The following is a 107,781-nucleotide window of genomic DNA, read 5'->3' on the forward strand; positions in this document are numbered from 1 at the left end:
AAAAATTAAGCCATAGAATGTGGCTTATTCTTTTGACAAAAATTGGCTTATTTCTTCCCCTGCAATATCCTGTTCTTTCAACAAGCGGAAATCCCAAGAGATTTAAAACAAATTTAAACCAATGCTTTTAGCACAATTAAATCATTACATCTGATTGTTTGCTAATCTCAATGTATCTCAAACGCATTTTTTTCTGTCAATAGGAAAACCGATAAAGCTGTTGTTGTTAAATCGAAGTCAAAGTTCAAAAAAATGAATGGTGATTACAGTACTAATAAACAAGAGTAATCTTTGAAACCCTTATTTTCTCAGCTTGAGTCACGGACTCATCTCAGAGCATTTTTGAAAATGTAATTTACTGTACCCTAAACTCACTACTGGACTAGTCAACTAAACTTGCTGACCTCTTGTCTTTTTCATTTCCATTTCTTAACTTTTCCAAACTTTCGACTTTTTTCTAACCTTCTAACTTTTTTCTAACTCTAAACTTTCATTTCGAATTTCTGTTTTTATCATAAGTAAGTCATCACTAATGATAAAACTTATGATTATTACTTATGACGGGCGATTACCGAAACTTCATTAACCACAACTGTCAAACAAAAAAGTCAACGGAAAGCTTCAACACAGTGAAAACCACAGCTTTGGGATGCTATTTGCACTTCGACTTTCGAATAGTAACTATGGGCCGTACTTTTATTTGGGAAACAAATTGGTTTGTTGATGTCATATAATAGGTTTAGAGGCGTCGGATTTGTGTTTTGAGGTTCTACTTGCTTCTTAAAAGTGTGTTTGTTGAGTAGTGTATTTCTTTACTTATAGAAAATAAGTGAGTGTTGGATAAATAAATTTCTGCTTGTCGTTAAGTTCAGAAGAACTGCATGATAAATGTGCTTATGTGTCTGAACACTTCTTAAATGCTTGATGGTTCACTTGGCTTTATGTAAGCACTGAACAGTTGATTTTTTTTATCCCTGGTTTGAATGAGTTGAATTTCCCATGATGAACTGCAATACTCTACCTGAAGATACACTATTACCACATTATTTGCTTGTGCGGATTCTTCAAGGATCAATCCATGACAGCATGAATAAGCATATATATATTGTTTGATGATGACATCACGCCAGTGACAAGGATTCGATCGTAGGATAGTATGATAATGTTTGGACCATGAGGATTTTTTTCAAGTTCTTGCATTATCATCTATTTGCTAAATGTTGCGTTTAGTAAATAGATGATACTCTTCAGGTTTAAAATATGTCGAAGAGAGGACGTGGTGGAGCGTCGGGAGCCAAATTTCGTATTTCTTTGGGTCTCCCAGTTGGTGCTGTTATGAATTGTGCCGACAACACTGGCGCTAAAAATCTGTTCGTAATTGCGGTATATGGAATTAAGGGACGCTTGAATCGATTGCCGAGCGCTGGTGTTGGTGATATGTTTGTTGCTTCCGTCAAGAAGGGCAAACCTGAACTACGGAAAAAAGGTCTCTTTCTGTTTGTATGATGTGCCAAGATCCGTAGAATAGTGGTCAATTTCGCGCTGTTAACGCGCCGATTCGACTAACATTTAAATGAAGTATATTTGCAATAGTATAATTGAATAAAGCGCCGATGAGGATGCTCGAAGGATGGTTTCGCAACTATAACTGATTATTCTATGCAGAAATCCTTGGCTGTCTGAGGCTTGTAAAATAGAGTAATACCCAAATATATGACGGTCATTTCCAAATCATTTGTTTTTGATTCTGTAATTTTCAATGCAATTTTACTGATTAAACTGTCCTGCGTTCCGGAGGTTCCTGAGTTCAGTTGTGCCGTCCAAATGCAGATGTGCTACCAGGAGTCATTCCCTACCTTGATCAATAATAAATTGAAATTTTCAGTCCTGCAAGCAGTAGTCGTGCGACAGCGAAAGCAGTACCGTCGGAAAGATGGTTCATTCATATATTTCGAAGATAATGCTGGCGTCATTGTAAACAACAAAGGTGAAATGAAGGGCTCGGCCATTACTGGGCCAGTAGCCAAGGAGTGTGCGGATCTGTGGCCCAGGATTGCTTCAAACGCTGGGTCGATCGCATGAACACTGTTGTTTTTTGTTAATCAAGCGACTTGAATAAAACATTCTTCTTTAAACTAATACTCTTCTTTCGTAAATAGCATAGCAAGTAACATGCAACATATTTAGAGGTAACAGAGTTATCCAGAAACACCAGCATAATCATCAACGAGGTCATTGTATTTCGTTCCCCCCTTTAAGCCACACGTATTCCACCAACTAATTGAAGCTCTCTTCTGCGGCATTAGAATAATGGAACCCGATATTTGTGCAAACCTGGATTCAGTTGTATACATATACTTAAAAAGTTAAATTCCAATTACATCGAATATTAAACTCCGCTTTGAAATAAAAAATATTTTTTTAAAGGAAAGGAGAAGTGATAGGTTAGTTCGGGATTCTAAATGACATTTAATTTGTCGGAGGATTTTTGTCTTTGTTCGATACATGAGCGAAAGTGCTTTGTTGCTACAATGTACAAATAATCCGTATCATTAAAATAGAATTTATTTCTTACAATATACATACCTTCAAGACTCGACGATCATAGTATAATATAATTTCCGGAATTGGGGAATCATACTCGACGATCATAGTATAATACAATTTCCGGAATTGGGGAATCATTGTGCTTACATTTGAGTTTTATGAATTTTTATTTGTTTCACCAGGACCACCTGCAGTATATGATCATTCACTCCTTAGTAATGAGTAAGTAGTCGTATGAGTGACCGTCATCACAGGGTCATATTTTTCGTTGCGGAAGCCCAAAATTGCTAATTGCCTCGTATGAATGATAAGAATCATGTCTAAAGATGCAACGTCATGCTTGTAAGTATAAAATCTTACTTAAAATTTTTTCTATTTCCGAAAAAGAAAAGAAAGCGTGGTTGAATAATGCATTCTTGACCATCTGAACCATCATTCCATGCGTGACTTCACAGCTTATCTAGATAAGGGGAAAGATTTTCAAGTGGCTTAAATTTGTCACTGAAATCAAAAAATGTATATGATAATGTGCATTTCGGAAACACCCGAATTCCATTCTCTACAAAAAGTCACAGAATACTGGCGAAAATTGAAGACAAACTACTTCTTCCCAATCAATTTTTGATGAGCACCAATAAAACTAAACGAAAAAACCTTTCTTGTATCTTTAATTATCTTCGACAATTTATCTGCTATTGTTGAATCTAGTGAACGCGGTCCCTGAATACTTTTGCACTTGCTTACCTAAAACTTCAGTTTCTTATATCAAGATAATATTAAAGTTTTCGCAGTTGAACCATCCCTTCCAGTAAAATAGAAAACTCCAGAAATCTGAAAAATCTTTCGAGTTTAACTGACATTTTTTAATTTTTGAGCGAGATCACTGATTTGCGAAGTAATGTACGAAGAATTGGTGACCAATGAGTTGCTAGACAAAGTGCTGACCCAATAAGTGTTCCACAAAGAATCCAGGAGACGTGCATCCAAAGCTGATTTGAAATAGGATATTTCCAAAGAATAATACTGAAAATATTAACACCTACCTGGAACCACATAGGGATTATAGAAAGGTAGAATCAGTACATTATAATTGTTTGCAGTTTGAAGCGTGCTTCCCGTATACTATGCCTTCATCAGATAAGGACAGTGTTCAAAATTTTCTATAAGACTTGGACAGCAATTTTATAAGCACCAGAAATAATGGAGAAATTAAATACGATAAATGTAATACTTGTTTGCAATGAACACCAAAATCTTCAATTTTGTTTAATGGGATCGACTGATATTCTGAAGGAACCTCATCGGGAGGCTTATAACCCTTCGGATAAGTTCGGAAGGCACCAAGTTCTACTTTCCCAGCCGACATTGTCCGGATAGGATCAACCTGCAATAAAGATAAAATAACAGTCGATGCTTTAAAGAAAACGAAAATTTATTACGTGAGCATAAAAATAATTTCGTAATAAAATTAAATCTGATAAAACAAAAAAGTTGAGGGACTATCAAAACGCACAACAATAGCCACAAATGGCTCCTGGAACTGTTGATTGAGGGCCTGAGTAGATACATCAATTCCACTTAACCAACATCCATACCCTGGATGACTGTGGTACCATCCTACGACCTTAATCAGGAAAATAATAGATTCTAAAAATGTATTAAATCATAAAATCACATTTATACGATCAAAGTGCATAAATCCAACCAAAGCGAAAATTTCTGAAGGAATTTAATAAACACTGGGATCCAGTTGAATGTCCTATTGTCAAAAATGAAAAATAACTTCTGCTCTTGGTAGTTTTCTAGTATAATTAACCTTGTGAAGCCTTCCTACTGCTTCTGAACTGTCTGTATATGTCGTCATGTATTCGTATGCTTGAGCCTGGGCGTTTACTCGTGTTTCAGTACCTTCTACAGGTAAAGCAAAACTGTCTACCACGACCAATGTATTGGCATCCACTTTACCTTGTACTAATCCCATTACTTCTAAATTACCACCACTCCTTGCGTGCATTACCATTTTCAGCAAAGCCAATGCAGCAATTTTGATTTCCTGGAATCATAATGTCATGAATTTTATTGTTAAAAAAGAATATAAATAATGTTTGACTTAATCCAAACACCTCAGACACTAGATGCTGCTTGAATCATACTGATAGATTTTTCAGAACCAATACAGGACATAATTAATAACTGAAAAGGTATTGAAGGACTCGTACTCTGAAATAATGCGGATCTTTTTCCCACGGCTTCACAGCTCGTATAGCTTGTTGTTCAGCTGAATCATACCGATAGATCGTTTCTAATGACTCGATATTATTTGACATTTGCCAGTTTCGAAATGCTATTGATGTAGCAGTACTCATCGACGATTCCATTGGTTGGTCACTGCTCACTCGGTTCATAAAAACAATAAGATAAGGTAAAATTGATGTCTTTTCTCATCTGAAGTTTGAATACAATATCCGGATATTACTGAAGTTGAGCTTATTGTAAGTTTAGCACAGAAGTCCCGGAAAAGGAAATATTTTAGTAAGTTAATTTAGCAATTACATATTTTATAGAGATAAGAAAGACGAATCGCTATATTTGCTATATTTCTACATCAAATCTTCAAGAACAATCTTGTCCCCGACAATGATGCGGAATATCAGACTAAATAACAACCTTAATAAGCCGTTATATGATATCCTATGCTTCCCATCGACAACTGACTAAAATCGGTAGTTATGACTATCACTAAATATAAAAATAACCCAATATCTTTTGTCTTACTGAAATCTTCACCTCTGTACAACAAGCTCAGGTCTAAACCATTAGCAATGAAGTGGACATTACAACAACAGAAATGTTCATTACGAGTAACATCCTTCCATCAGTTAGGAAGATATAAAGGAAATTACTAAAAACAATGAGTGAAGGATATCTGGCCTCCTCCTAGATCAACAGTCTAGACACTACTCTTCTCTCCTCATCTACCTCACTATAATTTCGCGGTCGGCCGGTGTTTCAACGATTCAGTATCGATCTGGGAGATGACGGTGCAGGGTGAGGTGCTGGAGATGGTTTTGGATTTTAGGATGGAGGTCTGTGATTGGCTCATCCTTCACTTCACTTCTCTTCTAGCATGCGCTGACTTTGTCTCCCACTGCTTGTCTGTTTGTTGTTCACCAGTGTGACACTTGACTTCATTTAATGTACATTTGACGATGACCGCAAATTAGGAATTGCTGTTGTAAGCGGTTCTTTATTCTTTCATATTTCAGTTTGTTTGTCCTCTGTTTTCGACGAATTTAGAGTAGTGTGATTCTGTTTGACAGTGAGACGTGAAAAGTGTTAGGAATCGATGACAATATTTAACACTCGATCAGCGATATCAACTACAATAACAACTCCTGAATCTATGAGCGAGGAAAGCAGTAGCAGTTTGGCACGTCAACTGTCCAGCGCACATGCAGCTGTAGGAGAGGCAGCCTCGAACAATGTCTTGGACAGCAATGTCGTATTTCCTGTAGGCAGTGTGTTGGAATGTCGAAATGTGTTGAACTCCACGACGGTTGGTCAGGTGATCTGCTCAGATCAACCGACCCGACTTCTTGTTCTAAGTTTATATTTTTGTCAAGTTTGCTCTTAGCAACGTATAGAAGTGGCCAGTTCAACTATCTGTTTATTACTACTGTAGCATTCGGTGGGATTTACAAGTCTCATATATAGATGTGATCAGCAGAGAACTTTAAACCAGAATTGCCGGAAAATCTCTTTATTTAGACAGAAATGAGAATGTCTCTATCTAGACAGCAATAGCTATTAGATAAAATGAAGCACGCAATTTGAAGAATGTGCGGTCGCTTGTTCTACAAATTTTTCGGCAGAATGAGATTTGAAATGCAGGACTTACCATGTACTCTGCCTACTTTTTCAGGAGATACTTCAGGACCAGGTAAAGTACCGTTGGTACGTATCGTCAATCTGGCGCTTGTTGCACAGGTATATATTATTTTGATTTTCGGATAATACTGTTTGAGAAGTCATTCGATACCAAAAAGTTTTCGAAAAAAGGAAGATATTTCTGTATGCAGACTGAGTGAAATCACTTAGAAAAGATATTTCTGTATGCATATTGAGTGACATCAGTTGAAGACAGGTTGTGTGTACAAATTTGTTAAAAATAAGTAAAACTTCAAAGAGAAGTTTCTCATTTCAGGTAACATGCTTGAAAGATAAAGGAGTTGACCAATCTTTGCCTTGGCCAAATTTGCAGATATCCACAAAGCAAGTGCAAGAACGAATGAACCGTGCAATAGCACGAAAGAAAGCATCCATAATGCAAACTAATGTATCGCTTGAGGGACAACGAGCTTTCATTCATCTCAGGAAAACGTAAGTTCCAAGCATCGGTTGAATTGATGGTAAATTTATGATTCTTTCAACTTACTAGGAGTTTTCGGTTGCTTCATTTGATCCTTCCTTTCTGTTCCCTTTCAGCAAACTGTTGGTGGCATTCTTTTCCCTTTATTCAGAGAAACATAGAATATCTTAAACAAAAGTAAATTTACGTTATCACTGTGCAAGGTTAATCATATCTGTTTAATTTAATTATATATAATTGCAGACTGGAACATAGGGTGGAATGGTCAGGTAATAATATCAAAGTACTTAATCGTGTATTAATCCATCCACCATATACAGCTGATTCCATTGAACCTATTGGTGATGTCAGCGATACAGCAGTCGCTTTAGCAAGAGAACATGTTCGCAAAATCGTAAGCGGTTCTCTGGATTATATGTTTGCAGGCTCATAAAAAATTTAAACATTGCATCTGCAATTTGTACTATAATTTTGATTTAACTCATTGTGGTAACTCTTAACATGTTTCAATCGTTAGTCTTCTTCGAGCCAGGAAACCACTTGTCTTAAGCTGTAGTAATGGTATATTAAGATATGAAATAACATTATTGACATTATTGGAACCATAAGTAAAACTGCTTTTCTCAAGTTTTTAAACATAAAGCAAAAATAATTGTTAATCGAAACAAAGATTATAATCGAATGAGTTAATAGAGTATTGTATAACTAGGGTTTTATGCACTTCATATAATATGGGATTATAACTGATTATAGTGTTTAAGTTTCCTTAATATTTTTGGTAGGATGTACTAAGTAGACATCCATGATGATTCATGCACATTATAAGTGAAAGAAATCTTTTCTGTTCCTTTGTTCCAACTTGTAATTTATCTTTATTTCGTAAACACTTCTAACGTTAGATTTAAATTCTGCAGTTAACGAAATATCGCAGTACTCAACAGACAACTACTCCTAGCGACGATGCACCTGCAGATCCTACACCGTCACATTAAAGGCAACTAGAACAATCAAAAAAACCCATGCGACGATTATTAAGTTTATTTATTTTCTGAACAGTTTCCAACTGTTAAAACTTTTAGAAACTGCTTAGGATCGTTTTCAAATAACACGCATGTTTATGCTACGAAATAATTTCACTTGTGCAATTTTTTCTTTATTACAAAGTCTATTTTTACTCCAGCACTTTGTCAAAGCTTTTGAGATAGGATGGAATTCCTTTTCTTCAATTTCTGGCATAAACATTGTAAAATGTAAAAAATAAAGTTTTGTGCAGTGCATTTTATTTTTTCGAGAAATAATATATGGATCATATCCTTTATTGCTTTTTCGTGCTTCAGAAGAGTTTCTTTTGAATTTATTTTTTGAAGGTCTGGATATTTAGGACTTGTAGTTTCTGGAGGTGTCTGTTTAGGTGATGCATTGTTTTCGAAACACACAGGCAGATGAATTGAGATTGCATTAAAATAAATTCCTTAAAACCAAACTTCAGTACTAATTTTAGGAATCTAGAAATTTAAACTGAAATAATTTGTATTGTGTACATCCTCTGCCATGTTCAGCGCTGAAACTGCCTGGAGCATTTCAGAAAATCCTGAGCTTGTTAATGGGGTTTACTTTTTCAATATAGTGCAGTTCAGAATCTGAAATTTATTAAGAGTGGATCAGAGTTTTTATCAAAAGGGGTATTCATTGATGGGAAATGATTGTTTCTTTAAATTGAATATTATGAGTGGTGTTACTTCTTGTGCTATAACTAGTTTTGTGCTTTGAATTCCAGTCCTTTCTAGAATTCTATAAGAGATGCATGAGTTTTCCTATTCAATATCTTTTCATTTTTGCTGTGTCAGTTTTCTCTAATTTTCGCAGCGATTTTTTTTGCATTTATTAAATTTGGCTATTTTGACTCAAAGTTTTGCCATTAAAAAAATTGTAAGCTACCCCACAATCTTCCTTTGCAGGCTACCAAAACCACAGTCCAAGGTAAGGTTGATCATGTTATGTTTGTTACCAAACTAATAATGAGGCAACTGAATGTTTAACGAGGGATTTCCGAAGTGAGGTGAAATAATTATGTCGAATGTTCCTAAATTTGTATCATTTATTGATTGTTTCATTACTATTTTAAAAACATCTGAATTGCTTTTTGTCCTTTAATTAAAGATTTGCATGTAAATATTGAGATCTCTCTACTACCTCGTATGCCCAGTTTTTGTTAATGAAAAAGTACGGTCGTTGCATCATTCTGGAAATAGTGGTGTAAATAAAAGTGATTTTTGGTGCGACACAAATGATGAACTACTTAAGAGTACAGCAATGTCAGCTGGACGTAATTCTGATGATGGTGATAGGGATGACACTCCACAATTATCTGCTGAGGCGTTGAATGCACTGACAGAATTTTATGCTGGAATGAATGCCTCTGATAAGGTCACTATTAAAGAAGATTGGCAGGTTCGTCATTCATAAAGTGGTTCACATGACGATACAAGTTTTGTGAATCAGTTGCTACTTAACTTCTTCACTCTATCTTTTTGCAGTTTTTAAATTTCTCACAAAAACCTCACTATTCCGAATACCTTTAATATGTCTTAATATAGCATTGGGCAGAATATATTTTCAACGAAGGAACCTTATTATACTTCAGTTATGACTTTCTAATTTAGCTGAGCCAGTTCTGGTATTCAGAAGAGACTGCTTTAAAACTTGCTGAAGAATGTGTAAGAAATACTGGAGATGGTGGAAGAATTGCATGCATTTCATGTCCAACACTTCTTGATTATCTCCTAAATCATGATGTAAGTTATCTAAAAAATCATTTATGCTCTCTGAACAATACAAAAATTATCATACATTTCAGTGCGTAATCTGTGAACGTGTCACAGTAACACTATTTGAATATGACCGTCGATTTGAGACGAAATTTGCTAAAGAATTTGTCCGGTATGATTATCGCAAACCTTTGACAATACCCCAGTTGTACCACAATACATTTGATTTAATTGTTATTGATCCACCATTTCTGTCTGATGAATGCTTAATCAAAGTAGCACAAACAGTACGACTGCTTTCTCGCGATTCCACAACGAAATTATTAATTTGTACAGGATTAGTTATGGCGAAACTTGTAAGTTTATATTAGTTTTTCTTGGGTTTTGAAAACTATGTAGATGTCATTTTAGGATTAAGTAACATTTTGAGTTCAAAAGCTTTTATAGATCAAACCGTCTTTGCATAGCTATGTAGACGGCTTGTATGTAATGACAGAGATCATGTATTTTGCTTAGCATTTCACCTCTTTGTGATTACCTTCCAAAACATTAGAACTTTTTTTCAGTAAGTGGTGTCTCTTCTTGAGGTGCTTCATTATGAAATTACTGCTTATAAAAGGATAACTTACATCACTACTTATTTTCCCACTGTTTAATTCGATTGAAGCACGTAAGTTTATTTTGAGGTTGATTCCTTGAGTTTCAGGTCGAAAGACTATTTCACGCACGCAAGTGTAAATTCCAACCTTCTCATAAACATAACCTTGCTAATGAATTCGCTTGTTACACAAATTACGAAGCTGTTGTTTTGTGATAATATTTTTTCATGTGTGAAAGTGAACGAATTGCGCAGAAGTAGGTATCTTAAAAATTAACGTGTATATTTTCGTTTTCATTGGTGGTATTGATTAAACAGAAGAACCGTAAGATGATTTGAATATTTTTATAGTAACAGTTGCATTCTTTTGCACTTTTGCACTGATAAGAAATATAACAATTTGGTAATTTTGTTTCTTCAGACAGTCCGCACTTTGTATGTGATACTCCGAAGTTTTCATTTATTAAACTATTCTAATGATTTTTTTTATTGTTATATGTTTGATGATTTAGTAGTGAAGTTTGAGTTACATTCTCATTAGTTTATTCGCCTAGTAATGGCAGCTTATTAAGATATTTCAAGACTTTTCCAAAATGTTCTCATTAATACAATAAAATTTTGGATGACATCTTTTTGGTCAAATTTACGGTTTGTCGCCCATATTGCTGAAAAATAGTCCAAATTTTCAGTCCTTTATAATTTCTTATAGCACATTTCGAAGAGTTCTTTAGACCTGTCGCAATTTATTAGACGATATTTGGTTCAACAAATGTTGCAGTATTGTAAGTTGCTGATGAATAATGCTGAATAATTATAGTAAAGGGGGTAGTAAAAGTAAAAGGGATTCATTCTTGGCTGACTGCCATACTTCCATTCTTGGAAGGGTGAGTGCAATCGAAGCTGGAATCTACGATTTTTTAAAAACAACGACTTCTGCTAAATGTCGAAAAAGGAAACTAACTGTCGTTTAGGGTTTATGATTGATAATGGAAAATAAGTTCAGATATCATAAATTTGAAATTTCGAAACTTTCGAAGAAATACATGAGAAATTGTCGGAATTAGAGAAACACTATTGAGTGCTCAATATTCGGCTGCTAACATTATCATTCATTACTTTGAAAATAATAAATTAGCTGAAGAATGATGATGAAGTAGTGAAGTAATGAGTCTAGTAGTCTCCACAGTTATCTAATTTTTTTAATTACGAATTTAAATGTGAGGACTTTGAACTAAAAAAGTTGCTGAAAGGATATAGTATTTGCATTTTTTTTTTTTTCAGGAATACTTCAATCCATGTAAGGCTGCGCAATTGACTATTACCGAGGTATCAATGGTACCATTATGTATAGTTGGGATTTTATAATATCTCTTGTTTTAAGATTTCCAGTTAAATCACCGTTAGCCGATTAAACAACAAAAGTCCACAATTTCATTGGGTGGGATTGGTGCATTGCTAATTTGCTGGCAGAATTAAATGGCCCCTACAGGTCAGAGCGCTTCATGGTCTGACGTGCTTTGTTGCCGTATCTGTTCAGAAGTAAGTTTCCTCATTTCTGTTTTCATATTTTTTATATGTAATATTTTACACCTAGCAGTCTCCACAGTTATCTAATTTTTTTAATTACGAATTTAAATGTGAGGACTTTGAACTAAAAAAATTGCTGAAAGGATATAGTATTTGCATTTTTTTTTTAGGAATACTTCAATCCATGTAACTTTCATCACTACATTGCCTTTCTCTTGGTAGATTTTGTTAGTTTAAAAAAACAAGTTTTGTCAGATTTCGATGCATTAAAATGTTTGAGTTTTTTCTTGAGAACTTTCTGGCAGAAGTCGGATAAATTTCTGATAATTTTGATGAATGTTGGTAAAATCAAATCTTTTGATAAATTTTGATTTTTTCCTTGAGAACTTTATTGTTTGCTGTGTCCGAGATAAATGTTAGGAAAGTTTTGTGTCTGTATATCTTGTAGTTTATTTACTGACACATAAGAAAAATTAGTTTACATAACGAATTTTATGACTTGATTAAACCAACTTTATTTCACGACCATATTTCAGCTTTTTAGCTCCAAAAAACTGCCAATAAATCTTGCTTGTGGTCATACAATATGTCATAATTGTCTTAATGAGCTTAACACAAGTACCTGTCCGTTGGATCAGGTATTTTGAGAAATTTTTCTTTATAAAGATTTAAAATCAACTATTTAATTACTAAGTAGAACTGCAGAAGGACATTTGAGGACGAAATTATTTTTGTTTCTAGTATTTTTGTCTCTTAAACATTTGATGCGAACTAAGAATAAACAATTTATATGAAGTCTTTTACTTATGACTAAGTAACAGTCATTAGTGATGTTCATAAACTAATTGGCACTAAAACTTGTTATGTACTCAACTTGTTTTATTCTTGAAGCTTACTCTTGAGATTTATTTTTATTTTGTTTTCGAGATTAGTATAGGGATGTTCCTTTTTATTTTTCCAGACAGCAATTTCCATTCCTTTCGAAAAATTACCTCCAAATCTTGCATTGCTCTCAATCCTCTCAGAATTTATCAATAGTAAACCGGAAATTAATCAAGAACTGTCCGATGAATATCGACATATTGAGTCGAATCTCGTCGAACTAGCCTCTTATTTACATCCTGTCGAGTGCTTATTTGGTAATGCTTTTGCAATTTAACATTTTAGTATTTGGAGCCTTGTGAAATAAAATGTTACGTCAAATTCAGAGTTAGATTTCTCTCTCCCTCCCTTCAGATTGAATTTCATGTCTATAGTTTTTTCTAAATAATGAAATGTTATGCCTAATTCTGTCCAATTTCAGGAGGAAGTGTTTGGAGTGATGAGTTAAGCAGGCCGATGCAGCGCAAATTAATATCACTGTTGTGTTATCAGTTGATGGAATATAAGGGTCTGCAGCGGGCACTTAAAACAGCACGTGCTTTGGCAGAACGTGCTCTTTCAGAATTGGTCATTTATCATCAAAATAATTCTAATATATCAACAATTTTGTGGTCTAGTATACGTTCTAGAGGATGCCAGTTCTTAGGTCCAGGTAAAAAGCTAAATGAACATGACTTTCAGTCATAATAGGCTATGGAGATTGGACTGAGGAGGTAAGAGGTATGTTAAGATATGTCTGTAGTCATTCTCTGCTTGCTTGATATTGTTCCAATGAAAGGGGCGCTTCAGAAAAGCTTTAGTTGATTGTCTGATGTTTAAAACATAAATTAGAGGAGGTTAACTTGAAACTTCAGATCGGAATTGATTGGTGATTTGAAAGATTTTTAAAACAATTTTTCTTTTTATCGTACTGTCTTTGTTCACAAGATTTTATTTTTAGCAATTTTATGAATAATTTTTCTTTTTATCATACTGTTTTTACCCACAAGACCATTTTGAGCAGCTATGCAAGAAGAAATTCTGAAGCTTATTTTATTGATACTTTCGGACGGTGCATTGATATCTCGTAAAACTTTGGTGTTATATATTGTGCAGACACTGCGGGTTGATTATCCGCAAGCTTCGAAAACGTGTGTTGGTCATGTTGTACAGTTGCTTTATCGAGCTGGTTGCTTTCATGTAGGTTACTTATAAACAATTCATGCATGTGTATGCTTAATTACTGATTTTTTTAAACTCATTAAAATTGGTTTTTTATTTGGCATTTAACATGTTGCAGTTTCTTGTGGCAAGGTCATTCAAAGCTTGAAGAAGCAGCTTATAGATGTTTATTCGGTGTACTCTTTCTATTTAACAGTTTATTTCTGTTTTTAAGAACATGTGTTGCAATAAGTTTTCTACAGTGAATTAACTACTTTTATAGGTATTAAAACGTGAAGGTGAATCGTCATTGATGCAATTGAAAACACAGTTTCGTGATTATGACGCACTGCGTCGTGAGCATGATGCACAAATCGTACAAGTAGCTTTTCAGCAAGGTTTGCGTATATCTCCAGATCATTGGTCGGCTTTACTGTATGGTGATCAGCATCATAGATCTCATATGCAAAGCATTATAGACAAAGCAAGTTATTTTAAGTTTCAAAAATATTTAGATTGCGATAGCTGTTCTTTTAATCAATACTAGTGAAATTTCTGGTTTCGTATTTAGGAATTTTTCCAATTATTTTATAAAGCATATTGACATTGATAGCTTTTTTATTTCAACAATGAATTGCGGTGCCAAGAGATTAACCAAATAACTCTCCATCCCTATCTGAAACTAAAGCTAAATTTATTTTTTTCTTAAGCTAGATTCATTTCGTTGTTTTCAAGCTCCACTCAACTCAAGATTTCGAACAACAAGTCAGAGACTTGAAAACAGCAATAGAACAGTGTTCTGGGCGAGATATGCTTATTCCAGCATTCGAGCATTTCGAACGCTTTGCTAATTTTGATTATTTAAATGGTAAATTTCAGAATAAGATAAAAAAGTAAGCATATCAAGTGTTGAAAATGTAACAGGCATAACTAAGTTTTGTTTTTCCTTCCCTTTTTTTTGTAGATAGGTTATGTAGAACAATCATTTTCATGCTAATCAAAATACTAATCAAAATGACATATTTAGAGCAGTTATTTTCATACTAATCAAAATGACAGCTTTGTAATGTACATTTTACTATATGTTATTGCGTTTCTATTTACAAAACACTTCATGTTAAGCAGTATTTTGTTCTAAAACTTGTATTAAGATTCTAGTTTTAGTGGTAAGAGACTTTTCCTTATGCTTGATCAAATATTTAAGAAATTTAATTGAATAAGGACATCGTACTACAAATTTTATCTTCAACATCATGCTTTTAAAGGCATTTTATGGTTTTGTTTCAGAATTACCAGATTGGACATTGGCAGTACATTTATTCGATTCGTTGTTATTTATAATAAAAACATATGTAAAATTCACACGGATGAGGTGGTGTTAAATTTTTTTCTGTTTAGTCAGATTATTTCGGATGTTGAAAAAGTATAAACAGCTCCTTGAAGCACAAAAACAATCTTTATCAATATTTCAATGTTTATTAGAATTTTTTGTTATATTAAATTTGCTACACTTTCAGAAGCATAGCTAGATTCATTCCTGCAACTAAATGTCCCAGTGTGTGTCATCAAGGAGACCACAGTTATAAAACATAGTTTTCACGGTAATTTAATTACTGTCTGAATCACTTTAATAATAAAAAAAAACATTTAGCCAAGTTCCTTGTTTTATAGGAACTTTCCAAATCCGATAGGCACGGCAACTGGTAGTATTTGTCTGCTGGTGTAAAATCTACATGTGTACTTGCGAAAAATAAATTTCGTACTTTCATACCGCAAATACTATCACATCCTCCACCTGTTTTTATTGAGCCATTGCCTGCTGTATCTCCCGCAACTGTCCACAATCTCATTTGACAGAATTCCCACTATTTTCAACGAATACTTCACTTAACCTACCATCAGTTGTTAGAAGCAACGGTTTTGTTGAAGTAGCGAAATCATCCGGTAATGTAAAATTATGGAATTCTGCTTGCAAGCTTATTTACTATTCTCAGTCTCGTGTTGTACCGTAAATGTGTGCTAACTAGGCAAACAAACGAATAAGCAAATATATATGTACAAATTGATGATTTCGTTTGTTGATTAAAAACTGAAATGAATAGAAGAAGTTTCTTTCTTCTTGGATGTTCTTGAAGCATGGGCATTCTTTTTCACCTTTCACTGTAAAGCTGCTATTCACTTTCTCTGAGTTTTTACGAGGTGTTTATTTTTTTATCTTCCAGTGAATCTAGTTCGAAATTTGGCACCAGTAGCACAGCCTCTTTCAACACCAACGACCCCCTTAGTACTGCTGATGATGCAAGCAGTTAATCATTTCCTTTCTCCACCTTTATTCCCAGTAGCCACACCGGTACAAGTTGGAGTCCCTGTTTCTATTGATATGACACCAGTTTTTTCAGTACCTTCATCATTCTCACAAATATCTCCGATTAGATCTGGTCAGATTTCAGGAAGATATTATTCTTTTTAATGTTTATGGCCTGTAATTTGGAACTTTTCAAAGATATTAAGGTTTTAAATGTTGACATTTTGTAAAGCAAAAAAAAAAAACTTTTTTTTTGAAACTAAGAAAGATGTATTTTCAATAATTGTTTGAATGATGAACTTTGCCCAATACATTGTAAAACACCGATGAAACTTACGAATTTACCTTAAAGTGTTCAGAGGAAGATTTTCACAGATAATTTTAGCTTGATGAAAAATGATGTAGTTTAAAGTCCTCTTATATTATATTTTATACGTTAGTGTGATATAGCTTGTGGGAATAAAATGTTTTTTTTTTTTCAGATGTTCGGGTCGGCTTATTGTTCGAATCGACTTATTATTATATGACACTTTTTAAATTCTTCTTCATTAAAAACACAATTTTAAAAAAAAAAATTGATTTCAAGACAAAGTAATTTTTTCTTTCAGGTGATATTGATTCTTGTGTTCAAGATATTTATGTATCAGAAGATAATGGAGTGAATGGAAAGCAGTTAGTTATTCCAAAGTAGGAAATATAGAAATAAATTTTTTTATAAAGACACTGTATCGTAGAAAAACTAGAGAGATCGGGATGAAGTTAAAACTTGAATAATTTAAATTAGGTTATATTTATGGTCCGTTTGTAAAGTCCTGATGATGATTTGCCAACATATATTCGCTTTTACTTTTTGTAATTCTAGGGGCCATTTTGTAGTGAAATATAATAGGCAAATAACATTTGAATTGCAGTTAAATGTTTTCAGAGTTGTTTGAAAACAAGTTTCATACTTTTTACTTCAGATATATGGGAATTGCATCACAGTGAGAGCATTGATGCCGATGGTAGTACTAACGATTATTTGCAAAGATTGTTTACTTTGTGAATGGAAAACTGTATGTTACATTTACCCAATGTTGATAAATGGAAATAGTCTGCTTGTCAGTTGGAGTAAAATACTTGCTGTTCCTCAGTAAATTTGGAGACATTTTCTAGTTACGTATCGTGCACTATAATAAAGTCAGTTTTGTGCGAAGATAAATAATAAGAACCAACATTGCTCCAATTACCTGATATTCCATTGTAGATTGCTTCTTTAATACTTTTTCCTGAACTCTTTAACTAGTTTTTTTTTTTTTATATTTCCAGGAATATGATTAATTTGTCTATTGATGTTCCAGATTTTTTATTAATTTAATTGATTGACATAGATTTAAGAAATTCGTAGTCATCAATTTAACAGTTTTCCCCTCATCGTATTCCAAATTCCTTTTTATTCCAAAAACAATTCAATTAAAGTAGTATGCGTATCAACGACAGTAACAACAGTATGTTCTCTCCTTTCCCAGTTGTACAAGATTGAAGAATAGTATCATATTTTATTTTTCCTTTTAATAAGTGCTTTCTAATATCTAATGTAACAAATGTCTGCCTCATACTTCAACTCAAAAGTTGGCTTTAAGTGAGTTTTGGAAGGTAATGAGAAAAGATGAGTTTGGAAAGTACAGAATTATGCATTCCTTAGTAGACGCTTAGTGTCCTTTTTTTCATGTTATTGTATTTCAATTGTTTTGAATTATTTTGACAAAACAATTAAATAACCATCTTGTTAATATATCTTTTGTAAAACTGCATTTCAGTCTGCGAGGGAGGAGTTAATAATAAAATTGAGAGCCTACTTAAAAGCGCTCTTCAGCGAAGGTGTGTGTAAGCTTCAGAACTGATTTCACAAAGTTTAACTGGGAGCTCAGTAATGATTTCAATAAATATTAATAAAAGTGAAAATTACTAGTAAAGCCGAGGAACTAAATGGCGTATTTAATAATAATAATGATCAAGGTAGTAACAGATGGTATTATACTCACCATGTATGTTATAAAACATCTTACCTACTCAAAGTTATGCAGGTTGTATTACTGTTGCTCGATTATTGAAAACATCTTTACATAAAATTTCTTTGAATGAAAAAATATTTCAACCTGTATAGAATAAAGACTCAAGAGTTTTTTAATTTCAGTGATTTAATTAGCATATTTGTGCCGAACATTTTAAACTTTTGTATTAGGGACTCAAAATAGTTTTGTTGCAAGATGTCTTTCATTTATTGGAAAGAGCCTTTATCTTATGCCTTCAACGACCTTGTTGTAGATTGTTCGATTGTGTCATGCAGTCCAATTTCCATTTATTCTATCTACAAAATTATCATGACTACCAGTAAAGCAGGTTCTGGATTATGATTTTCAATCTCTTTAAACGTTCCTAATGTTTGTTAATCTGAAATCTGATGGCATTTTTTGGGATTTAAAACGACTCGCATTTTATTGTTGTTCTGTTTTCGTATTAAATATTTTGCCTGAAATTCCACTGCTTTTTTATTTGATCTGGAGATGAAATAAATGTTGATTACATTTTTTAAAATGCTATTTGTACGTAGATCATTGTGCTTTGATCCAGTCGTCTAGATCGTATTACTTCCTGTTGATTGTTGATCTAACTCACTGAATTTTTTAGAAAGGATAGAATGACTGAATTAGTTTAATATCTACCATTGCGAATTATCGCTGTGAAATGGTATAAAACATAGAATTAAAAATTAATTCAGCTTGTTCTATTAATGTTAGAATAATGGTGATGCATTGTAAATGAGGATAATTTCTTAAGGTTGAGGTGGAAATGGCAGAATTTTATGGTTGGGTCGTTGTACATTTAATTAATCAGATGTAAGATTTATTTTTTCAGTATAATTTAATGTTTTAAAAGACGGCCAAAAGATAGCATTTTGATATGATGTCTTCATTGCCCGATTTTACTATATGCGGAACACTAGGTAATGATTTGTGAAAGATGTTAATGACATGTACGGATTGATTCTTTTTCGTTTTTATACTGTTAAACTTTTAAATAATATTCTCGATTTTTGGAAAGAAATCTGAATTATTTTTGTTTCCAAGGTAAAGCATGTTCTGGATTAAGCGATGTTTTGCTTGTAAAACGATTAGCAGATGAAAGTCTCGCCGCTCTACGGATATTGCCCACCGAAAAGATGGATTATGATAAGATAAAGGTTGTTGTCTGTTGTGTTCAGAAAAATTGGTATAAATCTTAAATCTTTAAGAATTGAAAAGAAACATTTGAAGCTTCTGCATTATTAAAATTGAAATCAATTAAAGCTTGCAGTATGCGATTTTTTCCTATGATTAAGATTATAAATTAATTTGCTGTTAATTTGTACGTATTCTTTATGGAATATCTTTCTTCATTTAGTTATATTTGTTCCAGGAAGAAGTATGGTTTTTGAAATGGTTGTCTCATCCGTGTATTATTTCAGTTAATCAGATAATTTCTGTGGGAAGTGACGTTTATGTCTTCTCAATCTATTGCGATCTCTGTTTGTTTTTTGAGAACAATTACAATTTTAGTTTTTATTTTCTGTTATTGATACAGATAAATACAAAGGCTCACTGGGAAGATGGGTACTCTCATATTACGGATCTTACTTTGATTAGAATAAATTTAGAAAGAAGTACATGTTTTTTTTCTTCGTTGATAAGCATTAACAAGTGTTGTAAACTTATAAAATTTCGCATTCTTTCGATTAACTCACTGTTCTTGCCTTCATATTTTCACTACATTTTCAGGTTCAGTTTTAAATGTGGTGCACAATCACTATCCATGTGGTCTGCCTGAAAAAGCAATTGCTCAAGTCCTTAAAAATGTCCTGCTAGCCGTGCAGTACTTGCATGATCAGAAAATTGTCCATAGATTAGTTTTTATTTTAGACTAACTGCTGTTTAGAGAAGATGCCATTTAATGAAGTTTAGGAAGAGGTCATAATAGGTATTGAAAGAAGGAAAACTTCCATATGGTTTTGTTTCTAATTTTCAATTCAAGTTTGCAAGCCGAAGTTTTTGGCCACCGAAGAAGTTTTGTACTTAAACTATGAAAGTAATGTAAATTTTAGGTCTATACGATGCAGTCATATTTTGCTGCATTCAACGGGCGCGGTGAAATTAACTGGATTTCGCCATTGTGTATTTTTGCAGCGTAATGAGCTAACTGGTACCGATAATGTTTTACATAACTTTGATGCGGAAATTTCCGATGAGTTGCTGTGGTTGGCACCTGAAATATTGAGACAGGTTTGTTAGCTCAGTGGTAACAAACTGTAGGATAAAGATTTGTAAGGAAAAACTGCTAAATTTTAAATAGCAAATTTCATGCAATATAGTTTAGTTAAAGATCCCCAGAATAGTTTTGAACTTGTAACTTAGTTTTCCTAAAGTGTTTTGTCAAATATATTTCATAATAATATTTCTACATAGCTTAATAATATGAAATATTATTAAGCCATGTAGAAAGCATGCAAAGAAAGAGTTTCCTCCATATTGTAAGATGTGTAATGCACTCAAAATATGTGCATTGATTAGCTCTCTGAACTTTCAAAGTACGATTTCTTTTCTTGAAAAGTTTTTGTTTCACAGAGGTAAACAAATGTATGGACATCTGATTTATTTCTATACATTGCTTTGAAAAAATACAAAATGTTAGGATCTTTTCGACTCCGCTTTTGCTTGTCTTCTAAATTAAATAAAATCTAAATTAAATTTTTTTCTAAATCTAAATTAAATCGATTAGGATTTGTATGGTTATGGATTATCATCTGATGTATATAGCATTGGTATAACGATATGCGAAATGGCCAATGGTTTTCCACCCTTCTCGGATATGAATCGATTACAGGTAGTTCTTTTGTTAAACTTCCATAGAAACATAGTTCTTGGCTGTTCGATTGCCTCCTTCTTGTATGTATTTTCTCAGTTCATTTTTTTAATATATAAGAGTATTTTTAGATGCTGTTCGAAAAAAGTAAAGGAACTACGCCACGATTACTGGATTGCACAACTCTTCCAGATAAACGTAGGCTTTTTAGATCTTTTATCAACTTTTAGTTTTTTGTATGCTGGTATAACTTCGCATACTACAAAATACTGCAGTATACTATAAAAAGATCTTATTGTTTTTAGAGGATATGCAGCGTGATCAGCAATATCGACAGCGACGGCGTTTTAGTGAATCACTACATGTTATAACGGACAACTGCCTCAAACCATTACCAGAAAACAGGTGTTTTTGTTTTGAAGAATATGAATTAAGATGGGTAAAAGTCAATTTTTAATTACAAGATAATTTGCCAGATTATCATAATAATTATTTAATTTGGAGGAAATAAAGAAATTGTGGTCCTTCCAAAATATATAATAATCATGTTTGTAAATGATGTTTTCCAGGTGGTCTGTATCAAAACTTTTGGCTCATCCGTTCGTGAAATCAATTAGAAAGAATCGTTCTTTTTCATCTTTGCTGCCAAATATAATATGAATTGAGCCTTTCAGAGGTTTTTGTGTTCAACTGTTTGAAATTTTGAAAGCTTAAAATTTCGAAATTTGCAAACAAGTGAATAGTAACAAGGTCGAACGGAAATTTAATATCTTTTAACAATTTTTATAGGAGAAACCAATCAGTAATAAGAACTTAGAACTGCCCATTTTGTTAGGAAGTTAGCAACTTGCCATTTATTTTATACCCAGGAAAAAAGTATGCTGTTGTTAATAGTGATGACAGTACTCCTTGCAAACAAAACTAGAAAGTAGAATTTTTTTTTTCTGCAGCTATTAAGCTCACTTTAACGGTAAGCGGTACTACAGTCGTAACTTTTTTTTTCTTTTTTTTTTAGAAATTTCCACTTATATTGTCCTCGAAGAAATAGTAAAAAAAAACTTCTGAACATCTGAGGTCAATTAGGGAGACTGTTTAATGGGATACTCTTGTTGTTGTAACTCTACAAAACTCTACAATGTCGATAATAACTTTATTGGTTCTGTACGATATCGTGCAATATCATGTTTATAATAGGAAACATGTTTATAATAACAATATTAAAGGATACCAACAATCCATTGAATTTTCACTAAGTTATCATACTTTCTTATCACTACCGATCCACTGTGGAACTGTTGTTCTTAATGAACTACCGAACTGAATTCATCCCAACAAACTAAAAAACCAACTTCAATATGTTGACTCATTCCTTTTAAATTCTTCAAAAACTGTTTCTGTTCTAGGGATGAATGTACCTCCATATCGGCTTCCTGTTGGCCTTGTTTTGCTGACTAGACATGTTATACATCTCGCACTTTGTTTTTTGCTTGAACTCCAGTGTGTTTTTACAATTGGTCAACACTACTTGTTTACGTATGATTCGAGGCGTATCTACTGCACATACTTATGCTATCAACCCGTCCACCTTTTTAAAACTATCTACTCAATTTGACCTTGCTCACATTCCTACATGCGACCAATTATATTTTCCAGCTTCACCAACAATTGTTGCAGTCACAGGATGATGTTGTGGAACAAATGTCAGTGAATAACATGTAACGAACGACAAATGAATCTATGACGGCTGTATTCAACATAGTAGACATAGAAAAAACAGACGGACCCTTTCAAGACAAGTTATAACTGTGCGATTTTTCCTCATGATTGAGAAAGTATAAAGTACTAGAATAGCGTCACTTACAAAAAAAGGTATCGCAATGTGTCAAAAACTAACGATTTAAAATATGCAGGTGCTGGCAGATATCTAAAATGTCCAAGTACCAATATTTCCAAACATTCACTGTAAGTCAGAATAAAACAATGCTATTCCGCAAAATTGCTCGTTTTTGTGTTTTAGGATCGTATTGGGCACTCTTAGTATCATATTAAAATCACATTAAATTAAAAGTTTTTCTCATTGAGACATTAAAAATTTTTCATTGAGGAATGGAAATGCCGGTACTGGGTGCGTCTTACCACTTCTTCACGTTGCTGCTATTCGAGAAGGTGGATTACGAACTATTCTTCCTTACATTTCCGCTTCATCTCACGTTGCCGCTTCACTTCGGTTTGTACTCATACCCCGAGGATTACGGACAATGCCAACTGTTTCCTAGTTGACGGAGACTTTCATGACGCACTGAGTCCTCCTTGAGGCCTTGACTGATTTATCCTGTGAGCTTCAAACTCATTTCTTCCTAAATTTGCCCTCAAATTAATAAAAATATTTAAACGTTCCGTAGATAATTCTCCAACATTTGAAGATAAGCTTTTCTCATAGATGGTTTTTCAAATCTGTCAAGGCAGCAGATTTTAGGTCTAGCACATTAACGAAAGTCTATTTGCTGAAAAGCCATGTATATATAAAGATTAGTTCTACTTATTATACATATATAATTTATTAGTTAAAATAAAAAATACAACGGGAAGTTAATTAATAAAATCTAGTCTCTAGCAATAATTCTCACCACATTATATCATTGTCTATATAAATCAATCGGATGACAAGATTATTTCCTTCCCGCAGACATGTAAGATTACTGAACCAACAGCATATTACTTTCTTCCATTATTGAGGAAGGAGAGAAAAAACGGAGTGGAATATAACTTTGAGTACAGCAACTGATTTATCATTTCGTTATTATAAACTGTCGCTCACGAAAACAAGGGAATAGCAATTCTTCCTGTTTAAAGATAGACGCTAACAGAAAGCGCCACAGCAATATGCGCCGCATAAAGATGCTAATTCTTGTGCCCTCGCACTTGGTAAAGCGGACTAAGCACAGATTCTTTTATGTAATTATTTGAATTAGGCCTATCGGTTGGAATACAGGGCGTGATTTACACTTCTTTTTCTATTATTGATACCATCATTAAGTTTGTTTATTGAAATTTCAGTTGTTAACCACTTTATCCGAATAAAGATTTAATTGTCCAAATTTAAAAAATCGAGTAAGATCAGAGATGCAGAATTAATCCCATTAGTGTGAAAGAAATTGTCACGAATTTCAACGTACTCGTTCAACTTCCCGAAAGTTACTTTTGGAATATATAAATGTTAGCAATTTGAGTCGGACGCTCGCTTTAACTAACACTAAACACACTGAAACATATGAATATCACAACAACACACCATAGCAGGTTAAAACCGAATGGGCATCTCAGTTTTAATAGCATTTTGAAATTATTGTGCATTATTTAAATACAATGCTTTTGAACGGGTATCTTTATTGACCTGCATTAAAGTCTAACAAATCAAAATTGCAGTGAATAAAAACGAAGAAAAAAAGAAAAGAAAATCAAGTGAAAAAGCTGCCACGATGTGAAAAATAAAGCATGTATAGATGACCTGAAAGCAAGTAAATCTCAAAGTACCCTAATCATAAATTTGGCTTTAATTCCCTTTATTCATACGGCAGGATAGGCAGAGGACTATGGGTTGACAATATTGCTAATGAACCATTACGATACCACGACCAAGAGGCTGAATGCCAAATAAAATATTTAAGCCCACTAGGTTTGGATCGCGAAATCTTAATACTCGAACTCAAAAACCAATAAGAACTTACAAGGAACATATCCTTTTTTGCTCCGAAGCAACTGATTTCTCCCACGCTCATTTGCTCATATAGCTGAATAATTTAAAAAAAAAAAAAAAAAAAAAAAAAAAAAAAAAAAAAAAAAAGCACATCAAACAGTCCAACAACATATGTTAGAACTCAAATTTTAACAGTAAAGGGCAGAACAATTCATGATGTATATGGTAAACAAAAGAAACTAAGTATCTCCAGCTGTTAGTTTCTAGTCAAGTCAAGATGGTAATAATAGTATGATAAAGGAATATACAAATAAGAAAATAGATGATGGGTTAGCTGCTGATTCCCTGAGCAAAGGTGCCCGAGGGAGGCCGAAACTCTTTGGGAATGAAGTGCATTTGGAAAGGTGAGAATGAATACAATGCTCTTCCAATATTTTTACGACAATTTTCACGTCGTACACCTTCTCGACGCAGACAAACAATCATTTCTCCCATCTGAAAAGGCAAAACCATATTTATCTTCACGTACATAGAAAACGACTTCAATCAATATGACAGTAAAGGATTTTATAACAGTGAGCTTACAAAATTAGGGCAGAATGAAATTTGCACTAATGTTCTTAAATAACAACAAACATAATCACCTGTTCAGCAGTTACTCCACAGTTCTCACGTATGATTCGCCCTTCTTCGTAAGTAATGGCCATCGATGTACGGTCCTTGCCACTTTTGCAACAGAGTACTGCAATTCCATGAAGCGCAGCGTTTGCAGCCATCACTAGTCGGAAGATCGATATATTCTTGTTGCTCGGATTTGCCTCTACCTATAATTGACAAGCCCAAGATATATAAAGAGGTTACAACAGCGAAGAAAATTTATAGCATAACCTGGAGGTGCAATATAGAAATCAAATATTGGAAGAATAGTTTTACAGTGGTGGTAAGTTCGGCAACAAGTTCTTCAGCAGTGTGCGATATGTTCTTCAGAGACGAAGTATAGGAGACCAACGCTTTAGCAGCAGCGAGATTTATAGACTGCTCCAACGAGCTATCGCCAGCGATTGATTGGGAGAATGTAGCTTCATGATTGATCCCTAGATTCCAGAACACCGCATTCACACTGAATGTAGAGCCTGATCGAAGAGATTCTGACAAACCCTGGAGAATGTCATACGGATGACAGAAATAAAAAAAAGCTTGCTGAAAATTTGACTTATAAATTACAAAAATGCAGCATATAAAAATATGTATAAGATAAATTTTTAGTAAAAAAAGACCTGGTATATACTGTGTGGCAAAGGCACCTGAACGATAAGTTTTGAGCGATCGCCACTAACCGTTGGAACGCAAACTGATGCAACGGATGAGGTAGAATGAAGAAATTTGAATAAAACTCGGTCCTGTAAGGATGCCCAACATTCTCCCGCATCTTCCATCATGCCTCGCTCGTCTCCGTAGCAAGAGAGAAAGGAAAACACCTGAAAAGAAAAGGAAAAAATGGTCAATTAGAGAAAGCTCAGAGAAGGCTATGCTTCACTTCTGAAAAATAAAAGTTAAAATATTTACAGTGACAAGTGGTGAAATAATGGACCAGTCCGGCAGTTCAGTTAATTCCTGCTCCAAAAGAGCTAGTAACCCAGTTGTCACTATGGTAATTGCTTGAGACAACACCAAATCGCTTCTTAATTGGATATGAAAGTAGAGCTGGCAGTCGTTGGACTTTTTTAGAGCCAAAACCAAGCCTATAAACATAAATATTTCACCAAACATATTTACTATATCTAATTAATAACACCATAAACAATATAAGCAAGCACCTAAAAGTTGAGCATCAAGAAGATTTTCCGTCAATTGTAGCATTGCGTCAAGAACAGAATTAAAAGTGTGTCTTGCATTTTTCACGTACTCTTTCCTGGAATCCTGCAAAATATTTTAGTCTGAGTTGTCTTAAATTGTAACTGAATCAATTATAAAATAGCTGTCAGAAAATCTGACAGCAATAATAACTGTCTCAAAATTTTCAAAAAAACAATTAGTCTCAATTATCGAAGAAATTACTTCATTATTTGGTACAGAATCGATAACTGCCATTTTGGTATTCAAGCTGATCAAAAAAGCTTCTATGGTATCGAGCTGGCTGTCCAAACTGTCTGTTATAACATGTTTTTCCTGGAGCAGTACTAAGCAGTTTACGATATTTTGCGCTAAAATCAAGCCTAAGCTTACAACATTACTTGTCGCAAGATGTAAAAACAGCAAATTTTCTCTGAAAAAAATTTTAAATGGCTAGCAATAAATAAAGAAGCCCAACAGCACTGAGCCTCACAGAACTGACTTGACTTCTACTAGTTGCACTTCACTGGAAGTTGCCGGAATCATCTTCTGTTTGAGTCATACTCATTGTAGAGTTCAAATAAGGAACTTTTCAATTTTTTGAGTACATCACCTACAAAGTAATAAATGTGAAACGAAGCTTAGTATTCCTTAGACTCCACCATTCCTTATTATACGGCAGCCGATACTGCTGTTGGCCCCTATATATGTTGTAGACATTACACAATGCTGTAGAATCAAACAAAACCTTTTCCAAACATAATCGTGTCATGGAACTCTGAGTTTTCGACCAATGCAAGAGATAATCGATTAATGTAGACACTATTGGGAAAGAGCTAATTAAATCAATCAAATTTTCGTGGAGCTGAAAGAATAATGTTTTTTTTTTTTTTTTTTTTTTAACATTTTATTTTTTTAAAGAATAATATTATAAGCACTAAGGCGATAAAAATCATTAGTCAGTATAATATGTTTTTCTGTTTCATATCAAGAACACGCACTTGCTTTATCTCGGCCAGTAACTGTATACCAGTTTTATCTACTTTACCAAAGTCTGCAATATGCCAGTCAGTTTCGATTTTTCTTGACAGTTCACCAATCTTATATTTCGCAGCTTGTAAAATGCGACGTCTGTGATAAAATCGACAATCAAGAATATGATCGATTTGTTTTGGATTGTTCACCGAACTACAGAGAGAGACACGCTGTTTTGTTAAACCACCGTGCTAAAAAAAAAAAAAAAAAAAAAAAAAAAAAAACACAACTAAAAGCACAATAATGGTTTCAAGGAGCTCTTATAATTTCAGTAATTCTTACCGCGAAACGAAGAGGAATAGCACTGGCAGTGCCAACGGTAAGGTAACTATAGGAATGTCCCTCAATGAAAAACTGTTGCAGATGCAAATTAGTAGGTACGGATGCGAAGGCAACACGGAACTTCTCCATGGAGGAACGAAAGGAAGGACCCGCGTAGGATTCAAGGAATTCCAACGAGTCCATGAAGATCTCTTGATTGGCGGACAAATGCCTATAAGCGATATATATGAGACCTGCAACATTCCAAAACGAAGGTAAAAGTAGAACAACTCTATAAAAAAAGTAATAAAAGTTTACCTAAGACAATCGTGAATTGGGTCCACATACTCATTAGGTACACACCACAAACGGCTCTTCAACTGTTCACTCATTTCATTACACCATTTTAGATATAATTTAACCATCTGTATAGGTAATGTTGTGCACAGCTTGCTCTCCCACATAACTTCTTCGCATACGATCTTTCGAGAATGCAAACTAACATTCTGAACAGTTTTCATTGTTGTGCTAACCATTACGCATATTACACTAGTGAAAATGAAATCAGCTGAGAATGGAAAAAGTTAAATGCAACGATAAAAAAAAATCATCAAAGCAAATAACTTTTCGATCATTCAGTGCAGTGCATCAACTGATAACGAACCGTATGTCAAGAATAAAGGTTACGATAAAATAATAAGTAGTAGAAGGAAATAACATACTTGAGATATAGAAAATTTGTAAGTCTTCCTCACGGGATTTGTCAAATAAAAGGAATTCATCGAGTTGGTTGCAAGAGGAGCAAAAGCACTAACGGTGCAAGTATTAAAAAAATTATCAGCTATTTCATCAAGCTCCGCCTGAGCCATTCTATGCGAACAAGTTGATATCTAAGATAAATTACTTCATTTCTTTTAACATTTTTTCACTTCACTAAAAAGTCGTTACTGGCTCGTAGTAAAAACAATCACTAGTCCAAAAAAAAATCTCAAACCAAAAAAAAATACAGAAGTTACTTGGCGAGCCTCTATTTTCCCTTTTATTCGTTTTTCTCCATAAATAAACCGCCTATCTCCCTAATTTCATATGACAGTAATTTGTTTTACCTTTACCATCCATTCCTCACGCTGCTCTTCGCTCTTTGAGAAAAATATCATTGATCCAGAGTCAAAACTTAGCATGAATGGAAATTTCCCATCCGTATCCGGAAGTGTTTTCAAGCATATTTTTTCTAACACAATAACCATTGGTTCAATAGGCTCTTCTTTGCAATAGCGCACGCCCAACACATTGCTGCGAATCTTTAGCTAAAAAATGGTTCAATTATGTAAACAAAAAAACATAAATTGCTAACATATTCATTGCATAGAATTGTAGTTGATTACTATAGTGAAGGATAATGGAAACAATTATGTAGACATAACAGACCTACAGTTGAGAGAGATAGAAAGGTCACAAGATAGGGCAGAAGGACAAATGTCCAGAATATCCAGACACGCAGAGATTTTTTGATTAATTCATTAAAAGGGCATCTTTCAAGAAGGATGCTTTTCATACCATTTTCAGTTGATTTCATACATTAATTTTGGAAAATATTAAGACTCCAGAAAATAATTGTTGTAAATCTAGGAGGTATTTTCTATCTCTCTCTCGCTCTCCCACTTCTACACACAATATTTTCCTGTATCACAGTACCATCCTAAGATTAGGACTAACCTCAACTTTTTTCAGCGTCCCATTACTTTCCATTTCCATTTCATCATAGAAATTATCTTCATCCTTAGTATAGAACATCCATTTATAAATGTCAGTAGCATTATCATCTTCCATCTACAATCAGTTTAGTGGAAAAAAGTACTTCATTTTCGGACAAGTTCAAATCATTTATACTATTTCACTTACTATCTCATGCAAATTAAGTTAATTGGCATGAGAATATTACTCCTTTCATTTATAATTAATCAATGAGAAATTTTTTCGCGGACAATAAATAATGTGGATACAACAGGTAGAAAGTCGGAAGAGATAAAAAAATTACAAGATAAGGCAGGATAAAAGTATTCAAATACGAAGGAGCATAAAACGGTAACAATATGTACTTTTTGGTCACTCACAGAAGGATGTGCGCTCTGGTCAATTAAATAATATTGTACAGAGCAATATAAGCTGTACAATAGTATTACAAAGTAACAATGATACACCATCATGATATTATGTACCTAGCACATATTCAGGTAACCTCCGATTACCTTAGAGCTTTAAATGTATGCATATCACTGACTAATCACTATCAAAAATGAAATACCAGAACGGATAAATACTCATCCGTACCCGTCTCACGACACCCGTAGGAAAATCTAATCTGAAATTGCACTCACACTATAAATCGTCGCAGTGTTTCTTACACTGTTGCAGCGTTGTAGTCTTGCAACAAGATTTTTTGTCTATTTTGTACTAACATCGAAAGCTGATCGTTGTACTAGTAAACGTGTTAAGTATGAAATGATTTGCTTTACGAATAGCATAGATTGAAATATATATTACAGTGTTATATTCTATTATATTACTTAGATGTTATATTTTAATTCATGTTTGTGCAATACAAAGAGTGAAGATTTTTGAGGAATATGACATGATTTGTTGCATAATTTAAATAATGAGAAGTGTAGTGATAATAAGGTACAATGAATATGCTTAGAATATAAACAAATACAGCCTTTAATTGTGACACTATTAAAATTATTGAAATATAAATATCACAGTCATAAAAAAAAAACTAATTATTTCGTATAACTCTTTCTTCCTTCTCTTTTCATATCCTTAAATTTAGATTAGTTAACTAAATTATTCTTTTTTAATTTTTGGAGAAAAAACTTGATAACTCATGAAAATTATTTAATTTGGACATAAATTGTTTTTCATATTATAATTAGGCTTTCATATTACAATGAAGAAAATTATCGGATGATTTTACTCTCCAATTTTAGGCACATATGAGCCACATATGTTATTGGAGCTTGTCTTTGGTTGATAACAAGTATTGTATTTTTTGCTTTCTTTGACTGATATAACGAAAATTTTTTCAGCGTCTTTTTCTGTTTTTTTTACAAATAATAGCAGGTTTTAGCATATAACTTTCATAATTAATTTCCATTATTACACTTCATATGTTAGGAAGTAATATAAGTGGACTTGAAAGTAAAAACAAAGGATGAGCGAAAAGTGTGAGAACTGCTACTTGATGTCAAATGTTCAGCAAACTTCTTGTTGAGAAATTAAAATTGTAGTGAATATTTAAAGATCACTAGTTAATTGCAGTCTATTAGAAAATCATAAGGCAGAAGATAATATTTAAAATTTTAAACAGTAATTCATTTAGTTAATGTTGTGGAAGACAATTTTCCTATCATTATTTGTTTGATTTTAGCAACATTTTCGGACCGTAATCAGAGATACAAAAACATTTCAGAGATGATGCAAACTTTTTAAAGTTTTAAAATTTAAAAAGTTATTGTGATAACTAGCAGTAATACTTTATTAAATACATTTCAACAAATTTCACAAAAGAATTGAGAGATGGTATAACACTAGCTAATTAATGAGTTATTCTTAACCACAATTATATTTTCACATACTTATTGAAATTACTTAAATTTAAAATCGTAGCACATCATTAATCATTGATGGTAACGAAACGATCATGAAGTGTTTATTCAGAAAGCAAATTAGAAGATTCCCTCAATTAATACTGTGCTATGTTTATGCATACATGTTCATAATACAAGCATAACATATTAATGCCAGAATATTTAATGCAGCGGATTTCTTAATGACCTAGTGTGCACAGTTAACATTCTTCCACAAAGCACACCTGATTTCAGGAGCTCAATCTAAAGAGTGCAGCAATCATTATTAGTAACTGCAGAACATAAACAAATGACACAGATGCATCAGAGCCCTTCGTTTGTCTCTCTTCCTATCTTTTGTCCAATTGGAACTCTTGCAAAATTTTAATAAATGTCTTATTCCATGTTTGTCTAGTAATGAGATAATTATTTCATTATTTTCAAATTACTACAATGATTACATTAATGATCATAACTAACATCGATAATGATAACAGGGGGCTCCTATTTCAACAATCCTAAGTTTTTTGCACTGAAAGTTGGATCGATCGTGATTTATTTGGTCAAATAACATCTTTATGAAAATTAGTATTGAATTTCAGATGGTTTCATTATTAATGATCATTTGTGTCATGCATATATTTCTGGTCCTAGATTGTCAGCCAATTATAAGCTGCTACTTCCAGTAATTTTTTTCTTTGTTTCTAGAAAATTAGTGCCGCATTATCATTTTCTAATGTAAGATATTTATTCCAGCAAAAGGTTATCAGTTACAATCCACCTGAAGTTCAATTTCCACTTTTAGAAGAAATCAGTGTATTTTAAATTCACTTAGAAGCTATTTTCTTAAATACTATTAATAAGTACTTAAAGGATGGAAAATCCATCTCTAAACTATTTGGAAGAAAATTTATGCACTCATTATAACCTGATCGGCTCCTGTACAATCGATGAACATCACCATGTCATCTTGCCTAATAGGAGCGCATTGGCTACCACAAGAGAGTGGTTGTATGATCAACGGCCATCTCCTAAGCTGTTGATTACTCTTACACCTGTCAACAGTCGCATGTCACATCTCGTACGTTTGCTCTTTCATAACTTTCATGTCTTATTTTTTGATAATTTGATATTTCGACTGCATCAATTACTTTAATATATATATTGATTTCTGTGGAGTCTCCCTCTTCTTTCTCTTTCTTCTTTCAGTTTTTCCTCATTCTTTACCGAAATATTTTCTTTTTTATTTTGGCACTATCTAGTCATTTTATATGCTGCAGTAGATTTTTTTGGAGCTTAAACTACAGTTGTCTTTTCTCAAAAAATTATATCAGGCTATATTATTCTTCCCAAATGCCTTCAAAAGGATAGTATTTTGATATTATATGGATTGCTTCATTTCAGGTCTCCAAATGTTAACGAGGTAAAGAAAAAAATTAGTTTTCAGGTAAAAAGCAGTGAACTACGAAAAAAACTGGTAGAAAATGTAACACGGTACTTGGTTGCGAACGAGTTGAGCGGTTTCGACATTGACTGGGAGTTCCCAGTATGGAGTCGGGATGCACAGCCCACGGATAGAAAAGGTCTGTCTGTCCTTATCAAAGTAAGTCCTTTGCGCATTATCTTAACAGCATCATCGCAATCCTTTATTTTTGAGGAAGTGCCTTTTTGAGAGTTCAATCAATAAGAACGATTAATATTTTCCCAGTCTTTTTAGGAATTGCGGGAAAGTTTCGATCAGGCGAAACCCAATCTACTGTTAAGTGCAGCAGTGGCTGCACCCGCTCCAATCGCTAATAAGGCTTATGATGTTAATCCATTCAACAAGTTGTTCTTTCATAGTCTTTTCTTTTTGAAGTCTTTGATTACCAGCTGATTGTTATTTGTTCAACTTCATTACAAATATGACATAATAGCACCACTGTAGATGGAATTCCACAGGCTAACTTTAAAATGCTAATCTTGACTATTAATAATTAAATTTAAGAATTGTGGGAGTTGTTGTGGAAGATTTGAAAGTTTAAATTATTACTTAGAGAGAGAGACTCGTTGGATATAGATGTAAATATGTGGAGTAAGAGAGGAGTATAATAATTTTCTTACTAGTAGAAGCAATAGTACAATGACTTGATAGGGAATTGAAGTTGACTCTCCTCGTTCTTGGTAAAAAGCACATACAATGTCCCCTCTCAAAAAGGACATACATACAATGTCTCCTTATATAGCAAGCAATATACGTATATAAAGTATATGATTTACAATAAGTGGTTAACCCTACCGAAAGAATAATCGGTCTAACAAAGAACTGTTGATCTGGTTTACAAGCAGTTCTAATTACTAGCTGACAAGCATCAATTAAGCAAAAGTTGTTAACCTCATTGATTCAACGATAATTTACAATTAGTGGCGGCATTACACCGAGGTCAATTAAATGAGGAGCTGATAGCGTGTAAGCGATATATAAAAGATTTACAGTCTAAACATAAGATTGGAAACAAAGAGTTCAAGGTATAAACATTACTTGCAAAAGTTCATATACTATATTTCTTACTTGTATTTTCAACTCTCGTATAGCAATTTAGAGATTCGCGATATTAAAATCCGCGACAGTGATTTAACTAACAGGAACCTTACATATGTATGGTTTTCCTTTCAGGTATTTGGACTACGTTCAAATCATGAATTACGACTTTCATATGTACTCTAAATTGGAACCTTGCACAGGTTTTAATGCACCACTGTTTTCTAAACAGTATGAATTTGGAATACTCAGCAAAATGAATTCGGTTAATTTGCAATTAATCTCATTATAGAAGAGTTATGACATGAGATTTAAAATGAGTACTCAAAATGAAAATGATTAGTATTCAGGATTATTCGACACAGCATTGGCTCGAAAGGGGTCTTTGGGCCAACAAGACCATATTCGGCATACCCACTTACGGACGTGGCTACACACTTCTTAACAAATATTTTCACTTCCTCTACGCTCCAGCTGTCGGACATGCAAATATTGGTGCTGCCTATCCATTTGTCAAGGCATTTTTCATATAAAATTTTAATTATAACACTTTCATTTATTCATACTTGCACAAAATCCATTTTGGACTATGAAGTGTACATTGAATTTCATAAAGTTCGGTTACAAAAGCCTCTAACTAAGAACGATTTAGCACTCGGTTAATTAATATCAAATAATAATAGCTTGTTAAATTAGAACTGAAAAAATGAAAAGTTCGATAAATTGTTAGTACTAACTGCAAGAAAAGCTGTATGAAAGATGTGGTTAATTTAGCTGAAAGGATACCGCAGAAGGTTATATCCAAAAATGAATTATGACGATACCCTATTATATCATCTCTTTAAAGTGAACGTTAGCTATCATTGGTCACTGCAACACTTGCTTCCGATAAAAGTTCTTGTTCCCATTTTCTTTCATAATGCTTCTGTCCCTTAGAAAAGTTCTTTTGAGGTGTGCAATCTAACGAAAACAAAGAATTATAAATATGTGTTTGATGAGAAGACACGATCGGCATATATACATGGTGGTGATCGGCAATGGTTGGGGCTAGAAAATCCAATAACGATGTTTACGAAGGCGAGCTACATAAAAACATACAATCTTGCCGGTATTATGATATACGACCTGGCATCTGATGACTATAAAGTATTGCTTGTTACTCCCTGTTTGTAAGATTATATTAAGCGTTTCGTATTCTTCTATTTGTTGCTTCAGCACTGAATACTTAGTTTTTTTCAGGGAGTGTGTAAGCGGGGAACATATCCATTAATAAAAGCAGCCAAAGTGGCAATATGTAATGAGAGACAAAAGATGAATCGATAACATTAAGTGCATAGTTATCAGAAAGTAGCAGAAAACAGTGATGGAAGAAAAAAAGGAATACTTTTAAAATGTTTCTGTATTCAAGTTAGTGAAATGAACAGTTAACACTTTTGCTACTAATAAATATAACTGTCCCGATTCCAGTGTTTCTCTCATTCATAATCTTATCAATAAAAAGCTGCATTACTAAATAGCACTGGGATATTTCAGAGTCAGCAAACTTGAGTGTAACTGCTAAAGCATCTGATGCTATAAAGCATGCACATAACGGGTCCAAATCAAAAACTATAGTGAATTTTGTCAATAACAGAACAATATAGGGAGTTTATGATGCATTTGCTATTAATTAAAAAAAAAGCTTTTCATGTCTTAACCCTTGTTCCAAGTAACTAACTCTTCTGATCAAAATGTCTTTTTCGGATTTTTTGTGGTACATAAAATCAATCAAACGATAAATTATGATCGGTTCTGTAAAATTATTCCTTCTAAGATTGATAACTAAGTATATTAACGCTACAAAAATACAAGGTACATTCCTTTTATATCTTAGCCTACTTGTCTGTCCGCTGGCATCTGTGAGTGATGAAGGTTCTGAAAACATTTCAAATTTCTATTGATCAATAAGTAGCCTTGATGTAAAAATTAGTCTCTCCACTCCATTCATAAACTGTTTAAGAACACAAAATAAAATTATACTCCAAAGCTACTCATTTTTTTTATTAACAGTTCATATCCGATTCATTTCCTTGCTATTTATCTCTCTATGATTATTTGCTTTTCAGTCAGTCCCCTCAATAATACATTTTTATTCAAACTTTCTATATTCGAAAAGTTTTCAGTCCGTATTCATTGAAGATTAAGCACATATATGCAACAAGCGAATAAATAATGCATTAGATGGTGAACTTAAGTTATAAACTTAAATCATAGAAGTAATGAGTAATTTTTTACTGTAAAAAGTCAAAAGTAATGAGTAATTTTTTTTCACTGTATTTTCATTTATATTGGGTAGAAATTATTATCCCAATGACTTCATCGATGAGAGTTCCTTTTTCAGTGGTAATAAATTTCAAGCAAAAAGATATCTGAAAAAGAGTTGAATATTCGGTGCGTCATTGAAAATAGAAATATTAATTGTGCGACTGCACAATGCGTGACAACTCTTGCTATTTGAAAGTAATACTCCGTGGAAATTATTTAAAGAGAGTCCATATCCCAAACAAATTTCGAAGCAATGAAAACATCATCTGTGCAAAATAGACATGCTTGCTATCCAAAGCATGCTCTAAAGAAAGAACTTACAGGTGCAGTGACGAATGGCATCACAATATTCGATCGATTATTGGTCGATGTCCCGTCATTTTCGATATACAATTGGTAATTATCAACTTATGTGCCTGCCTTTGCAATCAGCAACGGTATTATAAACTGCTTACATCATCACTTTCGGTCTTTACATTAATATTACTCACCACCTCTATTTCTTTTTCATTTTTCAAGATGGTTTTGGTGGAAAAGCTAGATGTATTTTACAAGAATTATGTGAAGTCATGGGAAACAAGTGGAGATGACCTAAAACTTGGATCTTCATCCAAAGAAGCTGAAACCTGGCCGACCCGAATTTAAAGCAGATTTGTCGCCTGGAGTGGAGATAATCCATGCTGTTAATCGACCCTCGAGAACTAACTTGACGGAAGTAAAGAATACATCACCAACATGAGCAGTACAACTGTTTATGACCTGTTCTGCACGAAGGCTCTAAAGAATGATAAATAACATTACAGGACTGAATGGATATCCGATCATGACTAAAATGCATTTAAAAAGAACGGGAAGTGCACTCGTGAATAAATGAACAAATACTTTGGCGATATTACATGCTGGAAGAACTAACTGCAGAAGCGAAAATAGTTGCACATTGAGGGCAGTTAACCCATTAGTCAGTTGCTAATCCCCCATTCTTTTATGTTATGTTCATGTAATTAGAGTAGGAATGAAACGAACAATCCATGGCAACATCTAGATTACCATAACCATCCCTAATAATTCGTATCTTCTAGCACCTCCAGAAATATCGCACGCTTGAATAACTACATTCCCACGAACTTGCACACAGCTCCTCGCTTATTCCGGTTGTCTTTTTCTTAGCTATTAGGTTAATACTCGAATTGCAAAAATAGTGTAGGGAATGAAATTATGATGGAATGTCTTAATAATAATAAAATAATCTTCAGTATTTGCGAGATAGGAAATAGCGTAACACGAATTATATGAGTAAAATGTAATATCTGCTTGTAAATAAAAGGAAAATATTTCAGAGGAATGGCAGGTGGTGGGTCAAGTAAAGAGTTACGGGTGCCTAAAGTGAACGGTACTACGACTTTAGATGGTTTGAGAGATGTGAATAGACCGATGAACTTTAAACTTCCTCATTTCAATGATAACGAAGAGGCCGAGACGAGTGAAGATGACGAAATTGCGTTAGTTACTATTTTTACAATTTGTTTCTGTTATAAGGTTAGCCATTAGAGATTACTACATGTAGTAGTGCCACTTATCTTTCTCTGAAAAATCTTATGTAAGGTATAAGATCAGAATAAAATAATAGTGTTTACATCTCTCAAGGTAAGACTTTCGACATACATATTCATCCTCTCTTCTCTACGTGACTGAAAAGGTAGACTTTTTTAAAAAAATGAGTAAATCTGCAAAGCTATCGTTTTGCTTTGCGAAGTTCTCTTTCAAATTCATTCTGTAAGAAGATTGCATTACTGTTGATAGCAAGTTTCAATGAACTGTCAGGGAATATAAGAGCAATAAGGAAAGTGTAGAGAATGGATAGATTAACAACATGCAAACATTTTACAAAATTGTGTATGTGTTATTTAGTCACATGCATTACCATTTCATATGGAAATTTCGAAAATTAGATAGGGAAGAAACTTCCGGACACAATTCGTTTTAGGGTTTTGATCTGAAATTAGATCTTAACCTATACCTTATCAATTTGAAGTACAGAAAATGCTATATTTTTTTCTGGCTGTCGCTAACTATGACAAGACTATGAAGAACTGCAAATATTGCGATGTGTGAACATGGGAACCCATGTGATATTTTATTAAGGGACCACTTGCGTGGTTCTGCATCATTTTTTTTTTTTTTTTTTGAAAATTAACTTCGAAATGAACTACAAAGAATGCAAAATGTATCTGGTAATGTTAGCAGGGAAATTTGAATTTATTTTCGGTGCTAAATGTGATAAATATTCGAAGTTTAAAGTTAAGTAGCAAATATGACAAGTTTAAATTTAAAAGTACCGTGTAAAAAATTTACGTACTTGGTTTTTTTCTTTATTTTTTTGGTCATGCTTATTTCAGATTTTGTCCTAGTACAGGTCATATAACAACGGAGCAGTTACTTGATAGAAAGACGACTCTTCCCCACAATAGTTACAGTGCGTCTTCCATCGGGATCATGTTTTCCCATCCATCGCTTTTATTGAATAGGAATCCAAAACGAGTGAGCAAATTTTATCGAAAACAGTCGGATCTTGTGGAGAATTTCAAGAAAGATAGCACTGCCATCGAAGTTTATTTTTTAACATTCATTAATTTTTTTTACCATTCTTATTTGGAATATTTACGGCTAGTAAATCACTACATAATACGTCATTGCAACTAATTTCCTCATTTACTAGTAATTAGCCAGTTCTGAATTCTTGTTATTAATAATCCAACTTTGTGCACAAAGCATTCAACATGTCACATCCTCGAAGGCAATAGAATTGTTTCCTTCCTTACATTTTATCGTTGTTTTCTTCAGGAGCACCGGCGACAGAGACAAAAAGGACATAGTTCGGAACAGAGTATTGAAAATTACATGGAATCCAAAATGATGTTGCTTGAGGGAAATTCCAATTCAGAAAAAGCATTTTTGAAAAGCGCTTCAACAAAGGGTAAACATAAGACACCTGCAGTGAGAGTAAAAAAGAAAAGGTATATTAAAAATTGTTTTGAAATTTTTTTTCATTTTTTCTGTTTACATCCCATTTTTTTCTTGGCTTTTTTAGAATAAAACCCTCAAGGAATAAATCGGCGGACAAGGCGGCGCGATGGTTGGCCATGACTACTCTTATTGTTAATGTTTCTTTAGCCGTAGCTAAGGTTGTTATTTGACTCATTTATTAACATTTTTGGTAGTTTTTATGGTGATTTCCTATGTATCCATTTTTTCTATCACCTTTTAATTGGATCTACTGGCAGCTATTGCAGACTGCAGCAGCATATCTCTCCGGTTCATTATCAATAATTTCTTCGTTAGTTGATTCAGCTGTCGATATTACTTCGGGTTTAGTGATTTGGTTAACGGCTCGTGCTATTAGGAAACGAGATCCATATATGTATCCCAGGGGAAGGACACGTTTGGAACCTATTGCTTTGGTTAGTTTTTCAATCTCATTATTTCTTTTTGTTACTGCATCATTTTTTAAGAAAAAAAATTTCGCAGTTTATCAACGCTGTGCCCCAATTTTACTGCTCTTATTAAAGATTAATTCTCATTAAAGACTGTTAAAGATCAATTACACTGATTGATTTCCTACTTATTTCTCTCCACAGTTTGAAACTTCTAATAGTAATAAAACTAATAGAAGACATTTGTAGATAATTGTAAGTGTTATAATGGGAGTGGCGTCAGTACAAATGGTCGTGCAATCATTGGAATCAGTTGTCAATGATACGGTTGATCCAAGAGTGGATGTTGTTTCGTTGTTCATTATGGTTGCTATTATATTCATCAAATTTGCTCTCATGCTTTTGTGTAAAAAGTTAGTTGAAGTTTCACATAGACTTAGTGGAATAGGAGTTATGATAATTGATATTAAATCCACTTACGGCCTTGCTTAGTATACAGTTATGCCAGTTCTGCTTCTTTTGTGGTATACATTACAGTCAGTAACTGGATAATCCTATTAACTTTTCCGTTAGTGTTAAGGTATTGCGGAAACAAATGGCTTATCTGACTCTTTTTAGATTTGATTATAACTCTTCAGTAGCAGTGCTGGCGCAAGATCATTGGAATGATTGTATATCCAATACAGTCGCTATAGTGAGTTTTCAGCAGTTAGTTTGTCCAAATTCCATACTATCCTGTACTTATTTTTTTGAAGATTTGTGAGTTATATGGTTGCTATTTTCATTGCTTTCTGTTTGCTTACGGAAACTTCCTGAATTCAGTTATAATAAACAATTTTTTGCAGCTATGTGCTTGGGTCGCATCTAATTACTGGATGTATTTTGATCCGATTGGTGCTATTGTTGTATCCATATATATTGCCATTACATGGTTTTTCACTGGAAAAGAGCACTTAGCGATGCTTTCTGGCAAGTCGGCCAAACCAGAGTTCATTAATCGTATAGTGAAGGTTGTTTGTTTCTCCTTAATTCCATCGCTATGCTTAGTAAGTATTATGTTTGGATAACTGTTGTTAAAGATATCCCGTGTGCTATACACTGGTTCCTTCACCGAATACAACTGTGAATAAATTAATGACATGATGGGTGAAGGAAGCTAATCTACCGTCAGTCAATCTGTTAAGCCATTGCTTCTAGGAGTAAGTGAAGGTTATAAATTTACAGGTGTGTGTCGAGCACGACAAGCGAATAGATTATATCGATACTGTTTACGTATACCATTTCGGCACACGTTTTCTAGTGGAAGTTCACATTGTGATGAATCCAGACATGACACTTCGAGAGTCACATGACATTAGTGAAGCACTACAGACAAGTATCGAAAGTTTGGCGGAAGTAGAGAGAGCTTTCGTCCACTGTGACTACGAGTATGACCATCTACCTGCTGATGAACATAAAGTTGTGTAAGAATTGTTGTTGCCTGCACTTCTATTTAGCTTGATTATCTATTGTTTGTGCGACATATCTACTCCATCTTGGATCCGACTGATTACAGTTTTAAATATGCAGTTAAATGTAGCAACATATGAACCTAAAACTTTTAATCAAGTAATTTTAGTCGAGTGCATACGTTATGTTAACTGATGAATGTTCTGTGCATTATAATTTGTTATCCAGTTTCTCTCTGCTGAGATTTTATTTGCATAGTCAATCACTTTTAGATTTCTATTAAGTTAAGAGGTTTACATGGATTAAGACTAATTTACTTTTAATTATTAAACCCGGTGTGAATTATCACATGTGCTATTTGGTCGATGTTTAATGTGTAGGGTATTGATATTTGAAAATTCTTGTTGTGATGCCATTTGTCCCATGATTTTGTCATACAGAATAATAGTGTGCATAATTTTTCTACGATATGATAAGTTTGTGGTTCTTTTGTGATAGTTTTCGAATTACTCATTCATGCTCCATAAATCATAATTTACTGGAGCGATAAAAACAAGTTCACATCAATATCAGTTAAAGCAATTAAGATTTCTTGTGTTATATAGGTATGCACTTGTGTGTCATGTATGTGTTGTTACTGACAGTTTTTGTGTTACATTATGTGTTAACGTATATAGCCAGTCTATTAGAATATTTGTTGCCTTTCACGATGATAATGCAATCGTAATATGATGGTATATATGAAATGCTCTGTTATACGTTGGAAATTTGTCGTATTTTTATTGCATTGTAAATGAAAATTTAAAAATCATTTTTAAATTTTGCTAATAAGCAAAGGAAATAGCATGTGAATGGGATTTCGGTAGATATAGATGAATGAATGAATGAATAACACACTGATATATCTGAGATAATGGAAAAACTTTAATAAAGAGTTTACTTATTACTTTATATCATGCTCATTATACTAATTATAATTGTTGATTATCCAACGTGGATAACTGTGGAAATTCTAAAGCTAATACATGCGCCAAGGCTCCGAATTTTAGACGTGCGCATCTATTAGATTAAAACACCAATCAGGTTATTAATTAATCCGTTAATTGATGACTGTGAATAGTTATGGCTGATCGCATGGTCTTATACTGGCGGCGTATCTATCAAGTATTTTCAGCGATAGTTTATGTGCCTACCGTGGTTGTAACGGGTTGCGGAGAATAAGGGTTCGATTCCGAAGAGAGAGCCTGAGAAACGGCTACCACATCCAAGTAAGGCAGACACTTGAGATAACGTATCACTCTCAGAATGAGGAGGTAGTGATGAAAAATAACGAGACCTTTCTCTTTGAAGCCGTTTATCGGAATGCTTACAATTTAAACCTGTTAACGAAGATCTATGAGAGGGCAAATTTGGTACCAGTAGCCGCGGTAATTCCAGCTCTCAGAGTGTATATCGTCACTGCTGCGGTTGAAAAGCTCGTAGTTGGGTCTGCGTCTCAGGACCTGATCCATCCATTGGATGAGAACTAGGCTCCTAGGGTAATATTACCAGTTTTCTATACGTTATCTTGATTCAGTACGGTAGTTGGCAAATTTACCTTGAAAAAAGAGTGCTCAATGCGGGCTAATGCCTATTCATGCATGAAATAGGATCTCGGTTCTATTTTGTTGGTTTTCTGATCTGAGATAATGGTTAAGAGGAACAGACGGAAATTCGTATCGCTGCGTGAGAGCTGAAATTCTTGGACCGTAGCGAGACGTACGACTGCGAAAGCATTTGCCAAGAATGTCTTCATTCAAGGACGAAAGTCAGAGACTCGAAGGCGATCAGATACCGCTCTAGTTCTGACCGTAAACGATACCAACTTTCCGTCGGCGGTAAATACGCCTTGACGGGAAACGAAAGTTTTTCGGTTGTTGGGGAAGCATGGTTGCAAAGCTGATGGACCCTACTTAATACGAGAAGATTCACCTGGCCCGGTGAGGATTGTCAGAATGAGAGCTCTTTCATGATTCGTGGTTGGTGGGTGCATGGTCGTTCTAGGTTGGTGGAGTGATTTGTCTGGTTTATTCCGATAACGAGGAGACTCTAGCTACTAAATAGTTACTGGATAATTTTATCGTCCAGACAACTTCTTAGAGGGACAAGCGGTGTTTAGCCGCATGAAGTTGAGCAATAACAGATAACAGGTCTGTATGCCCTTAGATGTCCAGGGCTGCACGCGCGCTACACTGGAGGAATCAGCGTGCTGTAACCATTACCGAAAGGTATTGGTAACCCCTTGAAAACCATCCAATTATTTTCCTTGAACAGGAATTTTTAGTGTAAGTCATCAACTTACGTTGATTACATGCTTGGTACTGAGCTGTTTCGAGAAAAGTGGAGACTGTTGTTTCGATACCTTTGAAGGGTAGAGACTCTTTGGTGGAAGCAGGCAAAATCGTAACAAGCTTTCGTAGGTGAACCTGCGTAAGGATCATTATCGTGCTTCAAAAACAACACAGCAACGATTGATTTATTAGTATTGCTATTTTATTTTGCTATTAGTAGCATGTGCATATATGGATGTATATGGTAATAAATAATACAAATAGACGGTGATATTTGCGGTTTCTGTACTTTATTCAAGTTATGGCCTAACCGTCGATAACAGTGAAGATATAAGGAAATCTAGCGTATAGGTGTAACTATCCGTAACATATTTTTACACTCAAAGTCCCCTTAAGTGGGGCTACAGTCCACAGAAGGTGCTAAACCTGTAAGGGTGACAAGGGTGAAAAGTTACGGTAGGTTATTCCTCGGATTTAGGTTGTTTGAGATTGCAGCCCAAAGAGGGTGGTAAACTTCATCTAAGGCTAAATATGACTACAAGAGCGATAGCAAACAATTACCGTGAGGGAAAGTTGCAAAGAACTTTGAAGAGAGAGTTCAAGGATGTGAAGCCGCTAAAATGGAAACCGATAGAGTTAACGGAACTTTATCGGTATCCAACCAATCAATTTAGCAATCTTATTTTGTAATTATTCATTAATGTTATTTATTAATGAATAAAATAATATTAATGTTAAATTACTATATGCGCAAATTGGTGTATTTACCAGTAGTATGCATCGCGAGCTTCATTTTAGCATATTAATACAAGTTAATTTAATAGACCAATTCTTTCAATTGCAATCATAATGAAATATAAAATATTTCTTAGATGAAGTTTTTTTTTCCATATATCTAACTTTCACTTGAAATAATAGTGACATTTATCGATTATAATTTTGCTAGTTATATTTTACATGTGGTCGCATGCGACTTTATCGGTAAAAAAAAATGCTAATATTATAATATTTTGCAATTTTTTAAGTTTTTACATTGTACAGTGTTTGTTCCTAAGAAAAAAAAAAACATATAGAGTAGTTCAGATCTTAAATTTCAGAAGTTTAATTAACTCAGTTTAATTCAGTTTAGCTCAAACTGTTTTTTTTTTTTTTTTTTTTGTATAAATTAGTCATATTAAAAAAAGAAATGATTAATATTAAAACATTCGGTCATTTTGATTCGGTAATACTTTCACTCCACGCTTTTTTAATATGGTTTACAACAAATTGATCGAAACGTAAATTATGACATTCTCAATAACAGGTAGCTTCAAATCAGAAAAAGAAAAAAAAAACGAAAAATGAAGACAAAAATACATATATATTTGTTTAATAAAAATTTTGCATTTCCATAAAACCACAGCTAACCATGCAAGTCCACTCATTCGGTTTTTTACAAGGCTCTTCCTGAAGTACAGGTGGTTTACTAATGACTACCTCCGTTGATTTCTTCTCTTCCTCAACATCTGCTATCACATTTTTCTTTACCTGCAAATCAGATTATATAAAACGGAAAGTCGAAATCAAATAATGTCTGGGTCTTATTTTCAGTGACAGTTATGCATTACCGTAGGAGAAAGAAAAATAGTTGAAATTTTGAAAACTTTATAGAAAATCTGAACATTTTGCTTGGTTTCTTCGATGTCCAACCACCAAAACTGCCTCCGCCTATGTTGCCAACCCGGAAAACATCGCTCGTTTAATCGATCTATTTCTTCTCTGAAAATCTAAATTTATGATTGCAAAGTGATTGTAAAACTAACTTTAACCTTCCAAAAAACTGAATGGTCGCAGTATGATCTGTGGACGAAATTTGAGTGATTTCAAAAGTCATAAAATAATGGAAAGAAGAGATATGTATTTCAAATGTTTACTTCTATCAAGAAATTTGCCTACTTATAATCATTTTCATGAGAATAAGGTTCTCTGTTTGAATCATCTTTATGCATCCATTTAATATGCCATTTCACACGATGTATATCGTAGTTTGAAGCAAAAGAGCAAAGAGGGCATTCGAAAATACGTTGTTGCTTTAAATGACGATGGTATACATGCCGTTGACGATCTGATTGCGCCACCTGAAGAGATGAAATTTAAATTTGAAATTGAACAGATATTCAGCATAATGAATAATTGAGTGGTTCTGTGCATCCTTCACATATCACAGAAATTGGTAGTTACACACCTTTTTGAATCCTTAGACTGGATTTTACCTGTATTTTACAAATTTGGCAAATGTGACGCTCTCGAGGACGACTACGACCGACATGAAGTCGAACAAGCTTCATTGGTCGGTTTGGAAAACATTTCTTCTACAATATTTTTCCTTTATCAATACTGATGTACTAAACAGTGTTACGAAATAGGATAAACAATAAATTTCCAATTAAGGGGATTAAAAATCTGATGAAATGTTTTTGACGATCTAAAATATCTGGGTAAAAAGTACATGAAATGAAATGACTACCTGTAAGTCACGAATTTCCTGAGCATATCTATCCAAATTGGAGATGGGAATAGCATCACACTGTTCCGGATGAATTTTGCTGATATGTTTAGCAACAGTACAACTTTCGTAACTTCCAAAATCTTGACAAACTGGACATTGGTATAGTGATTTCTTCAAATGTTTTTGAGCTATGTGACGTCCTGGATAACGAGATTCTTCCCTATAAATGATCCCTGTTTGTTACATGCTCACATCTTTAATTAATTTTAATTAAAATTAAACTTCATCGATTTCGCAAATATTTAAATTCAATTCACAAATTAAGAAAAGATCAAGTCCAAAACCATTACCAGCACAGATGACACGTCCGATCGTCTACAACAGCTCCTATGATTGATTGTGTCTGATTATCACTATTCATCTTACAGCTGTCTACTTCATCGCAAGATGTATTTGCAACACGTCCATGGCTAACCATTTTTAGTTCTCTATCGTCCGGAGTGATTTGATTTTGCTAAAGAAGTGATCACTTCATTCGGACGTAAGAGATGAGACAAGTATAATAAAAGGCTTTAAAAGGTCTCAGAATAACCTTTGATCAGAAATTCCCTGAAATATATTTTGATCAGAAGTTAAGAAACCTCCAGTGTTATTGTTTTTTGTCTTGACAAAGGTGATTTCTTCAGCTTCCAATCCGGGAAACATTGCTGATTCCAATTCTGGAACAATCATTTACTACATCTGTTTCAGCTGTGGAACCAGTTAAAACCAAAAGTTATGATTCGAAACAATCACTAATGATCTAATTAGTAGAAAAGATTAGTTAATCTTAAACATTGAGCGTTGTCCCTCTGTATTGTATTACGTAACGTAGAAATGGCTGGTGATCTTTATTATAAAAACAACACCAACTCATTATATCAGATTGACTGGAAATGAAAGCTGGAATTGGGAATGAATAACCTGTATTTCATGCTTATGAACTTCTTCATTACTGATAGGATATGCATTGCCTTGATGAATAGATGTACAGTGTTTACGCATCTCCCAAACTGAGTTATTATTTGTATAGTCACAACATGAACACTGGAAAAGATCAGAAATTCGCAGGTGAAATTGATAAACGTGTCGTTGGCGTGCTGTTGTGCAAACATCCACGTGGCAAACTTGGCAATTTGATTTTCGAACCGCTTTCGAACTACTTGGAAGAGATATTGAATTCTGTACTTGTTGATCATTATTTAAGTAGTTACCAACAGCTGTCATTATTTTGCAGGATTCAGTTTCGAACATCTGAATCATAATAAGTAATAAGTAGTCTGCTGAGTGATCACGAAGTATTCGCTTACGCAAAAAGATATCTAAAAAAGGAGAGCGGCGACTTCAGAGTGTGGTATATTTTCTGCAACCGTATAAAGGGGCTTACTTCTCTAAATAAGAAGCAGTTCCGTATATATGAGTAATAGTGTCGAAAAACTTTTTAAATCCTCACAACATTAGATCGTTTTGCTATTGGCTGATAATCGGCTTCTTCAGGATCATCGCTTTCTAAAGGTTTCTGTTTTTGTGAATTCAGGTAAGATTCATCATTATCACGATCATCTTGGGGTATCTGTAAAGAATCGAACATGACCTGTTGTAGACTGTTTATATAAGGTTACAGGAAAATATTTATGACACTTACTGACGATTGTTTTGTGGATTCCAATGCCGTCTCTGCGAAAGCATCGCACAGAAAATCGTCTCCCACATTCTGCAAATATTCATTCTTTGCAGTATTTTATGAACACTCGAAAATGCGTGCTTCAGCAGCACTTTGTAGTTTTAATTCTACAAGTAGTAACAGAATAAGCTTTTTGGATTGTAGCAGGTGTCAGGTTTTTTCCAAAAATTCATTCTGCTCTTCGCGATGTCTAATAAGCACAGTTACATTCCAAAGACTGGTGGCGATATCACTACATTTTATATCTACATTTTAGCAATGTTGCATTTTGACCAGTCATTAGCGCAAATAAAATAAAAACATTTAAAAAAATGAACCTCACTATGATAAGCAATATTGGTGAGAAGCCAGAAATGGGTTTTCTTGGTGACATTGGGAGCGAGTAGGGCGCGAGCCACGAATTTAGCGTGACACTCTACCAGATGTTCACGAAGTTGGAAATTTGTCTGGAAGCCTAACTCTGCGATGTGACCCGTTTGTTCTCGGTCCATCTGCAGATCACATAGAAGGCATGGTAGGAGCATTCAGAAGTTAATGATTCTGAAAATTTACAGGAGAATGAAGAAGTTGTCAATGTAATTAGTAGCTGGCAAGTTGCTGAACTTAAGCGAGGCCCTTTTTGAGTTTTTGTCAAAACTGGCCTCAAAGAAGATGTTTTAAGAGAGGAAAACCTGAATGACATATCCTTTCATCCATTCATTCTCTCTCTCTCTCTCTTCTTTTATACGGAATAGATTGCAGGCATTTGCAGGATAAGTTCGAGAAGGGATGATGCTTACGGCAGGCTGTGCTACATGATCATGCATCGAATGCGCTAGTTTTGGTATTGCCACTGCAGTATAGCTAGCTCTCGTGTTGTCCTAGCAGGACTAATATCATGTCACACGACGAGATGAGTGCTGTGCTCGTAAATGGATGGATTTAGTAAGGTGCAGAACACGAAGCAATTTCTTGCAATAATACAAGCATGCTGCGATGAGACATCGCTCCATGCCCATCTCCGTGTTGTCTCGTTTTTCATCCATACCTAACATTACTGCAACGGCGTCCCGCTAGCTCCATAAGTATACTCCATGAGCTATTTGTGCATCACCACTCATGCATTCAGACTTCTCAACTGAGTTATCGTCGATCATTGAAGCACTCAGAAATAACAGATAAAACTTTTTTAATTTCCAGTCAAAAAATGAACATACAACTTCATTTTGTCCTGAGATTGATTCATAAAAAAAGTGATTCAGTCCTGCGACACAAGAAGCAGGAAATGAGCAAAAATTATCAATAAACAAAACAAATAAGTCCTTTCACGAAACATTTCAGTACACGTTTAGCTTCCTGACAAAAGCTTTCGTCTAATTATTTCACTTATTTCATCAACTTCAATTCGTCGATTACATTCATTAAGCACAGCTGCACGCAATTTAGTGGCATGTCTTTTTGCTCCACTTTTTTGTATTTTTCTTACAAGTTTGTCATTTTCACGAATAACTTTCTCCGCAATTTGAATGATTTCATCTTTATCATGTATTCGCCATAAATTCTCTTTATTTATAATCTGAAAACAATAACAGTGAACAACTATAGATTTTATGACACAAAAATATTTTTTGCCTTCTTTCGTACGTATAAAAATTTAAATAGATTTCCGGCGTGTTTGCCTTATTATGAAGAATTGTGTAAGTTCTAGGAGAAACCAATCAATACTTCGGTTGGCGATTTGTCTAACTCTGCTTCTATATATCTTCGCAAGAGATCGAAAGTTGTCAGCTTGGTTAATCGTTTAGTGTGAAAAAGATGTACTGTTTCCACGAAATAATTAATGAAAACTGTTCTGAAAAACTGGGTGGTGAAGGAGAATTTATAAAATATTTCCAAAAGAGAAATATAGATAAATGGAACGGATGAAACAACCGTACAATATAGCATCTTATTTAAAATTTATTTGAAAACAGCAAGCTTACCGTGATGCAGGGAATTTTTTTGTGCAATTGCGACAAATTGTTTGCAAGAGAAAGGTCCACTCAACTAATACTGAAGCCATTGCAGCATCATCACATACATTTAAAACCATTTCAACAAATGTTGCGAGGTTTTTTTGATTCTAAATGGAAAAGTCATATAATAAATCGAAATCTAAACGAAAGTTACTTTTAATAGTTTTGCTCTAAGACTGGAAATATTTTTAATATATTAAAAAAAATATATTAAAAGTTCAAACTGGTTACCAAACAATATGAACAACGCCGCTATATATACAAAACACATAAACACGGTAGTTTCATCAAACGCATATATGCCTTATAGACTTCAATACCCAAAAGCATATGGGTATACCCAGCTTCATGCAAACATACCAAAAACCAGAATCTTATGCCCTTCTTCCTGCCAATCTTAGCTAATTATTTCCTTACGAAGTTGGGAGACAACTTCTGCTTCTACTTCATATGGAAGATATATATGAATAATTCGTAGTGCGACTTCTGGTCCCATGCCATATTCTTCGATGTTCTTCAAATATCGCGGTTTGGAAAGCATTAGACGACAATTTTCTATCCATTCTTGTTTAATCTGTACAGGAGGAAGGTTCGGTTCCGGCATAAAACGGTAATCCATTTCAATTTCTTTTTCTCTCATTGCTATTGTATTGCTGGAAAATGTCTTCTGTTTGGAACGAGAAATTTTTAGAAATCTTTTCATACCTTTAAACGTGATAAAAAACTATTGTTTCCGGCAATATCAGAAAACGCAAATAACCCACCCATAGCGGTCAACAGTACGTGTTTCATTCAATACTGTGCCTCCAGCTCTAAGAATTTCGTACTGCCGACCTAGTTCACTGTTGACAGCCGTATACACCATGCGTAAGCTATTTAAATTTTTGATCTCAGTTCGAACACCTCTATTACCGGTATTATCTTCGCCAAGTGAAATGTTGACGTCCACTCGAAACTGAGCCTCTTTAATAGATTCATTTTTTTAAAACAACTTTTCCTTCCTTTCTGTTTAACTGACCGACGAAAGACAAAGAGAAACTTCTAATATAATAGAAACGCTAACTTTGCATTTCTCCTTCGCACAAACCATTTTCTATGAGAGTATATATATGCTCTCAAATTAAAACATAAAAGTAGTATAGGTATATGAGAACACTACTTACTCATATTTTTGAAAGACAATAACTACTATAAATTAAACCTTTAAAAATATGAAAAAAAAAGGAAAAAAAAAACATAGAAGCACCACTAGAATGTATAATACGAATAGAACATCCTAGGTTAACCTTAAATATCACATATCAAACATTACTCAATGCATCCCCAGCTGTATAATAAAAAAAGTTTGAAAAAAACGGTAACAATCTGAGATATCAACATAATACCCAGTATACTACCAAAAATTTTCATATATAACTCAAAGCAAAACTAGCAGGAAGAAAAACTAAAGCATTTAAAAAATCAACCAAAATTTTGGAAAACATATTTTAATGCAAAAAAACGAATTTTTTTAATTAAACTACACCCAAACAAAAATTATAATTGTAGAATGAGCCGCAATCAGATATAGCAAATGTATTTAATATTTTATAATTCCCGCATAAAGCTTCCACATCCTAACTAAAATTATTATACAGCTGGGGAGTAGTGTTTTATATAAATTAAAATCACAACAAATACTTTAAAAATCATAAGCTAAATAAAAAGGAAAAGAACATAAACCAAAAAATAAAAAACAAAGAAAGCAATGATTAGAATAATAAAAACAAGCAGAAAGACTACAAAACACCAAAAATGCTATCAAACACTTCTGGAAAATTCCTTTCTTCTGTCGCAAATTATAATTTCGCGAAAATTTCTAACCAATTTCATAATATCATAAATCATCTCTCCTTTTTTAAATTGTAAACAGTCTTACGGTATTCACACATGTAATTTTAATCTCCTTTTTGTAAACACCTCCAATTCTTCATGCATGTAATTTTATGTAAAATTGAAATTAGCTTTCATTTTAATCTCTTCTTTCAATTCTTCACACATGTGATTTTTATCTTAGACACGACCATTCCTCACTCATATAAATTCAATTCTAATAAACAAAAGTATTATTATTGTTATTGTCATTATTGTCGACTATAATCCCTCATCACCAAGCTAAATTTCCTCCGATTTTATAAGGTCTATTTCTACTGTTCAGGTTACTGATAATACGTTAAATAAAAATAAAGATTTATTAATCTTACTGCGGTATTACAATTATTCGAGTATCAACCAGACAAACCTTTCACGACATCTTCTACTTACTGTGAAATCACTCACAGGGCTATTACTGAATGAGAGAGCTTTTGGCTGGGATTTTGATGTTTTGCACGTTTCAATGTTCCTCAATCGATGTTTTTCCCTTTTACATACCTAATTTTTACTGTTTTTTAATTGTGGCTATAGGCCAATCATTATTTAATGAACATATTGTCATTTATTTAAAATTATTATTGAAGATCGTACAACAATCGATCCGAAACATTCATTGTCTTTTTCTTCCTCGCTTCTTTATTATTTAAACCTAAATGCAATAGCCTATCAGTGGCTGCGTTCCATTAATTATCTGCTTTTCTTTTTATGGTTCGTTTTCTTATTTAGCTTTTAGGATCTTTTTTTTTTGTACAATATACTATGTTCCATATTTAGCAATACACTTACCTTTTCTTTCTCTTTATTACTAATTTTACTTTTACATTATTTTTGAAAAAAATTTTTATTTTCATACCATTTTTTTTATTTTGTAAACTTCACTCACTTTATGCCTCTCATTGATTAAACCATAATTCTTGAATGTTTGCCCAAAATATTATTTTAACTTTTTTATTCCTTTTTTTTTTCATTAATTTCAAAGTGTGTCTCCTGACTAATGCTAAAATTTCTTCTCATAGCCCGCGTTTTTTTATTATTATTTCTGTTCAAAGTAAACGTCGTTTTTGGTCAGTCATTTCGGTTCTGCACGCTTTTTTGCCAACCCATTCTTTTTCTTATTTAAATATTACATTATTTTATTTTTCCCTTTTGCATGTCTTTCTATTAATTATCTATGTTTTCCGTGATTTTTTTAACCCCATGCGTGTCCTTTTGTTAACTCCACTAATTGCACGTTTTTTTTTTCTGTTGCTATTACTTAGCTACGTTGATCTCATTTGCACGCATTTTTAGCGAAATGTAACACCGAAAATATTGATGATTAGACATTAAAAAATCAATACAGATAGTTATGAAGACATAGCAAAATTTTTAAATCTAAATCAATCTGAACTGCAAGTAACAGTAAATAATGCAAACAAAGGAAACATAGCATATACACTAAAATGTCAGTACACATAGAATTTGATTAAATTATTATTGTCACATACCACTGCTATTTGCACCATTGTTATTCTAATTGCTAAACTGCGCATGAATGGATTAACGAGATTCTCACTGTCCCTATTTACTATGAAGCGAAACCACAATCACGGGAACAGGCTTGGCAAACAGAAAACACTGTTGAGTTTCGGTTAGATGAGAAATGAGAGATGGAAATGCAAGCTTACGTGCACAAATTAATGAAGATGATACGGGTAATCAGTTGACTGTTAGCTGATGACTTTTTTTTATTTCATAGGCTACTATGTTTCTTATTTCTCATGTTTCGAAATTTTTGATTTAAGTTAAGTCACTTTGTAATTTAACGACTCGCACCGAAGACAGTGTCAGACGGGGAGTTCGACTGGGTGGTACATCTGTCAACGCAGGTGTCCTAAGGCTAGTTCAGAGAGAAAGGAAACCTTTCGTAGAGTAAAAGTAAAAGGTAAAGTAGAGTAAAAGGTAAAGGTTCGTTTGATCTTGATTTTTAGTACGAATACAGACCACGAAAGCGTGGCCTATCGATCCTTTTGAATTTCTTAGAAGTTTCTAGCAAGAGGTGTCAGAAAAACACACACACAAGGATCACTGGCTTGTGGCAGCCAAGCGTTCATAGCGACGTTGCTTTTTGATCCTTCGATGTCGGCTCTTCCTATCATTGCGAGGCATTGGATTGTATACCACCAGTAAGGAATGTGAACTGGGTTTAAACCGTCATGAGACAGGTTAGTACTGTAATATGTTGTTGCGCAGTTGGAACTTCAGGTTCAGACGTTTGGTTCATGTGCTTGGCCGCTGATGCGTCTGAGGGATTATGACTGAACGCTTGTAAGTCAGAATCCCACCTAGACAAGGCAAGATAAATTTGCTCCCCGGTGTCGGGAGGTACTGTTATGTAATTGTGGTCGTAATACGTCTACTGTTACAGCTGATGTCCCACACTATAAGGCCTTGTTATTTAATCGAAGGATTAAATGGTTACCAATACCGGATTACCCTGGTACAATATCGGGGCGCAAGATCACTTACAGACGACTTGATTCCTGGTCAAGTTGTTGTAAGCAGTAGAGTAGCCTTCATACTACGATCTGTTAAAACTTGTGCTTTGATTGAACGATTTGTTCTTCCGATTTGCATATATACTATAAATTAATTTGATAATCATTTGCAGTTCAGTCTTTTCCATTATATAGCAAAAGGGTTAGTTTTTTATATATAGTTATGAGGATGAGGAAAACTGTTCTGTAATATTTATAAATTTATTTTTTCAGTAATGTTTTTGTAAGAGAATAACTAATGATATAACTGGAATCTTTTGAGTTTAAAATATTGTAAAGTATTTTTTGTGAATAATATAGTTGGAATTTAAGAAAATAAATGAATATTATTTGAATTTGTTTTAAAACAAAAGAGCAGTTTTCAATATATTAAGCAATGCATGTACTCTGTTAACAAGTGCAAAATTTTAGACAATGCAAGTAAGCTCAGCTATAATTGAAAAGTGCGTGTTGGATAAATGATTGCTTACATGAGATACAATTTGAATACTGCATATTTGTCTAAGGAATATTCAATTAACACAAGCGTTAATTCTTTGAATTTAATATAATTTTATTTCGACACATTATATTTCGGTTTCTCGATGTTGTCATTGAGGAATATATGTGGCACGAGTTGCTTGCGCTAGCCTTTGGTGAGTTATTTTGCTGGACCGGTATACTCCTTAGATATAGTCAGTACAAGTGACAGACTGGAGCCATACAAAAACCGTACTACTTTCTTGTTAAGTTTTAGATAAAGAAATAGCTATGTTTACCAAAAAAGGAAGCTGTGCTAATTACAGCCTACTCCTTTAATGTATGATTAGAATGGAAGCATGTGAACTGCTTCCTAGTATTTAATCATTGAAGATAAAAAAGATAGGCTTGATAACTCGTAATTTATAATAGTCACTTAACAACATTATCAGTTGATGTGTAAATGCAGCAACGATGCAGGAATCAGGTTTTGACAAATTCATATAATTTGTTAATTTTACTGAATTCTAGTCAATGTTTGATCCAACTTCAACTGTTCCATTGCCAAATTAAACTTCTAGTTTCCTTTGTGATACAGTCAATCATTTGCCCAGTGCGTTTTAAATTACAATTGATGTGTGTAAATGCAGCAGCAGAAGCGAACATTTGAAGATTTCTGAAATAGCCTCACTATAATACTTTTCCAAGCTGAACAATGCTGATTCGGAAGAATACTAAACATACTCAACTACACTATTTCGAAATTTCAATCACGAATACTCTTGTCATTGCACTTCCTGGGACCTTTCTCCTTCAAGATATATGATTAGACTTCTTCCGAGACAAGTTTAAACGAGGATTCAGAAGTGAAGGTATTCTCACCAAAAATTTGGCCTGATCTATATAGATTGCCGTATTGTACGTGCCCATCAGAGTGATTACACTCTTTCACGAAAAATTAATGTTGATATTTTAGTGCGTAGCATTCAGTCTTAGGCAAATGTTACGATTTAGTTAAGTTTTTTAGCAAAAGTGGAAACAAAACTATCGAGAATTCATGCCTTTTGCTTAGTTTTAAAATAAAAATCGGATAGTGAAGTGGGAAAATATAAAGGAAAAATGCCTAGACGGTTAATTGTTAACTGCACCACAGCTTTCTGTGGAGGTAACGACCAATCAAGAAATGACTGGATATTGCAAGTAACGATTAACCATATTTGAGCATGATAAAAACAAACAGAGAATTCTGGATCTGGACAAAAAATGCAAACATCTCAATGTGACGTTTTTGCCTTCCGTTTATTGCAAACTTTTAATGTGTTCATGTATCCATCCAATATGAAGAGAAAAAGCTATTAATAGAGTTAAATACACCGGCAAAGGCACAGAAAACAAGCCTCGCCAACATCATACAACATCACCAATTATGTAACAGGTATGGATGTTACAGATAACTTGTAGTAATTACCAATGTGTAAAAATATCACATCACAAAATTTGTTTCTACAAAAGAAATAGCACTAAAAAACACATGTACAAAACTGTTGCAACATGAAAGAACAGTTAAAGATAAATATTACGAAGTTCTGCCCTGCTTCTATCAAAGCAGAAATAATCAATTTTTAAACTGGAAACTGACAAATTCAGTCATAACGCGAAAACGCCAACAGAATCTGACAAGATAAAGTAACAAATGAAACTATGTTGTACTGATGGCTTGCACCAGTCCCTGCTTTTCCAATATTCTAAGGCGCTTCTCAACTGCATTCTTATATTTCGAAAGAATTAGTTTATCTGCTTCACTCGACACTTGCTCTGATAGCGTATGCAGCATCATGTAGGCTGTTTGATACCTGAAAAACTACAACTTCAACACTGAGTTACTTGGATAAGAAAAGATGTGTCTACATGCACATGTCCCAAGAGCTCCAAAATATCATTGTTCTTCGCTGCTACCATTCCTCCTTTATCATTTAATTCCTAAATATAAATTTATAAATCACATATCCACTAAATCAACCAATAAGTCGCTGTCTTCCAGTGCCATATGCTTTCCACTATTCGACGACCAAAAATAGTGGAAACAATAAAAGTGCTAAGTAGCACTGAGGAATAGAAAAAAAGGCATTACGTACCGTTGCGAGCAAAGATGTGGATTACCAAAAAGTTCATCCAAAGCAGCACTTTGACAGAGCTGAATGGCATGTTTATACATAATTCGTTCAGCTGATATTATTGCCATGGCAGGATCTGGACCTGGCAACCCAAGAGATGCTAATTCCTGCGATCGTATCTGAAATATTACCACATCATCGCAGTGCTATTCACAAAATTCAACTTCGACTTCTTATCTCAAAAGTAAAAAAAGTGCTCAGGACTTCACTGAAAAGTCATCTTTTCTGACAATAAAATAATACAGTCGAAGCGAAGGCAAAAGTTTCAAACTTGAAATGAACAACCCCAATATCTAAGTCACAGGCTTCACGTCTTTAAAAAGCAAACGAAGAAACGCTCGAAAAAAATGGTTACCAAACATTGATGGTACTTATCATTAAGCTGGTTTAGTACATGCTGCACAGCTGGTGATGGGTGCAGAGTTTCTGACGCGACTTGTTTCTGAGCGAGAAGAAGAGCTGAAGAAAGCATATGAAGCGCTCGAACATACACAACTAATTGCTCCGCTCGGCGATACGCATCCGACCGCTCTTTTTTCTACAAAAAAATTTTATGAAACACAATAATCTAAACCCAGTCAAATCAAAAATTTTAAACAATATATCAGTAAAAAAAAAAAAAAAAAAAAAAAAAAAAAAAAAAAAAACATATAGTAAAAATACCAGTGAAATGGAATAAAATCTAAAAAATTCTGCAATATTAAAAAGGGATTTACTTTCCGTGGTGGCATTGAAAGGGATACAAGATTTCCCCTATCCTCAGCAACATTAATAAGTGTCTCAACTAATTCGAGCACAAATCGTAACTTTGCAAGCACTTGAATATGTTCTGCCTGGAAATTGGAAAATACTTGAGAAAAAAACATGGCAAAAACTAGAGACTTTACAAGTTTACAATTCAATAACAAAAAAAAAACGAACTCCCATAAGAGTTTCCTGCTCCAACGATGGTGGAATATCACTTAATGACGGAAGAGTATTTCGGTTCTTTGGTACTGACGCATTCGTATTTGATGCATCTTGGGCGGCCTGAATACCTGTACAAATTCCCTCATCTGCAGATTCGCTTTCCATGAGCTGTGACTGAGAACATAAATCTGTAACACAAAAACGAGAAAGTAAATATCAATCAATACTTATGAATACATAAATTACAACTATTAGAAAAGCTCCATGCGAATTACTAATTTGAGCAGCCAGAAAACTGAATGATTCTATAAGCAGACCACATTCTTATAAATGATCTAATAATTCTTATTGGTTGAAAGGTAGTTTAGAAAATGTAATGCATGCGGTTTAAATAGTTTGAAAAACTTGCTGGATGCAAATGGAAGATGGATCGGCTGACTTAATTCAACGTCCTCTTCCTCTTCACTCAGACTGCTGCTATAAAGAAATAATTCTTATTTTTTCATAATTAAAATACATGCCCTGACTTTGTACCTCATAAACTTTTGTCGCCAAATATAAGTGCAGTCAAAAACAAAGTTGCTAAGACGACTGACCGACAGCGAGTGATGATTTTTCAAGTATCTAAAGTGAAAAGAGCAACACTTGTTTGAAAAAATTTTTCAAATAACAACGTCACATTTCAAAATTAAATGTCTAATACTTTCAAATTCAAATAAAATTTAACCTTCAGTCCGTTAACATTTTACTGACTTCATAAACTACAAACCTCGTTGAAATTTCATTAGCAGCTCGCGCAGTAGCACGAACAGTAAGCGATGCACAAGATCGCGGTGGTGATACAGAAAGATATTTTAGATTATCCACTGGAGGTATAGGTGAGAGGTGTGGTGAACTCAGTTTTCCCACATCTTCTTCCATCAGAGATTGAATATTTCCAACTTCTGTCTTTTCCTTACTTGCTGCCGTTTCATTCCCAGTAAGAGCGCTAAAAACATTTACACCGTCTACTTCCGGAACTGCTTCCAAAATTTTTCGACTACAACCTCCACTAGCATTATTAGCAGTAACAGAAGGGATTAATTCTGGTGACGAACTACTAGCAGACGTTGTTGCAACTGCATCAATAGTATATCGTCGTGATCGATTTTGTAACGCTATATCGTACTGTGAAGTTCGTGAATCTTTCACAATAAACTGTGCTGAAATTTCAGTTATTAAAGCAATAGAAGTCTATGCAAATATAGCAAAGCAGATGTTTTACAGTGGAAGACTTGAACTTTACTGCAACATGATGAATATTTCAAAAAAGCAAACGAAGTTCATATATATTGAAGAAAACTCAAAATAGAGTCAAATTAATTTCGCGTAGCGAACTGACTGAGAAAAGAAATACAAAGCAATCTGATGTTAAAAATTAAAAAAGAAAGATTACTGTCCCAACAGAAGAAATACGAAAAACCCAAAAATTAATATGTCGATGGATTTAACTAGTTGAAGTTAATGCAGAAAAGTGTAACGCAAAACAGATTTCTATGACAGTATAAAAATTCCAACAAAAAGAAGTGAAATAAAAAGCGTAAAAACTTACTTGTAGGTAAGGTGATATATTCAACGGATGGAACTTTCGATTCAGTAGTGGTAGCAGCACTATCAATCACACTTCGTGCATTACACCGTTGAGTGCTTGCAACATGATTATGATGTGCAGAAGAGCCATTTCGTCTTTCTTCCATTTTTGCATAAGCTAGCCTCTGGCTTGGAACCGGTACTGCACGAGCATTAGATGCAGCATTAAAAATCTAAAATAAGAAAACGCGAAGAATACAAGGCAATTCGAGCATGTTTCCAGGACAAGCCAGATATTCGACGTTTTTTGTGATGTAGACGTATTACGTCATATTGAGTACGGTAATCTTACGTATCGAAGTATAAGAATAAAAAATATTTTTAAAGATAGTACACATAGAATACCTTAATTTGTTTGACAGGATTTCCCGAATGTGAATCAATATTTGAATTGGTTGTAGAGAATGGTCGCCGAGAAACAAGAGGCGAATGCGTTTTTGATCGACTGTTTGCGAGGGGAATTTGGGTGCCGTGAAATGATGGCAGGAATGTAAAGTCGTCAGAGTCAGACACAAAACCTGTCTGGACTGATGTCGGAAAGGTGTTATGTCTGAAAAGCGCAGGTATAGACATATTCTCAGGTAAAGCAATAACATAATTACCTAATCAAAATCTTAATATTAATGTTAATGGGAAAGTAACGTACCGTGAACCAATAGGATGAGGTGAACATAATTTTGGACTTGCAATATTACGGCTGACAACAGTTGACGTTATAGCAGGTACTGGTAGTCGATGAGATGGAGAAGACATCAGTTGTGGCAAGACAGGCATATCGTGGTGCTTTACGGACGTAGGACTTGTTATGATAAATGGATGCGAAAAGAAAGCCTCTGAAGTCAATATGATATAGTTTAAACTCTTATAAAACAAATTCATGGGATCAAAAAAATCTGTCCAAATCCATTTTACAAAAAATTCTGATGTTTTCTTCACAGACTTGCAGTATTCCATATCAATATTGTAAAGCACTGAGTGAAAAGTGGACTAAAGAAAGCGGGTACATTCACGATTTGAAAGGACGGAATGTTCTGGCGCTGACATTAAACTTTGAAAGTACAGTATATTAATGTCCGACATTACTTTGTTGAAGATTATCGAAATAAAAACTTAAATCAAGAAATCCATGAATACTTAATAATTAAATATTTCCTCGTAAACGCAATTTTTTTGAAAATATCATTTTTACAAAAATCCAAACTAAGAGAGAAAAACATCTTAAGATTAAATATATTTAGCGATTTTAAAAACCAGAAGTCCGATTTCTGTAGTTGATTCAGTATTTCTTGATTAAAATTACACTTTACACTAGCAATTGGTGTCCTTATGATTTCAAATGGCGGAAACATCCATTTTACATGTTACACGAACACAACACTAACTGAAACCATTCATTTAAATATTTAATACGAGGAAAACTGCCGGATGTTTTCTTCATTTTCTAACGAAAATGCTCCATCAATTTTCCCAAAGGGGCAAATAGTAATTTTTTTAGCTTTATTTGCAGAGATACCAGTTATTTTATTAGCAAATAAAGTAAACTATTACCGAAATCAATGCGATCTTTCGAATTTCTTTTCAGTAGCGCAAGCAATAAGTCTTTCAGTAAAGGACTGCAATATGTTGGAATGTTCGGCCGAAGCTCCTTATTCCGCTCATAAAATTGTTTCAAAGCCTGGGGTGTTTGTGCTTGAAACGGTGCTTTCCCCGTCAAGCATTGAAAAATAATTGTTCCTACCGACCACAAATCAGCTTTGGCGCAATACTGCAACGACATTATCACCTGAAATTAGAAGTTAGTAATCACCAAACAAAATACATGGACGAGATCTTAAATTTCACAAAAAATAGAAAAAATTTCAATTTCTAAACATATTCCTGGGTCACAAATAATTTAATGAAGGATTTCAGCTCAATCCTGCAAAATTCACATAAACAAATTTACTTCAGGAGCCATATACATCGGTGAACCGCATAAAGTGGCAGCCATATGACCATCACCTAGAAAACGTGCAAAACCAAAATCAGCAAGTTTCACAATTAAATCCGTAGCCGGAGGATTTGGTCGTTGTCCTGGATTGCATAGCAACAGATTTTGTGGCTTTAGATCCCTGAACATATGATTGACATTAGTCTCTCCAATCCTTTTCTTTACAAATAAACAAAAACCTAATCAGCTGGAATCACAAGAAATTCTACCTATGAACTACTTTCATAAGTATTGAATAGTTAAAATTTACAAAATGCAACTGCTCTCCATTCAAAGTTATTTTGATCAATGCAATCAGTAACTAATAATTTTCATAAATGACTGGAAAATGATTTCACTTTACGATGACTAAAGAACTTCAATTTCGGATTAGAAAATGAATTTGCATATCTGAGATATTACAATATTCGAATAAAGAATAAGCCTCGAACTTGACATTTTCTAGTGGTGTGTACTTTATACGTATATATATATATTATTTCGTACAAAAAAAAATGAGAGAAAATGACCTGTGCACGATCCCTTTTTTATTAATAGCTTCAATGGCCCGAGAAATGTGAACAAGAAAATGCTGGATGGTTATTTCAGGAAGTGTTACTTTATTCTGCAAATAATCACCCAAATCTCCAGCATTACAATATTCCATCACCAAGAAAACATTGGTCGGCGTCTCGACACATTTCAATAATGCTACCAAATTTTCATGTTGCAAATTAGATAACTCCTGAAATTACATACATTTACTTCGCAAGCATGGTTTTTTTTAACTGCAAATATTGGTCAAAAGTTTCGGTATTCTTACTTTAAGTATTTTTATTTCCTTGGTGAGCAAATTTTTCGATTTAGTTAAACTCTTCTTTGCAATGCTCTTAATAGCCACCGGAACATCCTTGCGCTGAAAAGCAACAATTATAAATTTGCATGATTTAAAACCAAAGATATTAAATGAGTGAAGACTTTAGCCACATATCAAAAAAATAACAAAGAAGTGAACATCGAGAAAAATAGCAACTAACATCTGCATATCGTCCTTTATAAACGATAGCGAATGCACCATGACCAATCAGATCTTTTTTTGTATATTCAAAGCCATCAAACTTTTCCATGACTTCTCCTTCAACTCATCATGATCTCTGCAAAATATCCCCCTCTTGAGTGAATCATTCAATAAACTAAGAATTTCGCGACAATTTATCCAGCCACATCGACATACACTTTTATGCGCAATAACTGAGAATTTCTAAAAACAATCCTTATTATCGCGACCATAATTATCGACACGGGCGAAAAGAATGATGAATTCCAGAAAATTAGGGATCAAGGAATGCCTAAATAATATCTATGAATTAATGTACAGTTCGAGGTATTCCGTCAATGCCAATTATTTTTATGACGAGAAATTCTTGGATTTTCAGACCATGAAACATAAAATTGTTTTCTTGGAACATCAAATGAGTACTCTAAAAATTATAGTGCTGCGGGAATAACTAAACGTTGTATGTTAAGTTAGCTGGTGATCTTTTCAGTGTCTCAAAGATGTTTCGAATAAGCAACGCAATATGGAAGATGAACCGAATTGGATAATCAACGTCTAAATCGGCAGCAATTATTTATTTGTGCCATATGCTTTCTTCAGTTTCATTTATCCTTTGTTTTCATTCTGAAAAATATTTTCGCTTATTGGTGAATTACGGATGCGAAAATAGCTGACTCTCAAGTTCATCAATTAAATTTTCAACACTTCATTGTTCTTCGTATCACTTCCCGAAGTCTACTTAGACCTAATATCAAACACAAAAATTAATTCTTTGCTATTTTCTGCTTTTTCTTATAGCTTAAAGTATTCCGAGTTTTAATAAAGTTCAAGAATGAGCTTTTAAAAAGCACTTACCGATGAAGTCAACAATATTATCGCTCATATGGTATTTTTTTTGTTTCCTCTCTAAATCGTAGGCAAACTGGAATCTTACTAACATCATTTTACACATTCTTTGATATCGATTAGACGATAATCCAATGCTTCGTAATCTCCAACCTAATAAAAACATAAAATTTAGTGACCATATCTAGCGATGACAGGAGCACTATTACCACCGTAGAGTGACGCGGAAAGCTTATCGAAAAAATAAACTTTGTTGCAATTTTCTGCATGTCGCAAAATAACTACCAAAATAGGTAGATCGGCCACTAATAATATTTAAGTTAGAAAGTGCTAAAGTGTGTCGAAGCAAGCGAATTCACTGAAATATTTGGAGAAGTCAATATTACAAAGCACACTTTAAACAAATATACTGACTTCGTAAGCTGCTTCATGAAAAACCTGTGCGAACAGTTCTCCGTCCATATTATGAGAAGTCTACAAAACTATTTTTCAGCTACAAATTTGGAAGAATCCCAAAACCATCCTGTTCAAGCTATATGGAGTTTTTAGTAGTGACTATTCTCAGAAGATGATTAAAATAGTGGTACTATTCTAATCTTAAAAACAGCAAAAGAGTGCAGTGGCAAAGAATAAAGAATTACTTTCATGATGAATAACTCATTCAAACTGCAATAAGATGTTCAGTTAACTAAAAATCTATCTGAAATAAACTGAACAATTAACTGAGATCACTGAAACAAATAGAACAGAGAAACGCAAGGATAAGAAAATGGGGCAATATGAATGAATACTATTCTTTCTTGAGAGTGAACAAATAAGGATGAGGAAAATGCTGCTGAGTCCCCAATTTCAGCAATTTAATCAATACGCTCGTGGGACTATTCTACAACTTTACATGTAGTAGTCTCTCTCATGGTCTGCTCCTACTAGACCACGTTTCAAATTATCCTCCGATTTCAATCATCCAGTACTAAACAAACCAAGATGAGTGGAAAAGCAAATGTCTAAATTTTCCTAAAGAGGATTAGAGATTTACGAATAGGAATTGAGTGAAATGTTATCAATGATTGGATATTAATGAATCAATAGGACGGAACAAGCACAGACTATGCAAGTTGTCGGAAGTTCAAAAGAAGTGTAAAACAAAACTTTCAAACATTTATTGTCAAAAACGTTAGATGGAATGATAATAGGAAGAGAAATAAGATGAGTGGAAATGCAGGAGATAGAGCTTCTGCCTTGGCTATATCTTCTGAATGATCTAGTACTTACTCCACAAACAAAGAATGAAGAGATGATGAATAATTCATAGAAGAGATTGGAAGAATTTGATTTTAAAGTACGAAGAGAGGTTGGAAAGAGTGATGAGGAGACCTCATTTGAATTAGTGGACAGAGGCATGACAAAAGTACAACTGATTATAAAGAATGGAACGGGAAGTGAAAGTGTGTGGTATCGAAGGGAAGAGAGAGAAAGATGAAGATAGGGAAAGAGAGAGATAGATCCACCTCAGCTCACCTTCTGTCACTCCTCTATTGGATTATCAACTAAGCAATCTTGGTTTGAGGCATTACCTCCGAGACATCTAACAACAGACTTGTATTCTAAGTAATTGCAGTAGTGATGTGGAGGAGAGGATCCACTTTAAAACGATCACTACAACGCAACAGCAATAGAAGCTGCAGTAGCACTCCCATCCATTCATTCAATTTCTACTGTAACGGACCATTGATGAATGCGTGTGTGTGTTCGGTGTTGAGTGACAGTTGATTCACCATCATTGCGTATTAAAGTGGAATTATTACTAGAATTCCAAAAATGGAATCCAAAAGTACTTTGTTACCTCGAAACTTTCAGTTATTAATGACTAAAAGTGTCAAAAAGTAGCTATTAATTCCATTTATTTAAAGCAGCAATCCATTTCAGATGGTTTGCTGTCTGATTGAAAAAACAAATCAAAATCCCTCTCCCCGCTCAAAAAAAAAAAAGAAGCCATAAAACACTTAAAATCGGGGCTAGTGAGTATGTTAACATACCACAAAAAGAAAACTATGCAGAATGTTATCAAAATGTTTACCTCAACACTTTTTTTACTTAGGACATGCCAGAAGCAAAGTGTGGAAAAGGTAAAACTTGAAGAAGGAATACATGGTGATGAAACAATTATATGAAAAACACATGAGACCGACAAATCAACCTAAATCAACAGCCATGCAATGCTTTAAAAAATTAACCAACACCCTAGAAATATAGAGAACTAACTGCTCCAAACGGCTGAACAATTTTTTGAATCAGACAAACACAACCACTAGATTTACAAATGTGGATATCGTTATAAACAGCGTGCTTAGCAAGATAAGCACCAAACTTCAGTTCTTAAAAGTGTATTTCCAAAGACCCATGCCAGCAACTGATGAAAACTGAGAGCTCATACATCTGAATTATGTAGAAAGTTCAAATGTACCTCACTTCCTCAAACGATAGTGATATCCACCTTGCTTATTCTAATCTCACAAAATCCTGACAAAGCACTTCCGTAATCTTCCTCTCCTGTAACTCATATAATCAATATTCTAACATTAATAAGAAATCAATTCAACAATTATATAAGACACCGGTGAAAATATTACTCTTATTTCATACCATCAAGATTAGCAATGAAAAACTTTATTTGCATGAAAAATTTGACTTTATTGTTTTAAACGTTTATGCACAATTACAGGATGAAAAATTTTTAAAGAAACAGCTGAATATTCAGATTCCTCCGGTTAGAACCTTGCGAATGACGTCACTGATTGGATCTCATATGAATGACTATCAGTCAATATAAATGATAAAGCAACGGAATCTTGGTAACAACGTGCACAAGTTACAATAAAATATGTTAACAATTCGGACATCCAATGGATTATAAACCTCCTCAATCGACATATAAATTTTAAGCACGCTTTAAATGGAACTGACCATCACATATAGTAACACCTCCAAAACAGAAGTAATCATATCTAAAAATGCAAATCAGAATTGGATATATTTTTGTGAAAGGAAGAAAAGGGATGAGAAATAGATGGAAAAAATCAATTAGTTGTCTGAACATAATTTCCAGGAAACAGTCCGGTACATCCATTAAGTACACCCTCGTACCAACCATCTTCATTTTTCCGCAAAACGTAAACAATGCAGTTTTCTCTAAGAGTTAATTCGTCCGGTTTTTCTGCTTCATAATCATATAACGCAACTGCTGAAAATTAGTTTCGTTATACTGATAAATATTTAATTCGAGCTTTTTGCCTTATTAAAATTTGTCTGTATTAATATTATATTAAAATAATTGTTTCACTTTAAAGGAGAAAAATGAATAGTTGTCCCTTCAACATTTCAACCGATCAAATCAAGGTTTCTTTAATCATAGTTGTGAATTGATAAAACTGCACACCCTTTTCGATATAAGCTTTTGGAATCCAATCATATGAACGATCAAATGGAGATCCTAAAAGAAATGGTGAGCGGTGGTCGTTAGTTGATATAGAATGGTTTTTCGATGATACTGGCTCATAAATTGGTGTCATTGTAGTTGGCATAGGAGGAGGTGGAAGTGGTTCATCATCCATCATCACGGAACTGGGTGGTGGTGGAAGTCCATCTGTAATAAAAATATAGAAGGTAATGAAGTATATGAAGTACAATCAAATGGCAAAAACTATTAAACATTCACTTTTCAAGCACATCAGGATCAAAAACTACCTAAGCTATTCGTTGATAACCTATACTGGGCTACCGACGCTAACTGAGGAGGGGGAAGAGGCATGGATTGTTGCGAATCTCTTTTCCTGCTTACAGCATCATAATTCCGGGCATTTAGAGTGCTGTTACAACTCTGGTTCTGGCTTCCGTGTGTAAGAGTTGAAAATCTTTGAGGATCGACGACTGGAGTACTAGCCATTTGTGGCGTACGATAGTGATCTCCACGAGTTGTCGATGAGCGGGAAAGCTAAAATGAGTGCTGGTTAGCCAGCTCTACATTGAGTTAATCTTTATTAATTACATTACACCCCACTAAATTTCATATACTGAAACATATGGAAAAACCTTCCTGCAGACTAATTTGATATTGAACATGAAGCAGCAAAGCTTCATTTCGAGGCATTACTAGCGCAGAACTTCATTCACGAGTGCTGTCACCTACAGACTTCAAAAATAAAAGATCGCCCAGGTGCCTCTTTACAAGACGGCGTCTGTCAGAATAGCTATAAGATAAATTTGCTAACCACTTCAGCAGTAAGAACATCATATACAGTTCCGATATTCTGAAAAAGTGGAAAAAATACCGTTGCAGTAATATTTGCTTTAGGCAGCAGCTGTTCAAAATTAGGGAAAACTGGATAATGTGCACTAGTGTTTCCATGCGATAGAGTCGAGGCTGCACGTGTTACTAACCGATTCGCTAGCTCAGGAGTTTTGACACCATGTCCCAAATCATCCAGTACCGAATAATCAATTGGAGTACGCTGGTAACGTTGAAGAGGCTCCTTAAACAAGTGAAAAAAAAAAAAGTTTTATCTCAGTAAACACTGAAAAAAGGGAAAATCAATAATTCACGAGATGAGGCTTAAATAACTAAATACCTGAACTCCAACTGCAATAACTTTATGTTGCCTCTGGAAACATTTGTTTATTGTTAATACTCCGATTTCACGTCTCGCCACTTTTTCCTTATGAATTGCAATGATTTCTCCTACACTATGAATCTAAAATGTTAGATATCGAGTTTAAAAATACTCTATATGACAATAAACGACTTCTTCAGAATTCCGGCAGCTTTTTACACCAGAAAGTTGAAATTATTTTCCAGGAAAAAAAATAACCTTTGTCTTTTATATTTGAATTGTTACTTTCCAATTAGCAATTACTATTTAACTCAAGTCCAGATAAGAGAAATAGAGTTTACCTTACATCAAATATTCGAATAACAATGAATTTTATGGACATTTAAAATTATGAAGAAAGAAAAACATACCTGCGATGCCATGTTATTGACTTTATCATTCTGCAAATCGAGTGCATGTAGCAGAGCATAAGCTAAAGTATTCACTTGATATGCTACACTAGCAAGACTTTGAACTACATATCGTCTCGTTTCGTCAAACGCCACTTTTTTATCTTGTGCCTGAAAAAAACATATCACGACCCTTCTAATTCCTTTCAAGCTTGCTTATTACTTGACCACTGAAATGTAAAAAATCAACTAGTTTTTGAAAGATCCTGTCCAAAACAACAACGATATAATCCGCTATTTATTACTGCAGAAAAGCCACTGCAAGTCACTCTCACCACTCTTTAACGTATGCTTCAAATTATGTGAACACTTTAATGGATTTTCGACGATCTAATTGTTAAATATTTTGTTCTGAAACAATTAAACTTGTCCGACAAGAAGTCAAAATGAAGGATATTAAATGTATTATTACATATAAAAGTAAGCGTACCTGAGCATAATTCGCTTCACAGTAAGCAGCGACCCGTTCTAAATTTGAACAACTACTTTCCAGATTCGCTCTAGCATCAGGAATCTCGTTCTCAATTAGGCTGCGCAGAGTAACAACACTTTCAGGTCCGTCCATCATTGCTGTAAATACGAATGACAATTACGATGTACTACTGAAACTATTGAACTAGCATGTAGCACTAGAACCACATCATCTGTCTCGCCACAACGATAACTACCCAGCGATTGTTCTGTCCATTCCTTGTTATCGGGAAGACGACGGCCATCAGCAGTACATCACATCTGCAAAGGACAACGAGCTAGCCCCGTTCCATCAGTTCACACAATTCCTCTAGTTAAAATCAAACTTATTTTTCTTTCTTCCTCTCCTTCTCTCTTTTTGAGAATAAAGAACACTTCACTCCCTTTCACAATACCCAATCTCTCATTCTTCTCCCTCTATCCCCGACAGTCATCTCTCATGGATTTATTTTCAGTCTCATCGCATAACGTACCACTCTCTTTATATACTTTCCCCACTCCCGACCGGAAAGTATTTCTCAAATGTCAACGTCTCCACCACCTACGAATCTATGCTACTTTTATTCCAGCTTGTTTTCTTGGAAGGTCACAGACCTTGTGACTAGACCTAACAACGAACTCATTTGCTGTCCCGCCCTCCTTCTTGTTTTTTTCTGTCTCCCTCTTCATGGGACTGGAATGATGGAGTTGGTACGTAACTTTCACTTCTATCAGTGTATTCTTCTTCCACGGCCTGCAAATATTTCTTGGCTCCATCGAAGTGCAGCGAGCAATCAGCCTGATTAATTAGCGAGACGAGAATGATAAGCATTGAGAAAGTGTGCAGAATCCATCCTTATATGTACTACAGATGCCCATAACACATGATTGTAGGAGAAATTAGCCATGCTGAAAACAGTTGTGACTGAATATGAATAACCTTCCAGCAAACGTCTCCTCGATTTAACTGCTCATACTGATAGAACAAAAAACTTCACACATAACGCAGCGATGAAAATATGTCGAATAAATCTTCCGTATTACGTTGCTACCGAAGAAATAGCACGACAACAAGATTTATCGCTAACATCTTGTTAAGAACTGATGGCGAAATTTACATAAATTGGCTAAATTTCGGACCACTCCTTCACCAACTACTTCTCACCAACTAAACGATAACTCATCTAATTTCTTCCTTACTTATAACTCATGAAGTTCAATTCATCAATATTTCTTATGCTTCATTCTTTGTCCTCTTTCTCTCCCGCCTACAAGCTGCATTTCAGATTATTCGGAAAAAACATCCAGCCGCGATATATTCCTTTCGTGGAATTCGCTTGAGATGTGAATCTGCCATTCCATTCTCCAGTTGTTCTTTTTTTATTCTCTTTCGACTTTTTCATTTTCTTATAACTGTTGTACTTACTTCGAGTATCGATTGATTAAATTCGTAAATTTTCGTTCATACCGGGAAAAATCCGTTATTTCCACGTCTTAGATAATTCCACATTTTATTTTTCGAGTGACAGTTATTTGTCGCAAAAGGAGGCTCATTCCTCTTACAACTAATAAAATATATAGGGAGCGGAAACATATGAAAGAAATTCCACAGATTTCCAAACAACCGACGTTTTACGGAAGAATTGAATTTCTTGTTGAATGTTTATTTTTAAAATCTTTTGGACTGCTTACAAAATATCAGGTATTAAAAATGTCATCCCTCACATTTTATAACTTTCAGAGAGAAAGAAGTGACATGAAGAAAAATGCTTGACGATAAAATATAAATTTATATATTCCACATAATTCACGGTAATGCAACGGAAAAACATTTTTGCATACAAAAATGATCTATGTACTAGTCGCATCCATAATGTAAGCCTAATAGGTAGCTAGCATAGTTTCTGGAGCAGTAGCCTGGTCATTAGAGTTATAACAGTGATTGGGTTCAATCAGTATAGCGTGACTGGGAGATTGAAGTTCATCGTCCAGTTTTACGCCGAACATATGTAATGATATGTTAGGAATGTGAAGATTGAGAAAGGATGACACACCAAGACGGACATTGACATTGATTTCAGTACGGTGCATAAGTTCTATAAATTTTTTTCATTTCGGAAAAATTATCCTTTTCTTGCTCATGTCGATCTTTCACGTTACTCAATACTGCAATATTGTGGAGCTATCAAAAAGTAAATGCATTTAGGAGAAAGCAAATTTAGTGAAAAATGAATATGAATATAATGAAGCGAAAAACTGAAATTTACTTTAGAAAACTGATTTTTATTTGTAAGCCGAACTAGAACTAAGCAATCCATGAAACTTGGAAACTGTCTTCTATTAGTAAACATGAATTAGAGACAAGTTATCTGAAAATATGCTAATCTCGATCTGAGCGATATCTATGATAAACATTTGCAAGACACGTGACATCAGCTGTTGAGTTTAGAAGAGACTAGTTGTATTTATCGCTATCAATGACAAAAAGCTTGAAATTTACAATAATTTGCAACGTTAGCAAACAATTTATTACATTTTGCATGAATTATTTAGATTATTCTTTCAACGTTATATTTCTTGAAAGTAAATTCTTGTAAAAATATAAATCGAGCTATTTGTTGAAATCCTTTCAGAATACTTTGTAGGTATCATTCCATTCACTCTCGCTCCAATAGCCAGCTTCTTTGACATTTTTATGAGACTGGTACCACGTGAAATTTGCTGTTGGATGAGGTACTCGCCAATTACCGTAATCCGCCTGAAGTTGATAGAATCTTTCATAGGTTTATCTATTTTCGATTATATTTTTCATGCTACGGTTCATGGGTTAAAAAACCATGAAAATTCAAAAAATGAGAATAAGAAACTAAGCTTCAAAATAGATTCAAAATCAACTGCAATAAAAAGTGAATTTAGTTGATTTTTCAAAACGAACAGATGATGATTCCTGGATTTTCTATCTGCTCTCTCCCTAGTTCATGTAACAAAAAAAATTTTTTTTTTTTTCACTTTGCATGTAATAAAAAATTTGCAAATATACCTTTAGTATTTTCTCAACATTGCAGGGCACATGAAATAACCTTCCCAGTAGATCTCCTGTGCAAATCTGCGAAATGGGTGGATAAATCCAGCGGAATTTCTTCCTTTTGCTAACTATCATTCCACCCACCCAAGCAGAATCCTTGCTTTCGTACAGAAAAAATAAATCTATTTTGATGCTTCCCGAATAAACGCTCAGTTCTAATGAATCGCTGACCTAAATATATGATTACAATTAAATAAAATAGTTAATCAGTAAGTAATTGATGAATAAATAATAGTCGTTATTCTTTCAATCATAATAAATACAATTTTGTTTAATTATGCAAGGCAAATCAAACTTTTCCGAGGATCCAAAAAAGCTTAAAATCACTCGACTTCTCCATATTTTTCAACATCTTTAGATCAAGGGAAGTAATTTTCATCGCCATATCAACATCCGTCGTATCTTTGATAAACGAACATTCTCTGTACCAACCTGAATAAATTGTTTTGTACTAAACTACATAAATTCTAAATTTTTTGGTTCATTTTCATTAACATTATCATCTTTAGAATAAGTAAGCTAACATAGAAAGTATGTCAAGATAACACTGGAAGCATAATTATTCTTCTAAGCTTATCACTTGCTGGAAGTTTTTATATGATGTTTGATGACAATGGAAGATAGAATGAATTGAAAAATAAATTTTCAATTCAATTTTGGAAAAAAACCTTATTTTGTGATTTCATAATAATTGAATTTAAACGTGGCAACGCATCTGTCACTGGAATCAAAATAAAAAAATGAAATTTAATCTACACTCAAAAACATTTAGAAACGAATTTTTAAAAAACCAAGAAGAGTGCCGCCGAAAAGAAATGGTGTCGATGCGTAGGATTCGAGAAAATCCCGAAATTCAGCCATATTGTTGACATAACCATCAGGAATGACTGATTTATTCCAGTTATTCGAAATATTCAACCTAATGCAATCAAGGAATCTTCCATTGTCCCACTTTCGAAGGAATTCTCCTTTGTTCGCTGGTATCCATGTTTCTCGCTCGAACACATATTTCTTAATTGCGTATAAGCTGAAAATAACTTGTCCAGTTCGTGTTCTTTTAAAATTACAAAGATTATTTACTTTAACCATTCTCTCAGTGTTCATAGAAATCATGAAAACCTAGTGTATCTAAATGATCTATATAAATTCTTATATCTTCAAGAACTATAACAATGTCCTTCTCTTTTTTACTAATTTTTTCACATATCAATAATCAGTTTTTAAGTATTTAGTAATATTTCTACCTGTATTTTATACACTAAAAATTTATTTGAAACGACAAACGACAGCTTTCAATTCCTTCAAAAAATATGAAGCAAATTGTTAAAACTGTACCCATAAGCAGCTCGGAGATCTTCATTTCGCTGAAATTTTACATAATCTTCATTTGACGAATTTACCATTCGATAAACAATGATGTTTCCGATTGCTACCGAAATTTCTGAATTATCGTAGGTACCGAAAACATATTTGTTGGGAATGATATCACGAAGCCAAAATAGGTGGTCGAATTGTTTGAGATATTGCAATTCCTGTTTTTCCTGAAGAAAACAAGTTTAAATGCTTCTAGCTGACAGTTTGCCTGTCTTACATGACACTCTATCAAACGGAAAATTTTTAGCCATAAATGGATATTATTTCTGTCTACGAAAAAGAAACGGAACGTCTGAAATGCGATAGTTCTTACCAGGTGGAAGTTATCATCACTGATATGAGAATGATAATCAGTTGCAGCAGTGTATTTGGTTAAGTTTTTTATACTGATCCTAATATATTCAAAGTAATAAATTACGCCTGCCAAGACAATTATTGCAACAAAAAATCGTAAACAAAGATGTTTGATCATCAGTAACACCATTGTTCGTCATAATGTGTGCAATAAGATTACTGAAAACAATTAATACCGAGAGGAATTATGTATAACTTATGAAAAATTTATGAAATTTTAAACGCGACTAGTAGATGTAATGGAAGTTTAAACGCAATGTTCTTTATTAATTTACGTTTTACCAAAAAAAAAAATCTTTGATTTATCAAATGTTAACGTAAGTGATTTCTTTCCTTCGCGAAAAATTAGTTAATTTGTAACTTTTGACAGCATTTCCTGATTATTTACTAAATAATCTTCTAATTAAACTCTCATATTAAATAAAACAAGCATATTTGGCTCACAATCAAATAGCTATTTTCTTTTTAGACATTCCTTCGTTCGAGGTCGGAGTTTATGACTGGAGTTCACGATGTTGACTAAAACATGCTATATTTGTAGGTTTCTCGTAGTTTGTATTACTCGAAACATGTCTGTACGGTTAGGTTCGACGAAAATAGTGTGAAATCCTACTGGTTATTATAAATGTACTGTTCTATTGGAATAATTAACCCAGATAGAATGAAGATTAACAATAGTGATACTATCATACTTCCTTTTTCTTGCAACCACTAAATGTTAGGAGCGATAGATAGAATAAAGCATTGCAAGGAGAAATTTTTGTACTACAACGAGTACCATTACATTGCTTTGCAAGTATGTATGAAACTTTCCGTTCATTTTCTCCATTACCTTTCTTTCATTTTAAAGGTTAGAATAAATATATTATCTAACTCATTTCACAACGTCTAATGTCGACCAATATTACCAGTCATATTTGTAGCATTGGAATTGAGGATCGTCTGATCAGGTGATTTACAATCAATGAAATGATATCTATCCTTTGGTAGAAATTTCATATGGAGTAAATCACTAGTAGAGAAATTGTAATGAATGATTAGATAGTTAATAAGAAAAAGACAATTTTTTGTTACAGTTGAGAATGCTCGACTATAATTATAGTTTTGACATTCTCGACATTCTAATTTTCGATAGAGAATAAGGCTTCAAAAATGGTTCGTCAAATGTTTGTCAATGACAAATACAAATAAATAGCTACACAGGTCTTCCAAAATTATGTTTGCAGATTTGATTAATGCACGCTCAGAAAGTAATAACACTGATATGACGTAAAGATTAACAGACAATTTGTTTCAAATTTCCGAATAAGTGTAAGACGAGACGTCTGAATGGAACTACAAATGATTATTAATAAGGTAAAGTCTGGTGACAAGAGATGGAACATTGATTATGTTAGAGATAAAAAGAATGAATCATCAAATAGAGTAAGGTTAAGAGAGAAGATGTGGGTAACAATATCGGTGATAGACAATAACTGATGATGATAAGACAATAACTGATGATGAGTGATAAGCGGTTGCTTTAATAGTCATTTATGGAATAAAAGGAGGCATGCAGTGGAAAAATTTTATGTAAGGTAGAATTTGTTAAAATGGTACAAAACTGCAATTATATTTAAAATTGTTTATATATATATATAACATTTATAATTTATTATTATTATTATTAATTATTATCAATCACTTACAAAGATAAATTATTTTCATCCCTTCTTTCGAAAATCCAAAAATAAGTGATTCGATGAAATAGCTTAGAATGTACATGAACAAGAGATTAGTACCAATTTGCTACTATTTTGTGCTGTACTTTTTCGCCTCTTTTAAATATTGTTAATTATTATTATTATTATTACACATACTTTTTTAAAAATTAAGAGATTATCTTCAAATAATACCGTTTACGATTACAATTAATCACATAAAACTAAAATTGGTTAGAAATATATAACAATATTACAAAATAGTTATGACTCATTCTTGAAATTCTTTTTTGTAGCCGTAAGGTATTAAAAGTTTCCAAAGCCTCATTATAATACTGTTCCATAAGTTATCAAAAAATAACTATATTCACATACCTCAATTTAATTTAGAATTTATTTTTAATCAGAATTTAAATCTCGCCAGTTTTACTGAAACATATGTAAAGCACTGGGTGAAGAATGAAACAGTACGACATTCTTGAGAAATGTTTTTGAAACATTTGTGACTTTAATTAAAATAGGAATCGTGGACAACCGCTCACTACGATGCAAATCACAACTTCACATTCTTTAAATATTTTTTCCCACACTACCTTTCTTCAACACTCCACATATTTACAAAACTTTAGATTCAATTAAAAAGTATGTTATGCTGCTTTCCATCTTAAGACCTCATTCTGTTACTTGAAAAAGATCCTCCTAGAACTTTGACAATATTGAACTAAAGGTTTTAAATAAATTATTTCATGAACAGAAAAACTTCACTGATAATATAGTAGCACATAAAACTGATTTCCTTTCTTTTGGACAGTCGTCCTTCTTCTGATCATCCTTTTTCTTCCCAAGCCAAAATTTATTTTCCAAAAAATCCTAGGGTCTCGAAAAAAGATTTCAGAATATCATATGCAAAATCGCCAAAATCGCATGTCGAACTTTGCCCATATTAAACCACGATCACATGTTGAATCGAAAGATCCTGAACTATGATGAATTCAGTAGAGAATAAATAGCTGGAAGCCCTACAAAAAAGCTAACTGGAAGAGAGACTCCATTGCTTTGCATGAAATATGATACTTTGGTTTTCAATTCATTGACAACAGAGCAAGACATTCTTTCACGTAATGCATTTTATGATTAAAGCTCATTTTTTACGGAAAGTGTCGTGAAAGGTTTATCTGGTTGATATTCGAATAGTTGCAATACAGTAGGAAGATTAATAAACCTTTATTTTTTGAAAACGTAGTATGAATAAACCAAGGAATAAAAAAGAGAGAAAATTTATAATAAAGAAGAAGACCGTAGGAATTGCGTTTAGTTAACAGAGTAGTAGTCGACAATAATGACAATGATGACAATGATGATTGTTTTGTTTATTAGAATTGAATTTATATGAGTGAGGATTGGACGTGTTATCGGTTTGTTTATTAGAATTGAATTTATATGAGTGAGGATTGGACGTGTTATCGGTTTGTTTATTAGAATTGAATTTATATGAGTGAGGATTGGACGTGTTATCGGTTTGTTTATTGGAATTGAATTTATATGAGTGAGGATTGGACGTGTTATCGGTTTGTTTATTAGAATTGAATTTATATGAGTGAGGATTGAACGTGTTATCGGTTTGTTTATTAGAATTGAATTTATATGAGTGAGGATTGGACGTGTTATCGGTTTGTTTATTGGAATTGAATTTATATGAGTGAGGATTGGACGTGTTATCGGTTTGTTTATTAGAATTGAATTTATATGAGTGAGGATTGGACGTGTTATCGGTTTGTTTATTAGAATTGAATTTATATGAGTGAGGATTGGACGTGTTATCGGTTTGTTTATTGGAATTGAATTTATATGAGTGAGGATTGGACGTGTTATCGGTTTGTTTATTAGAATTGAATTTATATGAGTGAGGATTGGACGTGTTATCGGTTTGTTTATTAGAATTGAATTTATATGAGTGAGGATTGGACGTGTTATCGGTTTGTTTATTGGAATTGAATTTATATGAGTGAGGATTGGACGTGTTATCGGTTTGTTTATTAGAATTGAATTTATATGAGTGAGGATTGGACGTGTTATCGGTTTGTTTATTGGAATTGAATTTATATGAGTGAGGATTGGACGTGTTATCGGTTTGTTTATTAGAATTGAATTTATATGAGTGAGGATTGGACGTGTTATCGGTTTGTTTATTAGAATTGAATTTATATGAGTGAGGATTGAACGTGTTATCGGTTTGTTTATTAGAATTGAATTTATATGAGTGAGGATTGGACGTGTTATCGGTTTGTTTATTAGAATTGAATTTATATGAGTGAGGATTGGACGTGTTATCGGTTTGTTTATTAGAATTGAATTTATATGAGTGAGGATTGGACGTGTTATCGGTTTGTTTATTAGAATTGAATTTATATGAGTGAGGATTGGACGTGTTATCGGTTTGTTTATTAGAATTGAATTTATATGAGTGAGGATTGGACGTGTTATCGGTTTGTTTATTAGAATTGAATTTATATGAGTGAGGATTGGACGTGTTATCGGTTTGTTTATTGGAATTGAATTTATATGAGTGAGGATTGGACGTGTTATCGGTTTGTTTATTAGAATTGAATTTATATGAGTGAGGATTGAACGTGTTATCGGTTTGTTTATTAGAATTGAACTTATATGAGTGAGGATTGGACGTGTTATCGGTTTGTTTATTGGAATTGAATTTATATGAGTGAGGATTGGACGTGTTATCGGTTTGTTTATTAGAATTGAATTTATATGAGTGAGGATTGGACGTGTTATCGGTTTGTTTATTAGAATTGAATTTATATGAGTGAGGATTGGACGTGTTATCGGTTTGTTTATTGGAATTGAATTTATATGAGTGAGGATTGGACGTGTTATCGGTTTGTTTATTAGAATTGAATTTATATGAGTGAGGATTGGACGTGTTATCGGTTTGTTTATTAGAATTGAATTTATATGAGTGAGGATTGGACGTGTTATCGGTTTGTTTATTGGAATTGAATTTATATGAGTGAGGATTGGACGTGTTATCGGTTTGTTTATTAGAATTGAATTTATATGAGTGAGGATTGGACGTGTTATCGGTTTGTTTATTAGAATTGAATTTATATGAGTGAGGATTGGACGTGTTATCGGTTTGTTTATTAGAATTGAATTTATATGAGTGAGGATTGGACGTGTTATCGGTTTGTTTATTGGAATTGAATTTATATGAGTGAGGATTGGACGTGTTATCGGTTTGTTTATTAGAATTGAATTTATATGAGTGAGGATTGGACGTGTTATCGGTTTGTTTATTGGAATTGAATTTATATGAGTGAGGATTGGACGTGTTATCGGTTTGTTTATTAGAATTGAATTTATATGAGTGAGGATTGGACGTGTTATCGGTTTGTTTATTGGAATTGAATTTATATGAGTGAGGATTGGACGTGTTATCGGTTTGTTTATTAGAATTGAACTTATATGAGTGAGGATTGGACGTGTTATCGGTTTGTTTATTAGAATTGAATTTATATGAGTGAGGATTGAACGTGTTATCGGTTTGTTTATTAGAATTGAATTTATATGAGTGAGGATTGGACGTGTTATCGGTTTGTTTATTAGAATTGAATTTATATGAGTGAGGATTGGACGTGTTATCGGTTTGTTTATTGGAATTGAATTTATATGAGTGAGGATTGGGCGTGTTATCGGAGCAATTGTATGAAGAATTGGAAGTGTTTACAACGAAGAGATTAAAAATACATGTGTGAATACCGTAGGATTGTTTACAATTTAAAAAGAGATAATTTATGATACTATGAAATTGGTTAGAAGTTTTCGCGAAATTATAATTCGCGACAGAAAGTAAAATAAAGCAAAAATTCAGAAAGACAGAAGTTATTGTCTTTAATATCCTTCCATGTCTATCAGACTCTGTTTCTTATCGTGAAGTGGTGACTTATAGTGGGCAGATATCCTTGTAATGCTATAAATATATACATTAAAATGCTTATGCGCTTTTGGGCATTGCAGAAATTCTTTCTGCAGTAGGAATCTGAACGGAAAGGAGCACACTAGCAATATATGGTTTATTCTGACGATTTCATCAGTAATTATCAAAAGTTCTATAAGTATCATAGAAGTATTATCAATCAGTTTGAAGAATAATATTTTTTAGTATCACCAATATTTGAAAGTATATTTTAAGTTGAATACACTTTGAAATTAAGGTGCAGCTTTAAATAAACAAGCATTAAATCTTTTCAAAATACAGAAACTTGATTAGTTGACAGAGAAAGAAATTTCGGATTACAATTGAACATTCTAAAGAAATGTTTACTCATTTAAAGAAATATTTTTCAATTTGTTCTAAGTATCGCTGCTTTCTCTGTTTTGCTTTCTTTATGAGAAATTTTTGGGAATAGTTTATTTGCTTAAAGAAAAAAAAAAAAAAAATTTAGCAGAGATTAATTAATTTATCTATTTGTGCTTCCGCATTAATCAATTCATTTCTTTTAGCCAGTCGCTTGTTTGCTTATTTCAACCATCTAGTTTGAATTTAGAACTTAAAAAACAAAAGAATATTATTGTTATGATGTACTGATGTTTAGCGGAAATAAAATATCACATAATTCTATTATCCAGCAAGACATTGCCTGTCTTGCCAGAATTAGCGACACAAGCAAAAACAATTCATAGACTGAAGTTTTTTGCTCGTAGGACCTTTGACACTTCATCTGTTTAAAATAGCTGTTCAAATTTTTCTTCACGGATAATCATTAAGAAATGAGTAATAAGTGTCCTAAGTTTCACGAACGATTTATCAAAAATAAATTGTTTTGAAAAAGGATACCGACAAGATTAAATACTGCAAAATGAATCTGCACAGCATTGGTGCTACTTGAAAAGATTCAAGGGGAGCAGCTTGGGTAACATTTTGTTTTGAAGGCATAAAAGTTATAAGGTAATTGTATTCATTAGCAGATATTACTTACTCTATTCTGCTTATAAAGCCATCCAATATAGCATTAACAATCAATTGACATGTATTTCAGTTTTAACTCAGTGTAAGTCGGAATTTAAACAACTTCAAATTGATCACATTTACTCATTTTTAAAAGATAATAGAGAAATTTTGCTTTGAATTTTGACAACAAAGGCCATAAAAAAAAAAGTCTTAGTAAAAACGTTAGTTTATATCATAGTTTTAAATTTTTTTCAAAGTTTTACGAACATTCATAAGAAATGACTAACTGAGCAATGATGTTGTCCATGGATGATTCCGTTGTCGAATATTTTACCTGTCTTTTCTCAAATTCACTAGTTCATTTTTGCAAATCTCAAAAAGTGAAAGGAAACATGATGTTTCCTGATAAGTTCACTGCAGTGCAGAAGTATCAATCACCGGATAGAATAATCTAATAATTTATTAAAGCCAACAGTCATGCAAATTACACAGTAAAAAATGAAATGTGTATTGCTGAGATAACTCAACCAAGACGATTCGCCTGCTATTTTCTTTTTTTGCTATCTTTCCTTTGTGAAGTGCATTTTGTTATATTCATTGACGTGTGTGAGCAGTCAATTTCAAATACGTTAAGAACAGAAACATATTTTGAACTTATTTTATTTCGAAAAATCTATTTGTAATGAATGTTATTCCAATGTTACTTTTCTAAATGTCCTATTTTAAGAATTTTAAAAATCCACGGATCTCGGATTGCAAGACCTCTTTATGCTAGCGATGTCTACGCAATATATTAGGACATTGTTATATTTAGTTATAATTATATTGAAATTTCTTCCATGATTAGAATCCTTTCGGCACACTGACTGGTCTTTCAGCAGCGAAAGATAGGACAGTTCTTCTTACAAACTTGTCCGCAATCTATGTAATAATTTATTGCAGAAAATTGAGAGATAGATAAGAGTGCGAGCTAACTTCCATAAAAATCAATCAAGCTCCATAAAAAAATCAAAAAAAATCAAGTTCCGAGCCATTAACTACGTTTTCACTTATAGACTAATATAGACTAATTCATCCCAAAATTGAAGACGTGCCCTCAACAGTAAAAATGAAAATACTGATGTTGCCTGGAGAAAGATATGATGATAATGAAGGAGATAAGGAAGGTGAATGGAAATGCAAGTAATCTGAGGTAGTACTATCGAGCTCAACATCTACAGAGATCTTAATTGCCATTATAATAGAATAGAAATTGCTTTCATAATCTCCGGTTATTTCTAAATTTAAAATTTTCTCGTTTAAATTGGACTAAATATTTATTTCAAACATAAAAATGCAATTAGAGAGGAAAAATCATTGAAAGGATGCGATAAGAGATAAAGTAAGGATCTCCTTTGTGTGCAAACTTTAACATCAACATATTGAAAAGTGACTGTACAAAATGATATTTCTCTTTTTGCTGAAGAAATCACCATCACAAAAAAAGGACGATGATTCGTTGGAAGGGAAGAAAAACAGTGATTCATTAACAGTTTCTAAAAGTAATGGTCCTAGTCAAAGTACTGTTTAATTTATAACTTCTGATCTGCATTTCAATTTATAAAGAAATGATATGCTAATTAGAATGAGGCTTATTCTATATTATGTATAAAATTTGTCTTTCTACCTGTAAAACATAAAGAAAAAAGTAACAAATATATTCTGTATTTCTCGTCTCCGAATGTATGACAGATTATCAAAAATCATTTTGTCTCCGAGAAAGAATAACTAATCTAACCGAGAAAAAGCACCTTATTAAAGCTAACTTCACGATAGATTTACAATGCTTCGCGTAAGCACAAGACAAAAAACGAAACCAATTTGGATTCCTGTCATGCGCTTATTAAAATGATTGGGATTAGATTTACAAGATGATATCAATAATTCCAAAAGTCTCATACTCTTCTAGTCTAAGCCTTTTATATTAACCCACAAAAACTCAATCCAAATTCTCAAAAACTCCAGCAGAGAATACTGAAAGGAAAGTGATTAAGGAATAAGACATTGTTATCTCCCAACAAAAACCAATTTTGTTTTTGCCACTGTACTGCACGATATGTAAAAATAATCAAAATATGTTGAATTTCTAAGAAAAGATTTAGGGATCCTAGTCAACAAGTAAAAAATTATTCTTGCGCCGTATAAGCCGGAAATTCGAGTATAGATTTCTAAAAAATGATGCGAGCCTAAACTTGTTTTCCCTTTCATGCTTTTTTTCTCCTTTATTCGGCGCTTTTTTCCTATTTCTTCAAGTCTTCTCATCTGAAAATCTTTTCGTAGCTTGATTAAAACCAAAATGAAAAAAAGGTGTTTAATTTCCATTTCAGTTTTTTTGCCTTTTATTCATCTTTTTATTCATCATGCTTTTTGTTTAATTTAAAAAGGAAAAGAACCAATGAAACTACGCCGCTATGATACCGAAATAGAATCTCAAACAAGAAACACTTTGCATATACCAGTTTGCTCACAAAAATTAATGCAAAGTGAAATTTAATTTAATTCAATGTAAATCTGAAGTATCATGAAATTATAAAAGAGAGAGAAAGGAAAACTGATATGACCTTATCCGACTAGAATAAGTTATCACCTTTGCTCGCTAGACAATTCCATGTCATGCACTCGCCATTATCCTTCGATCAGTCCTATCACAATAAAAACCTCTTTCGAGAGTTATAGAAAACATTGATTCATCAAGAATAAGGTTAAAGATTATATGAATTAAATTTGAACCAATGTAAACATAAATGCAATATCCGTACATATTTCTCATAAACTATACAAACTTGCTAAATTCTACAACTTCCTTTAGTTCAATTCGAATTTTTATATTTTGACCTAAATTCCTTCCATTATTTTTTCTTCTCTTTCTCATTCTTTAAAACCATCCTGTCCATAATGGTGAAGAGTAAGTTTTTGAAATTCAAAAGGTTGTTGCAAAAATGTTGCTTCTATCAGTCATTGAATCGAAACCAGTAGCAACTACACTCAAATAAAATCATACCTCGTTTGGAATAAAACTTTTAATTTGTGTTACATTTGAAAATATGAAAAATACTATCCAATAGAACTTTGCAGTCCGTTTAAAATAAAAGATAGTGTAAAACCGGAAAATCTGTAATAAAATAAATGGCTATTAATCAGTAACCGCTTTCCTCGATTACTAACAGAAATGATTAGATCTCTATTGACTAAGCATAGCTTTAATTCTTATTCACAATCTCCAAGGATAATAAAATGAAAGTTAAAGGATAAATTCCCGACGACTACTTTTTAACAAAAAAAGAATTATAAGGGAATGTATTAAAACGTCATCGGAGAGCTTAAAGTTCTAATCTTCAAAAGTCCGAGCATTATGAAGAATATAAATTACCTGCTTGTCATATGAAATTGAAGAGACCAAATGATAAACAGCAGAATATAAATTTAGTACTGTAAAAAGACAATCATTGTATTGCTTGATTATCATTTGACATTTTGTAGGACAAAAGTAATTTTCCAGGGCTATGGCGAGAATTTCGCGTAGTTGCAAAAGAAAGCTTATGATGCATAAAAGGATGACCACAGAATTATTCAGATAAAGTCCTAATACCCTTTTTGACATGTTGCACTGGTGTCAGGACCAGTGATCCAAAAAATCTGATAGCCTACTACATAATGAACCAAAAGGCAATATGAGATTAAGAATGATAAGGGAGCTGGATTTTCATTCAACCCCATTATTTTCGGAAATCATGGGGAGATTATCATTTTCCCTTTATGAATCGTTCATTTGCTCTTGTTACAATTCACAATTCGGAAATTTCATTGATGAATTGATTTACAGAAACACAAACAGTGCACCAAGATGTCTCTTAACTTCTGATATTTCTTTAAGAAAATGAGTGATAATCATACTTCTTTTCTATTCATCATTATTTATGACTAAGCTAAATGACTAGTAATCTTATAGCACCTATTGACCATATCATCCGCTTATCATACAAGAGGGATTCTTACCACTTTTAAAAATAACACGTTTATACTGATTAATTATGATTAAATTAAATGCCTATGATAAGATATAACATTTATGGTGAGATTTTTCAACCCATTCTCTTTTCTACATATACAGATAGGTGATTCCCGAGTGATATTTCAACAACTACTTCTCAAAATCAATACAGCAACTGTTTATGCAATAACGTTCACCAGTTTCCTTCGGTCCATCATTGAAAACATGGCCCAAATGAGCATCACACTAAAAAGATACAAATTGAAGGTCCTTTTAATATTGAATTTTAAAACAGTTCGGAAGCTTGCAGTAAATAACAAATTCCCTTTTTTAAAAGAAAAAAAAAATACATCCATGAAATTTCCGATGTTACTGAAATATTGTTTGAGGATGATATATTCACCTGTTTACATCGCACTTCAATGCGCTCCATCTCCATGGAGGTGTCCTTTAACCTCACTATATTCAAATCATTATCCACAGATTTTGAGAAAGATGGCCAGCCGCATGTCGATTTGAATTTAGCGTCCGATCTGAAACTTTTGATAGATTTCATTTAATTTTTTTGTGTTTTCAGAGAGATAGATTTCATTTAATTTTTGTGTTTTCAGAGAGATAGATTTCATTTAATTTTAAACTTTAGTAAAAAATGTACTTGAAAAGTTGTGCTCCACAACAGCGACAGATATATAACCCGGATTCGAAGTGTTTATTAAATTTTCCTGAGAACGGTCTTTCGGTACCACCCTCTCGAGCAACACTATATTCCAAAGGACTTAAAATCTTTCTCCATTCATCTGGTGTTACCTGTTGTGGATCCTGCTTGCCTAGCGCATCAATCGCACTTTTTCCTAGAAATTTCAAAAGAGCTTCTGCCGAACAGAATGGTGGAAACATTTATATATAAAGCACGTTATATATGTTCGTTCAAGTTATAATTATATATATATATATATATATATATATATATATATATATATAATAATAATAGATAGATAGATAGATAGATAGATAGATAATATGTCGAAGTTCGATTATTACACTGAGAACATACAAAAATTGTAGATAAATGTGACTGAATGACATATATTGAACAACCGTTAGCAAGAGAGAGTCATTAAAGTTAAACAAACCTGTTGCGCTGGTAGCCATGAAACACGTTGATTTGAATAGTTCTGAAAAGCAATGAACTAAAATGAAACAATCTCTTGTAGCAAGCCAAGGCCTGCTTTGCATCCTTTAATTCTCCTTTAGTCCTTCCCCCTTTGCTCTCCTTAAATCAAATTTTCGTTTTTTAAAAAGAAACAGCATAACTACAACGTTTCACTATTCTTTCATGAATTAGCTACGAACTGAAGAAAAAAAATGTCATTTCATCAACAGGTCGCTATAACTCCTGACGTATCCCTCTTCTCCTTCCACCAAATGACGACTAGTATTCCTCAGTTTAATTCTGATACTTTAAACCACTATACTTAATAGAAGAACTAATACACATAATAATGCGACAAATTTTTCACACTCCATTTACTTTACCTATTGCTCCACTGCAAGAAACAACTATTGCATATATGTTGCATGCTATCAGTGGTTAGGGTGGGTAAGTGCGTGACACGGGTAGGTACCTGTAGCATTTGGGCTTGGCTTGGTAACAAGGTGTAGTGTAAGGTGTTGAACATTTTTGCTGAAACACCTTTCTTAAATGTATTTGGGTTAGGTCAGCTTAAAAATACATTGCAGATTCATACATGGCTGACGGAAGTTTCCGACCGCTGACGGCTAAGGAAATTCGTAAACACATTGAACAGCGCGGCGAAGACAAACAGTCACAACAGATGCAAAAGTGATGTTTTTGTGTCATAAATGTTTCTAGTATTTTATTTGTTCAGAAATTTTTCTTTGCAAGCTGTTCTCTTAGAAGGTAATAAAGAAGGAGTGAAGAAAAATGCAGTAAACTGAAGTACTTATATCGAGGTCTCAACTTTTATGCCCCTGTTGATCCTTCAGTAATGGCCATTTTGAAATAAAAGAATAAAACACCCATGCAACATAACTGTAGATTTACTTAATGATCTTGACTTCACATAGTGATGTTAACTTCACGTAGTGTTAGCAAGGATTGTTACTAAATCTTGTGCCTCTTAATACTTCCAGTTTCATCTTAGGAGAAGTTGCCCTGAAAAGCAAATTTTTTGGCTTTTCATCGAAACGCAATATTTTGCAGGAGATCTGATGATGATGACATGGAAAGATCAGATAATCTGGGGAGAAAGAATGAAGATGGCTGGTTTTGTGACCGGAAATATGGTCGGAAAAGAAGGAGTATGGAACGACACAGTGACAGTCGACATCGAAGTGATAGACACTACGATCGTGGGCGAGAGACAGATTCGATAATTCGGGAACATAGTTCTGAGCTCAGTTATTCTAGAGAACGAAGCCGAAATCAGTATTCAAGTAAGGAGAGAGAGGTTCAGTATGATCATCGTGGTCGGCATTACAGTGAGGTATCTTTCGTCGCTATATAGTAATACGCTTCGAAGTTAAGTTCAGCACTGTTTTCACGAAATAATGTTCCAGAAAATTACATTGATTTATTAGTGATATCTAAGGCAGTTTTACTGCTTTTAGAATATTTTATGCCATTACTTTTATCATTTCGTGATTACATGTTTGATTTTATGAAGAGTGAGCGGCGGAGCGCTACTCTCTTCTTGACCCTTTTAGAGCGACTCGAAGCAGCATAGAAGCAACAAGCCGTCATACGAACGAAATCGAGCTGTTCGAAAAAACCGTTCTACTTGTCGTCATAGGTATAAAGATTTCTTTATTGATTGGATGTAAAAGTTTTCGTAAATGTACTCGATTTTTATTTTGTACATATAGGATTTATACCATAATCTGGTTCTTCTGCCTGCATAGTATTACCATATAAATGCATAGAACATTTTCGGTTAAATGTAATCCTCATCCCTTTTGAAAAATATTAGATGAATTTAATAATGAAATAGATAACATAGGAAACTAATCATTCACTACTCTTTCGTGTCAGTTTAGGTAAATTTGTTTTAAAAAATACACTACATTTTATATTTTAGTCCAGAGGATAATGAAGATGAAAGCAGTGATCGACCAGCTTGGGCAACTAAAGCTGTTGTGAAAAGAGCAGAGGAAATACAAAAGAGAAAATTGATTTGGAGTAAACCAGAGGAAAAGAAGGTAACTTAAGTTATGTATTGTCTTTAACGAGTAATTATGTTGTACAAAAAGAAATTAATGTTGGAAGTAATTCAATTCTTTTTAAAGCTAATTTAGGAGTGGAAGAGTAATACAGTTTCTTCACTCATTAGTCTGCGACCGTCTACTACTTCTACATGGAACTCTATTCTGGCCGCAAGTTCATCAGATAGCAAGCAGTTGGATAAGTTCAAACGGTTTGTCCAAGTTCTGCGTAATCAAAAGAGTTATCTGAAAAGTTTATGTCTAATACTATCATAGCTTTCACTTCGTTGGATTAAAAAGTGTTAAGGAATAAATAAAGTTTGAAGTCTGGATTCTTTCAAATTATAGTTTAATGGGCATGAAAAAAAGTGATGAAGAAGGTCAAGAGGAAGTGCCAAAAGTGGATGATAATCAAATTGAAGCTGAAAGAAGACGACAGCATGAACTTTACAGTCATTTAGATCATCAGTATGCAGTAGCACGATCTTTTACTCATCTCAGTCGAGGTCAGGGACTTGGCTTCCATCAGTGATTTACTTTTTTCTGATCAAAAGCTGTAGTTATGAATATTTAAACTGCTGCTTCAAAAAGTCTTGTGCGAAATGCTAAATGAATGTAGAAGTTTTTTTTTTTTGAATTCTATGGTATTGTAATATTTTAACAGTTTACTAGTTATAGGGACCTTTTCGTTACTGTAATATATTGGATATTACTGACTCATTTATCGCTTGAATCTTAGTTCAATACATTTTCAAATTTAGTGATATTGTATGTAGTAAAGGTCTTATGAACTCTTTCCTCATTAATTTAGGAAAGTTTCAAGTCATATAGTTTCGGTCTTCGAAAATTGTTTATTACGTTGAAGCTTTAAATATATTTTCCGTTGTCCATTCTGAAAGATCCAGATCTTTGTCATATATTTGATTGGTTGTTGTTTTCAAATGTTTTTTGACATAAAATGTTAGCCTTATTTTAATGATATTCAGAGACAGGCAGAGTGCTGTAGATATTTTATCTTAGTCCTTTTCCCTGGTGTTCTATATTTATTGTCATCCAATTATCAGTTGTTAAATGAATGCTTGCATTCGTACGAAATGATGTAAATATCCTATTCATAGTTCGGAATTAAAGAAAGGATTATTTGAAGAAGATGGGAATTTGGAGCAGAAATCTTTTTGAAGATTTGATGTAAAATATCGATGCTGCCAGATGAATGATAGCAATTGGAGCACGATAATAAAAGCCATCAAGATCATGATGATATTTTGTCGGCAAACCACTCGTGTCTCCAACGTTTTCACCAGTGTTATCTAAAAAATGGAGTTTGGTTTGAAACCTACATTAGTTTTATCCACTTTAATACAATACCACTAATCAACAAGAATAATCATTAGTGGGTGTCGCGTTGTGGACGGAGTTGGTGATGCAGTAGTTCAGTGTATGTGTTTGTGTATCAATAAGCATTGTTCAAGAGTTCGCTGATGCTCGAGTAGCGGTAGTGATTAAGAATCTACTACTGCTTGAAAAACTAATGAGAACAGCACTGCAGATGTCTGAACCAATGAACCGCTCTTTATTTCAGATTCCAATTAATAATCGATGTGATTCTGGTTTAAAATACCTGATATCTCCTTTCCCTAAAGTACATCTCCTTTTTCTCCTTTCTCTAAAAATTTAGATCTGACTGTTTAGGCTTGCGTAATATGCCAATTAAATTCTACTTACTGTGCTGACAGGAAGGTTACTTTCGCTTTCCTTTATGGTGGAATCCATTAATTCTGCAGTAGCTGTTGCCATATGGTTTTCAACAGATAATCGACACCTTAGCTTGTGCTCCACTTTTGTTTCTTCACTCGAGTGTTTCCAAACACTTCCAAAACTTTCAGTGCTTTCTCCGTTTGTTTCGACTGCCATTAGGAGTAATTTCTCGTGTGGAACCGAATTCCGGAATTCTATAACTAATTCGCTTTGGTCCAGTTGATGTAACTGTTTTAGTGGGCAAAAATTTTTTTTTTTTTTTTGTTTTCAGAAGAAGGATTTTATGGCGATATCAATTATGATGCATTTAGGTGTGCAATATTCATAATTCAAGTATGTCACAAAAAATTTCAAGCGATTAATTGGAGAAAATTTTTATTTGTACCTACCATGCTGTAAATAAACTCGGATGAATTCAGTAGCACCGGGAGCAACAGTCCCAGTACTTGGACGTATGCGGAACTTCTCTGGCGAAGTGATTTTGATTTTATATGCAACATTTCGAATACTTTCGTTCTTCAGGACTATGACATCGGCCATATCGTTTTCACCACTCACGTGATTCAATGTCAATTCTTCACGTGGACTAGATTTCATTCATTTTTAAAAAAAAAATATTGCATTTTAAATTCTGCTTGGGTTTGATGAACACATGTAGAGAAGCCATAAGATGTAACTGTAACAGAAACAATCATTCTTGAAGTGCATTTATCACTCTAACAGTGAAGTTAATCAATTCCAATATATAAGTGTGCATATGTATATTAGGATACTGGTAATCTCTTTCGATGAGAAGATCTGTTTGTTCTCAACGAGAAATATGTGGCAAAAACTAACCAGATAGAAAGAAATTTGACCTTAGCATAATCTTTGATTGGAGTGTGTAAACGTGCCTCAGCCAAAGGTCGTAAAGCTTGAGGTAAGCCATTTCGTTTAGTGGCAGAAGGTACAAGTTGTGATGAGGAAGTTAATGAAGTGCCTCGGCTCGTGTTTTCTTCCTCAAATGTGACGGACTGCAATAATTTTAAGGACTATGGCTGTGAAAGACTTACCGTTTCTGATAACAGAAAGAGTTTGTAAAATGCTGATTCTTCATTCTTTCAGCTGAAGATTGTGAGGATGATTTAGTTCATGTAGTCAGATTAATGAAACATACTCTTCTGGAACCCAAGTTATTGAAGTACGTTGTATCATTGAACGGCACATCGCTATTTGCAGTATCGTTTTGAAGTGTATCTTGCTGGTTGTAAATAAGTTCACTCGAGGGCGATCGTAATGGTATACATCTAGCCAATTCATCCATCGTGAACATAAAATTGTCCTGAAATCTTCAGTACTTAAAAAAACGGATAAATCATTTATGGACATTAAGCGATCGGAAATGCTTACTCTGTCATTCTTTTAAATCTATTTAATTAAAATTCTTCCAGAAATCAAATTCACACGACTTTAAATTTTAGTCTACATAAGTTAAGTTACAATGCACTAAACAGTTTTAAATCATAAGTAAGTCACTTTTTATCACATCAGCTACTTTAATAATTATGCTCAAATTAATAAATGTCATCATAGCTAAAACAGTCTCTTCTTGAGCAACGCAAAAGTGTAAAGAGAAGCATCGAGATATAGCTGATATATGTTAGGATCGGGATATCAATATCACATTCATTTCTCTGGTTCATCTTTAATGAATTCTTTTTGGTTTACACTTGTCTTAACAACGTCTCTCGCTTTAACCGCAATCATCATCATTCTTAGAGAAATGAAATAATGGTCGAATCGGGCTGGAGTTAGAGGTCTGCAGAAGAAAAAGTGTCTAAACATTCACTCCGTGCATATGTTCCTGTGTCACATTTAGAGCTTATTTTAAGTTTACGTCTACTTGAAAAGCTGAAAGAAGAAAATACAACCGAAGAATCTGAATGATTCATAACAAAGTGTCGTGTCACATGAAAATTTTTGATAGAAATGTAAACAAAAAAGTAGTCTTCAGTTATCATTTTTAGAGAAATGCTGCTGCAAAAAGTTTATAATGAAATGAGCAATTCAAGCGAACGAGATAGGAAACGCTTTTTTACGAGCAGCGATGTCGACTTGAAATGCATCCTCTATGCCATTGATTACACATTTTTGCTAAGCTATGAACTTCATAATTTCGAAAAGTTCTTTAATCGAAAATTAAAAAAAAAATCTTGCAGGATTTGGAAAAAATTTCAAAGTCGACTGATTCAAACTTTCAAGCAACACAAAATTCCCAACTTAACGAAATGCTTTTGCTCCACCAGAATTAGAGTGCTCCACTTATTAGCAATTATTTTTGCGAATAATTAGTTTCTTGATTTAAGGCACCACTAAGATTACTGAAAATTTCCAAAGATTTCCTCCTTCTGAACAATTTTTAAATAATCTCCCACAAAAAAACGGCGTAATAACTATTCCACAATATGAAATTTAATCGGACGTAATATGGAACTATCAAATGAAAACTGGTGAAGTAAAAAAATTATCTGAAGAATATTTGTTTTCGGTGATTGCTTGAATTATAACCTCTCCTACCGAAATTATTTATTGACATTAATTACTTAAAAGCGTTTTAAAAATTTTGTGACGTTTCTATCAGCAGCAAAAATATAAAAAGTGAAACCTGAAAATTCTATTAATGTTATAGGTTTAAAAAGACACCAGTTATTCTTATATTAATATTAATTGCAAAGTTACAAATAGCAAAATAATCAGTTATCAAAGATGAATTCCGTTTAACTATGAGAAATTATAACAGTATTTCGGACGAAGAAGAGGATCTCATACTATTTACAATATCTGTACGCAAAAAATAAACTTCTAATGACAATAAATGCCATAATGATCTGAGCGATTCTATTACTTTATGGGAAGAGATTTAGAATAAATGAAAAAGTCTTTTTCATTTCATTTTTAAAATCTTGGATATTTTTCGCAAATATGTGTTTCTATATGATGTCAAAATAATCCTCAAAATATTATCGCAAAAAACGAACTAGCAACTTCATCTTCAAGATCTTCTGAACCGTCATAATTAGCACTCATTATCCTTTACAATTTTTTAGTAGTGGTAACTAAAAAACTGATTATCAGTTCACTTTTTGTGAACACAAGACTGAAATCTACGGTATATCCACATATCATATACTTAATACTCGTCCTCATAGAGTGGTTGAAACTGCTGACGGATACATCATCATAAATTATTCTTTTTTTCGAATAACTTTTGAATTTTAAAACAGTTCTGAGTGATTATAAAAATGCGAATTGGATGATTATATCGTTTAAAAATCTACTTCAAAGTTCCAAGAACTCTAAATTTATATACCACCTATCTAATTTCCAACATTTTTAAATGGCACGGAAGCAGCTAGATTCTGAATTTAAGTACGATTGATTTCCAAATGAACAACAAAGAGATTTTGGAAGCGTTTTTCTGTGTTAGGACCTAAATTATCCATCATTTTTTTAATTCTGAACCTGTAAATAAGAAAGCCGCATTCCAGGTTTCTATTAGAGTATTAAAATAATATTATTATGGAACCATACCTGGCCACCATAACGTTTTGGAATGTACGGTAATGGTACATGTGCTGAAAGTGAAGAACGTTTGACATATTGAAGAAGACGTTGCATTTCAGGCGACATCCAGGTACGTAGCAGTATCCAAGATGCTTTCAATAGTCCCGGATTTTCGAAAATTAGCAGTGATGTTAAACAACTTGGATAGTAATATTTGCATGAACGAATGATGAATTTAATCAAATCCAGATCCTATAATTTCCTCTACACTACTCACAGGCACAAAATATAGGTAGCACGAGCAATACTATGAAACATATCTTTTCGAATGAACTTTCTAAATCTAAATTCCTAAAAATATATATTTCCTCAATTGTCAATGTTTATAATTTTTCTAACACTTAATAATTTCATTCACAGATATCAATCCCAAAAAATCACATAACCAGATGATACATATTCACTTGGTATTTGTTTATTAATATTGTCTAGATGATACATATGACACTGGTGATGAAGTTTTACCATATTTTGTAAACAGCATAACGACATGTCAAATAGCAATGTGATCGGCGCTGCTTGCAGTTCCATTGTATGTCGTTCAAGCCAATAAATTATTAACTTATCACTATTTTGTTGTCCGATAACGTGTTGTCGCATATTTATCCACACTTCAAAAATGATTTCAAATGTCATCAAAACGCAGTGAAAAAATCATTACACGATATATTGACTCTGAGCTACTCTCACTGCTATCACCTCTATCATTATTATCATCGTTATGATCAGTACAGTCATTATTATTCATCACATACGATGAAAATGCATTTCATAACTAAAACCGACTTACATATTGATGAACCGTTGCAATCTTTGCCATGTATATATGCCAAACCTCTATCTAACAATGGTTTAAGTTCCAGCAAACTAATGTCTGCAAAAGGTAACTAAATGTCATTGAAAAATCTGACTTAAAACATTCGACGCAAATGGAAAATAATAAAACTTATAAGATTTTAAATTATTCTAGAAGTCGTGATAAATTTATTTCTGACTTTTCGAAATATATGCAAACAGTTTTACTATCAACACAGAAGGAACGTCGCCATTTGAGACACTCAACAATCACCGAGTATGTTACATCCACATCATAATGATATGCAAGAAGAAATGACAATGGCCACCAGTCTTCCGTAAATATTCGGTTCAAATCATTGTTGGATACTTTGGCCCCAGCAACAGACTGTGTTAACATTTTCTATAATTTAAACCTATATAATTTGAATTAAAAATAAGCATTTCGAATTTTAAGAATTGGCATTATGGATCATATCGATGGTTAAACTAGACCTACAGAGGCGCTTATTTGTGAAGTCATTCGTCCAGTGTTCTTAACCGGATTTTTTAAAATAAGTACCTTTCGCAGGCGTTTTCGTAACACCTGTAGCAGTTCATAGCATTCTTCGCCGGCTGTCATAGTCATCGAATACAACAACAATTGGTGGAAGACTTTGAATGAAACAGTGAAGTTGAAGTTCAGTGTGTTTGTGTATGTGTGTGTGTGTGTGTGTGTGTGCGTGTGTGTGTGTGTTGTTGGTTCAAGATGTTTGTTTAATGCACCAAGCGCCAGAAAGTTCGAGCTTTGAGCGGACAGAGCTAGTCATAATAGAAATGACGGTGTACTTAGGAGCAGCAATAAAAATAATAGATCAGATTATTTCTGATCAAGAACCAGAACTTTAGAATCCTTTCATTGAAATTAATCTTGACACGTAGGATATTAAAGTCAAGAGTAGAAAATTTGTTTAGCACAGTAAGCCTGTAGAGAAATTAGTGGAAACAAACATGAAAGGACTTCCCGTAGTGTTTACAAATAAAAAATCTGTTCAGGGAAATATTATGCTGTTGATGGACATTATCATGAAATAAAATAGGCCTTATTAGCAGCTATGAAAACATTGTGAGACGAAAATTTGATTTTTGTTGTGTTCACTTGAATGAAATACTATTTTTGGGGATGATATGTGACGGCGGTAATTTTACTCACAACGATAACCAATTGTGTCTAGCAGTGATCAACGGTGATATTATGATAAATATCATCATATATTTACATAACGAATATTATGGCATAAAAAAGTGAAAAATGATTATTGTCAAGAATGATTGTTATTTGTTATTCGAGTCTGTCTGTTTGATCAGCGAGCGGCGACATCAAACACTGATAACATTGACGATAGTTCGTATACTTATTATAACTTCCATAACTTGCTTCAAAAGTAAATCGATGGTATAATACATCTTTATTTCACCCTTGGGAAAAAAAGAAAGATGAAGTAAGGAAAGGTTTTCTAAAGATACGTAGGCAATCAACACTCTGGAATCAGCTGGTCCGTGTTTTCTCAACTTACTTTGGGATAATGAAATAATCAAATGGGAGATTATCAATTGTGAGAAAATGCAGCGGCGATGTTAACAAAAATTCAATAATATTTGAAACAAAAATTCAATAATATTTGAATGAACTTGGGTCGACCGAAGGTAGTGGCCGTGAGGTGGGGTGGCGGCATCGTCAAGTTAAGTTGACATGTGGACAGGGAATCCTGCGTTTGTCACAGTCATAAGACAAGTTTAACAAGCTTAATCACTTTCATCTCACAAACAAATCTGAAAAGGTTGGTTGGTTCCATGTTCTTATTTCATTTCCTTTACTTTTTGGCTTCTCCGATGGTCAACGATTATTCCTGCAAAAGGCTTACGCTCATTTCTTTAACCCTCTCATTACCACACACCCTTCTTCTCTCGCGATATCTCGTACGAGTCATGCGTAGCACTGGGGGCCAAGGAATAATTGTTGTCACAAGAAAGTGTCTCCTAACTTGGCACTTTCTGGCCTTAAACCAACTTCCGTTTTTATGTGACCCCCCCTTTACTTGACATCGATGTGCAATACCCCTGCTATAAATAAGAGGGCGGAGCATGTGATCGCTTGCAGTCTGCATGCTAAAGCGTCCTCCAAACTTCTGCTACTTAGTTCCTGGCTAACTGATATACATATACACAACTCATCAACTGCATGCCATCGCCAGCAATTGATTGCGACTATGTATTTGTGACACATTACTTGCACACACACACACACACACACACACACACACACACACACACACACACACACACACACACACACACACACACACACACACACACACACACACACACACACACGCATACGCACACGCACACGCAACACATACACACACACACACACACACACACACACACACACACACACACACACACACACACACACACACACACACACACACACACACACACACACACACATACACACACGCATACGCACACGCACACGCAACACATACATACACCCTAGGCATCACATACACCACTGAGACATGCACAGGCTGACAAACAGACGGTTAGACGGACAGGTGGACGTATGGTGCGATGTTTTGCACATTGTAGATTCTTCAACTTATTTTAGGTGCACGTGTGTGTGTATTTTTTGTACGTGTATGTCCGTCTGCTCCGTGAATGTTCCTTTCTTCTCTCCCGAACGTGTGAAGGATTATCATTTTTGGTATGGAATTCATTTTCACGTCGGCCACTTGTCTTTTTTTTTTCAAGATTTCGGATCTGCTTAGAAGATATGTTCTGATTTAGCATATAACTGTATTCCTTGTCTCTTTCCGTCTTTGTTTTTAGGCGCTAGTAGTTGTATTTGTTGTAAGGTCATTCTTAAAATTTTGATTGGTACGAGAGAGAAGGAATTCTCTGTAATGTGCCAACTGTTTATAGGTTTAGGCAGCCTGGAAGTTTCTGGAAAATGAAAGGATGAATTTTCTAAATTTATCTTTACACTCACTCCTATTTGGAGAAAGTTGGCATCAGTTTAATATTACTATACATTCTGATTTAGGATGTAACTGAATATATTCATAGATTTTTACATAAGGGAACTCTACACCGTAGATGGATTATTAATATGGACGAGTAACAAAATAGAATCTAACGGAGAATTCTTGGGAAGATGCAGAGAATGAATGTCTTGCGCTCTTTACTACTGTCTTATTTTTAATCCTATTTACATATCAATTCTATATTTTTCTCAGGTATCCCTCATTTCACCGAATTTTATTAATGTGCTGAGAGATAAGACACTCTTGTATGCGTATAGGCGTTGCGTTTAACTAGTCAAGTTATGAACCGGTTATCACAATACCATGAAATGAAAGTAAGGTGTGGTTTCGGAAGCAGTGTTTTTTTCTCTCCTTGACAACGATTAATCCAAAAAATTTGAGCTAGCCATACCCATTCTTGGATATGTCTTTTTTAAGCCTTGTTCCTAATCGCTGTTATTGGTGGAAAGACTGGTTGCTAACACGTGAGAGTATTTGTTGTGTGCTTGACACTTCAAATCTCGTTGCAGAAGCTACAGAATTTATGTCGTGGTTTACCTTGGCTGCCATAGGGGAAGATTGAAACGACTTTCTTCTCGTTTGTTTTCCGTGCAACATCTATGTACTTCGGTACTTTCCAAAACTGTACTGTTGGTGATAAAGAGAAAAAATGACACTTCTTGCGTTTTCTTAATAACCTGAACGACTTGAGTAGTTATTATGCATGGCATTATGCAACTTTTGGAATTTAGAATTTTCAGCAAGGATGTTTTGGTAAATAGTATAAATAGTACTGTTTAATTATCACGTTCTGGTTTAGGATATTAAGAAGGCTAGTGCTTTGTTTTTTCTTGAAAATAGATTATAAAAGGATTTCCCAAAATTTAAAGGAAGTAGATCTTATTTCATATGTTCCCAATTTTAGATTTTCAATTAATAAAAATTCTTCAAGATGGTGACTTAAGCCTGTCAGTTCATGAAGGTCATTAAACTTTTTAGTATTTTCACGAATTGCTTTTGCATGGACATCTAATAAATGAAATCAAAAAATCTGAGCATATCTTAAAGTGTGTTCAGACAGTTAAGATAAACTGATGTAAGTACGATGTCTCTTATGGTGATGAAAAGTTGTTATTCAGAAAAAATAGGAAATTCAAATGAAAAAAGTAAAGCGTGAAATAAAATAAAAAACGATCTCTCGAAATCGAATTATAAATATGAACTGGTCGTGGTTAGTCAATCCGGACTAGCTCACATAATTTTAAAATTCATTATTCCTGTTGTGAAAGATAAATCAAGTGCTTTTGTGATATTTTCCATCCTTCTTTACAAAAACATCTGACAATATTCAATTTTGGCTGTCTGACTTATCACTTTTTAGAAGGCTTACTGAGCCCAATTTTTAATCATCCATAACGTGACTGTACGGGCGTAGTACGACAAATAAGAGGATAGCAGGTTTATCGTGTTTTTTCCTCTCAGTAGATCATGTACGTTGCCGAAACTTCCGATGCGTGTTGAGGTTGCTTGACATTTTAGGAACTTAGTCATCCAAAGGTCTAGGGAATAGGAAAAGTAGAAAATTTTTGATTGGTTGTGCTCCAGTTTTTTTTCTTTTGTGAGAATGAAAATATGATGGGTTGAAACTGAAAGGAATAAGCCCCGTATGTACTTAGCTGTCAGTTTTATGAAATAATACCGCTGTTATTAGTTCTTATCACATTGCTGCATTTCGGACAAATAAATTTTTTCTAACTGCTGGTTGATTCTAGGTGAACTGGATATAAAAGTAATGCTGTGAGCTTGCTTGTAATACTATCTGAAACATTATCTGTATTAGCTTTTTTTATTATATAGAATGGTTTTTAAGTATATGTGTGCGTTGGGTTTTTAATGAAATGATAAATCGGAAGTGAGAAATAGTAATTGGTCAGAGAGTAGAATTCTCAAAAAGTAATGAATCGGTGAACTCTTTCAATTGCGTTGGTGAGATTCCTTTATGCTGTGCTTAATGTTGAACTTTGTGCTTTGTTTAGTTTTGAGATATGAAGTATGGAGTTGAGTGCGTAAACATTTCTTGATGCATTTATATGCTGATTGATTTGGAGCAACGAACAGCAAAATATTTTCATCAATATAGAAATAAGCTATAGGTTAGTAGGTCATGTGTGGGAGGGATTCGCTATTGCCATATCCTGCCAAACAAAAAGCTTTTAGAGCTCGTTTATTGATACTTTCATAGGATTTTATTGCTTACCTTTCTTTTGATAGCCATCCTTATTAATAAATGCGCAATTCATGTTTCCATGCTTGGCTTCTCTTGTAACAAAGGTAATGTTTATTTAAATTTATAACTCCAGTGTCTCAGATTAATAATCCATCAAATTTTTAGGATTTCTTGATATTTGAAGCACTAGATACATGTCTTGAGTGTTTCGTATTGTAATTCACTATTTTAATTAGTTTGCGTTCTACAATTTTTTGACGGCACAGTCACTATTGATTACTGGGTTAAATTTAAAACGCTTTACTTTACGAAGTTTCAGATTTTTGGCTTGCTGGTTTTCAAAAATGTGTTTCGGATGAATGAATCAGTTTGATTTTTTTGCAGTTAATCAAGTTCATTTGTCTAATTTCTACTCTGACTTTTATCGATTTCTGGATGATTTATTAGCATTGCTTACTTGTTGCGGTGATTTAAAGAAGCACACATAATGGCGGGCGTTTTCGATATTGGTCAGTTAAAAGTGAAGCTGTTTCCTTTCTTGAAAGCGTTAGGTATTAAAATGGATAAAAAAAAATAAAATGTATTTATCCCTTTGTTTTGTAATCAGAGGGAATAAGATGGATCCAAAAAAAAAGACGCATGCAGAGAATATTAAAGCGGTCTTGATTCTGATTTTTTTAAGTGTCATAAAGTTGAGAAAACATTAATCCCTTGCAGAATTGAATGACCACCAGACTAGCGCAGCAGTGCTGGGTGATGAAGTGATGGAAGAGGATAATGAATATATTGATGTTGAAGATGTTGGTTTCTTTTAATACAAATGAAACATTTTCATTTACTGTCGACTCAATTTCGTGATTGAAATCACACATACTGTTGTAAATACAAAAAGATGTTATATCGGAAATTGGTGCAATCAGTTTTTTTTATTAAAACATTAGATAGTAAAATTTATATTAATTAAAAAAATTCTCTATAAAATCGGTGATCTCTTACATGTTGGAAGTTTTAACAAAGTTTCTTTTTAGGGGCATATTAGTTCACCGCCGCCGAGCTCGTCCTACTTGTGAGTTCCAAGTTTAGTTTTTCCAAGAAATAATATATGTTTTGATAGTACGATTCAGAGATCTTTTTTGCATTTTCAAGCAACACAGTGAAAATTATACAAATGTTTGTTGAATTTCATGAAGTTCGGAAAAATCAGAACATTTCTAATTGCACATTTGGTTCTTCTTCAAAGTGGAAGAATGTCTGTTTGTGCTGTTCAATTAAAGGAAAAAAAAATCCTCGATTTTTGTTTTTGTTTTTTTTTTTTTTTTGTTTCAGAGAAGATCCGTATATTGAGAAAATTGATTTGGATGAATCAACTGTCAATCCACCAAATACGCGCTTAGGCCCAGAAAATTTCCAGTTGCTCAAAGTTTTGGGAAAAGGTGGATATGGAAAAGTATGGTAGATTTAATGGTTTATATTGTCATTATCAACGGATAGTTCAAATTCGATGACTTAATATTTTAATTACATAAGTGAAATTTTTGTTAGCAAAGATATTTTTATAATTATTGTGGAAATGTATATTGCTGTGAAAATAGATTTTTATACTGGGATGTTATTTTTGGAATGCTAACTAATACTTGTGGAAACTGTAAGCAGAGAGTGATAACATTACTGCAGGTATTTCAAGTTAGGAAGATTAACGGAAAAGATGAAGGAAGGATTTTCGCGATGAAAGTGTTAAAAAAGGCGACAATTATCAGAAATCAGAAAGACACGGCTCATACAAAAGCAGAAAGGAATATTTTGGAAGCAGTAAAGGTTAGCTTAAATGTCTACCTGTTTATCGAAATGAAAATGATGCAAGTTAAATGAGTTAGCAATAATTGTCGCTTCTTAACTTCTCCGAATAAAAATTTTGTCCTTTTTAGGGAAAGCTTCCAAAGAAAAAAAATTGGAATTGATAACATAAAACTCTTTCATTGCCAAAGTTATTGAGTATTTTATTGAGTTATTGAGTAGTCATTCAGTAATTAAATTAGTTAATAATTGCACTGTAATTTTTAGAGTCCTTTTATATGTGACCTCCTCTATGCTTTTCAAACAGGCGGCAAATTATATTTGATTTTGGAATATTTAAGTGGTGGCGAATTATTTATGCATTTGGAGCGCGAAGGACTTTTCATGGAGGCAATCTTTAAATTTATTTGATTTTCTTTACAGTCAGATTTCTGTTAAGGAATTTTTAAATATTCATTTTTAACCATACAAAAAACCATTTATGGAGCAGTTTATTAAAGCTCAGGATATCATTTGGAATTGTATTTCTTGTCAAGATACTTGACTGAAGAAAAAAGTGATTTTTGAGGTTGGAAGAGTGTACGATAAGAATTATTACATTAAGGAACTGAGTTCTCTAGAGAAGCTTGTTTTTCTTCTGCTATATAAATGTTATTAAAAATATATGCTTAGTTGTTTGATCATTTTATGAATATCTGCTCTGAAATGTGAGCTAATGGTATGCTATTAAACTGTGGGGAGGAAGGATGAGAATATCGGTATTTGAATAGATTTTTCAAGGATAATCTATAAGCTTAGTTAAGAAATACATATTAAAAAGTGCATTTCTCTAAAAAAAAAAAAAAAAAAAAGATCTGATATTTCAATAAAAGAGTCATTTATTTTTATTGTTCATTTTTTCATCTTCAAGGTTATGGCTGTATAATTTAGACTGCTAAATAACTGAAATTGTAGAGATTAACATTATAACGCAGTTCGAAACGGAACTTACATTGATGTAACTGTCTCAGAAAGGATGTCTTCGCATGTGGTTGGTGGCAGTCTAAAAGCATAAAAAAATCAAATATTTGTATTATATCCTTACAGGACACAGCGGCATTTTACTTAAGTGAAATAGTGTGTTCATTAGAGCATCTCCATCGACAAGGAATCATTTACCGCGATCTGAAACCAGAAAATATTTTACTTGATAGTCGAGGTTAGTTGCATTTTTCATGCAGGATGCAGATGTTTGATTCTTAGAGTCAATTAGTTGCATCATTAATGATACATTTATTTCCAAAAAAAAAAAAATTTTTTCTCATTTTTTTTCAGGAAAGTAAGATTTTTCAGGACATGTGAAATTGACTGATTTTGGCTTATGCAAAGAAGCAATTGAAGGTGACCAGAAAACGCACACATTTTGTGGTACTATTGAATACATGGCACCAGAGATATTGATGAGAGTTGGACACAATAAAGCAGTAGACTGGTGGAGTTTGGGAGCGCTAACATATGATATGTTAACTGGCGGCCCACCTTTCACAGCTGATAACAGGTTTTATTGCCTTGATTACATTATTCAATTAATTTATGATTTCATTGTCAAGTTGTTGATACTAAATCTGCAATTTTTGCTGTATTTTACCATTTTAAGGAATCTTACTTCATATTTTAGGAAGAAGACAATCGACAAAATTTTAAAAGGAAGGCTTACACTGCCATCCTTTTTGAGCATGGAAGCGCGTGATTTGATCAAAAGGCTGTTGAAGAGACATGTTGAAACAAGACTTGGAGCTGGGCCTGAGGATGCTTGTGAAATTAAACAGCATTCTTTTTTCCGGTCTTTCAATTGGGATTTGGTCTACGCACGGCAGGTTGTTTTCTGTTGTCACTGTTTTGTAAGACCCAAACGATATGATAACGAAAAATAAGTCAGTGCAGTTACTGTTCACTTTTCTTGCTTGCCTCGTTTTTACTGTTCTGATTTTGCAGTTGGAGCCGCCATACAAGCCAAATATCACTTCGGAGGATGATGTATCCTTGTTTGATAGCAAATTCACGAAGATGACACCAGTTGATTCCCCTTGCGAACAAAATATCTCTTTATCAGTGAATCCATTCGAAGGTTTTACATACGTTGCGCCAAGTGTTCTCGAGGAGATGCAGAAGCCGAGATTAACAAAGGCGTTGTCACCGCATAAAAATCAATGGTATGTATAATTAATTTACTGATAGAGAAAATATTGGCTTCCGGTAAATGTTTTGTTCTTGTCCTTGGAACTTTGATTATTACCATTTCTACATTTTAAAATATTTCTTCTATCTCTATGTTTTATGCACTAACTTTATAAAATATAACTTGAACTGCATCTTCTGTTCATCATCTGTAGCGATGTAAACATATATGGAGCTATAAACTTGTGAAGGGAAATACACGTTGGCGCAAAGGTGATGCTGAAGTAATTTGGAAATGGGAGTTTCTCTTTACCCATTTTTCAGTAATCCTAGGCATGAAAATTGCAAGGCATATGAAGTGATAACAAGTAGTTATTATTGAGAAACTGTAGTATCTTTAATACTTTTCCAGTTCGTCGATAGCGTATTCAGATAGTGACGTGGCATCGAGTGTTTTAAATAGTCGAGAAGATGCGATGGATATTACCACCACTTCACCAAAGTTCATGTACGCTTGAAGACGACTCTCTTTACTAATTATTCTTCTCTACAAGTAATTACACTGATTAGTTTTTTGTTTATTTTAATACATCTTTAAAAAATGCATCTTATTTTGTCTTAATAACTTATCACTTCTGAAAGAAAAAATTTTCCTTGTTTTCCTCCAGAGTTTGTAGCTGCTTTGTTTCCGCACAGCACTTGTGATCTACTAACTTTTGAGTTTTTCGGTGAGCTTTTTTTAGAACAAAAAAGTACTAGACATATACTGTAAATGTGAAACAGATAACAAAACCAGGTCCAATAACTATTATGCTTGAGATTAAGCACAGTTTTGTAGTGTTGGAAAAGTAAGTGTTGCTTTTGTTTCATGTTTTTTAAGTTTTTATTTGAAACTAATTCTTTTAGTATTTAGTGATTCTACAGATTGTGATCCGACAGAAAGCTGGAGTTGTTATGGCCTGGGAGTTGGTTACGAGTTTCGGTAATTTATTTTTGACAGGTCATCTTCTATAATTCGCGTCAAAAAAAAGCTTCAGGACGCATTCCTATGCTTCAGTGCCTTTGTTTCTTATTCTCTCGCTAACTTTGTTTTTGATGAAACCAACTTCATATTTGCTCATTCATATGGATTTCTTTTTTTGGTTTCCTGTTGCTGAATGTTTTTCTGGATTGAACTATGAATGCAGTGTTTGATTTAATGGTTGTTTTAATGGTATGAAAATTCAATTTTTCTTTGTGCCTGATTTTACTATTTACGACCATTGATGAGGCAAAATTTTTTAGTAAGTAATTTGAGATATGGGTGTTAAATTTTTGCATTGGATGTATACATTTTCATCGATTATAATGAGGAAGTTGTTGAGACATACATTCGGATTTTCAGTACATAAGAATTGGTAGTTAATAGTCGGTACGTTACTCTTATGTGTGGTCTCGAAGTTGATTTGTGATGACTTGACTATTAGCAATTTCAGTTGTGGAGCACAAGATTGCTACTTTTAATGAGAGGATGATTCGCTTGGGGTTGTGATTGCAGTTCACTTCTGTACATTTCTCCATTTCTCCAGCCAGTCCTCGTTTTTTTTTTTTTTTGCTTTAATTGGTCCTTTTGTTTCTATTTAGATTTTAACTTTTTTTAAATGCAGGAAAATTAGAAAATGATAAAGGCTTTTAAATTGTTTAATAACAGAGAATGAAAAAATTTGCACATTGCGTGGGTTCTTTGGCCACCTCAAGAATGAGAAGTTAAAATTTGAGTATTAAATGGTGGAAGGGGTGGCGCCACTATTGAACACTTTTCTTTTTAGAGTTCGATATAATTCTGGAATTTCGGAATCTTTGCAGTGCCAATATCATTAAACTTATAAAGTTTCTATGATTTGAATTGTGTCTGCTGAATTACCTGTGGATATATAAATCCTTGAACATTTTAATATTTTGTGAATGTTCATATTTGTTTTGCATAAGCAACAATTTACTAAGGTCCTAAAAATATACTGCAATACTTCAAACAAATAGATATATTTCTGTTTGCGTGTCACATTCATAAACCTCCTGTTAAGTGGTGTGACAATTTTTGTTAAAGGTCAGTTTTATGCGAATAGTTATCGGTTGGGGTTTCAAATATTTTCAGTGCAGACATACAGAAGCAGTCCGAATTTATCGAGAATTTGGCAGGTTGGATTGAACAGCTGTTAGTTGTAAGAAACAGGCAGAAAAGTGTTTTAACATATCGATCTCAAAGCATGAAAAAGTGCTATTAAAAAGTTCGGTAGCATGTGTTTGTATGCTGTAGGGCATGACGTAGACAGTCTGAAAACCTCATCATGGCTCTTAATTTCGACTGCTTTTTGGAAACTGTTTCGGGACTTTCGGACTTATTGTCCGATTAGTGAGGACAAGATTTTAAGAGCATGAATTGTACTCACAAATTCAACAATTTGGGCTATATTGTGGGAAGATGCATTTGATACTTTCGCCTCACGTTGTTACCAGCTGATGAGGGTCTAATCTTTTTTCGCGAAAATTCTGCCAATTTTTTGGTCGATGTGTATTTTATCTTAAAATATTGTCTATACGTTTTTATGAGTTTAAAAAATAGTAATTCAGTTTATGACGGTTGGTGTGACAGGAAGCTGCAGCAAACTCAGTAGGTTCTTCATTGTTTGATACAAAAGCTTGAAATGCTAATATTGGTTTGTGTGACAATCAGCCTAGAATTTGTAGATGTACAGAAACATGAAAAATGTGTTATTCAAATAAAAACAAATATAGGAAAATTATAGGAAAAAATACAGGATATAGGAAAAAAATGTAAGTTGAAAATCATTCATTTACAAAAACTAGAATGATGTATAGTGGTTTTTCAATCATTTAGAGAACAAGAAATATATTGGATATCCGGCTGGTACAAAGCAAAACTATTAACTAGTTGCTTTAACATGACTCTGTTCAGTTAGTAAGTATAACTAAAGATTTTGGTGAAGCAAAATTGAGACGTGAATTGTGAAATACACTGTTGCAATTTTGCTTGTTTATAATGTAAAAGAAAATTATTTACTGCGAGATGTGAGACGTTTTAGAGAAATATTTCTTCCGTTTAATACTTTTTTTACGTCTTGGAAATGAGATGTAAGAATGGAAATATGCACTGATTTTTCGGTGTTTTGTTCAGATTTTCATTTGAAAATGGAATAAATGAGAAAAGGACATAAAGGTAGAATTGCTTTCGAGAAAATGGAAGCTATAAAGTGTCATGACAATTGCTTATAGAAAACGTTTGTTCACATTTTATAGACACTCTGTAGTGACATTATTTTCTGTAACATTTTAATTTTTTAGTTCTCTCGTCAATTCTTTTTAATTTCATTTTCATTTTTAAAAAATTCGAAAGCAAGTTTAACTGTCGTGTAACCGTACTAATTTGTTGATTGTAACACGACAGGTTTTTTCATATTTATGTACTGATAAAGTCATTCATATATTGCAATTGTATAATTTAATTTACAACTTTCTTTTTAAACAAAGTTTCTAATTTTTTTCCAAAATTTCAAGTGACTATTCTGACATAAACGAAAATATGGCGCAGAAACATTGTGATATTGGTATTTAAATAATTAATTAAACTTGATTTTTTGCAATGCTTCATTCCACTATTTATAGCAGCAAATAGTTTTTGTAAGCTGTTGAAGCTAATCTCTCATTCGTCTGTTAGATGAAATTAAAAACCCTAGATTTATAATGCATAAGCGTAACTGCGTTCAACCGAAATCTATGTAAACGCAAGATGAGAAAATTTATACAAATGAAACATTTCAAAAGGATTTCATTTAGAGAAAAAGAAATACATAAGGTGTTGCAATATTTGATCGTGTTCTGTTTGTACGTTGATCATTATGGTAAACGGGATCTTTTTTGGTTCAGTAGTCTACATATTTTTTTTTTTCTTTTCAACTATCATAGAAACGCAGTTTTAGAAACGGGGACTGATAATAATGACCTTGTCGTGCACTTTTTTATTCTTTAAAATGATCAAATTTGATCTGTCCATATTCGGGTCGCATGTCCTTACCAATAACATTTTTCCAATCTGTAATATTTCGGTTCAGCAGATACCATCAATTTTATATTATTTCCTGACAATCCTTCGTGCTTCACTCTCGATACGATCGACAGTAATTTGGAACTTCTCTGCTCTATTATGCTTTCTTGTTCGATGTTCAATTATTTCATTGTCTTCAGTATTGCTTGACCTTATTAGAGCCTATAGAAAGATTGCTTCATTCTGCTTCTTCTTTCCTTCCTTCTGTCGACCTTTTTGATCCATTTCTTATGTGATACTAACGATGTCAACATCATCTTCGTTCATTCTTTTTTATACATTTCTCTTTCATAACCGTTTGAAACAATTACCCATCTCCCTCTCTCTCTCTCTCATCTATTTCATTCTGCATTTTGTTCTTGATTTAGTTTCTATTTAAATGAATAAAAAAGTGTTTAAAATTTCAATCGAGTAGTGCTCATCCGTTCTTCCAATCATTTCATCTTATGTTTCACATCTGAAATTAAAAATCCATCAATTCTGTGGGGATAAGTTCCATCAAAATAAATTGTTTCTTTTTCCAGCATAAAGTTCACTCGGTGACAGTATCCATAGTAAGAGCAGAGTCTGCTTGAATTTATTAAATGTTGTTTACTCCTTATATTTTAATCCAGATGTACTTATATGTGTCATTATGTCAGTAATTTTTGAGTTGTTCACAACATCGCAATCTTAGTAATTTAAAATTCAAACAGTTTCTTAGTCTGCTGTCAAGTCCCCTTCAACTTTAAAATAAATTATTTGATAGCTAATTTTTTACGACTTTCATAGCTGTTAGTTACAATGAATTACTGGGAGATGAAATGTAGATCTTTTTGTTCCTCTTATTAATCGTTAACT

At 33.5% G+C, this 107,781-nt stretch overlaps 20 protein-coding genes and 1 non-coding gene across 37 annotated transcripts, besides 2 other annotated features; 11 read left to right on the plus strand and 10 right to left on the minus strand.

Annotated features, from left to right (window-relative positions):
* Window positions 1-1,260: 1,260 nt before the first annotated feature.
* Bma-rpl-23 (Uncharacterized protein) lies at window positions 1,261-2,082 on the plus strand (the record flags this gene model as incomplete). Of its 2 annotated transcripts, none has more annotated exons than XM_001900743.2 (2): window positions 1,261-1,486; window positions 1,886-2,082. In XM_001900743.2, 2 exons carry the CDS (start codon window positions 1,261-1,263, stop codon window positions 2,080-2,082), a joined length of 423 nt encoding a protein of 140 aa, XP_001900778.1. The 2 variants fall into 2 exon arrangements, with proteins under 2 accessions (XP_001900778.1, XP_042932817.1); XM_043076883.1 differs by having other exon boundaries at window positions 1,438-1,486.
* Window positions 2,083-2,703: 621 nt separating this feature from the next.
* On the minus strand, window positions 2,704-4,952 carry Bma-csn-5 (Uncharacterized protein; the record flags this gene model as incomplete). 3 transcript variants are annotated; one of them, XM_001900744.2, is made up of 8 exons in its annotated part: window positions 2,704-2,735; window positions 2,908-3,007; window positions 3,202-3,291; window positions 3,406-3,570; window positions 3,779-3,931; window positions 4,061-4,171; window positions 4,364-4,600; window positions 4,767-4,952. In XM_001900744.2, the coding sequence occupies 8 exons, from the start codon at window positions 4,950-4,952 to the stop codon at window positions 2,704-2,706; spliced, it is 1,074 nt and encodes a 357-aa protein (XP_001900779.2). The 3 variants fall into 3 exon arrangements, with proteins under 3 accessions (XP_001900779.2, XP_042932818.1, XP_042932819.1); XM_043076884.1 differs by having other exon boundaries at window positions 4,767-4,925; XM_043076885.1 differs by lacking the exon at window positions 4,767-4,952 and having other exon boundaries at window positions 4,364-4,567.
* A 941-nt stretch (window positions 4,953-5,893) lies between these two features.
* Bm10690 (Uncharacterized protein) lies at window positions 5,894-7,908 on the plus strand (the record flags this gene model as incomplete). Of its 2 annotated transcripts, none has more annotated exons than XM_043076886.1 (5): window positions 5,894-6,152; window positions 6,470-6,534; window positions 6,752-6,927; window positions 7,160-7,310; window positions 7,831-7,908. In XM_043076886.1, 5 exons carry the CDS (start codon window positions 5,894-5,896, stop codon window positions 7,906-7,908), a joined length of 729 nt encoding a protein of 242 aa, XP_042932820.1. The 2 variants fall into 2 exon arrangements, with proteins under 2 accessions (XP_042932820.1, XP_042932821.1); XM_043076887.1 differs by having other exon boundaries at window positions 5,951-6,152.
* A 1,321-nt stretch (window positions 7,909-9,229) lies between these two features.
* On the plus strand, window positions 9,230-10,498 carry Bm5142 (Uncharacterized protein; the record flags this gene model as incomplete). The annotated part of the gene is made up of 4 exons (XM_001900746.1): window positions 9,230-9,367; window positions 9,580-9,711; window positions 9,774-10,040; window positions 10,391-10,498. 4 exons carry the CDS (start codon window positions 9,230-9,232, stop codon window positions 10,496-10,498), a joined length of 645 nt encoding a protein of 214 aa, XP_001900781.1.
* A 1,260-nt stretch (window positions 10,499-11,758) lies between these two features.
* Bma-rle-1 (Uncharacterized protein) lies at window positions 11,759-17,123 on the plus strand (the record flags this gene model as incomplete). Of its 2 annotated transcripts, none has more annotated exons than XM_043076889.1 (12): window positions 11,759-11,821; window positions 12,346-12,447; window positions 12,771-12,948; window positions 13,113-13,343; window positions 13,692-13,870; window positions 14,115-14,315; window positions 14,567-14,699; window positions 15,119-15,203; window positions 15,349-15,386; window positions 16,054-16,269; window positions 16,745-16,823; window positions 17,099-17,123. In XM_043076889.1, the coding sequence occupies 12 exons, from the start codon at window positions 11,759-11,761 to the stop codon at window positions 17,121-17,123; spliced, it is 1,530 nt and encodes a 509-aa protein (XP_042932823.1). The 2 variants fall into 2 exon arrangements, with proteins under 2 accessions (XP_042932823.1, XP_042932822.1); XM_043076888.1 differs by having other exon boundaries at window positions 13,695-13,870.
* A 1,959-nt stretch (window positions 17,124-19,082) lies between these two features.
* Bma-strd-1 (Uncharacterized protein) lies at window positions 19,083-23,290 on the plus strand (the record flags this gene model as incomplete). Its single annotated transcript, XM_001900748.2, has 10 exons — window positions 19,083-19,122; window positions 19,247-19,359; window positions 19,575-19,683; window positions 19,934-20,027; window positions 20,257-20,434; window positions 20,931-21,035; window positions 21,146-21,212; window positions 21,320-21,419; window positions 21,584-21,613; window positions 23,119-23,290. The coding sequence occupies 10 exons, from the start codon at window positions 19,083-19,085 to the stop codon at window positions 23,288-23,290; spliced, it is 1,008 nt and encodes a 335-aa protein (XP_001900783.2).
* Window positions 23,291-25,041: 1,751 nt separating this feature from the next.
* Bm5174 lies at window positions 25,042-29,670 on the minus strand (the record flags this gene model as incomplete). Of its 2 annotated transcripts, XM_043076890.1 has the most annotated exons (14): window positions 25,042-25,206; window positions 25,356-25,535; window positions 25,645-25,869; window positions 25,989-26,189; window positions 26,278-26,453; window positions 26,529-26,631; window positions 26,770-26,880; window positions 27,293-27,409; window positions 27,546-27,770; window positions 27,862-28,072; window positions 28,159-28,346; window positions 28,563-28,730; window positions 28,947-29,147; window positions 29,557-29,670. In XM_043076890.1, 14 exons carry the CDS (start codon window positions 29,668-29,670, stop codon window positions 25,042-25,044), a joined length of 2,385 nt encoding a protein of 794 aa, XP_042932824.1. The 2 variants fall into 2 exon arrangements, with proteins under 2 accessions (XP_042932824.1, XP_042932825.1); XM_043076891.1 differs by lacking the exon at window positions 29,557-29,670 and having other exon boundaries at window positions 28,947-29,087.
* Window positions 29,671-32,068: 2,398 nt separating this feature from the next.
* Bma-cht-4 lies at window positions 32,069-35,310 on the plus strand (the record flags this gene model as incomplete). 2 transcript variants are annotated; one of them, XM_043076892.1, is made up of 8 exons in its annotated part: window positions 32,069-32,151; window positions 32,340-32,547; window positions 32,914-33,069; window positions 33,184-33,293; window positions 34,123-34,252; window positions 34,338-34,505; window positions 34,939-35,133; window positions 35,227-35,310. In XM_043076892.1, 8 exons carry the CDS (start codon window positions 32,069-32,071, stop codon window positions 35,308-35,310), a joined length of 1,134 nt encoding a protein of 377 aa, XP_042932826.1. The 2 variants fall into 2 exon arrangements, with proteins under 2 accessions (XP_042932826.1, XP_042932827.1); XM_043076893.1 differs by lacking the exons at window positions 32,069-32,151; window positions 32,340-32,547; window positions 32,914-33,069; window positions 33,184-33,293 and having other exon boundaries at window positions 34,145-34,252.
* A 995-nt stretch (window positions 35,311-36,305) lies between these two features.
* Window positions 36,306-36,633, minus strand: Bm1457 (Uncharacterized protein; the record flags this gene model as incomplete). The annotated part of the gene is made up of 2 exons (XM_043076894.1): window positions 36,306-36,395; window positions 36,613-36,633. 2 exons carry the CDS (start codon window positions 36,631-36,633, stop codon window positions 36,306-36,308), a joined length of 111 nt encoding a protein of 36 aa, XP_042932828.1.
* Window positions 36,634-37,632: 999 nt separating this feature from the next.
* Window positions 37,633-41,189, plus strand: Bm5186 (the record flags this gene model as incomplete). 2 transcript variants are annotated; one of them, XM_001900753.1, is made up of 9 exons in its annotated part: window positions 37,633-37,790; window positions 38,688-38,898; window positions 39,133-39,305; window positions 39,380-39,473; window positions 39,582-39,749; window positions 39,972-40,135; window positions 40,341-40,416; window positions 40,568-40,732; window positions 40,947-41,189. In XM_001900753.1, 9 exons carry the CDS (start codon window positions 37,633-37,635, stop codon window positions 41,187-41,189), a joined length of 1,452 nt encoding a protein of 483 aa, XP_001900788.1. The 2 variants fall into 2 exon arrangements, with proteins under 2 accessions (XP_001900788.1, XP_042932829.1); XM_043076895.1 differs by lacking the exon at window positions 37,633-37,790 and having other exon boundaries at window positions 38,785-38,898.
* Window positions 41,190-42,040: 851 nt separating this feature from the next.
* Window positions 42,041-43,653, plus strand: Bm15515. The gene has a single exon (XR_006227909.1). It is a non-coding gene; the product is annotated as a Eukaryotic small subunit ribosomal RNA (ribosomal RNA).
* A 1,216-nt stretch (window positions 43,654-44,869) lies between these two features.
* Window positions 44,870-50,776, minus strand: Bm1454 (Uncharacterized protein; the record flags this gene model as incomplete). Of its 2 annotated transcripts, XM_043076896.1 has the most annotated exons (19): window positions 44,870-45,028; window positions 45,163-45,259; window positions 45,437-45,618; window positions 45,754-45,852; window positions 46,008-46,209; window positions 46,340-46,503; window positions 46,631-46,708; window positions 46,953-47,282; window positions 47,482-47,601; window positions 47,674-47,742; window positions 48,030-48,203; window positions 48,492-48,572; window positions 48,783-48,922; window positions 49,078-49,267; window positions 49,417-49,543; window positions 49,674-49,813; window positions 50,152-50,359; window positions 50,471-50,669; window positions 50,770-50,776. In XM_043076896.1, the coding sequence occupies 19 exons, from the start codon at window positions 50,774-50,776 to the stop codon at window positions 44,870-44,872; spliced, it is 2,766 nt and encodes a 921-aa protein (XP_042932830.1). The 2 variants fall into 2 exon arrangements, with proteins under 2 accessions (XP_042932830.1, XP_042932831.1); XM_043076897.1 differs by lacking the exons at window positions 48,492-48,572; window positions 48,783-48,922; window positions 49,078-49,267; ... (3 more) ...; window positions 50,471-50,669; window positions 50,770-50,776 and having other exon boundaries at window positions 48,030-48,236.
* A 3,039-nt stretch (window positions 50,777-53,815) lies between these two features.
* Window positions 53,816-53,824: a sequence feature (Protein overlapping with rRNA (BM_BM13153, VIO91276.1) was converted to a misc_feature.).
* Window positions 53,825-54,027: 203 nt separating this feature from the next.
* Window positions 54,028-54,252: a sequence feature (Protein overlapping with rRNA (BM_BM13153, VIO91276.1) was converted to a misc_feature.).
* Window positions 54,253-56,315: 2,063 nt separating this feature from the next.
* On the minus strand, window positions 56,316-62,424 carry Bma-unc-51 (Uncharacterized protein; the record flags this gene model as incomplete). Of its 2 annotated transcripts, XM_043076898.1 has the most annotated exons (15): window positions 56,316-56,469; window positions 56,752-56,909; window positions 57,146-57,328; window positions 57,507-57,623; window positions 57,712-57,887; window positions 58,109-58,176; window positions 58,469-58,901; window positions 59,291-59,501; window positions 59,674-59,878; window positions 59,975-60,161; window positions 60,877-61,111; window positions 61,274-61,439; window positions 61,828-62,042; window positions 62,121-62,213; window positions 62,335-62,424. In XM_043076898.1, 15 exons carry the CDS (start codon window positions 62,422-62,424, stop codon window positions 56,316-56,318), a joined length of 2,691 nt encoding a protein of 896 aa, XP_042932832.1. The 2 variants fall into 2 exon arrangements, with proteins under 2 accessions (XP_042932832.1, XP_042932833.1); XM_043076899.1 differs by lacking the exons at window positions 58,109-58,176; window positions 58,469-58,901; window positions 59,291-59,501; ... (5 more) ...; window positions 62,121-62,213; window positions 62,335-62,424 and having other exon boundaries at window positions 57,712-57,864.
* Window positions 62,425-62,973: 549 nt separating this feature from the next.
* Window positions 62,974-63,306, minus strand: Bm14253 (Uncharacterized protein; the record flags this gene model as incomplete). Its single annotated transcript, XM_043076900.1, has 2 exons — window positions 62,974-62,978; window positions 63,210-63,306. 2 exons carry the CDS (start codon window positions 63,304-63,306, stop codon window positions 62,974-62,976), a joined length of 102 nt encoding a protein of 33 aa, XP_042932834.1.
* A 2,971-nt stretch (window positions 63,307-66,277) lies between these two features.
* Window positions 66,278-68,824, minus strand: Bma-abi-1 (Uncharacterized protein; the record flags this gene model as incomplete). 2 transcript variants are annotated; one of them, XM_043076901.1, is made up of 7 exons in its annotated part: window positions 66,278-66,441; window positions 66,637-66,843; window positions 66,945-67,191; window positions 67,529-67,729; window positions 67,826-67,948; window positions 68,218-68,367; window positions 68,687-68,824. In XM_043076901.1, 7 exons carry the CDS (start codon window positions 68,822-68,824, stop codon window positions 66,278-66,280), a joined length of 1,230 nt encoding a protein of 409 aa, XP_042932835.1. The 2 variants fall into 2 exon arrangements, with proteins under 2 accessions (XP_042932835.1, XP_042932836.1); XM_043076902.1 differs by having other exon boundaries at window positions 68,687-68,821.
* Window positions 68,825-71,335: 2,511 nt separating this feature from the next.
* Bm5648 (Uncharacterized protein) lies at window positions 71,336-73,649 on the minus strand (the record flags this gene model as incomplete). The annotated part of the gene is made up of 6 exons (XM_001900359.2): window positions 71,336-71,464; window positions 71,747-71,962; window positions 72,087-72,223; window positions 72,583-72,818; window positions 73,127-73,332; window positions 73,479-73,649. The coding sequence occupies 6 exons, from the start codon at window positions 73,647-73,649 to the stop codon at window positions 71,336-71,338; spliced, it is 1,095 nt and encodes a 364-aa protein (XP_001900394.2).
* Window positions 73,650-74,088: 439 nt separating this feature from the next.
* On the plus strand, window positions 74,089-74,411 carry Bm601 (Uncharacterized protein; the record flags this gene model as incomplete). Its single annotated transcript, XM_043076903.1, has 2 exons — window positions 74,089-74,104; window positions 74,242-74,411. 2 exons carry the CDS (start codon window positions 74,089-74,091, stop codon window positions 74,409-74,411), a joined length of 186 nt encoding a protein of 61 aa, XP_042932837.1.
* A 9,954-nt stretch (window positions 74,412-84,365) lies between these two features.
* Bm11402 (Uncharacterized protein) lies at window positions 84,366-85,451 on the minus strand (the record flags this gene model as incomplete). 2 transcript variants are annotated; one of them, XM_043076904.1, is made up of 4 exons in its annotated part: window positions 84,366-84,461; window positions 84,619-84,748; window positions 84,871-85,066; window positions 85,349-85,451. In XM_043076904.1, the coding sequence occupies 4 exons, from the start codon at window positions 85,449-85,451 to the stop codon at window positions 84,366-84,368; spliced, it is 525 nt and encodes a 174-aa protein (XP_042932838.1). The 2 variants fall into 2 exon arrangements, with proteins under 2 accessions (XP_042932838.1, XP_001900393.2); XM_001900358.2 differs by having other exon boundaries at window positions 85,349-85,367.
* Window positions 85,452-85,963: 512 nt separating this feature from the next.
* Bm7364 (Uncharacterized protein) lies at window positions 85,964-87,969 on the plus strand (the record flags this gene model as incomplete). 2 transcript variants are annotated; one of them, XM_001900357.1, is made up of 6 exons in its annotated part: window positions 85,964-86,058; window positions 86,440-86,722; window positions 86,943-87,028; window positions 87,314-87,434; window positions 87,531-87,649; window positions 87,786-87,969. In XM_001900357.1, the coding sequence occupies 6 exons, from the start codon at window positions 85,964-85,966 to the stop codon at window positions 87,967-87,969; spliced, it is 888 nt and encodes a 295-aa protein (XP_001900392.1). The 2 variants fall into 2 exon arrangements, with proteins under 2 accessions (XP_001900392.1, XP_042932839.1); XM_043076905.1 differs by lacking the exon at window positions 85,964-86,058 and having other exon boundaries at window positions 86,459-86,722.
* A 580-nt stretch (window positions 87,970-88,549) lies between these two features.
* Bma-hpo-28 (Uncharacterized protein) lies at window positions 88,550-94,221 on the minus strand (the record flags this gene model as incomplete). 4 transcript variants are annotated; one of them, XM_043076907.1, is made up of 10 exons in its annotated part: window positions 88,550-88,747; window positions 89,163-89,389; window positions 89,585-89,781; window positions 90,033-90,193; window positions 90,352-90,516; window positions 92,766-92,990; window positions 93,264-93,409; window positions 93,589-93,672; window positions 93,822-93,996; window positions 94,156-94,221. In XM_043076907.1, 10 exons carry the CDS (start codon window positions 94,219-94,221, stop codon window positions 88,550-88,552), a joined length of 1,644 nt encoding a protein of 547 aa, XP_042932841.1. The 4 variants fall into 4 exon arrangements, with proteins under 4 accessions (XP_042932841.1, XP_042932840.1, XP_042932843.1 ...); XM_043076906.1 differs by having other exon boundaries at window positions 90,033-90,208; XM_043076909.1 differs by lacking the exons at window positions 93,264-93,409; window positions 93,589-93,672; window positions 93,822-93,996; window positions 94,156-94,221 and having other exon boundaries at window positions 92,766-92,864.
* Window positions 94,222-99,375: 5,154 nt separating this feature from the next.
* Bma-rsks-1 (Uncharacterized protein) lies at window positions 99,376-103,357 on the plus strand (the record flags this gene model as incomplete). Its single annotated transcript, XM_001900355.1, has 11 exons — window positions 99,376-99,397; window positions 99,606-99,688; window positions 99,917-99,954; window positions 100,215-100,335; window positions 100,563-100,703; window positions 100,950-101,072; window positions 101,769-101,880; window positions 102,015-102,219; window positions 102,340-102,538; window positions 102,657-102,874; window positions 103,252-103,357. The coding sequence occupies 11 exons, from the start codon at window positions 99,376-99,378 to the stop codon at window positions 103,355-103,357; spliced, it is 1,368 nt and encodes a 455-aa protein (XP_001900390.1).
* Between the last annotated feature and the right edge of the window lie 4,424 nt (window positions 103,358-107,781).

The sequence above is a fragment of the Brugia malayi genome (genome assembly GCF_000002995.4).
Source record: "Brugia malayi strain FR3 genome assembly, contig: Bm_v4_Chr1_scaffold_001, whole genome shotgun sequence".
Lineage (NCBI taxonomy): Eukaryota > Metazoa > Nematoda > Chromadorea > Rhabditida > Onchocercidae > Brugia > Brugia malayi.